The 144,179-nt window shown below is 41.5% G+C and overlaps 1 long non-coding RNA gene across 1 annotated transcript; it reads right to left on the bottom strand.

Annotated features, from left to right (window-relative positions):
* Positions 1-35,767: 35,767 nt before the first annotated feature.
* On the bottom strand, positions 35,768-100,330 carry LOC134358806 (uncharacterized). Its single transcript, XR_010020956.1, has 4 exons — positions 100,228-100,330; positions 99,163-99,268; positions 88,495-88,558; positions 35,768-38,806 (listed from the first exon to the last, which is right to left on the bottom strand). It is a non-coding gene; the product is annotated as an uncharacterized LOC134358806 (long non-coding RNA).
* Positions 100,331-144,179: the final 43,849 nt, after the last annotated feature.

Below are 144,179 nucleotides of genomic sequence, written 5' to 3'. Positions count from 1 at the left end.
GAACATAAAGAGAAGGATGATAAATACATCTGTTGCTCCTCAAATATTGTGAACGTCACTCCCACAAATACATCAACTTTGCCACTTCCCTGTTTTGTTCGACAGGTCCTGTTCTTTGAAGAAGCAATTCAACTGGCCCTATTCCTTGATTATTCCTCTCTGCTACAAACTGATTTCTTTCCAAACATAGTTCCATTTCCCTTCTGTATCAGCTTCCTCTAGTCTCTCTCGCAGTGATGTCAAGTATCCTTGATTTTGATAAGAATACATTTGCTGAACATTTTTTCCCTACTTAGCTCACTCAGTTCTACTTAATGTCCATGTCAGTGCAGAAGCAGCTTCTGTATTCCATGGCTTCAGGATGGACTTCCTTCACTTTTGGTGGGAATATTGGCATAATCTTCCATGTAGTAGACTGACACGTAAATAAAACACTACGCATATTTCTACCTTTTAAATAGATAAAATTTCTCCTAGATATTTTTATTATTATATACACAAGAAATTCTGCAGATGCTGGAAATCCAAAGCAAAAAAAAAAGGTCAACAGGTTAAAACTCAGCAGGTCAGGAAGCATCTATGGAAATGTATAAACAGTCGACGTTTTGGGCAGAGACCCTTCTTCAGGATCGGAAAGGAAGGAGGAAGAGGACAGAATAAAAAAGTTGGGGAAGCGGAAGGAGAATAGCTAGAAGGTGATACGTGAAGCCAGGTGAGTAAGAAATGTAAAGGGCTAGCATGAAAGGGATCTGATAGGAGAGAAGAGTGGACCACAGGAGAAAGGGAAGGAGGAAGGAACCCTGGGGGAAGGGTATAGGCAGATGAGAAGAGGTAAAAAGCTAGAGAGGGGAACAGAATAAGAGATGTGTGGGAGGGAAAAATCTTTTAACCAGAAGGTGGAATTATTGTTGATCATCATCTAGATGTCAGTGTCAACCATTAGCAAATAAAAAGAAAGGCTTTGATTCATCAAACTACTTTTGCTTTCTTTCATCTTTTTGTTGTCACATACTAATTCAGATTATCTATGACCTGGTTCTATGTTAATTTCCCCTGTTATTACTAATCTGCTCTCGTGGAGTCATTATAATTTGCTGAGTAAACACCATAATACTTTTAAATGGCACTGCTTATGTTACCAAAAAAGTTGACCTTGGCAAGTTGGTCAGATTCATTGCAACAACACTTTACTTCAGCTACTAGCGTGTACAGCCTGTAAACTATAATGTGCTATTAAAGGCACTGTTCTGTAAATCACCGCACTTTCTATTTTATTGGAAACTACAGCACAACCTGGTCCTATCTTTTGCCTATTGTGAGAGGTTGCAAGGTCACAATAAGGTGTGAGTAAGTCTACTTAATTATTTTGCAACTAAATTGCTTTTTATAACAACTGCAGAGTTCGGTGTAACATTTGGGTCACTAAGCATGTCATTATTGATCTGAAGAATCCATAATAATCTTGACTACATTACAAACAAATAATAAACCATACACTCTTTTTGCAGCAGTGGTGCTGGTAATGCAAATTGGTTCTGCTCTAACTACTTAGATTACTCTGGGACCACTATTCATATGATTAACTCTATGTTCTTCTGCTGATTCTCATTAACTAAGCCACAAAATGGTTTCTTGCATGCAATATATTCCAGCTACCTTTTTAACATTGTGAAGAAAAATATATCAAAAATCCAAAGTGTATTGCTTCATTTATTATGAATGCAGAAATAAAAAGCCCTTTGAGTTAAAATACATTTTTTTGAAACACTTTATATTAGAAAAAGCCTCATTGACCTTAGGCATTGGCTGAGATATAAATATACCTCAGACGACTGGAAAGAAAAAGAACCCTTTTTGTTTCCTTAGGAGCAAGTGATCATAATATGTTTGACTTCACCTTGAAATTTCAGAAGGAGAAGCTAATGTCAGATGTATCAGTATTTCAGTAGAGTAAAGAGAATTACAGAGGCATGAGAGAATAGTTGGTCAGAATTGATTGGAAAAGAACACGGACGATGGCAGAGCAGCATGGCTAGAATTTCTGGAAGCAATTTAGAAGGCACAGGATGTATACATCTCAAAGAGGAAGAAGTATCCTAAGGAAAAGATGACACAACCATAGCTAACAAAAGAAGTCAAAGCCAACGTAAAAGCCAACGTGAGGGCAAATAATAGTGCAAAAATCAGTGGGAAGTTCAAGGATTGGGAAGCTTTTAAAAACTAACAGAAGGCAACTAAAAAGTCATTAAGATGCTAAGGATGGAATACAAAAGTAAGCTAGCCAATAATATTGAAGAGGATACCAAAAGTTTCTTCAGATACATCAGGTGTAAAAGAGAGTTGAAAGTGGATATCAGACCGCTAGAAAACAATGCTGGAGAGGTAGTTATGGAGGACAACAAAATGGCAGATGAACTGATAGGTATTTTGCATCAATCCTCTCTGTGCAGAATACCAGTAGTATGGTGGAAGTCACAGGAGTTAGGGGCATGAAGTGTGTGAAGTTACCATATCTAAAGAGAAAATTCCTGGGAAGCTGAAAAGTCTGAAGGTAGATAAGTTACCTGGACCAGATCATGTACCCCAAAGTTCTGAAAGAGGTGGCTGAAGAGATCAAGGAGGCATTAGTAATGATCTTTCAAGAATCACTAGATTTTGCAACATCTGTAGAAACTCCTTTGTCTATCTTTCCTGTTAGTTTTTCAAAGAATTCAAACAGATCTGTCAGGCAAGATTTCCATAAAAAGAAAACCTGCTGACTTTGGCCTATTTTGTTGTGGGCCTCCAAGTACCCCAAAACCTCATCCTTAATGATGTACTCCAGCACCTTCCCAACCACTGAAGTCATGTTAACTAGCCTATAACTTCTTTTCTTCTGCCTCCCTCCCTTCTTAAAGTGTGAAGTGACATTTGCAATTTTCCAATCCTCCGAAACATTTCAGAATCTTGTGATTCTTGAAAAATCTTTAGTAATACCTCCACAATTTCTTTAGCTATCTCTTTCAGAATCCTGGGGTGTAATCCATCTGGTCCAGGTGGCATTTCAACTAACCAAGCTCCTTCTCCTGAATAATAGCAATGACACTGACTTCTCCCCCGACACTCTAGCATTTCTGGTATTCTACTTGAGTCTTCCACAGGGAAAACTAATGAAAAATACTTAGTAATTTTGTCTGCCATTTCTTTTTTCTCCATTACTAACTCTCTAGCATAATTTTCCAGTGGTCCAATATTCACTTTTGTTTCTCTTTTACTCTTTATATACTGTATTTTTTTTAAAAAACTCTTTCTATCCCCTTTTATATTATTTCCTAGTTTACCTTCATATTTCATATTTTTCTCTTTTTACAGCTATTAGTTGCCTTCTGTTGGTGTTTAAAAGCTTCTCAATCCTCTACCTTCCTCACAATTTTTGTTACTATACTATATTACTTTCTTTTGCTTTTATGATGTCTTTGATTTCTGTTGACAGCCATGGTTGCCTCATCCTTCCTGTAGGATACTTCTTTACCTTTGGGATGTATCTTTCTGGCACCTTCCAAATTGCTCCCAGGAATTCCAGCAATTGCTATTCTGCTGTCATCCCTGCAATCAACAAAATTACTAAGTATTTTTGGTCCTTCCAATCAACTTTGGCCAGCTCTTCTCTCATCCCTTGGTAATTCCGTTTACTCCACTGTAACACTGATACATCCTCAAGTTCAGATGTAACCCGTGTCTTTTGTACAAGTCATACCCCAGAAGAGATCCCAATGATCCAAAAATTAAACCCTACCCTGAACCATTTAATTTGCTACATTATCCTTTTCTTACCCTCACCACTGTTTGACACAAATGGCAATCCAAAGGTTAGTGCTATGGAGGTCGTGCTTTTCAACTTTCTACATAGCTCTCTATGTTCTTTCTTTGGACCCGTCTCTCTTTTCTTACCCATGCCATTGGAACCAATGTGTACCACAACTTCTGGCTGTTCACCCTCCCCCTTTAGAATGCTGGGGACCTGATCCTGACCCTGGCACTCGAGGGGCAACATTCCATTCGGGCATCTCTTCCACATCCACAGAATCTGCTGTCTGCTCCTCTAATTTTGGAATTCTCTACCACTACTACACTCCTCTTCTGCCCCCCACCACCCTCCCCCCAAGCCACAGAGACAGATTCAGTGCCAGAGATCAAGTCGCTGGTAGGTTGTTCACAATAAACAGTATCGAAAACGGTATACTTATTATTGAGGTGAATGGCCACAATGGTATCCTGCATTGGCTGCCTATACCCTTTCCCTCTCTTCCTAGACACCCAGTTACCTGCCTTCTGCAACTTAGGGGTGACTACCTCCCTATTGCTCCTAGCTATCCCCTCCTCATTTTCCTGTATGAGCCTAAGATCATCCAGCTGCAGCTCCTGTTCCTTAACATGCTTTCTAAGGAGCTGCAGCTTAGTACACTTTGTGCAGATGTAGTTATCAGAGAGACTGGGGGTCTCCCAAAATTCCTACATCTCATACAAGGAACAGATCACTAACTCTGGACCCATTCTCAGCTCACTAGCTACGTACTAAGAGAAAAGAACTTACTTGCCCAAGTCTGTTGAGCCAAAGACTGACCACTCTAACACTGTCCACTCACATAATGGCTGCTCCCACACTGGCTGCTCTGCTTACACCTTCCTTCTTTTGATTGGCCCCTGCCAAGTGCCTAATAGATCATTATGCTTACATTCCCCCCCAAAAAGTTGTGAAAGTACCCAAGTTATCTATAAACCTCACACTGCATCACTAACAAACGGCCTCTCGCGATGATGGCAACCTTCCAAAAAGACCCAAAGGCTCTGAGCTCTTTTTATAACCACTCGCACAGATTGAAGCCTGCTGAATTATATATTTATTATTTGGTCTTATGCCCACTGCAGAAGATTGAAACAATGTTTCTTTTCCACTGGACTGGAGACACAACCCGGTAACACTGAATGTTGTGTGCAATCTTAGCAATACAGTACAGGTAATTAAATTCTCAACTAGCGAGGAGCTTAAATTGCATTAGCCATTGTTAGCAACATCAACAGGTTTAGAAAAATTATTTCCACATTTCTCTCTTTCTCTCTCTCTCTCTTTCACTCACACTCAATTCTTTATCTGATTACCAAATATATACTTTTAAAAGGAACATATTTACCCCTAATTATATATGACGACAAATTTTATTCTTTCCTGTTCTGGTAATTCTGCTGGTTTTTGGAGATGACATTCCTCATGTGACTTAACTTTTGATTATTGTTTGATTCTTTTTTAATATCATTGCATGCATTTTTGACAAAAACAGAGTCCATTAAATTTAAATCATCACATTCTCCATCAATATTACCAGAATTTGGGCCTTCATGATCACTAACAATTCCTTTCTGCTCTCTTCACAAAATGACTTAGCTCTCATGTTATATTTTGTAACTTCAAAACATTAAACTAATTCAAAGGAAGACATGCGAGTCCAAGAATACAGGTCTAATTTTGTGTTTACTTTAAGCGAGGCACACATGTATCAAATATGACTTGTGCGATGCATGTATATATACATTTAATTTGTAATGGATTATTTAAATGAACAAGAATGTGTAATAAACCAATATATAGACAATATTATTCAAATATTACTGAAATATTAAATACACAACACTCCTCCCTACTTAGCTATAAACTCCAACTCAATTGAAATGCATCTTAACTATGTACACAGTATACTACTATATATGTATGCAACTACTATATATAGACATCCACAGCACAGTTAATATTTAATTGTCCCTTTTCAGGCCTAAAGATTTAATCGCTGTGGAAGCTTTCTTACTCTCGTAGGAAAACATCTTTCCTGACAAGGGGGTATCTCTCTGCTTGGCAGGTGAGACTTCAGGCTGTGAAAACAATCTCAGGTTCTAGGGCCTCCTTCATAGTGGTTGTAGGAGCAGATTCAGAGACTGCAGGAACTGGTTCTAGAAGTTCTGTACACCTTTTGACTCCTTCCTTTTTCATCTTCTAGTTTGTGCATCTTGATCTTAGGAAGATGCATTTAGTTGACTGGAGTATTCTCTTATTAATCCTTCAATTGCTCCCTTTACAATCTGACCTCTCCTCTTGATTTCCTCACCCACATCTTCTGACAAATCTTCTGACGTTTTTTTGAAAAGGGTCTCCATTGACTACTGTTTTTTGACCTATTCATCCAGCTGGGCTTTGGTTTTTGCATCTACTTTTACAAGCAGCCTTTTGTCTCCCACTTGAAGTACATACAATAAACTTAATGCATATTATCACCATTATCAGATTTTTCATCAACAGTATGCAAACTAGTGCTCTTGTTGAAATTGTAATTTTTTGGCCAGGCAGCTCTCTGTCTTGGTGCTGCAATTTTGTTCCTGCTGACTTTCATTCCTGACTGCTACTCATTTGTGTCTCTGTCTGTGGTTTCCTTTGATATCAACTGCTCTTTTAAATATAAGTTGTGCTTCAGTTAGGAGCCATTTTTGAATGCTTTCTTGTAAGGTTCCGCAAAATGCAAGGATAAACAGGATAAAAATCATAAACAAGGCGGATGAACTTAGAGCATGGATCATACGTGGAACTGTGACATTGTGGACATTACAGAGGCTCGGATGTCTCAGGGATAGGAATGGCTGCTGAGTGTGCCGGGCTTTAGGTGTTTCAGAAAGAACAGAAAGGGAGGCAAAAGAGGTGGGGGCATGGCATTGCTAATTAGAGATAGTCCCATGGCTGCAAAAAAGGAGGAAGTCATGGAGGGATGGTCTTCTGAGTCGGTGTGAGTAGAAGTCAGAAACAGGAAAGGGGCAAAACTCTATTGGGTGTTTTTATAGAACCCCCCCCCCCAGTAGTAACAGGGATGTCGAGAAGCAGATAGGGAGGCAGATTCTGGAATGGTGCAATAATGGGTTGTTGTGATGGGAGTCTTAACTTTCCTAATATTGATTGGCATCTCCTTAGCGCAAAGGGTTTAGATGGGATGGTGTTTATTAGGTATGTTCAGGAAGGTTTCCTGACACAATATGTGGATAAGCCAACTAGAGGAGAGGCTTTACTTGATCTGGTATTGGGAAATGAACCTGGTCAGGTGTCAGATCTCTTGGTGGAAAAGCATTTTGGAGATAGTAACCACAACACTATCTCCTTCACCATAACACTGGAAAGGGATAGGAGCAGACAATCTGGGAAAACGTTTAATAGGGACAGGGGGAAATGTGATACTATTAGGCAGGAATTTGGGAGCAGATGTTCTCAGGGAAATGAGCGGCAGAAATGTGGCAAATGTTCAGGGAACATTTGCATGGAGTTCTGCATAGGTATGTTCCATTGAGGCAGGGAATGGATGGTAGAGTTAAAAAACAAAGTATGTAGAAAATCTAGTTAAGAAGAAAAGAAAAGCTTACAAAAGGTTCAAGAAGGTAGGTACTGTTAGAACTCTAGAAAATTACAAGGGTGCCAAGAAGGAGCTCAAGAATGAAATTAGGAGAGCCAGAAGGGGTCACGAGAAGGCCTTGGTGAGAAGAATTAAGGAAAACCCCAAGGCATTCTACATCTATGTGAAGTGCATGAGGATAAGCCATGTGAGAATAGGACCAATCAGGTGCAATATTGGAAACGTGTGCACGGAGCCAGAGGAGGTAACAGAGGTACTTAATGATGTTACGAGAATACACATAAAATTAAGATGTTTGCTGGCCTGGGCTAGCATCAGTGGCATCAGCAGTTGGTCTGCCACCTGCCCTCAGGGGAAGGAGAGATAAGGAACAATGGAGCAGCGTCTGGAGATGTGTAATGAAGGGATGTGGGAGGAAGAGCTGTCTGGAGCGGCTCCCCCCTTTGAGCCCTGAACTGTTTGAAGTGATGGACAGGCGATACCCCAGCAGGGGGATAAAAAGGGACAGGTTCGCTAAGACAGACACACACGCCACCCGAGGTAACGAGACCCTGGAAGCGGTATGCTTCTCACGAGTGGGTGGAAAGGTACGATCAGCGGGAACCCGGTGTGTGTCCGCCCTTGCCTGGGTGCCGGGTTCACTGCAGAGGATCGACCGCATCTGGAGGAGGGGTCACAGTCGGTGACCTCAGGTGACATCACCAAGGACCTGCCCAAAAGCTGTTTGTGAGCCATCTGGCTGGTCTGTGAGTGAAGCCGTTCTGAATGATCAGTTGTTCCTATTCTATGTCTCTCTCCCCCCACCTTGTCCATCGCCATGGCAACGATTACTGCGAACTGAACTACAAACTGGACTGAACTTTGAGTCATTTTGAAATTGGTCATTTAACCCCTAGACAACGATAGAGCTTGATTGATGCTGTTATCTTAATTCTGTGCACATGTGTGGTTATCATTGTTGAATTGTTGCATTTATTATCCTTTCGATTACTGTGTTGCTTGTCTCTTTAATAAAACTTTCTTAGTTCTAGTACTCCAGACTCCAACTGAGTGATCCATTTCTGCTGGTTTGGCAACCCAGTTACGGGGTACGTAACAATGAATACTTTGCTTCAGTATTCACCAGAGAAAAAGACCTTGGCAATTGTGGGGATGACTTACAGCGGACAGAAATGCTTGAGCATCTAGACATTAAGAAAGAGGATGTGCTTGAGATTTTGATAAGCATTAAGTTAGATAAGTCACCAGGACCAGATGAGATGTACTCCAGGCTACTGTGGGAAGTGAGGAAGGAGACTGCTAAGCCTCTTGCAATGATCTTTGCATCATCAATGGGGATGGGAGAAGTATGGGAGGATTAGGGGTTTGCAAATGTTATTCCCTTGTTCAAGAAAGATAACCCAGGAAATTATAGACCAGTAAATATGACTTCACTGGTGGAGAAGTTGTTGGAGAAGATGCTGAGAGGCAGGATTTATGAGCATTTGGAGAGATATATCTGATTAGGGATAGTCAGCATGGCTTTGTCAAGAGCAGGTCGTGCCTTACAAGCCTGATTGAATTATTTGAGGATGTAACAAAACACATTGGTGAAGATAGAGCATGGATGTAGTGCATATGGATTTCAGAAAGGTGTTTGATAAGGTTCCCCATGCAAGGTTCCTTCAGAAAGTAAGGAGGCACGGGATCCAAGGAGACCTTGCATTGTGGATCCAGAATTGGCTTGCCCAGCGAAGGCAAAGAGTGATTGTAGATGGATTGTATTCTGCATGGAGGTCAGCGACCAGTGGTGTTCCTCAGGGATCTGTTCTGGGACTCCTCGTCTTTGTGATTTTTATAAATGAACTAGATGAAGTGGTAGAAAGGTAGGTTAGTAAGTTTGCTGATGACACAAAGGTTGGGGGTGTTGTGGATAGTCTGGAGGATTGTCAGAGGTTACAGTGGGACATCGATGCAGAACTCGGCTGAGAAGTGGCAAATGGAATTCAACCTAGATAAGTGTGAAGTGTTTCATTTTGGTAAGTCCAATTTGAAGACAGAATATAATATAAATGGGTAAGACTCATGGCAGTGTGGGGGATCTGAGAGATCTTGCAGTCCATGTCAATAAGATACTCAAAGTTGCAGCGCAGGTTGACAGTTTTGTTAAGAAGGTGTATGGTGTGTTGGCATTCATCAACCATGGGATTGAGTTTAAGAGCCATGAGGTAATGTTGCAGCTGTATAAGATCTTGGGCAGACCCCACTTGGAGTACTGTGCTCATTTCTGGTCACCTCACTATAGGAAGGATGTGGATACTATACAGACAGTGCAGAGGAGATTTACAAGGATGTTGCCTGGATTGGAGGGTGTACCTTATGAGAATAAGTTGAGTGTACTTGGCCCTTTCTCCTTAGATGACGGAGGATGAGAGGTGACCGGACCAAGGTGTATAATATGATGAGGGGCATTGATCGTGTGGATAGCCAGAAGCTTTTCCCAGGGCTGAAATGGTTAACACAAGGGGGCATAGTTTTAAGGTGCTTGGAAATAGGTACCGAAGTGATGTCAGGGGTAAGTTTTTCCACACAGAGCATGGTGGGTGAGTGGAATGCACTGCCAGGGGCGGTGGTGGAACTGGATACAGTAGGGCCTTTTAAGAGCCTCTTAGATAGGTAACATGGAGCTTAGAACAATAGAGGGCTATGTGCTAGGGAAAGTCTATGCAGTCTCTAGAGTATGTTACATAGTCAGCACAACATCGTGGGCCGAAGGGCCTGTATTGTGCCGTAACTTTCTATGTTCAATGTTCTAAACTAAACAAACTCTTCATGTATCATTAAGCCAATTGACGAACTGACAATGCTCAGACAATCTCTTCAATTCAGCCACTTATGCTGAAATAGACTGCCCTTCCTTTTGATCCAATTAAGCATTCTGCAGTCAACAATGGCTTTAGTTTTAAATGCCCTGCATTTCTTTGACAATATCAGCAAAGCTAATTTCTGCTGGTTTGGTTGGAGCAGTCAAACTTCAAAGCAAACTCTATGCCTTTAAACCCAAAGCACTTAGCAAAATTGATACTTGTATCTCATTAGCTATTTCATTTGCTTCAAAATACTGTTCAATTTGCTAAGTACCTAAAATCCAGTAGGCCAGACAGCATGTATGGAAAAGAGTACAGTCGGCATTTCGGGCTGAGGGCCTTCGGCAGGACTTGTGTTGCTTGGATTTGCAGCAAAGGCAGGTTTTCTCTTGTTTGTTACATAAATTCCAGTTATCTGTTGTGTAATCAAATGTATCAATCTTTCCGATGTAACCAACCATTTCTGATTTTTTTTATTATTATCACCCAGTACTCAATCTTTATGAACCCATGAATTCTTGCGTTCTCTGACTTTTTTTAAAAAAACTCAATCGTGTCTTCCCTTCCAAAGAACATGTGCTGTGCTACTATTTTTTTTAAACTCAACAGTCTCTGCACATGCAGAGCTGTGTTTTTCACTCATAGTTCCTCACTGTGCTTTAATTCTGTTTGAACATTTCACTGCACTTCAACAGGTTGATAGCCATCTCAGGTTCGTTTTTAAAATACATCATCGCTAGTGTTATGTTTTGTAACTTCAAAGTATTAAATTAATTCAAAGGAAGTCACAGGAGTCTGGGAATGCGGGTCTAACTGCGTGTTTATTTTAGGCAAGGTAGGCGCATATCATGTGATAGCATGATGACATTTGCAATTCATGTATTTGTACATACAACACAATGGATTATTTAAACAAAGAAGAATGCTTAATGTATATACTGTGTATATGTGTGTATGTATATATACACACACACACACATACAAGATTACTTAAATATAAGTGAAATACTAAATATGCAACATCTCAGAACCCCTTTAAAACTCTTTCCTCTCACTCTGTGCTACCTTGGTTTTGATAACCCTAGCATTGAATGCAATGACCATCCTCAGCACTCAATTACAAATCATTTTAATTAACTTTCCCATTTCTGCACCGATCTGTATGTCCTTGATCTTTGGCACTGCCAGGGTGAGGCCAAAAACAATCTAGAAGTTTAATACCTCATATTCCACTCTGGTAGCTTACAAAGAAATGGTATGAACATTGAATTTTTCACTGTCAGGTAATCTGCTCTCCTTGGGCTCCTTTTTCTCTTCCAATCCACCCAAGCTCTTCCCCTTCACTACTGTGACTGTAATTGAGTCACCGGAGACTAGCAGTTGATATTCATCTCAACCGGCCAGCATTCCCTTGAACAGTCTCTTTATAGAATCTCTCCAAACTTGAACAGAATCAGTTTATCTATCATTATCTTATATGATGTGAATTTTGTTGTTCTGTGGCATCAGAACAGTGTAAAAACAGAAATGTACTATAAATTACAAAATAAATAATGGAAAAATTGAAAACTTGTGTAGTATTCATGGGCGCTTCAGAAATCTGTTGGTGGAGTGAAAGAAACTGTTTCTGAATCATTTAGTGTGGGTCTTCAGGCTCCTGTACCTTCTATGGTAAGGACATGTTCTGCACATCTTTGTGGGCCAAAGAACCTGCATGGTGCGTTAGGTTTTTTGAGTTTTTGTATTACTTCCTGATAATAGTAACAATAAAAGGGCATGTCCCAGATGGTGAGGATCCTTAATGATGGATGCTGTCTTCCTGACACACCACTTCCCAAAAATGTCCTTGATGGTGGAGAATGTTATGCCTGTGACGGAGCTGATGACATAGAACTTCTAATGAGCTACTTTGTGATTGTATCAATGCTTTGGACCTAGAATAGATCCTCTGAGAAGTCAACATACAGGAATTTAAATCTACTCACCCATGTTCGTCACTGAACCCTTAATGAGAACCAGTGTACAGCATATGCTTTTGACTTTACTTTCGTGAAGTTCACAGGCAATTCCTTTGTCTAGCTGATGTTGAGTGCAAGGTTATTTTTATGGTATCACTCAACCAGATGAAATAACTCACTCCTGTCCATCCCCTTGTTGGCATCTGATATTCTACCAACAACAGTGGTGTCATTGGTGAATTTGTAGATGACATTTGCTCTGTAGAGGTAGAGAGAGTAGAGCAGTGGGATAAGCATGTGTCATTGAGTGTGTGCCTATATTTATTGCCCATGAGGAGGAAATGTTATCATCTATCTGGACTGACCATGAGGAAGTAGGTGATCTAATTGCAGAGAGAGGTACAGAACCCCAGCTTGAGCAGCTTGATGATTAATACTGAGTGGTCGATTGTGTTGAATGCTGAGGTATAATCAATAAACAGCTGACTGAGATATGATTGGGAAGATGTTAGAGTCGATTACTAAGGGTGAGCTCTCAGGGTACTTGGTCAACATGGTTTCCTCAAGGGAAAATCTTGCCTGACAAATCTGTTGGAATTTATTGACGAAATAACAAGCAGGATAGACGAAGGAGAATTGGTGGATGTTGTGTACTTGGATTTCCAGAAGGCCTTTGGCAAGGTGCCAAACATGAGGCTGCATAACAAGCTATGATATTACAGGAAAGGTTCTAGCATGAATAAAGCAGTGGCTGATTGACATGAGGCAAAAAGTGGGAATAAAGGGAGCCTATTCTGGTTGGTTGTTGGTGACTAGTGGTGTTCCAGAGAGGTCTGTGTTGGGAATGATTCTTTTTACATTATATGTCAATGATTTTGATGATGGAATTGATGGTTTTGTTACAAAGTTTGCAGACGATATGAAGATAGATGGAGGGGCATGTAGTTTTGAGGAAGTAGAGAGGCTACAGAAGGATTTAGACAGATTAGGAGAATGGGCAAAGAATTGACAGATGAAATACAGGGTCGGAAAGTGTATGGTCATTCACTTTGGTAGAAGAACTGAAAAGGTTGGGAGTCCTTGTGCAGGATTCCCTAAAGCTTAATTTGCAGTTTGAGTCCATGGTGAGAAAGGCAAATGCAATATTAGCATTCATTTTAAGAGTACTAGAATATAAAAGCAAGGATGTAATGTTGAGACTTTATAAAGCACTGCTGAGCCCTCACTTGGGGTATTATGAGCAGTTTTGAGCCCCTTATCTTAGAAAGGATATGCTGAAACTGGAGAGGATTCAAGGGAGTTTCACAAAAATTATTCCAGGATTGAATGGCTTGTCATATGAAGAGCGTTTGATGGTTCTTGGCCTGTATCCACCAGAATGCAGAAGAATGAGGGGTGACTTCACTGAGACCCATCAAATGAATAATGGTCTTAGTAGCGAGGATATAGGAAGGATGTTTCCTATGTTGGGAGAGTCTATAACCAGGGGACATAGCCTCAGAATAAAGGAGTGTTCTTTTAGAATGGAGATGAGGAGGAATTTCTTTAGCCACAGAGTTGTAAATCTGTGGAATTCTTTGCCACAAGCAGCTGTGGAGGTAAAGTCTTTATATATATTTAAGGCAGAGATTGATAGATTCCTGACTGGTCAGGGCAGGAAGGGATACGGGGGAAGGCAGGAAATTGGGGCCGAGATGAAAATGGATCAGCCATGATGAAATAGCAGAGCAGACTCCATGGGCCAAATGGCCTAATTCTGCTCCTATATCTTATGCTTTGATTATGGACTTATATGTTCTGCTGTTTTCTAGGTGTTCCAAAGCAGTGTAGAGAGACAGTTAGATTGAGTCTATGGAATGTATTGCCAGAGGAGATAGAAGAATCTGATACAGTTCCTGCATTTAACAGATATTTAAATACACAAGGCACAGAAAGATATGGTCCTAATTTGGGCAAATAGGATTATTGCAGATGGGTAAAAAGATCAGCATGTACTTGTTGGGCCAAAGCACCTATCTGTCTGCTTCATAATTCTATGACTCTGGCTAACTGAAGTGGGTTAAATGTTTGGAGGCTGTGTGAAGAGTTCAGGCTGAGGCTCAGATCCAGAAATATGTAACCCATTTACCATTAACCCATTTAAATATTACCCATTTAATCACAGTGGATTCATAATTACAAAACAGTATTGGACTACCTTCTGGATTTTTTAAACATCAACTGCCAATCTGTCATTTATTTTGCATCACTCTGTGTGATATTTATTTAGGATAAGCGTAGACACATAACGCTGTCAGAACTTCTAACTAAGAGCTGTAGGGAGGTGACTGGCACCTGTGATTTTCATATTCTCTATCCTTGATGGTTTATTCCAGCTCTTATAAATGGATATCCACCAACCATTTGCTCCATTATGCATAAGTCAGCCAGTTGTGTGTAAAGCTGCATGTATCTCATCTATTTCAATCTACAAGCTGTCTGCAACTCATCATATAACTTTTCCATTTTCATTTGCAGGTCATTGATATGCTTTTCACTATTTTAATATGGTCAAGCCACTTGTCTATTTTTGGAACTCAGCATGAATTCACTTCCCACTTATTATCAAGAGTTCCTGCACTCGCTGCCAAATTGCTGGATTTATTAACTTGAGCTATTATATATGCTCATATCACAGTCTTAACCTATTTCATTGAAAGTTAAAGATGTATTATTGTACTTAATATTTCCTTATTCTGTTGTCATTCCAAAATACAACTGGAATAAAATCTGCTGAAAATTTCCAAAATTTCATAAAATCTGTGCTAAAAATATGATGAAATTTCAATTACAATTCAGATTCAGAGATGGTGATTGAATCATAGGAAATTGACGAGAAAGCCATTTGGCCCATTGTATCTCTTCCAGCTTCCAACAGTTAATTCTAAACCTTCAGATCACAGCTATTGAAGTACACATTCAAAAAGTGCTTAATTGTGAAGCTGTCTTTTTCTCATACCCAATCAGGCTGTAAATGTCAATGCCTTGTCACCCAAGTGAAAATCATTTATCTTATCTTGCTTTGATTCCTTCTTCCAATTATTTAAATCCTGCCCTCTAGTTTGCAAAGGTGGAAAAAGTCCTTCTGATTTACTCTATCTTGGTCTCTCATAATTCTGTATAGGTTAATTAAGTCTCCAAAGAATACAGCCCAAGCTTATCTTATATTTCCTCACAGCCACAATTTTCCAGTCCTAGCAACATCCTTATCAATTTCCTCTGCTCCCTCCCTAGTACATTTTTTTGCATAATATGTTGACAATATAACACAGGTTGGGGTCTAACTATTTTGCATACAGCTTCTTGTCATACATTATTAATTAAAAAGCCATCCCATATCCTCTTTTAACCATCTTTTTTGACCTGGGAAAAAACTTTATGAATTTGTAAGTACTAAATAAATCCTTCTATTACTTCAGAGCTTTCAATTTTCTTTGTTTTATTTATCTTATTATATCTTGCCAGAAGCTGTGGTATTGTAATGGTTGGCACTACACTATTACAGCTTGGGGGTATTGATGTTCAGAGTTCAATTCTGACATCATCAGTAAGGAGTCCATACGTCCTCCCTATGGAAGGTATGGATTACCTCCAGGTGTTCCAGTTTCCTCCCATGGTCCAAAGACATACTGGTTAGTGGTTAATTGGTCATTTTTAATTGTTGCATGATTAGGCTATGGTTAAATTGGGGGTTGCTGAGCAGCACGGCTCAAAAGGGCTGGAAAGACCTATTCTACACTGTATCGAAATAAATAATAGAAATGTATTATCTAAAAGTTCTGAGGATTAAAGACCATTTGCCATTTTCCTGTCTAACTGACCAGATCATCTATATTTTCCTTAAGTCTAAAGATATCCTCCTCATTACCAACCCCAAGCCACAAGGCAATTGAAAATTTCTTTATTATATCTCTTTCATTTATATCTAACTCAGTAACATATATTACAGAAAGAGCTAGCTGTCACAACTGCAGACACTGCAGCAGAGTTTGGGTGCTCTCAAAAGTGGGCAGCTGAAAGAAGACGGCAATCATGCAGGTGAGAATGCAGATGTTCCAGCAGGCAATTAGGCTTTCTTTGTAATTGTATTTAACTGTCTTCCTTTTACTTGAGTCTTATCAGGTCTTGTTCGAAGCACAGTGACAACAACTTTCCTTGCTTACCTTAGCCCATGTTTCGGGAAAGAATAATAGTGATTTATATAGACACTGTTAAGAGAGTGGTATTAATTTAGGTCCAGGTTACTGATTTCTAAGCTGCAGTGACATTGTGGGGGTTCAGTTCGCAATCCCTTGGCCTGGTGTTTATTATTTTCCTTTTGTTCTGTACAGTTCTCATTAAAAAGGTGGAAAAGCCTTGATAGAGTGGGTGTGGAAAGGATATTTCCCAGGTGGGAGAGTGTAGGACCAGAGGACATAGCCTTGAAGTAAAGGGGCGTCCTTTTAGAACAGATAAAGAGGAATTTCTTCAGCCAGAGTCATAGATCTGTGGAATTTGTTGCTGCAGTTGGCTGTGGAGGCCAAGTCTTAACATATATTTAAAACAGAGGTTGAAGCATTCTTGATTGGTCAGAGAATCCTACAAAGAAGAAGTCATCACCGTGACACAGTGGTGTCAAGAAAACAACCTCTCCCTCAATGTTGCAAAAACAAAGGAGCTGGTTGTGGACTACAGGAGGAATGGAGACTGGCTCAACCTTATTAACATCAATGAATCTGGAGTTGAGAGGGTGAACAGCTTCAAGTTCCTCAGTATACACCACAGAAATTCTCACTTGTCTGTGCATATCGGCTGCGTGGTGAAAAAACCACAACAGCGCCTCTTTCACCTCAGACAATTGAAGAAGTTTAAGTCCTAAGGACATTCAGCAGGGCACAATGGAGAGCAGCCTGACTGGTGGCATCACTGCCTGGTATGGGAACTGTACTTCTCTCAATTGCAGGACTCTGCAGTGAGTGGTATGGAGAGCCCAGTGCATCTGTCGACCTGAGCTTCCCACTATTCAGGACATTTACAGTGACAGGTATGTAAAAAGGGTCTGAAGGATCATTGGGGACCTAAGTCACCGCAAGGGGGCTGGGACCTGGAGCAATAGAGCAGTGAAAGAAGTGCATGGAGTAAAGCCAGATCTAACATATAGAGAGGCTTTGAGGAAAGAGAAGCAGAATAAAGGATGTAAAGGTAGGAAGGTAGAAGGGCTAAAGTGCACGTACTTCAATGCAAGAAGCATCAGGAACAAAGGTGATGAACTGAGAGCTTGGATACATGCATGGAATTATGAAGTAGTGGCCATTACAGAGACTTGGCTGGCACCAGGGCAGGAATGGATTCTCAATATTCCTGGATTTCAGTGCTTTAAAAGAGATGGGGGGGAGGGAGGGAGGAGGGGTGGCATTACTGGTCAGGGATACTATTACAGCTACAGAAAGGGTGGGTAATGTAGCAGGATCCTCTTTTAAGTCAGTATGGGTGGAAGTCAGGAACAGGAAGCGAGCAGTAACACTATTGGAAGTATTCTATAGGCCCCCTGGTAGCAGCAGAGATACCAAGGAGCAGATTGGGAGGCAGATTTTGGAATGGTGCAAAAATAACAGGGTTGTTATCATGGGTGACTTTACTTCCCTAATATTGATTGGTACTTGATTAGTTCCAAGGGTTTAGATGGGGCAGAGTTTGTTGAGTGTGTCCAGAATGAATTCCTGTCACAGTATGTTGACAGGCCGACTCGGGGGAATGCCATACTAGATCTAGTATTAGGTAGCGAACCAGGTCAGGTCACAGATCTCTCAGTGGGTGAGCATCTGGGAGACAGTAACCACTGCTCCCTGGCCTTTAGCATTATCATGGAAAAGGATAGAATCAGGGAGGACAGGAAAATTTTAATTGGGGAAGTGCAAATTATGAGGTTATAAGGCTAGAACTTGCGGGTGTGAATTGGGATGATGTTCTTGCAGGGAAATGTACTATGGACATGTGGTCGATGTTTAGAGATCTCTTGCTGGATGTTAGGGATAAATTTGTCCCGGTGAAGAAGATAAAGAATGGTAGGGTGAAGGAACCATGGGTGACAAGTGAGGTGGAAAATCTAGTCAAGCGAAAGAAGGCAGCATACATGAGGTTTAGGAAGCAAGGATTAGATGGGTCTATTGAGGAATATAGGGTAGCAAGAAAGGAGCTTAAGAAGGGGCTGAGAAGAGCAAGATGGGGGCATGAGAAGGCTTTGGCGAGTAGGGTAAAGGAAAACCCCAAGGCATTCTTCAATTATGTGAAGAACAAAAGGATGACAGGAGCGAAGGTAGGACCAATTCGAGATAAAGGTGGGAAGATGTGCCTGGAGGCTGTGGAGGTGAGCGAGATCCTCAATGAATACTTCTCTTTGGTATTCACCAAAGAGAGGGAACTTGATAACGGTGAGGACAATATGAGTGAGGTTGATGTTCTGGAGCATGTTGATATTAAGGGACAGGAGGTGTTGGAGTTATTAAAATATATTAGGACGGATAAGTCGCTGCGGCCAGATGGAATATTCCCCAGGCTGCTCCACGAGGCGAGGGAAGAGATTGCTGAGCCTCTGGCTAGGATCTTTATGTCCTTGTTGTCCACTGGAATGGTATCGGAAGATTGGAGGGAGGCGAATATTGTCCTCTTGTTCAAAAAAGGTAGTAGGGATAGTCCGGGTAATTATAGACCAGTGAGCCTTATGTCTGTGGTGGGAAAGCTGTTGGAAAAGATTCTTAGAGATGGGATCTATGGGCATTTAGAGAATCATGGTCTGATCAGGGACAGTCAGCATGGCTTTGTGAAGGGCAGATCGTGTCTAACAAGCCTGATAGAGTTCTTTGAGGAGGTGACCAGGCATATAGATGAGGGTAATGCAGTGGATGTGATCTATATGGATTTTAGTAAGGCACTTGACAAGGTTCCACGCAGTAGGCTTATTCAGAAAGTCAGAAGGCGTGGGATCCAGGGAAGTTTGGCCAGGTGGATTCAGAATTGGCTTTCCTGCAGAAGGCAGTGGGTCATGGTGGAGGGAGTACATTTGGATTGGAGGGTTGTGACTGGTGGTGTCCTACAAGAATCTGTTCTGGGACCTCTACTTTTCATGATTTTTATTAGTAAGTTTTTGGCAAGTTTGCAGATGACACAAAGGTTGGTGGTGTTGTAGATAGTGTAGCGGATTGTCGAAGATTGCAGAGACATTGATAGATTACAGAAGTGGGCTGAGAAGTGGCAGATGGAGTTCAACCCGGAGAAGTGTGAGGTGGTACACTTTGGAAGGACAAACTCCAAGGCAGAGTACAAAGTAAATGGCAGGATACTTGGTAGTGTGAAGGAGCAGAGGGATCTGGGGATACATGTCCACAGATCCCTGAAAGTTGCCTCACAGGTAGATGGGATAGTTAAGAATCTTATGGGGTGTTAGCTTTCATAAGTCGAGGGATAGAGTTTAAGAGTCGCGATGTAATGATGCAGCTCTATAAAACTCTGGTTAGGCCACACTTGGAGTACTGTGTCCAGTTCTGGTCGCCTCACTATAGGAAGGATGTGGAAGCAGAGGAGATTTACTAGGATGCTGCCTGGTTTAGAGAGTATGGATTATGATTAGAGATTACGGGAGCTAGAGCTTTACTCTTTGGAGAGAAGGAGGATGAGAGGAGACATGATAGAGGTGTACAAGATATTAAGAGGAATAGATAGAGTGGATAGCCAGCGCCTCTTCCCCAGGGCACCACTGCGCAATACAAGAGGACATGGTTTTAAGGTAAGGTGTGGTAAATTCAATGGGGATATTAGAGGAAAGTTTTTTACTCAGAGAGTGGTTGGAGCGTGGAATGCACTGCCTGAGGGTCAGTGGTCGAGGCAGTTACACTAGTGAAGTTTAAGAGACTACTAGATAGGTATATGGAGGAATTTAAGGTGGGGGTTATATGGGAGGCAGGGTTTGAGGGTCGGCACAACAATTTGGCCGAAGAGCCTGTACTGTGCTGTACTATTCTATGTTCTAACCGCAAACTGTTCCAGCTGCTATCATCTGGGAAATGGTACTGCAGCATAAAAGCCAGGACTAACAGGCTCTGGATCAGCATCTTCCACCAGGCCATCAGACTGATTAATTCATGCTAATACAATTGTATTTCTAAGCTATATTGACTGTTCCGTTGTATATCTTACTGATATACTATTTGTTACAAATTACTGTAATTTGCTCTTTCATACAGTCGTAAAGAATTTTACTCATGTATGTGAAGTTTGTAAGAAATAAAGTCAATTAAATTCAATTCAATTCATGACGGTTATGGGGGGAAGGCAGGAGACTAGGGCTGAGAGGAAAAATGAATCTGCCATGGTGAAATAGCGAACCAGGCTCGATGGGCTAATTGATCTGATTCTACCCCTATATCTTATGGGGATCCTAAATTTCCTAACTGCAAGACCACAGTCTGTGCAGATCCAAAATAACATCTCCACCTCGCTGACAAATAACACTGGTGCTCCACAGGGATGTGTGCTTAGTCCACTGCTCTACTCTCTCTACACCCAGGACTGTGTGGTTAAGGCATTGTTCAAACAGCAGCTATAAATTTGATGATGATCAGAATCAGGTGTGACGCGAATACACATAGATTAAGATGTTAGCTGTCCTGTGCTGGTACCAGTGGGATCAGCAGTTGGTCTGCCACCTGTCTTCAGGAGAGAGAGAGATAAGGAAAACAATGGAGCAGCATTTGGAGATGTTAATGAAGGGACGGGAGAGAGTAACGGAAGGAGAGCTGTCAAGATCGGCTCCCCCTTTGATCCCTGAACTGTTTGAAGTGATGGACAGGCGATACCCCAGCAGGGGGATAAAAAGGGACAGGTTCGCTAAGCCAGGACACACGACACCCTGGAAGCGGTGCGTCTCTCACAAGTCGGTGGGAAGTTTTTGGACGGCTGGTCGCGGGACAAGCCATAGACGCACAGGGTGGAAAGGCACGATCGCCGGGAACCTGGTGTGTGTCCACCCTCGCCTGGGTGCCGGGTTCACCGCAGAGAAACGGTCGTATCTGGAAACGGAGGGGTCATGGTCGGTGACCTCAGATGACATCACAAAGGGCTCCCACGAAAGCTGACTGCGAAGGTCTGTGTGTGGAAGCCGTTTGAATATTCATTCGTTTTGCTCTCTTTCTCCTTCCCCCCACTGTCTGCGAACTGAATTGAACTAAATTGAACTGAACTTTGCGTCACTTTGAAACTGGTCATTTACCCCTAGACAACGATAGAGCTTGATTGATCCTGTTATCTTAATTCTGTGTACATGTGTGTTTATCATTGCTGAACTGTTGCATTTATTATCCTTTTGATTAGAGTACTGTGTCGCTTGTTTCTTTAATAAAACTTTCTTAGTTCTAGTAATCCAGACTCCAACCGAGTGATCCATTTCTGCTGGTTTGGCAACCCAGTTACGGGGTACGTAACACAGGTATATTATCATCAGCATGTGTCGTGAAATTTGTTAACTTAGCAGCAGCAGTTCAATGCAATACATAATATAGAAGAAAAAAACAATAATAATAAATAAGTAAATCAATTACAGTATACATATATTGAATAGAGTAAAAATCATGCAAAAAACAAATAATATATACTTAAAAAGTGATGTAGTGTCCAAGGGTTCAATGTCCATATAGGAATCAGATGGCAGAGGGGAAGAAGCTGTTCCTGAATCACTGAGTGCGTGCCTTCAAGTTTCTGTACCTCCTAGCTGATGGTAACAGTGAAAAAAGGGCATGCCCTGGGTGCTGGAGGTCCTTAATAATGGACACTGTCTTTCTGAGACACCGCTCCTTGAAGTTGTCCTGGGTACTTTGCAGGCTAATACCCAAGATGGAGCCGACTAAATTTATAACCCTCTGCAGATTCTTACAGTCCTCTGAATTAGCACCCCCCCCCCATACCAGACAGTGATGCACCCTGTCAGAATGCTCACCACAGTACATCTATAGAAGTTTTTGAGTGTATCTGTTGACATGCCAAATCTCTTCAAACTGCTAATGAAGTATAGCTGCTGTCTTGCCTTCTTTATATCTGCATTGATATGTTGGGACCAATCCGCACAGATTGTTGTCTTCCGGTTAGGAAGTTGAAGATCCAATTGCAGAGGGAGGTACAGAGGCCCAGGTTCTGTAACTGCTGAATCAGGATTGTGGGAATGATGGTATTAAATGCTGAGCTATATTCGACGAACAGCATCCTGACATAGGTGTTTGTGTTGTCAAGGTGGCCCAAAGCCATGTCTAGTCATGACCAACATCTCAAAGCATTTCTTTACTGCTGATGTGAGTGCTACCGGGTGATAGTCATTAAGGCAGCTCACATTATTTTTCTTAGGCACAGGTATAATTGTTACCTTTTTGAAGTAAGTGGGAACTTCCACTCGTAGCAGTGAGAGGTTGAAGATGTTCTTGGATACTCCTGCCAGTTTGTTGGCATAGGTTTTCAGAGCCTTACCAGGTACTCCATCAGAACCTTCAGCCCTGCAAGGGTTCACTCTCTTTAAACATAGCCTAACATCGGCCTCTGAGACAGAGATCACAGAGTCATCCGGCTGCAGCAGGGATCTTCACAGCTGTGGTTATATTCTGTCTTTCAAAGCGGGCATAAAAGGCATTGAGTTCATCTGGTAGATAAGCATCACTGCCATTCATGCTATTGGGTTTTGCTCTGTAGGAAGTAATGTCTTGCAAACCCTGCCAGAGTTGTCGTACATCCAATGTCACCTCCAACCTCGTTTGAAATTGTCTTTTTGCTCTTGAAGTAGCCCTCTGCAAATCATACCTTGTTTTCTGCTACAGGCTGGTTCACCAAACTTGAATGCCACAGATCTACCCTTCAACATAAGATGTACCTCCTGGTTCATCCACAGCCTTTGGTTTGGAAATGTACAGTACAACCATTGTTGGCAGAAATTGGTGACAAAATGGTGATGAAAGAGCATAGAAGAGCAAAAAAAAGTTAGTGGAGTGGTGTCACGGCAGCAATCTTGCACTCAGCATCAGTAAGACCAAGGAACTGATTGTGGACTTCAGGAAGGGTAAGATGAGGGAACACAAACCAATCCTCATAGGGTGATCAGAAGTGGAGAGCATGAACAGTTTTAAGTTTCTGGGTGTCAAGATCTCTGAGGACCTAACCTGGATGTACCATATCTGGAATGGAGGAAGGAGCTGCTACTTCATAAGATTCAAATAGGTTGCAGAAAATAGTAAAATTACTCAGCTCTGTCATGGGTACCAGCCTCCATAGTATCCAAGATATCTTCAAGGAGTGGTGTCTTAGGAAGTTAGCATCCATCATTAAGGATCCCCACCACCTAGGACAAGTCCGCTTCACACTATTACCATCGGGAAGGATGTACAGAAGCCTGAAGGCACACACTCAGTGATTCAGGAATAGCGTTTTCTCTTCTGCATCTGATTTCTAAATGGCCATTGAAACCATGAACACTACCTTACTACTTTTTTAATTTCTGTTATTTTGCACTTCTTATTTTAACTTAACTATTTAATAAAATATATATGCTTAATGGAACTCAGTTTCTTTCTCTATATTAATTTATCATGTATTTCATTGCACTGCTGCCGTAAAGTTAACAAACTTCACTACATATGCCAGTGATATTGAATCTGATTCTCATTCTGATTCCGAAAAAACTCAGTGACCTGTTCATTCTAAGCTTGTGTCTCTTGCTTTGCTCTCGTCAGCAAGACTTGACTACCGAAATAGACCGAGCAGAGAGAGAACAGCTGAAATCTGCCCTTAATTTTGTGTGTCAGGTGGGGGAGAACTTAAAGTGAGTGGAGGCTGTGTTGGCAGAAATAGCTCTCACAGTTCAACAACTACTCTCACAGCAGCAAGACCAGTCCAAGCTGAAATTTTTTGGTCAGTTGGTGGAGAAGTTAAAGCCAGCGGAGTCAGAGTTGGTAAAAATAGATCCCGCAATATGACAACTACTCTTAGAGCAGTAAACTCAAGCTGGAAGAACTGATGTCAGCTCTCGCAATGACAGCTCAGCAACTCACAACAGACAGCCAGAATCACTGGCACCTCCCCCATCCTCCTCTAACGCAGTCCCTTCAGCTTCGGCCACTATTGCCCCTTTCCTGTGGCTATTTGCAGACCTGAAATGAGCATTCTTCCACCAGGCAGATACTCCGGTAACACTGATGTCCACAGAAACTTTATTACTCTGTGTGAGCTGACTTTCCAAGCCCAGCCAGGTCAGTTCCGTGATGATGCACAGGAGCTGGCTTACATGGTGAATTCCTTAGTTGGTCACTATTCAGTCTGTTTTCCCAGGGCTGAGACGGCTAGCACAAGGAGGTATAGTTTTAAGGTGCTTGTAATGGGTACCGAGGGGATATCAGGGCTAAGTTTTCACACAGAGAGTGGTGGGTGCATGGAATGCACTGCTGGCAGTGGTAGTGGAAGTAGATCCAATAGGGTCCTCTAAGAGACTCTTAGATAGGTACATGGAGCTTAGAAAAATAGAGGGCCATGTGGTAGGGAAATTCTAGGCAGTTTCTAGAGTAGGTTACATGGTTGGCACAACATTGTGGGCTGAAGGGCCTGTAATGTACTGTAGATTTCTATGTTCTATGTTCATTGTAGCTCCTATAAATACACTCACCAGGAAGATCTCTGCAGGATTCCAATGGATAAGTGAAGCAGACCAAGCATTCTCAGAATTATAGTGACGCCCCAGTGTTGCAATATCCAGCCCCACCCTGTGCATTCATCTTTGAGGCTGATGCAGCTGATGCCAGCATTGAAGCTGTACTCTCACAGTGCTCTTCAGTAGATAACCAGCTATACGCCTGTGCGCCTGCTGGGCTAGCTTCTTCACCTGGTTCACCCTGTTTAATTTCTCCCTCATTTACCATTCTAGCAACATGTTTAACATCTCTCAGAACAATGCCAATCCAGATCCCATCCTTCACTGCATATACATAGCTGCTCCAGTGATTTGGGGAATAGATACAGAGGGGAGGGCTGCCCAACAGTCAGATCCAGGCTCAGATGGGGGACTTCTCAACTGCCTGTTTCTCCCTGTCACTGTGCGACCCAGAGTTTTAGAGTGGGGGCACTCTTCCAGTCTGGTTGGCCACCCTTTGATTCAACAGACCATGGAATTTATGAGGCAATTTTGGAGGCCATCTATGTCCCAAGATGTCCACTACTTCTTCTGTGCCTGTCCCACTTCTGTCCAGAACAAGACATCATGTGAGAACCATGCTGGTCTGCTTTGCTCACTGTCTGTGCCTCACTGCCACTGGTCCCGCTTCAGCGGATTTCATCGCTGGTCTGCCTCCATCAGATGGGAATACTACCATTCTGATAGTTGTTCACTGGGTCTTTAAAGCAGTCTACTTCATTGCTCTCCCCAAGCCTCTGTCATCTCATGATTCAGCAGTGTCCAGGCTGAACGGTTTCCCTCAGGACATAGTCTCTGATTGAGAATGACAGTTCACGTCCTATTGTTGGCTGGCTTTCTATCCTCTTTTGGGAACTGCAGCCAGCCTCTCATCAGATTTTCACTCCCCAATCTAACAGCCAGACAGAGAGAGTGAACCAGGAGCTGGAGACATCCTGTTATTCCTTATCATTTTCAACCACATGACTTGGAGATTCCAAATGCTTCGGGCTGAGATTGCCCACAATGACCTCAAGTCGCCCTCCACTGGCATGTCCCCCTTTCAATACCAAAAGGTATTCCAGCCACCACTCTTCTCTGACTGACCAAGAGATTGACGTGGGAGTCCCAGGACAGCAGAAGTGCTCTGATTGAATGCTACAGGTGCACGTAGAGTTGGGCCAGGACATCTCTGCTGCACACCCAGAAACAACATACCTGGAAGGCTGATTGGGTCCGCCAACAGGTGAAACCTCCAAAGCCAGGGGAGAAAGTCTAGATGGCATGTAAATATATTCCATTAGATTATGAGGACATGCAGTCCTCTTCTATTGTCATTTAATAATGCATGCATTAAGAAATTATACAATGTTTCTCCAGAATGATATCACAGAAACACATGACAAACTGACTAAAAAACTGACAAAAACCACATAATTGTAACATATAGTTACAATAGTGCAAAGCAATACCCTAACTTGATAAAGAACAGACCATGGGCACGGTAAAGTCTCAAAGTCTCTCGAAAGTCCCATCATCTCACGCAGACGGTGAACCTCCAGTGCCACAAACTTGCTGATGCAGCATACTGGAAGCATCCGACCACAGTCCGACTCCGAGTCCGTCCGCAAACTCCAAGCCTCCGACCAGCTCTCCAACACCGAGCACCACCTCTGCTGAGCGCTTCGGGCCCCAGCCCCGGCAACAGGCAATAGGCAAAGCCAAGGATGTGGGGCCTTCCCCTTCGGAGATTCTCGATCGCACAAGTAGCAGCAGCAGCGAAGCGGGCATTTCAGAAGTTTCTCCAGGTGTTCCTCCGTGCTTCTCACGGCTTACTCCATCAAATCAGGATTGTGCACAGCTCCTAGTTAACACATACGATATCATTTGGAATGGCTGCATGCGCTGCGTCGCGCTGCCATCTTCTCCTCCCTCCTCTAAGAGTAGAAAGCTGCAAGTTGGCCTCATGCTATGTGGGACTATTTGTATTGGTGAAAACTATCAACAGAACTCCTATAGGCTGCACCTACAATCATCCATGAAGACACGAATAGTGTTCCGTGTTTCCTAGCTCAAACCAGTGACTTCCTCCCCCTTTGCTTCAGTCAGCACCCTCCTACTCCTCTCCACTTGATGGATGAATCCCTGGTCTACTCTGTGTAGCACACCCTGGCATCTTACCAGGTGCAGGGCAGTGTGCAGTATCTCATTGATTGGAAGGGTATGGCCCAGAGAAACATTCTGGGCTCCACTTTGACACATCCCAGACAAGTCTCCCATCCGGACTTCCAGCAGGCACAGGTGTGCCTCAGGAGCTGTGCCTCGAGATGGAAGGTTTTGTCACAACCACAGACACTGCCATGGAGTCCGGGTGCTTTCACAGACAGGCAGCTAAAAGACGGCAAATTAGGCACATGAGAATGCACACGTTCCAGCCAATTAGGTGTGTTTGTAATTGTATTTACTTCCCTTGATCGAAACACAGCAACAAAGACGTGCCCTGCTTACCTTAGTCTGAGTCAGCACACATTTTATGGCCAAATCGTCTTCCTTCAACATCATTACAAACCCTACTGGTAAGAGTATTCCAGGCACAAATAGCACCCATCCAAAGTTACCCTTCCTGTCACAGAGACAGTTTTGGATTTGTCACATTTTTCTTTGACTTCAATGATAGGCTTTTACTTATTAGACTGGTTTGACCTCATTGATTCCCCTTCATACCTCTTCAAAGAATTCATTCTAGTTAGTCCAGCAAGATCTTCCTTGAACAAATCCATTGACTGCGCTGCTCAATCTATATGATCTTCTGCTCTAGAGGGCCAGCTACAACAATACCACTGAACAGGATTAGTGATTTTCCATTAATTAGTCTCTACAGCTTATTGTAGGTTCTTCTGAATTTGGCTTGGGCTGAGTTTCACCTGCACACTTTTATTTAGACACTCAGTTTCCAGCAATGATACAGACAATACTATAAGAGATCATGTTACATTGTCTGTAAAGGTAGTAACAAGCAATCAACTTTTTGTGTCTATTAGCAGCTAACTGGCATAGTTCTACGCGCAGGTCTTCAGGAGGGCAAGTAAGCTGTTACTTTAAAGACACTCTTTGATAACTTTTAACCACGTTTCAGCTGCAATGTACACACAGAATGCTACAGGAATCCATCAAGTCTGGAAGCATCTATGGAGGAAAATAAGCAGTTGACATTTTAGTCCGAGACCCTTCATCAGTCCTGATTAATGACCTTAGCTAGAAATAGTGACTGTTTATTCTTCTCCGTTGAGTGGAAAAGTAAATTGTGCAGAAGATACGGAGAGTCTGTGGAGAGATGTAGTTAGATTAAGTGAGTGGGCAAGGGTCTGGCAGATGAAGTACAATGTTAGTAAGTGTGAGGTTATCCACTTTGGAAAGAAAAATGAAAGCGCTGATTATTATTTAAATGGTAAAAAACTGCAGCATACTGCTGTGCAGATGGACTTGGGAATGGTTGTGCATGAATCACAAATGGTTGGTTTGTAGGTGCGGCAGGCTATCAAGAAGGCAAGTAGAATGTTGACCTTTATTGCCAGAGGGATTGAACTTAAGGGCAGGGAGGTTATGCTGCAACTACAACTGGTGAGGCTGCACCTGGAGCACTGCGTGGAGTTCTCCTTGCTTGAAGAAAGATCTACTTACTGGTTTTGGAGTTGGTGCAGAGGAGGTTCACCAGGTTGATTCAAGAGATGAGGGGGTTAGATTATGAGGAGAGACTGAGTTGCCTGGGACTGTACTTTACAGAATTCAGAAGAATGAGAGGTGATCTTACAGAAACATATAAGATTTTTAAAGGGATAGATAAGATAGAGACAGGAAAGTTGTTTCCACTTGTAGGCAAGACTAGAACTAGGGGACATAGCCTCAAGATTTGGGGGAGTAGAATTAGGATGGAGATGAGGAGGAACTGCTTTTCCCAGAAAGTGGTGAATCTGAGAAATTCTCTGCCCAATGAAGCAGTGGAGGTTACCATAGAAAGTATATTTAACAAAAAGTTGGATAGATTTTTGATTAGTAGGGGAATAAAAGGTTATGGGGAAAAGGCAGGAAGGTGGAGATGAGTCTATAGCCAAATAAGCCATGATCTTATTGAATGGCAGAGCAGGCTCGATGGGCCAGATGGCTACTCCTGTATCTTATGTTCAGATACTCCAATTTCCTCCCACATCCCAAAGACATGTAGGTTAGTAAATTACTTGATTGTTTTAAGTTGCTCCTAGTGTTTATATATATGATGCAATCTAGGGGGTAGTTGATGGGAATGTGGGAAGAATAAAATGTGTTATGGTAGGGTTAGTTGAAATGGGTGCCTGATGGTCAGATTTAGTGGGACAAAGGGCTTGTTTTGTTTCTGTTTTACTCTGTGTCATAACTCCGAAGTCCATAAAGTAGCTCAAAAGACGATGGGATACTCTTCTTCTTCCTCTTAATTAGGAAATTTCATCAAGTTAATACCCTGTACAATTCCTTTTTGTCCAACTAAATGCTAATTCTGTCTGATTTATGTTTCAGGAATTGGTTCCATATCACAAAATTAAGCAAACTGGGCCAATGTTACAGGTTCTATCCCTAATTTTTTTTCTTGGACAAAGATGTAATCTGGGCAACTTTATAGTCTCCAGGCACCAGTTCTTAACCTATAAGCATTTGGAAGATGGTATCCAGACCCTCTTCAATTCCCTCCATTACTTTCCTAGATAACCACTTCTGAAACTAGTGATCTGTCCACCTTAAATGCAAATAGCCTTTCCAGTGTCTACTCTTTCATTTTTTACCCATCCAGAATCTTCACTATGTCTTCCTTTGCTAGGATTCTAACAACATAGAAACATTGAAAACCTACAGCACAATACAGGTCCTTCGGCCCAGAAAGTTGTGCCGAACATGTCCTTATCTTAGAAATTGCCTAGGGTTACCTATAGCCCTCTATTTTTCTAAGCTTCATGTACCTATCCAGGAGTCTCTTAAAAAGCTCTATCGTATTCACTCCCACCACTGTCACCAGCAGACCATTCCATGCACTCACCACTCTCTGCGTTTTAAAACAAACAAACAAACAAACAAACTTACCCCTGACATTTCCTCTGTACCTACTTCCAAGCACCTTAAAACTGTGTCCTCTTGTGCTATTCATTTCAGCCCTGGGAAAAAGCCTCTGACTATCCACACAATCAATGCTTCTCACCATCTTATAACATCTCTATCTGTATAACATCTTCATCTTCTGTGATATCCAGTGCCTTCCTGAGCAGATTTCCTTTCTGGACTGTAATTGGATTCTTTCTGTTTTCTAGTTCACATAGATGGAATACTTTTGGATTCCTTTTTATTTTGCTGCCTGTCTTTTTTCATGGTCTGTCTTCCTATCTCCTCTTTCTATTATACAGCCAATCCCCTCCACCCTCCCTGAGCATCCTGTAATCAGCCTGGTTTGCACTTACGCTAACAATTTGGCATCTATCAGTTGCTCTTTGTTTCTGCTTTAAAAAAAAATCAATGGCTGAGATTATATACAAGGAAAAGGACAGAGTAATAAATCTGCCTTCCCAATGGTATATATTTGTTAGAACCTCAAAACAACAAGCCCATCTGGTCAACCCCGTTTCTCTAATTACCTTGTGGTTGGTTCTCTGGGATTGGGTTCTCATTCACACGTGAAGTGAAGATAAATTATTTCCAGCTATGTGCTGAAAAACCCAAATACGAGTTGAAATAGAAAGGCTAAAAAAGAGAAGTTCTCAGAATTTTAAAAGACGTAATACTATAAATCACACCCAAAAATGCATTCAGTTGAGCTGAAATATTTTCTTGTTTGCTGATGCCATTTCCCCTGTGTAATTTTGTCTCCACCTTTCTGTAGGGGCTGTCTGGTACAAATTACAAACCTCACCATGTAAAAGAAGCTAAATTTATACTATTCAACATAATCATTAACTCAATTTCTCCAATGTCATTTTCATATATTAGGATGTTGATGTGACACCATGTGAATGTTCAGTTTGATAACTTGCTTTCCAACATCTAATCAATGCTTACTGCTTAGCAAGAGTATTCACATAAAAGTAGAAACAAGTTAAAGAAAAATTTGAGAAATTAAATCATAACTCATTCAATGCTGCCTAGCTTCATCTTTAATCATTCTGGTTTGTAATCCATAAATTTATAGAAACATAGTCAAAGTCTGCTAAGACACTAATTGTGGCTGATAATATTCTGTACCAGAGCGATTAAAACCGAAGTGAATACATGGTTAGTAACTGATTCAAGGTGTGTGTGTGTTTTGTTAACAGAGTAATTGAAACAAGAGACATTGTGTGTTTTACCTAATAATAAATAATAACTGACAATACAAAGGCCAGCTTGAAGATGTCTCAATAATAGAAAGGAACAAAAATGTTCATGCAAAAACATCCCATTCTAATCATTCAAACGGCAGGCATAGTACATTACTAGAAAATGATGATGAATTTGGCAAGCGGAACCTGCATTACTCTTCAAATCTAATTTATGTATGAATTACATAGATCTTACTGAAAGGCAATGTATAAGTTTCATGAGGATCTGCAGACAACTCCTGATAGACTAACTTCAGCTTTGTAAATCCAGACAGATCATTGTCATTTCCACTGTGTTGTCAATCATAGGGTTTGTACTAAAAATGGAATGCTAATTGCTTTTCCTGCAACATTGTTAATTAAGCATAAATCAATCAGTCTCATGTGCATATTATGAAAAGCATAACCATAATAAAAAAGATATATTACACCTGCCAGGCTATTTTCATGAAAAAAATACAATCTGCATCGCAGGTCATGCTTCAGATAAGAATGGAGGTTATTAGGTTTCACCTAAATAAGGACATTTGCAATAGAATAAAATAAATATCACAGAGGCCTATAAAATTTATTGTTCACCTTTTCCAATCCATATAGAATTAAATATTATGGACAATAACAAAATAAGCATCTTGAAAGCCTAGATTACAAACACTGTGTTTACTGGAGTTAAGAGTGATTGTTAAAATATGGTTTGACAGATTATGAAACCTACTGTGTTATTTGCAAAACTGATGCACTAAATTGTGTATTATCCTTCATATGTAAGCAGTGGTAAAGTTAAACTAAATTTCAAATTAGTTATAAACAATTGCATTAAGTAAAGTCAAGAAACTGTGACATAATAAGAACAGTCGCGTGCACAGCATTCTGAAGTGGGAGGGTGATCAGCCAGATGTCGTGGTGCACATCGGTACCAATGGCATAGGAAGGAAGAGTGAGGAGGTCCTGGAGAGCGAGTATAGAGAGCTTGGTAGGAAGTTAAAAAGCAGGACCTCGAGGATGGTAATCTCAGGATTGCTACCTGTGCCACGTGCCAGTGAGGGTAGGAATAGGATGCTCTGGCGGATGAACACATGGCTGAGGAACTGGTGTAGGGGGCAGGGTTTTAGATTTCAGGATCATTGGGACCTCTTCTGGGGCAGCTGGGACTTGTAGAAGAGAGAGGGGTTACACCTGAACTACAAGGGGACCAATATCCCTGCAAACTAGAGGAAATCTGCAGATGCTGGAATTTCAAGCAACACACATAAAAGTTGTTGGTGAATACAGCAGGCCAGGCAGCATCTCTAGGAAGAGGTACAGTCGACGTTTCAGGCTGGGACCCTTTGTCAAAGTCCTTGCAGGGAGGTTTGTTAGTGCTATTGGGGAGGATTTAAACTAGATTTGCAGGGAGATGGGAACCAGAGTGCCAGAGCAGATAGTGGAGCAGGGGTGAAAATAAATGATGTTAAAAGTTCACGCAAAGTCACAAATAGAAGGGTTGTGTGTGGTGGTAATAATCTTCTGAGGTGCGTCTATTTCAATGCAAGGAGTATTGTGGGGAAGGCTGACAAACTGAGGGGCGTGGATTGACACATGGAATTATGACATCATAGTCATTAGTGAAACTTGGCTACAGGAGGGGCAGGACTGGCAGCTTAATGTTCTAGAGTTCCGATGTTTCAGACATGACAGAGGTAGAGGGATGGAGGGTGGAGGGGTGGCATTGCTAGTCAGGAAAAATGTTACAGCAATACTCAGGCAGGACAGATTAGCAGGCTTGTCTACTGAGGCCATATGGGTGGAGCTGAGAAACAGAAAAGATATGACCACATTAATGGGGTTGTATTATAGACCACCCAATAGTCAGCGAGAATTGGAGGAGCAAATCTGCAGAAAGATAGCAGACAACTGCAGAAAACAAAGTTGTGATAGTAGAGGATTTTAGTTTTCCACATATTGATTGGGACTTCCGTACTGTTAAAGGTCTAGATGGGTTAGAGTTTGTAAAATGTGTTCAGGAAAGTTTTCTAAATTAATATATAGAGGTACCAACTAGAGAGGATGCAATATTAGATCTCCTATTAGGAAATGAGTTAGGACAGGTGACAGAAGTGTGTGTAGTGGAACACTTTGGTTCAAGTGATCATAACACCATTAGTTTCAACTTGATTTTGGATAAAGATAGGTCTGGTCCTCGGGTTGAGGTTTTAAACTGGAAGAAGGCCAAATTTGAAGACATGAGAAAGGATCTAAAAAGTGTGGATTGGGACAGGTTGTTCTCTGGCAAGGATGTGATTGGTAAGTGGAAAGCCTTCAAAGGAGAAATTTTGGGAGTGCAGAGTTTGTATGTTCCTGTCAGGATTAATGGCAAAGTGAATAAGAATAAGGAACCTTGGCTCTCAAGGGATATTGGAACTCTGATTAAGAAGAGAGAGATGTATGACATGTATAGGAAACAGGGAGCAAACAAGGTGCTTGAGGAGTATAAAAAGTTCCAAAAAAAAAAGAAAGAAATCACGAGAGCTAAAAGAAGACATGAGGATGCTTTGGCAGTCAAGGCGAAGGATAATCCAAAGAGTTTCTACAGGTATATTACGAGCAAAAGGATAGTAAGGGATAAAATTGGTCCTCTTGAAGATCAAAGTCGTCAGCTATGGATGGAACCAAAAGAAATGGGGGAGATCTTAAATGCTTTTTTTGCATCTGTATTTACTAAGGAAACTGGATTGGAGTCATTGGAAATAAGGTAAACAAGTAGTAAGGTCATGGAACCCATACAGATTGAAGAGGAAGAGGTGCTTGCTATCTTGAGGCAAATCAGAGTAGCTAAATTCCCAGGACCTGACAGGGTGTTCCCTCGGACCTTGAAGAAGACTAGTGTTGAAACTGCAGGGGCCCTGGCAGATATATTTAAAATGCCGGTATCTACGGGTGAGGTGACAGAGGATTGGAGGATAGCTCATGTTGTTCCGTTATTTTAAAAAGGCTCTAAAGGTAATCCGGGAAATTTCAGGCTGATAAATTTGATGTCGGTGGTAGGTAAGTTATTGCAAGGAGTACTAAAAGGTAGAATCTACAAGTATTTGAATAGACGGACTTATTTGGGAGAGTCAACATGGTTTTGTGCGTGGTAGGTCATGTTTAACAAGTCTATCAGAGTTTTTCGAGGAGGTTACCAGGAAAGTGGATGAAGGGAAGGCAGTAGATGTTGTCTACGTGGACTTCAGTAAGGCCTTTGACAAGGTCCCGCATGGAAGGTTAGTTAGGAAGATTCAGTCACTTGGTATACACGGAGAGGTAGTAAATTGGATCAGACATTGACTCAATGGAGGAAGCCAGAGAATGGAAGTGGAGGAATGCTTCTCTGAGTGGATGCCTGTGACTAGTGGTGTGCCACAGGGATCAGTGCTGGGTTCATTGTTATTTGTCATCTATATCAATGATCTGGATGATAATGTGGTAAACTGGATCAGCAAATTTGCTGATGATACAAAGATTGGAGGTGTAGTGGACAGTGAGGAAGGTTTTCAAAGCTTGCAGAGGATTTGGACCAGCTGGAAAAATGGGCTGAAAAATGGCAGATGGAGTTTAATACAGATAAGTGTGAGGTCTTGCACTTGGGAAGGACAAACCAAGGTAGAACATACAAGGTAAACGATAGGGCACTGAGGAGTGTAGTAGAACAGAGGGACCTGGGAATACAGATACAAAATTCCCTAAAAGTGGCATTACAGGTAGATAGGGTCATAAAGAGAGCTTTTGGTATATTGGCCTTTATAAATCAAAGTATTGAGTATAAGAGTTGGAATGTTATGATGAGGTTGTATAAGGCATTGGTGAGGCTGAATTTGAAGTATTGTGTGCAGTTTTGGTCACCAAATTACAGGAAGGATATTAACAAGGTTGAAGGTTTACAAGGATGTTGCCGGGACTTGAGAAACTGAGTTACGGAGAAAGGTTGAATAGGTTAGGACTTTATTGCCTGGACCGTAGAAGAATGAGGGGAGATTTGATAGAGGTATATAAAATTATGATGGGTATAGACAGAGTGAATGCAAGCAGGCTTTTTCCACTGAGGCAAGAGGAGAAAAAAAAACAGAGGACATGAGTTAAGGGTGAAGGGGGAAAAGTTTAAAGGGAACATTAGTGGGGGCTTCTTCACACAGAGAGTGGTGGGAGTGTGAAATGAGCTGCCAGATGAAGTGGTAAATGCAGGCTCACTTTTAATATTTAAGAAAAACTTGGACAGGTACATGGATGAGAGGTGTATGGAGGGATATGGTCCAGGTGCAGGTGAAGGGCCAAAATATCTGTTTCTGTGCTGTAATCTTCTATGGTTCTTACAAAACATTTCTGAAAAAGCGTAGCAGGTCAATCAGTACACCAATGCATTTGTTAATAACTCTAGAGTTTCTTTGCAGTCTGTAGACATTGAAAGAATGTCTCTGTTACAGTCTGGGCTCTTACCCAACACTCTTTATTTCTCACAGTAAACAGCATTTTATACATGTAGAAGCAAGTGTCCCTAAAACTGATATTTGAAATCTGCAGAATTGAAAAGATCATTTTGCTATTGAATTTTACACTGCAAATTGCATAGGCTCCAATCCTGTATTCCTATTCACTTGAATTGACCATGCAATAGTAATAGCAGTAAAATTTATGTTTATTATTTTATATCTGTTCAGAGATGAACAGCATACCGCAGATATTTCAACATCACTGTATTTTTTCAAAAGATTTTGAATTCAAACTTATAATAGCCATAAACTGAAAGGACCAGCTGAAGCTCACCCATTGCCCCGCCTGGAAGTTGTTCCTGTGGTCCTTCAGAAAAGAGACAAATGCCTTTTTTCAATAGGTGAGTAGATAGGTAGGTCTGTGATAGGACAAATATAAATGGCAGTAGGACAAGGACTTCTTCATCTACAGCATAAGTTGTTAACGGCAAGGTTGTGTGACCTGCTAGGCACGCTAGACTTAATGAGCAGGATGGGGAAAACTCAGCCAACTTAACATAAACAAGTAAATGGAAAATTCTGTAAAATCTAAGCAGATCAGGCAGCATCTATGGAAAGAGCTGACAGGAATGACTCTGAGCTGGTGGGATAGGTAAGCTATGGTAATGGTATTGATGTGACTCTAGCAGGTGATGCTTATACAGAGAGTAAAAGAAAATAGGATTGCAGGCGGACATGGTTCTTATATTATACATGAAGTAAGAGCAGATTAGAGAACTTGATATTAGGCCCAGAAAGCTTCAACGTACCCAGGTGGAGAAGAAATGTTATTGTTCACGCTTACATTGGATTGCATTGTAACAGGACGTCACAGATAGAGTGACCAGAAGGACAGTGGGATGGTGAATAAAAGTGGGGCACAAATGGAAGCTCAGGGTCATTCCTACAGACTAAGTGCAGTTGTTCCACAAAGTGTTTGTATTCGCCAATAAAGAGGAGGCTACATTGCCTACAAGGAATGCGGTAAACAAGACTGGAAGGAGTACAAGTGAATCACTGGTTTATATGGAAAATATGGTTGGGTCTCTGCATGGTGGAAAGGAAAGTAGTGAATGGACAGGTATTGCACAGCAATTAGCCATATGACAGCGGTCATTGAGTGGGGGACAAAGAGCGGATAAGAAAGTTGTGAAGTGGTGATCCCTATAAAAAGATTAAAGGGAAGTGTGGAGAACACTTGCATGACTTATTTGCATATCTCTCTTCCTCAATTTAGACAAAAGATATAGACAAAATATTGACTTACCACAGATGCTGCCTTGCCAGTTGGGTTTTCCCAGCATTTTTTTAATTTTGTGTCAAATTTGCAACATCTATAGTTTTGCTTTTAATTTTCAGTCTTTGTATTGCATCACCAATTAATCAATAAATAACTGGATTATTTACTCACTGCCTGTTACGTTACTGGAGTTTAGGGCAGAAATGAAGGTCCTCCATCCCTGTCTGTCCTTGGCGACTCAGATGTAGAAAGATATTCATCATTGCAGTTTCCATAACAACTTTGTTTTACCAGTCAGGGTTGTTAGCCCCAAGCTGAACCTGGAGGACTGGTGGACCTTCTATACCTTATACATCTTAGTCTGGCCTCTACCCTTTGACCTATTTGGCATGGTGACCCTACCAAGAGCCAAACCATAAAGCCCTGATTCCAGCTAACACATAATAACTCTCTGGGTCGTTGAGGCACACAAGTCTTCAAACCACAGCATTATGGTTTCTTGGAGGAAGTAACAAGGCTACGTAGCAGCAGCAGTAGTAGTACGCAGCTGTCAATCCCAGGAGATCATGGATTTGTGCCTCTGGTGGACTGTATCCTCTCCAGGCCGCAAGCCTGGGCAGGTAAATTAAAAGAACTGGCTGTTGCTCAAGCAGCAGGTTCTCCTTCTCCATGTCACTGATGTAGTCCAAGGGAAGGGCAAGTGCCTATACAGGTTGGCCGTAGTGTCGTTGCAGATGTTGCCAGAGTGAAGTTGTAAACAATATCAAACTGCCTGAGGGACCCCGGCTCCGGATTTCTTCCTCAGGGTTTACCCCCGAAGCCTTTCCCATGGGTGGGTATGGCCGTAACGCAGCGGCGGTTTAAAATCAGGGTTTTCCTTCTCCTAGGCGGGCTGCTGTCCAAGGCTGACGAGCCCCAACTGCCCAAAATAACAAGGTTATTAAGAGGAAATACGTCAGGATCTAACCATACTGAAGGTATCTATGGAAACATAGATATTTAAGTTATTTTGACAAAATTATGCTACAGCAATGATGCTGGAGCAGAAAACAAAAAAAAAGTTCAGGTAATAATGCTTTGTGATGGAGATAGAAGCACATGAATTTTATTCCTCTAGATATATTGGGACAAAGAGGAGTTCGATACAAGATGAACCTTATGTTGAGGAACTTTCCTGAGAATTGCTAACTCAGAAAATATTTCTTCCAAGAGATGTAAATTTAACATGATTCTGGTGAAATGCATGAATGCTGTAGAATAGAATTTTGGAAATCTCATCAGTGGTGATGATTTTTTTAAAAGAAAAGAAATGAGATGTGTCTTATGCAGGAAAAGCATGGAGGTTCAATTTAGTTATGTCAGTGAGTCACATGGCAGAGTGTGAGATTACATAAAACAAATCTCTGGAGGTGACAGAAGAAATGCTGCAAGCTAAGGCTAAGGAAATCTCAAGGACACCCAAGTGTTGTAACTGCGGAAGGAAACAAAAGTTCCAGCAGAGAGAACTGTGTCTTGCTTTTTGTAAAATATGTAAAAACAAGCTGAAAGAACAATAATTTTCCAAGAAAATTCTGTGAAAAGAATCAGCTGCACACGAGCAGGCAGGCAGACCAGTTGATGAGGAATCAGGATCAACAGCGTTTGTCATCAATGACATCAGTGCTTCTGGTGAACAGTTACTGCATTCAATCAACTCTTTCATCAAACTTCATTCTGTAGCTTCTTCTGACTTGTCCAGTTTTGTCCCCAAATATTACTGCAGTCTGATAACTACCTGTAATAGTCAAAGTCAAAGTAAATTTATTATCAAAATAGATATATGTCAACTTATATCACCATGAGATGCATTTTCATGTAGGAATTAACAGGAAAATAAAGAAATAGGGGAGAATATATTAAAAACTTTACATAAATAAAGACTTACAAGCAAGCATTGTCCAAAAGAAAAAAAAACATTTGTGGAAATAATACTGTGGACACGAGTCGTAGAGACCTTGAAAGTGAGTCTGTAGGTTATGGATCAGTTCAGAATTCAATCGGTTCAGAATAGAAATGAATGCAATGTAATTTTGCACTGCTTACAGAAAGTAACCAATGATTTAAAACTTGCAAAAATGAAAAGATGTAAATTAATGATCCTTTATGGAGGGGTGGCGGGGGGGAGAGGGGAGGGGATTATCTTCCTATAGTACCAGTATGACCACAAGTTTGGTTTGGTGACTATGAAAGTAGAAGCTCAATGTTCAAAGTAAACTTATTATTAAATTACATGTAAGTCACCATATACAACTCTGAGATTCATTTTCTTGTGGACATACTCAATAAATTGATAATAGAATCAATGAAAGCTCACACCTACTTGGGCACTCAACCAGTGTGCAAAAGACAACAAACTGCTAATATCAAAATGAAAGAAATAATACAATATACATGTTGTGAATATGAGAAGAAGAGTCCTTGAAAGTGAGGCCATATACTGTGGGAACATTTCAATGATGGGGCAAGTGAAGATGAGCGAAGCTATCCCCTTTGGTTCAAAAGCCTGGTAGATAAGGGGTAATCATTCTTCTTGAACCTGCTTGTGTGAGTCCTGAGACTCTTGTACCTTCTTCCTGATGGCAGCAGTGAGAAGAGAGCATGTCCTGAGTGCTGGAGGTTCCTGATGATGGATGCTGCCTTTCTGCGACAATGTTTTGTGTAGGTGTGCTCAGTGATGGGAAGGACATTACTGGTGATGGACTGGGCTATTTCCACTACTTTTAGCAGGATTTTCTGTTCAAGGGCATTGGTGCTTCCATACCAGGCTGTGATGCAGCCAGTCAACAAACACTCTGATGATGGATCTCTGATTTACTCCTCCTAAAGTTAATAATCAACTCTTTGGTCTTGCTGACGTTGAGTAAGAGGTTGTTGTTATGGCACCACTCATCTAGATTTCAAATCTTCCTTTTATATGCAGATTCCTTACCACCTTTAATTCAGCCCATGACAGTGGTTGCACCATCAAACTCGAATATGGCATTGAAAGTATGCCTAACCGCACAGTCATAAGGTAAAGCAAGTAGAGCAAGAAGCCAAGCAGAGTCTTGTGGTGCACCTGTACTGATGGAGATCGTGGAGGAGATATAGTTGCCAATCCATATTGAATGGGGTCTGCAAGTGAGGAAATTGAGGACAATTTTCCCAGTGCCTATTTTCAAGTTCTAGGTCAAGTTTATTTTCATTCAACTGTACACATGTAAACAACTAAATGAAATGATTTTCCTCAGAGACCAAGGTGCAAAACACAGTACATATATCACATACAGCACATAAAATATGAACAATAATATTAACAGATCAAAACATATTTAGCACATGTACAAGTTTACATAATGTGCATATACAATATATAGTTAAATATTCAACTGTATTACTGCTTCTGGCACTGTCATAAATAATGCGTGCTGGGTGGTAGGGTGTTCAGAAGTCTCAGAGCCTGGAGGAAGAAGCTGCTACCCAGCTGAACAGTGCTTGTTCTTATCACACAGTACCTGCAGCCTACTGGTCTAAGGTCAAAGAGATTGTGGGATGGATGGGAGGTATCCTTAACAATGTTGAGGGCTGTCCGGATGCAACATTCTGGTGTATGTCCTGAATAGTGGGAAGAGGGACCCTAAAGACTCTCTCAGTAGTCCTCACAATCTGCTGCATGGTCTTGCAGTTAGGTGTCTTGCAATTCCTATATCAGACGGTGATACAGGCAGTCACCTTCTGGTCAAGATGGTGCTTGCGGATAACACTCTTTCTGTCGGTATCTTCCGGATCGATCATGAAACCATATATTTCACTCCTTTTATATCTTTTATATTCGTTTTTTGTGTTGAATATGATTCTGGTACTGGTAGGGTCTGTGATTTGTAGTTTGGAGATCATTTGGGTGTTTCAAAGCTCGGCAGTCTCTGAGAGGATTCTGGGAGGTAGAGGCAGTGCACTTGAACCTTGAGGCAAGAAGACTACGGGACAGGCCGCAAGCCAATGTTCAACTCCATTTTGATGATTAAACCTTCTATTCTTCACCACTTAAAGCGGTGAGGGAGATTGAAACTGAGGAGAATATGAAAAATGAGCACCAGTTCCCCGCCTTTTGATTGCTGATGGGATTGCTCTGCTGCTGGAGAGGGGAGACTGCCTTTTGATCACTGAGAGGTCACCCTGCTACTAGAGAGGGGGAGGCCCGTCACTGTGCCTGGACAATGTTAGCCTGGTTTTCTGCATTTTGGATATGGACTTGGACAAGAGACTTTTTTTCAGTCCTGTGGTTTTATTATTTTGTGTGTTTTTCACCTAATTTTTCTCATTTTTTGTGTGTGGGTGAGGGGGATTTGGGAGCCTGTTCCATTTTGTTCATTTTTTTGTGCAGGAGGAGGGATTTGGGGGTTGATCATTGTGCTGCAGTTCTTTTCTTTCTTGGTTTCATGGCGATGTGGAGAAGAAGAATTTCAGAATTGTATACTTTGATAATAAATGAACCTTTGAACATTTTGGCCTTTGAACTGTGAAGACATTTCAGGTGGTGCTCTGGTAGCCTGTGGTGGAATGGGGCGAAGGAGTCCAGCTCACCTCAATATTCTCAAAAAGTGGAGCAGCTGCTGTGCTTTCATGAGTAAAGCAGTGAGATTATCTATAATATGCACTCCAAGAAACTTGGTGCTCTTGACTCTCTCCATGGACAAGCCATTGATATGCTGTAGCGAGTCGTCAACCTGCACCTCCCTGAAGCTCACAATCGTCTCTTTAGTCTTGCCCAGATTGAGATACAAGTTGTTGTATTCCACAAGTCACTCTACCTCCTCTGTATGTGCTGACTCATCATTGTTGCTCATGAGGCCAACCACTGTTGCGTCATCAGAAAATTTAATGATGTGATTAGAGCCGGATTAAGCAAGACAGTTGTGTGTCAGCAGTGTGAACAGCAACAGGCTGAGCACAGAGCCCTGGGGGGTGCTGGAGCTCAGCATGATGTTTCTAGAGATGTTGCTGCCAACACAGACTGTCAAGAAGTCCAAGCTTCCCAATGATCCTTTGGGCCCTTTTTACACACCTGTTAGAGGTCTAATGCAGTGGAAAGGCAAGATTTAGAGCAGTTCATGACCAGTTGCTCAAAGTACTTTTATTATTCAATGGACATGAGTCATTAAGGCAGATACTGTCAGCCTCTTGGGTGCTGGGATGATGGTGGTGGCCTTGAAGTCTTGCGGGATAGTGGTCTGGTTCACAGAGAGGTTAAAGACATCTGCTAGCTGGTCCGCACAGACTCTTAGTACCTCACCAGATTTGTTGTCAGGCTCTGTAGCTTTGTGGGGTTGACCTTGACTAGAGTCTTCCTCACATCACCTGTAGCCAGGCAGAGTGCCCACTCTTCAGAGGAAGGGGAGGCCCTCCTCATCAGCGCATTGTTCAGTGGATCGAATTGGGCAGAGAAGACATTCAACGTATCAGGAAGAGAGGTGTTACTGCGATTGACACACAGTATGGTCTTATAATCCAGTGTGGTCTGAATGCCCTGCCATATTTACCATGTGTCCCTGGTATCACTGAAATGGCTCAACATTCTCTGTGTGTAGTTTCATTTTGACTTCCTGATGGATTGCATGTTTCTGAACAGCATGACCATAATACTTCCACTGAGCAGTTAAGCATTTTTCAGCATGAATATTATCAAGTATGATCATATTGATACAGGTAATGAACATCTGTCAGTGATGATCAATATGTAATGCAGTTATTAACCACTAAAAAGGAATCTTGAGTGTAGAAATACCACCAACTATTTCGGGATGACATTAGACAAGATGGAGAGTACAGAATCAATTTGGTTGAAAGAGTAGATAAAGTACAACAAAGAATTCTAATGGAATCTAGCGAAGAGGCAAGAGACATTTCCTTGCAAGATATTCCATTTCTCGAACTACATCAAATGCTTAGATCAGTTCAATGACAGCTATATCTAAGGCAGATATATCATAATGTCAAAATGTACATAAATTTATTAAAGGAGATCATAATTCATTACTAATCTTGGACCTTTCAAAATTCCAATGAGCATAGGCTCAACCTGCTCAACTTTTCCTCATACTCTACCCAATAAACTCAGATATCAAATGGGTGAACACCCTAAATAACGGAAACCAAGTTTTAGGTGTGTATTTACCAATCCTGATCTGTTCTATAAGACTTTCTTTCTTTTATTTATGTTTTTATTCAGATATACAGCACAGAATAGGCCCTTCCAGCCCTGAAACACTGACAACTCCGATTTAACCCTACCCTAATCACAGGACAATATACAATGACTAATTAACCTACCCGGTATATTTTTGAACTGTGGGATGAAACCAGAGGACCCAGAGAAAACCCGCATTTTCCATGGGGAGGACGGAGAGGGACTCCTTACAGAGGATGCTGGGACTGAGCCGCTACACTACCTCATTGCTCAAACTGAACACTTCACAATAAAGACAGACTACTTGCCTTATGCAATACCCACTGTCACTGCAAGTTTCATTAATGAGGAATCATTGATCTTACTGTAATAAAAACATTCTGTGGTCTCATTCCATGTAAATATGTAAATTTTGCAGTCAAAATGGCGTATAATGCTTCCTCAGTCGGCATCTTCCAGATAGTTCACGAAAATGTCTTTTTTACTTCTTTGAAGTCTGTTTTTCACCCTACATATGTTTCTGGAACTGTTAAAGCCTGTGATTTACAGTCTGAAGATCATTTTAATGATCCAGCACTTTGCTGTCTCCAAGAAGATTCCAGGAATAAAATGCGCACTCAAATGGCCTTGATGCAAAGAAACTTCAAAACAGGGCATGAGCCAGTGTTCGACTCCATTTCACTGGTTAAAGCAACCATTAATCGCCAATTAAAGCATTGAGAAAGATTGAGAGATCGAGGCAAATGCAGAAAGCTAGCGAGATTCAGCACCGACTGCCTTCCTTTAGATCACTGTCAGAGAAGGTGTCTGTAAGCAGCCTATTACAGTGTGGCTCACTGTGGCAAGCAGTTAGGCCTCTCTACCTCGTGTGGTATCCCTCTCTTTCAGTTAATGTCAGTGATATCGTAAGGATGGTATCGTAGATCTGCATTTATGGATTGGACTATTGCATTTATGGACTGTGGACTTTTTCAGACTTCTGGTTTTTATATTCTGTGTTGTTTTTAATCACCCGTTCCGCTTTCATTTTGTTGTGCAAGGGGACGGTATTTGGGGGTTGATGTTCTGTTGTATTCTTTTAGTTTTTTGTGCGGGGGAGGGTTTGATTTCTGGGGGGGTTGAGGTTCCTGTTGCGTTTTGTGCAAGGAGAGGGGGTTTTAGGGTTGATAATTGAGATACTGTTCTTTTTTGTGCAGGGGAGTTGGGTTTAATGTTTCTCTCTGAACGACTTTCATGTTCTTTCTTTTTTTGGTTATTGAGAAGACAAATTTCAGAGATTTATATGGATATGTGTTTTGACAATAAATTAACCCTTGAATATAATTTGTCTTTCTGCTCCTCCTCCCTAAATGTTATGCAATTATTTCATCGTGCATTAAATGGAATCAATAAAACTTCATGCAAAAGAAAAGGTGGAACTTCACCTCATTTGCTGCATTTCCATCTCTGGACTGTAGCTTCAACACACAACATTCTGACTTTGGGATAAATTGTCTACCAACAGAGACACAGCTGACACTTCTCAGTTAAATTCAGATCAAGTAACAAGGTTGCAATTAGTATGATTCAGGCGGATCATGGCTGCTGAGAGAAAATGATTTCAGTGACAAATGGATCTGGTGGTTTGGAACAAAAATGATTAATTTGATCATCATTGTTCAGACAAATAAAAATGCACCTCATACAAGAATGGATGGTGTCAAACACAGGAGTAAGTGGTATCAAGATGTAAATATTGCATATGGGCAGCAAAAATCTGGAGGCTAACCCTATACTTTTGAAGTTTTGCCAAAGGGCAGTATGTGATTGAGGAAGGGGAAGGAGATATGGATAGGTGATTGGCAATAATAGAATTAATTGTGAAGGCTAGGAGGAGCAGCCATTCCAAAAGAGTCTATGACTGCACTTGGATTTGTAAACATAGAACCAAGAACATTGAATACGAATGGTTCAGGCGATGCTGTTGAAGGCAGCACAGCCATCAAAGAAGATGTAGTCTCTACACTCAGAAACAAGCTAATCATCAAAGTACACCAATGGTCAGATAGACTGGTCAATACATTGTCCTTTCAAAAGGCAGGTAATACGATTCCACTATTGCTAGGGTAAGATGAATAGACTTATTTAGAGATGAAAAAAAACAGTGGCTCATTTAGTGAGAATATAATAATTCAAAAGATAATGAACACTTCATAAAAGAAAAGATATTACTGTGTACATTAATGCTCCTGAACCATTAAGGGTGTATGTTTGGAAATTATGCCTTGTCCTCTTTCACCCTGTGATTTTCTAACTTTAATTTCAACAGTTGGAAGTCCACAAGATTGAGATGGGCAGACCTTGATTTATGCAGCAATCATATTCGCCACCAACCAGGCAGCATATGTGCCCATTCCCTGCAACATCTAAAAGAAAACCACTTTCTAATTCCGCATGTCACAGCACACGGTTACAATTTTCTTCTTCCCTGTAGGAAAATGAGGCTGATTATGAACTGAATCAGAATAAACAATGGTATTCTGTCCCACTTCAATGTCAATAAGAGTGTAACCTGGACTGTTATCTAACTCTGTAGCACCAGACAGTCACTTGTATCTGTCATATATTGCTTTTAAGCACAAGTATAAATCAGCCCTACTAATAAGACATGCAGAAGAAGAATTATGATCCTCTTTACTCTACTGTAGTGAGTATGTGAACACAGGCTTTCCACTGCTTTGCAGAAATAATCTAATAATAGTGATTATATGAACTATAACCAACCATTTACTTTAAATCCTGAGTCTTAAATATCATAAATATGCTCTGATATAGAAATATTGGTTGATGTTAAAGAGATACAGGATCGTAGGATCAGTAAAGAACTCTGGATGCAAGTGTAGAAATCTAACCACTGTAGCCCATGATGGTGAACATATGTGGCTTTAATACTGCACAAATTGTTAGTAGTAGTTTCTTTTTAGTCTCAGTGGATTTTATCATGACAAAAACCCTTGATGAGTATAGTGAAAGCTGGAAAAGACTGTTGATGAGGTGGTGTCCTGCTTTAACTACCCGGTTAGATTCCTCCCAACATTAACAATCAAGGCAAAATATTGGTGTGCAGTTGTAGTTTTTAAAAGATGACAAGAGCAGGTCTATTTTCGTGGGCTTGCTTACATACTTTAGCCTGACTGAGTAGCAGAAGTTTGCTCATCAGATCTGAATTGCTCTGCATCAGGCAGACTGAGAGTCTGTGTGTTTACCTCCATCTACAACATCACGATTCACAGATATTGAGTTTAATAATCTGTTGTTAAGTGCTCCTAAGTGTCTCAGATTTAGCAGCTGGGCAAATAGCTTGCCAAACACTATCCATTTATTAAAATTCCAAATCAGTGCCAACTCGTGTTTGCGTATAGACAGATATGTGATTGCTTATTGAGAGTAAAGGTCAGGGTAGGAGATCTGCTCAAGCCTCAATCAGAGGTCTAGAGATAAGGTCTGAGCATCATCATTTCTCAAGCAATATAACGGGAACAGAAAATGATAAAGCAGCAATACAAAGAGCAAAATGATTCCATTTAGATTGCAGGCATTTAAATGAGAGGAAATCTTGCACTAAAGTTAATTCATTCTGAGACTTCCATGATAACTTCAGAAATGTAAATGGTGTATTTTAATGCTGGAAGGTTGAATCTAATGTGTCTTGTCAATCATCAACTTCTTTAGTGTCTTTAATAAACTTGGATGACATTGTAAAAGTTATGTAATTGAAACAACTATCCATATCTTTATTACAAAAAACAAAATACTAAAAATCTTGCAAATCTGAAATAATTTTTTTTTAAAAAGAGGCTGTCAGCAGGCCAGGCTACATCTGTGAAGGGAATCAGCATATAGGAGGGCCAAGGCTCTGGATTCAATGTTGGTTGAGTGTGAGCCTTCTTGGAAGGACCATCATCAGGTATATGGACATAGTCCACTCTACAAATTTATCACTCAGACAGTGATGGTGTAACTTAATCTGGCCAATTTCTGATCATTGCAAAGAGTCACATAGAGATAGTTCTCTCATGACGTGGCAAGAGAATGAATTAGCAGAGTAGGAGAATGTGTGGAAATAACAAATTCAAGGTGAAGATGGTGATCATGTGATGGAAACTGTTTTTTCTTTTTTTTCCTAAGTATTAGATCTAACACCCAGCCCTTTTCTTCACAGAACTTAGAGCAACTGTCAGTATATGCAGTTCACCCATCGCAATGTCTGCACATAAACCTGCAAGATTCTTACCTTGCAAGACAACAAACATGCCTTCTTCCCTTAAAACCCTCAAGTTTTTATTTTAGCCTGCAAACAAAGAGCTTCACGAGAAACACATCCTTAAAATGCTGTCCCATTATTTAACTTCATTAAAGTAATTTAGTTTCATCTCAAGTCTGTTAACTCTAGACTTGGTAGATGTCTGTATGCTTTGCTTCAGCCGTTTCGGTGAAAAGGGATCAACAGTACAATGTTGAAAGTCAGTTATTACTGCCCTCATTACCATCTCGGGTGACTTCAACCAGGTTACCATGGCTAGAACACTGCCCAACTTCACGCAGTATGTGAGCTGTACAACCAGAGGGGAGACGACTCTGGATTTGATGTACGCTAATGTTAAGGATGCATACAGCTCCTCTCCCCTCCCCCCACTGGGAAGGTCAGGTCACAACCTGGTGCATCTAAAACCCTGCTCCGTGCCTCTGGTGAAGAGTAAACCTGCAACCTCGAGGACAGTGAGGAAATGGTCGGAGGAGGCTTATGAGGCGTTCCAGGGTTGTTTTGAGGTGACAGATTGGCAGGCACTCTGTGAGCCACATGGAGAGGATATTGATGGGCTCACAGAGTGCATCACTGATTACATCAACTTCTGTGTGGACTGCAATGTTCCGACAAGAACTGTCCTTTGTTATTCAAATAACAAGCCATGGGTAACAAAGGACATTAAGGACATCCTGAACTCTAAAAAGAGGGCATTTAGAGATGGAAATAGGGAGGAGCTGAGGGCAATACAGAGGGACCTGAAAGCCAGGATAAGGGAGGCTAAAGACAGGTACAGAAGGAAGCTTGAGTGGAAACTCCAGCAGAACAACATGAAAGAAGTCTGGAGGGGGATGAGGACCATCACTGGGTTCCGGCAAACTAGCAACAGAGGAGCTGAAGGCAGTGTGGACAGGGCCAACAAACTTAACCTGTTCTTTAACAGATTTGACATTGTGACCCCTGCCCATCCCCCATATGAGTCATCCATTGTTGACCCCCAACCAACACATATTCCACTCTCCCCTCCTACCCCTCCTCACAGTCCCCCACCCTGTTCTCATGACCATACCCCTTCCCCACACAAAACCACCATGGTGGGCTTCACAGCAGAACAGGTGAGAAGACAGCTGAAACGTCTCAACCCAAGCAAGGCTGCTGGACCAGATGGTGTCAGTACCAGGGTGCTCAAATCCTGTGCCTCTCAGCTATGTGGAGTACTTCGCCATGTCTTCAACCTGAGCCTGAGGCTCCGGAGGGTTCCTGTGCTGTGGAAGACGTCCTGCCTCGTTCCTGTGCTGAAGACGCCACGCCCCAGCGGCCTAAATGACTACAGACCAGTGGCATTGACTTCCCACATCATGAAGACCCTGGAGAGACTTGTTCTGAAGCTGCTCAGGCCTATGGTCAGGCCACACTTGGATCCCCTCCAGTTCGCCTACCAGCCCCGACTAGGAGTTGAGGATGCCATCGTCTCCCTGCTGAACCGTGTCTACGCCCACCTGGACAAGCCAGCGAGCACTGTGAGGGTCATGTTTTTTGACTTCTCCAGTGCGTTCAACACCATCCGCCCTGCTCTGCTGGGGGAGAAGCTGACAGCGATGCAGGTGGATGCTTCCCTGGTGTCATGGATTCTTGATTACCTGACTGGCAGACCACAGTATGTGTGCTTGCAACACTGTGTGTCCAACAGAGTGATCAGCAGCACTGGGGCTCCACAGGGGACTGTCTTGTCTCCCTTTCTCTTCACCATTTACACCTCGGACTTCAGCTACTGCACAGAGTCTTGTCATCTTCAGAAGTTTTCGGATAACTCTGCCATAGTCGGATGCATCAGCAAGGGAGATGAGGCTGAGTACAGGGCTACGGTAGGAAACTTTGTCACATGGTGTGAGCAGAATTATCTGCAGCTTAATGTGAAAAAGACTAAGGAGCTTGTGGTAGACCTGAGGAGAGCTAAGGTACCAGTGACCCCTGTTTCCATCCAGGGGGTCAGTGTGGACATGGTGGAGGATTACAAATACTTGGGGATACGAATTGACAATAAACTGGACTGGTCAAAGAACACTGAGGCTGTCTACAAGAAGGGTCAGAGCCGTCTCTATTTCCTGAGGAGACTGAGGTCCTTTAACATCTGCCGGACGATGCCAAGGATGTTCTACGAGTCTGTGGTGGTCAGTGCTATCATGTTTGCTGTTTTGTGCTGGGGCAGCAGGCTGAGGGTAGCAGACACCAATAGAATCGACAAACTCATTCATAAGACCGGTGATGTTGTGGGGATGGAACTGGACTCTCTGACGGTGGTGTCTGAAAAGAGGACACTGTCCAAGTTGCATGCCATCTTGGACAATGTCTCCCATCCACTACATAATGTACTGGGTGGGCACAGGAGTACATTCGGCCAGAGACTCATTCCACCGAGATGCAACACAGAGCGTCATAGGAAATCATTCCTGCCTGTGGCCATCAAAACTTTACAACTCCTCCCTTGGAGGGTCAGACACCCTGAGCTAATAGGCTGGTCCTGGACTTATTTCCTGGCACAATTTACATATTACTATTTAACTATTTATGGTTTTATTACTATTTATTATTTATGGTGCAACTGTAACGAAAACCAATTTCCCCCGGGATCAATAAAGTATGACTATGACTATTAGAATTCCTGTCACCCTGATAGGAAATGTTCCTCTTTTACAATAATTTACAAAAATTATAATCTGATTGTGTTTGATTAACTTTTAAAACCTTGCTTGGGAATTTGCATGATTTTTTTGTTTAGTGCCATCTTTTAAGTTTCTTCAAATCAGTAAGTATGTTCTAATAAAAATGCTTCATAGATACAGAACCTCAGTTTCCTCAGATATGACTTGGCTTTATCATCATAGGGTCCACCCACTGTCAAGATATCAGAGTCACTGCTGACCAAAAGCTTAACTGGACCAGCTGCACAAATTCTCTGTTTGTAGGAGTAGCTTGGAGAATCAGCAACTCACTTCCTGAAGCCTTTCCACCATCTTCAATGCCCAAGTCAGGAGTGTGATGAAACACCTTCCACTCAGGTGGGTGAGTACAGTGCCAGCAGTATTGAAAAATCATGACAGCATACAGAACAAAGAAACCCACTTACATATCAACCCATAAACCCCCTAAACATTCACTTCCACCATCCTTGGTGAATTGAGTTCTATCTATGAAATGCAGTGCCATTGCTCATAAAGATGACTTTGAGAGCACTTCCTAAAATTGTAACATCATCAACAAGTCAGACAAGGACAGACAGTGCATGGTAACATCCCCTAGAAAGTCTCCCTCCACATCACATACCATTCCTACATGGTGCTTCCTTTATTCCACAGGGCTTAAATTCTGGAATTCCCCTCTCACCAGTGCTGTGGAAGTAACCTCACAGAAGAACAGCAGTAGTTCAAAAACATAGCCACAACCATCACTTCAGGTGCAATCGGGAATCTACAATAAAAGCAGCTTGTGTCATTAGTGGTCTGTAAAAAGAATGATAAGGACTTTATTCAGAATATCTCTTCAATCTACAGACTTGATTAACTGTGAACGCTTTTATGGACTTTTTATGGACTGCCACACCAGCATAAATGAATAGCTGTTTTTCTACCTTTTTCAAATTATTAATCTAACGCGCTGGCTCTTCGACATTTCTGCATAAAAAAGGGTGATTCTCTAACTAATGCCTGTTCAGTATCTCACTGTACCATCCTGTGTGAAACAAGTATAATTAATCATAGAGATGTTAATGAGAGCTAAGAAAATGATCAGACTAATCTCATCTAGCTTTAATGTCAGCAGATAAAAGTCTTCGTAATGTGCTTTCGCACGCAGAGCATCATCAATCCACGCAGCAAGATGCGAAATGTCTACTTCTGACTAAACCTTATAAAAATAGAAATTATTTCAGTTCAGGGAATAATTTCTTCCATGCAAATTATTTGCTTAACTTTTATGACTTCCAAGTTTGTTAAGTTGTTTGTCACCACTTTCCAATAAGCGTGTTTTTGCAAAAGTGCTGGAGCCATTTGCAAACCTAGGTACACAATGAGCTGAAAGTCAATATCAACTTTGCAAACAAGGGCAATTCCTTGATTCACCCTGGTGCATGTTGATCTCTGTAAAACTGGCATTTATTACTTTGGGAGGATTGTGTAATCCTGTATCCTGTTAAAATATTTATCTTACAAATGAGTCCAGAGACCATTTCTCAACCATAGTGTTCACCAGTAGATTGGTTAACAGTGACATCAGTTATAATCAGAGTTGGGTCACTAACATGCACTTTGCAGAGAATGAGCAGTCTTCTCATTTGCACTCTTATCTCTCCTAAATCACAAGTGCTAGTCTATAACAAAAATCTCCAAGCAACCAACAATTTTAATTGACTGCACATTTAAAATTTTGCGCAGTTTAGTCCATCAGTAAGGCAAGTAAATTGGTAGAATCATTACAGTGTTGCAGCACTGAAGTCCTTCAAAGTACATAGCATATTACGTTCTGGCGCCACCTTAAGGTAACCAGATCACAGTTTGAGCAGAGTCAAAAACTGAAATCTAGCAATAACTTTACCTATTGTTTCAAGACATTTAGATTGACTGATCGAAGGAGCAAACTACAACAACTTGTCAACCTCAATGACCCAATGAACTTCAGAAGAGAAGTTAAAAATCAAGCCAAAGAGAGAGATAAAGCAATAGGACACCAATCACCTGGTCAAAGAAGTAGCTTTCACACACCCTTTCAAAGGGTGTGCATTTGAAGCTCTAAAATATACAGTCTTTGGAAATCATCACTGGTCCATCAATATCTGAAAGTAGAAAATGTTCCAGCACTTTCCATTTTAAAACTTAAGGTGCTCGAGGAACTATACAATGCCTAATCTTCCTAAAGTTTGAAGCAACTGTCCTTTTTTGCTAATGTTGTTATTTTTTTTGTAAAGGGCACTTTATATGTTGAGAAGTTTATATAAGGAAATATCCTACAATTCATTACATCCTATATTCCAGTTAGTTTTAAAATATCATTCTTCTTTCCAGAAGACATTTTATCTTAGAGGTCCTGGTACATATAGGTACCAATGACATAGGTAGGAAAAGGGATGAGGTCCTGAAAGAAGAATATAGGGAGCTAGGAAGGGAGTTGAGAAAAAGGACCGCAAAGGTAGTAATCTCGGGATTACTGCCTGTGCCACGCGACAGTGAGAGTAGGAATGCGATGAGGTGGAGGATAAATGCGTGGCTGAGGGATTGGAGCAGGGGGCAGGGATTCAAGTTTTTGGATCATTGGGACCTCTTTTGGCGCAGGTGTGACCTGTACAAAAAGGACGGGTTACACTTAAATCCTCGGGGGACCAATATCCTGGCAGGGAGATTAGCGGGGGCTACTGAGGTGACTTTAAACTAGAATGGTTGGGGGGTGGGAATCAAATTAAAGCGGCTAGGTGTGAGGAGGTTAGTTCACAACAGAGGGATGGGAACCAGTGCAGAGAGACAGAGGGGTGTAAAGTGAGCGTAGAAGCAAAAAGTACAAAGGGGAAAAGTAAAAGTGGCAGGCCGACAAATCCAGGGCAAGCATTAAAAAGGGCTAAGAGAGTTGTAAAAGAGTGCCTGAAGGCTTTATGTGTCAATGCAAGGAGCATTCGTAATAAGGTGGATGAATTGAAAGTGCAGATTGTTATTAATGATTATGATATAGTTGGGATCACAGAGACATGGCTCCAGGGTGACCAGGGATGGGAGCTCAACGTTCAGGGATATTCAATATTCAGGAGGGATAGACACGAAGGAAGGGGAGGTGGGGTGGCGTTGCTGGTTAAAAAAGAGATTAACGCAATAGAAAGGAAGGACATAAGCCGGGAAGATGTGGAATCGATATGGGTAGAGCTGCGTAACACTAAGGGGCAGAAGACGCTGGTGGGAGTTGTGTACAGGCCACCTAACAGTAGTAGTGAGGTCGGAGATGGTATTAAACAGGAAATTAGAAATGTGTGCAATAAAGGAACAGCAGTTATAATGGGTGACTTCAATCTACATGTAGACTGGGTGAACCAAATTGGTAAAGGTGCTGAGGAAGAGGATTTCTTGGAATGTATGCGGGATGGTTTTTTGAACCAACATGTCGAGGAACCGACTAGAGAGCAGGCTATTCTGGACTGGGTTTTGAGCAATGAGGAAGGGTTAATTAGCGATCTTGTCGTGAGAGGCCCCTTGGGTAAGAGTGACCATAATATGGTGGAATTCTTCATTAACATGGAGAGTGACGTAGTTAATTCAGAAACAAAGGTTCTGAACTTAAAGAGGGGTAACTTTGAAGGTATGAGACATGAATTAGCTAAGATAGACTGGCAAATGACACTTCAAGGATTGACGGTGGATATGCAATGGCAGGCATTTAAAGGTTGCATGGATGAACTACAACAATTGTTCATCCCAGTTTGGCAAAAGAATAAATCAAGGAAGGTAGTGCACCCGTGGCTGACAAGAGAAATTAGGGATAGTATCAATTCCAAAGAAGTAGCATACAAATTAGCCAGAGAAAGTGGCTCACCTGAGGACTGGGAGAAATTCAGAGTTCAGCAGAGGAGGACAAAGGGCTTAATTAGGAAGGGGAAAAAAGATTATGAGAGAAAACTGGCAGAGAACATAAAAACGGACTGTAAAAGCTTTTATAGATATGTAAAAAGGAAAAGACTGATAAAGACAAATGTAGGTCCCCTGCAAACAGAAACAGGTGAATTGATTATGGGGAGCAAGGACATGGCAGACCAATTGAATAATTACTTTGGTTCTGTCTTCACTAAGGAGGACATAAATAATCTTCCAGAAATAGTAAGGGACAGAGGGTCCAGTGAGATGGAGGAACTGAGCGAAATACATGTTAGTAGGGAAGTGGTGTTAGGTAAATTGAAGGGATTGAAGGCAGATAAATCCCCAGGGCCAGATGGTCTGCATCCCAGAGTGCTTAAGGAAGTGGCCCAAGAAATAGTGGATGCATTAGTGATAATTTTTCAAAACTCGTTAGATTCTGGACTAGTTCCTGAGGATTGGAGGGTGGCTAATGTAACCCCACTTTTTAAAAAAGGAGGGAGAGAGAAACCGGGGAATTATAGGCCGGTTAGCCTAACGTCGGTGGTGGGGAAACTGCTGGAGTCAGTTATCAAGGATGTGATAACAGCACATTTGGAAAGCGGTGAAATGATCGGACAAAGTCAGCATGGATTTGTGAAAGGAAAATCATGTCTGACGAATCTCATAGAATTTTTTGAGGATGTAACTAGTAGAGTGGATAGGGGAGAACCAGTGGATGTGGTATATTTGGATTTTCAAAAGGCTTTTGACAAGGTCCCACATAGGAGATTAGTGTGCAAACTTAAAGCACACGGTATTGGGGGTAAGGTATTGGTGTGGGTGGAGAATTGGTTAGCAGACAGGAAGCAAAGAGTGGGAATAAACGGGACCTTTTCAGAATGGCAGGCGGTGACTAGTGGGGTACCGCAAGGCTCAGTGCTGGGACCCCAGTTGTTTACAATATATATTAATGACTTGGATGAGGGAATTAAATGCAGCATCTCCAAGTTTGCGGATGACACGAAGCTGGGTGGCAGTGTTAGCAGTGAGGAGGATGCTAAGAGGATGCAGGGTGACTTGGATAGGTTGGGTGAGTGGGCAAACTCATGGCAGATGCAATTTAATGTGGATAAATGTGAAGTTATCCACTTTGGTGGCAAAAATAGGAAAACAGATTATTATCTGAATGGTGGCCGATTAGGAAAAGGGGAGGTGCAACGAGACCTGGGTGTCATTATACACCAGTCATTGAAAGTGGGCATGCAGGTACAGCAGGCGGTGAAAAAGGCGAACGGTATGCTGGCATTTATAGCGAGAGGATTCGAGTACAGGAGCAGGGAGGTACTACTGCAGTTGTACAAGGCCTTGGTGAGACCACACCTGGAGTATTGTGTGCAGTTTTGGTCCCCTAATCTGAGGAAAGACATCTTTGCCATAGAGGGAGTACAAAGAAGGTTCACCAGATTGATTCCTGGGATGGCAAGTCTTTCATATGAAGAAAGACTGGATGAACTGGGCTTGTACTCGTTGGAATTTAGAAGATTGAGGGGGGATCTGATTGAAACGTATAAGATCCTAAAGGGATTGGACAGGCTAGATGCAGGAAGATTGTTCCCGATGTTGGGGAGGTCTAGAACGAGGGGTCACAGTTTGAGGATAGAGGGGAAGCCTTTTAGGACCGAGGTTAGGAAAAACTTCTTCACACAGAGAGTGGTGAATCTGTGGAATTCTCTGCCACAGCAAACTGTTGAGGCCAGTTCATTAGCTATGTTTAAAAGGAAGTTAGATATGGCCCTTGTGGCTACAGGGGTCAGGGGGTATGGAGGGAAGGCTGGGTTCTGAGTTGGATGATCAGCCATGATCATAATAAATGGCGGTGCAGGCTCGAAGGGCCGAATGGCCTACTCCTGCACCTATTTTCTATGTTTCTATGTTTCTATGTTTGCAAAAGTGATAACAAGGTTTACCAAATCAGTTTATTTATTTAACTCATGTTCATGGAAGACCCAGCTAGTTCCCCTCAATGCTCTTATCTGCTTGAAAGAACTTTTTCTCACCCTCAACAACTTCTCTTTTAATTCTTTCCACTTTCTATGAATTGTGGGTGTAACTGTGAACTCTCACATGGCCCTCAGATACACCAGTCTTTTTAGATTATGAGGACAATCAGTCCTCGTTTATTGTCATTTAGAAATGCATGCATTAAAAAATGATACAACGTTCCTCCAGAATGATATCACAGAAACACGGGACAAACCAAGACTAAAACTGATAAAACCACATAAGTATAACATATAGTTACAACAGTGCAAAGCAATACTGTAATTTGTTAAAAAGCAGACCATGGGCACGGTTAAAAAAAAAGTCTCAAGTCCCGATAGCCCCATCATCTCACGCAGACGGTAGAAGGGAGAAACTCTGCCTGCCGTGAACCGCCAAGCGACGCAAACTTGCTGATGCAGCACCATTGGAAGCACCCGAACACAGCGGACTCTGAGTCCATCCGAAAACTTTGTGCCTCCGAGCAGCCCCTCCGAGCACCATCCTCTGCCAAGCGCTTCAACCCTGCCCCAGCCGCTGAGCAACAAGCAAAGCCGAGGACTCGGGGCCTTCCCTACCGGAGATTCTGGACCACACAGTAGCGGCAACAGCGAAGCAGGCATTTCAGAAGTTTCACCAGATGTTCCTCCGTGCACTCATGTCCATCTCCATCAAATCAGGATTGTGCACGGCACCCTACCTGACAAATAACAGACATCACCACCGGAGTGGCCGCTGCGAGCTGCGTCGCGCCGCCATCTTCTCCTCCCTCCATTTGATAGCTATGTAAGCATTGGAACTATGTACAGCATAGGAACAGACCATTTGGCAAACAAGTCTGTGCCAACCATTATCCCAATCCAAACTAATCCCATCTGCTTGCACATGGTCTAACTCCCTCCATTCCCTGCCTGTTCATTGGCTTGTCTAAATGCCTCTTAAATGTGGAACAGTCCATGTGGTAAACCTACTCCAATGTTCCAACTTTTTCACTGTTACATTGATGACTATTTCTTGAAACTCATCAATTTTGCCACCAACTTCTACTCTACTCTATATTCACTTACACCATCTTTGACACTCGTCTTCCTTTTGTCGATCTCGCTTATTCCATCTCAGGAGGCAAACTCTCCACAGATGTCTTTGATAAAACCTACAGACTCTGGCAGCTACCTCAGCTACACTTCGTCCCACCCTATAGAGTACCCTGTAAGAATGCCATCCCTTTCTTTCAGTTTTAATGTCTCCATTGCATCTGTTCTGAAGATGAGGCTTTTAGCTCTGTTATGAAATGACCATTTTTTCAGGGACTGTAGCTTTCACTCCACCATAGTTGATGAAGCCCTCATGCATACTTACTCCATTTCCCACATATCTGCTCTCACTGTCTTCTTCCCAGACAAGACAGAGTTACAGTTCCCATGATCCTTATTTTCACCCCACTAGCCTCTGTGTTCAGCCAACTTTCTACCAGCTCCACCATCCAAGTTTCCACCCCCCTCCCCCAAGTTTCTGATTTCCACAGGGACTGTTATCTGGTGACTCCATCCACCGGCACTTTTCCCTGAAACCACTGTAGGTATAGCACCTGTCCCTGCACATACAACCACCTCACCATCCAGGTGGAAACTGCCCTTCCGGCTGAGGCAGAAATTCACATGCACCTCCTCCAACCTGGTCTACTGCATTCGGTGCTCAGAGTGTGGCATCCTCTGCCCCTGCACTCTGTCTCCAATGGCTACCTAGATCTTCTGGTTGGATGTCATTTCAACTCCCCTCTGACCATCATGTCTCTTGTCAGACTTCTCCATTGCCATGAGAGGCCAAACACAAACTAGAAAAACAGCATTTTATCCTTTGCTTAGATAGAGTGTAGTTTGTTACGTAAATTGGATCGTGGCAAAAGCTACATTCACTGAAAAATATTGACATTTCATAACTTAGAGCTAAAAGCCTCATCTTCAGAACATTCTTCCACTCCCACCAGTCTACCCAAATTCTCTCCTTTGTTCACCTTTTTCATTTCACACCCCCCCCCCACCGCAATCTGTTATCAAGTCTCATCACCTTCCCCTACCTAGTTTCATCTGCTTTCACCCACGTGCCCATCCACCTGGGTTTCTCCACCCTTGGCTTACCTTTATTTTTTCTTCCCACCCCATCTACTTCAATCATCCTTCTTTTAACTGGCTCCACCTGTCGCCTACCAGCCTCTGTCTTCCACCTGTCTTTTACTTCCATATGTTGGCTATCTCCCCTCTGCATGCGCAACCTGATGCAAGCTCTCGATCCAAAATCTTAACGACGCCTTGGCCTCCGCAGATGCTGCTTGACCCACAGTTTTCCTCCTGCAGTTTGCTTGTCGCTCCTGATTCCAGCATCTGACTATCCTCTCATTTCCATGCCAGGTTTGTCTCATTGAGTAGCTTTTCTCTGTCCTTCACTCATACGAGTTTCTCTGCTTAGCACTAAATAATAGAACACTTGTAGATTTGTTTGTTATGGAAAATGTACTTTTTGCAGTTGAAATTGTTATTCAAATTGATAAACAAAACAGTGAAACCATAGATTAGCCTAACTGGGATTCTAGCGGTCAAAGGCATATTATTAGCCCCAATGTCAATGGCTTTCACCCCTTTTATGGAACCAACAGCAATTTTCTGAACGGCAACATTAAGGTGCCAAGATTCAAGATTGTTCAATATCATGTAACACTTGCTTTGCCTAGCGGCTTAATATAGGGGGTGATAACCCCTGCCCGGCCAAACCTAAGAAATCTCATTTGGGTGGATGCTGCGTGATACAAATCAGTACCCCAAAATAACAAACAGTACACAATGTGCTATTAAAAGATTAAGCTTTATAACTTTTTCTTTGACTATATGATTAGTAGAGAAAAAAAAAGAAAAAGGGCCCAAATCATAAGATTTAATAATAAACAGTCTGTGCACAAAGTAGGAGCTCATAGTTTCCCTTTCGCCAATCCTCCTTCGATCGTCGCTGCCCCTCGGACCCTCACTCTGAGTCCACCCCATCCGGCACTCTACCAAATCTCTCCATTTGCGTCTTCTGTCTTCATCTCTCGCCGACAAAAAAAAATGCAAAAAACCCGGCTCCCAGACACACAAGAAAGAACAGCATTTCCTCATTGGCTAACCCCTGCATTGCAAAGCCCCGTTATCTCTAGCCAAAACCCAAACATTGCTGCTACAGAGAAACCATTACCTCAGCAGTGAACATTATAGAGAAGCCATTACATTAGCCTTAGCAGTGACACATTACAAAGAAGCCAGTACAATCACTTCCAGTACTTCAGTGTAAAGAAGTCTTAAATAATAGTTACTCTCAATCCGATGCAGCACGAAAAGAAACACAATAAGATAAAGCAGCCGTCCCCAACCACCGGGCCGTGGACCAGTACCGGAACGCAAAGCATGTGCTACCGGGCCGCGAGGAAATGATATGATTTGGCAATATGAGTCAGCTGCACCTTTCCTCATTCCCTGTCACGCACTGTTGAGCTTGAACGCACGCATCAGCACGGGAAGGAGATCCACTCTTTAAGCTTGCAAATGGCCGCGGGCTGAAAAGTATGTTTGACATAACATCTCTGCCAGCACTCTGGACCTAAGTCAAGCCTAATTATCCTGAGATAGCCACGAAAGCACCAAAAACATTGCTTCCATTTCCAACATTTTTCTGCGAAGCTGAGTTTTCTGCAATGAATGCAACGAAAACTAAATTGCGGAATAGACTGGACATAAGGAACCCCCTTCGAGTATTGCTGTCTCCCATCACCCCTCAATAGGACCGTCTTGTTGCAGGAAAACAAGCCCAGGGCTCCCACTGATTCAGTGATATTGGTGTGTTGCAATGATTTTATATGTTCATACAGGGAAAATATGTGCTGTGTGTTTAATATCCAAATGTTACTTAAAATGTTATGATGCTACTGACTTATATAACCATATAACAATTACAACACGGAAACAGGCCATCTCAGCTCTTCTAGTCCGTGCCGAACGCTACTCTCACCTAGTCCCACCGACCTGCACTCAGCCCATAACCCTCCATTCCTTTCCTGTCCATATACCTATCCAATTTTTCTGTAAATGATAATATCGAAACTGCTTTTGCCACTTCTACAGGAAGTTCATTCAACACTTACTTCAAGCTCCCCTGTCCTCTCCTGATAATTGACCTATCACTATATTCATGCGAGGAAAATCTGCGCTGTGTGTTTAATACTAAATTCATTAGATAAACCCTTTTAGAAACAAAATTGAGTGTATTAGCCATTTATCACCTATATTCCGGTCGTGATTAACACCACCACCCCCCCCCCACCCCGAACAGGATCGCCAAAAATGATTTGCAGAAAAAAAAAATCTGCAGGTACGCACATGCACATTGGTGCCCGCGCAAGGCTTCATGGTCATTGTAGTCTTGTTAGGATGTTCTCTACTGTGCACCAGTAGAATGACGTGAGTATAGAAGGGCATTGTCCGGACAAAGATCAGAGCAGTGCAGCCATTTAGGAGAAGAGGCTAGTGCAGTTAGTCCTGCAAGGTGTAAGCAAGTTGTCTCTTGTTACAAGACATGAAACATGAATACCATGCAAGGAAGCTTTAATCTAGTGGCAGGGTTTTTCCAGATTTAAAAGTCTGATATGTTTGGGGACCGGAGGACATATTTAGTGAATAAGTGGTCATACTAAAGACACTAAGAGAGGAGTATAATTTCCAGATGTTTCAGATTAGGGAAAGAAAAGAACTTATAAAAGCTGTTTAATACAGAGTTCAAGGGAGTGTGCAGAGTAGTGGCAAATACGTGACAGTGACATTTTAAAAATGTGAGGCAGTGATTTGGCTTTTTCAGAACAGGGTGACTTTTTCCCCCCACAAACTTCATTGGCAAGTAGTTCCGATGAAGAATGTGATCTGTCAAACAATGTGAAAGAGCCATTTCACAGGAACTTTATACAATTGCTCAAACCCTATGGTAAATGACAAATAAAGTGACAGGCAAAAGCCTCAGCTTGGGATGCAATTACGGACTCACCAGGTTCCATTATGGTGCAACCATCACCAATATTCAGGATAACTTAATAAGCGGTGCCCGAGGAAGGTGACATCCTTCACTAAGGACTCTCACCCTTGGGACATGCCTTCTTCTTGTACTACCATTGGGAAGGAGGTACAAGAGCCCCATACTCAACAATTCAATAACATCATTTTTTTCCCTTCCACCATCAGATTTTTGAACAGTTCGTGAAGTTATAAATACTATGTTGTTATTCCATTTCTTTGCACTATTTGTTTAGTGATTTATAGTTATTTAATGTCTTTGCACTGTGCTGTTGCCACAATACAACAAATTTCATGACATATAAGGCAAAATAACAAATCTGATTCTGGTGAGTAGCACCATCTGAGTCTAGCACTCACAATCCTAATACAGAAAAAGCACACTGCATATTCTAGGATAATCCTTGTGTCTGCAAATCTGCTGTTCTGCCTGAATTGATCACAGTTTGAATTATTGTGCTGAGAGAGGACCACACTGCAATGTGGAAACAGTTTAAAAACTCTGAAGAACCAATAAGAAATGTTACAGCAAGAACAAACCAACCAATGTTACATTTTACAGAACAACTAAATGGAGAACATTTGAGGCAGCACTGGAGACCTTGTTATTTCTATAGATGTGTGGAGGAAAGTGTGCTGACTGGCTGCATTTCAAGCAACACACATCAAAGTTGCTGGTGAACGCAGCAGGCCAGGCAGCATCTCTAGGAAGAGGTACAGTCAACGTTTCAGGCCAAGACCCTTCATCAGTCCTGACTAAGGGTCTCGGCCTGAAACGTCGACTGTACCTCTTCCTAGAGATGCTGCCTGGCCTGCTGCGTTCACCAGCAACTTTGATGTGTGTTGCTTGAATTTCCAGCATCTGCAGAATTCCTGTTGGCTACATTTCAGCCTGGTATGGGAACTCCAATGCCTTTGAGCATAAAATCCTGCAAAATGTAATGGATTCAGCCCTGTACATCGTGGGTAAAGCTCTCCCAACCATTCAGCACACCTACATGAAAAGCTGCCATAGAAAAATAGCACCCATCACCTGGGATCCTTTCTACCCAGGCTGTGCTCTTTTCTCCCTGTTGCCATCAGGTGGAAGGTACAAGAGCCTCAGGACTCGCACCACCAGCTTCAAGTACAATTACTACCCCTCAACTATCAGGATCTTGAACAAAAGGGGGATTGCTTCACTCAACTTCACTAGCTCCATCATGGAAATGTCCCACAACCTATGGACTCACTTTCAAGAAGTCTCTATCCAATGTACTCAATCTTTATTGCTTATTTTTTTCTTTTTGTATTGGTACAGTTTGTCTATTGCACACTATTTGAACATCCAATTTGGTGCAGTCTTTCACTGATTCTATTGAAAACATAGAAACCCTCAGCACAATACAGGCCCTTTGGCCCACAAATCTGTACTGAATATGTCCTTACCTTAGAACTTACCTGGGTTTATTCATAGCCCACCATTTTTCTAAACTCCATGTACCTATCCAGGAGTCTCGTAAAAGAGACTCCACCACCGTCGCCGACAGCCCATTCCACACACTCGCCACTCTCTGCATAAAAAACTTACCCCGACATCTCCTCTGTACCTAATACCCTAATGGTTATTATTCTATTTTGGATTTATTGGGTACTCCTGCAGGAAAATTAATCTCAGGATTGTATATGTTGACATATATGTACTTCGAGAATAAATTTACTTTGAACTTTGAATTACTTTACATCTGACTGGATTAAATTATACAGTATTTGACTCTGACTCTAACTCTATTTTCTGAGGAGGTTGAAGAGGGCAGAACTATACATATCTATACTCACGTCCTGCTACAGATGCGCAGTAGAGAGCATCCAAACATGCTGCATCACTGCACGATACAGAAACTGCACCGGGGCAGACAGGAAGGCTCCACCACAGGTAGTTAAAACTGCCCAATGCATCAGCAGCACCAGCAAAAAGGGCACTGGAAAAGGGCCGGTCACATGAATGTTCACATTCACCTTGCTCATGGACTGTTTGCCCCGCTTTCATCAGGGAGGAGGCTACATAGAATCCACACTGGGACTACCAGACTCAAAGAACAGTTACTTTCCCCAATCTGTAAGACTGATCAACACTTCCACATACTGACCCACCTCTCCACACTCACCAACACCATATCTTTATCATTTCCTGTCAGTCACCTTATGTAGAGACACTCCTGTGCCTAGCTTCACTTTATGGACACATCAATAATTTATCTATAAATCAGCTATCTTTTGTGTTTATATTCATGGTGTTCTTTATCTTATTGTGTTTTGTGCTGCATCGTGGTAGCTATTTTATATTTGCTTACTGGGAATTACATTTAAAAATCTTGAATTTTAAAACTTGAATCATCTGTCTGTTAGATCATCTCCATCTATGGAATATTCTGAGACATGTCCTTCTGACACCAAAAATATCAAATACAGTATGTTTTTGGAAAATGTTTTGTTTCTGTCAAAAAAATGCATGCTTTTGTGTTGATTATCTTCACTCCCAGAAGTGGATTCTTATATTTTATTGTGCAGGTTTTAAATACAACAACAAAGTCTGTCCCACTGAGTTTTTCATTAATATCAAACAAATGAAAAACGTAAAAGGAGATAGCATAGATGTCAAACCATTAATGATTCTGAAGAAGTTATTTATTTCTATTCCTATTCCACATTTTAATATTTTATTTTGTGTTTATTCATAGGAAAAACCAGAGAACAATATTGTAATTTGAAGAATGTGCCTGTTGGGATTAAAGTCCTTGAACCTTTGTCAAAACAGAGAGGTAACTTCACGAACTCCCACAACCCCCAAATTTCAGTCTCGGAGGCCAACATGACAGCGTCCTTCAGTAGGGTGAACCCACAGAAGCATCAGGCCCAGTCAGTGTATCTGGCCGGGTAGTAAAAACCTGTGCTGTTCAATGACTGAAGTGTTCACTGTGACCTTTAACCTCTCACTTTGGCAGTCTGAGGTACCCACCTGCTGAAAGCAGGGTTTATTTGTATTGGACATCGGGACAGTGAAAGTGCATGCACCAGGATGCTCTTCATTGACGACAGCTTGACAATCAATACTATTATTCCCTCAAAACTAATCAATAATCTCCAAGACCTAGGCTTCAACACCTCCTTGTGCAACTAGATCCACAGTTACTTCACTTGCAGACCCCAGTCAGTTCAGATTGCCAATAACATCTCCACCATCAGCACCTGTGCCCCAGACAGCTGTATACTTAGCCCCCCTGCTCTACTCGCTTTATACGTATGATTGTAAGGCTAAGCACAGCTCCAATGCTATATTTAAGTTTGCTGATGACACCGCTGTGATTAGCAGAATCACAGGTGGTGACAAATCAACATAGGAGGGAGACTGGAAATCTGGCTGAGTGGTGCCATAACAACTTCACACGCAAAGTCAGCAAGACCAAGGGGCTGATTATTGACTACTGGCAGAGGAAACCAGAGGTCCATGAGCCAATCCTCATCAGAGGATCAGAGAAGGAGATTGTCAGTAAATATAAATTCATCAGTGCTATCATTTCAGGGGATCTGTTCTGGGTCCAGCAATTAAGTAACATTACAAAGAATGCTCGGCCAGCCTCTACTTTCCTAGAAGCTTGCAAAGATTGAACATGACATCTAAACCTTTGACAAACTTCTACAGATGTGCAGTGGAAAGTATATTGACTGGTTGCATCATGGCCTGGTATGGAAACACCAAGCTTTTGAATAGAAATGCCTACAGAAAGTAATGGATGCTGCCCAGTCTATCATAGGTCCCTCCCCACCACTGAACACCTCTACACGGAGCACTGTCACAGGAAAGCAACATCTATCATCAAGGATCCCTACCATCCAGGCCATGCTCTCTTCTCGCTACTGCAATCAGGAAGGTGGTACAAGAGCCTCAGGTCCCACACTACTAATTCAGGAATAGTTATTATCTCTTAACCATCAAGCTCTTGAACCAAAGGGAATAACTTCAATCATCACATCACTGAACTTTCCCACAACCTATGGATTCACTTTCAAGGACTCTTCATCTCCTGTTCTCAATGTTTATTGTTTATTTATTATTATTGTTGTGTTATTTGTATTTGCACATTTTGTTGCCTTTTGCATATTGTTGCTTTGTCCATCTTGTTATGTACAGTCTTTCATTGATTCTACTTCGTTTTTTGTACTTACTGTGAATGCCCACAAGAAAATGAATCTCAGTGTTGTATATGGTGACACATATGTACTTTGATAACAAATTTAATTTGAACTTTGAAATTTGAATATTTGAATCAGCTATAATATTTAAAAATAATTCATTTACATTTTAAATACATTACTAAATGAATATCAAATTTATGGCTCTACTTTGTGAAATAAAACTGAATGCAATGGAAGTTCAAAGATGAATAATTCATTTGATTAACAGTCTGTCACAGATTACACCAATAAATTTACAACCAAAAGGTGGGTGATGTAATTCCAAATTGTTATGGAGAAATATGTCTGTAAAAAATATCAGAGAAAATAATTTACAATCTCTCTTAGTAAAATGTGGATACATTATATATTCATATTCCACATAAGTCAGGCTCAATAAACTTGTTTGTTTTCAGAATAATGTCATGACAACATAGGTCAAATCAAACACTGTGTAAATCATTGACGTTTCCAGCAACATGATTAAATTTATTTAGTATCACTAACATTAAAAAAATTCACAAAACACATTACAGCAAAGACTCAATCAAAATTTGACACCATTCTTAGTGTAGATGGTAATGAGATTGTTCAATGAATTAAATTTAGGGATCATATTTAAGATTTAAAGAGAGGTGGAGAGAGAAGAGATTTAAGATACCCAGAAAATCAGAGAGTGGATATTTAGGGGTCCTCAGAGTTTTGGAACAACTCTTTCTTTTCCTCCTCCTCTTCCTTTTCCTGTTCAAACTTTGCATCCTTCACTTCACACTGAGATGGAGAATTCCACAGGTTCTCCACCTTCTCAGTCCTACCTGTTTTACTCTGTTTCCTGAATACATAAGTGGCCGCTGTTCTAGACTACTAGCTCCCTTGTCAAGCCCTGTCAGAAATTAGTACGTTTCAATCAGGTTTCCTCTCATTCTCTAATGAGAACAAACCAAGTAGACCCATGATCTCCTCATCCCCAATTCAATTTCAAGTGTCTTTGTTTCCTTCCTTCCAAGACAAGTATAGGTAAGGAAACTAACCTTACACAGATTATACCAACTGCAGTCTCACCAAGGCTATGGATAATTATAGTAAACCATCCTTGATCCTAGACACAAAGCTTTTGCAGTGAAGTCAAACTTACCATTCAGCTTCTAGTCCTGAAGAATGGTCCTGAAGTGTTGACAATTTACTCTTTTTCATAGATGCTGCCTGGCCTGCTATGTTTCTCTAGCATTTTGTGTCTGTTGCTTTGAATTTCCAGCATCTATAGATTTTCTCGTGTTTTTATTCAACTTCTTAATTTCTTTCTAAACCTGATTTGATTTGATCTGTTCGAAAAAAAAATACACACAGAACTGCTTGTACATCAATATTTTCAAATCTCTCACCATTCAGATAATAGTCTTTCTTTTTTTAAAGAACCAAAGTGCTAATTTCATCTTTATCCATGTTATCTTGCATCTGTCTTGTATTTACACACTCATCCAACGTTAATGATTCCAGACTGGCAGATTCACAGATCTATCATATACACTCATAGACACTTGATAAGGTACACCTGTACAGCTGCTCGTTAGTGCAAATATCTCATCAGCCAATCGGGCGGCAGCAACTCAATACATAAAAGTAGGCAGCAGTGCTTAAGAGGTTTAGGTGTTCTCCAAATCAAATGGTAGAATAGGGAAGAAATGTGATCTCAGTGACTTTGACAGTGGAATGATTGTTGGTGCCAGATGGGGTGGTTTGAGTATCTCAGAAACTGCTGATCTCCTAGAATTTTCATGCACAATAATCTCGAGAAATTACTGAGAATGCTGCAAAAAACAAGAAACTTCCATTCAATGGCAGTTCTGTGGGTAAAAATGCCTTGTAAATGAGAGAGGTCAAAGGAAAATGGCCAGACTGGTTCAAAGCTAACAAGAAGGGAACAGTAACTCAAATAACCATGTGAAACAACAGTGGTGTGATAAAAAGCATCTCTAAATGCACAACATGTCAAATTCTGAAGACCATAAACATATACCCATGTCACTTTATTAGGTATAGGAGATACATAGTAAAGTGGCAACAAAGTGTATAAATAACTGAATGCATTTTAATTCACTATTAGATGTTATAATGTATTGTAATGAATATTCCAAAGGTAACCAGTAAAATTAAAGAGAGCATGATAAATATCATCCTGTCTAGCCTGGAAAAGGGGATCCCAGTAGGTTGAATGGGAGCATGGAAATCAGAACCCTAGATTAGTGGAAGGGTCATGAGGTAACCAGAGCCCTGGTGAGTTGCAATGGAATGCGGCAAACATTACTTGATGAGTCAAGTGCCAAACTACCATGGTTTCTGAATGTTCAGATAACTATTGTGCTAATAAATATGTTCTATCAAAACCCTTTCTTGGACATTGAGATCCTTTCTAAAATCTGTGTCCAAGGTTGTGCTTGACTGTTGTTTAACAAATATTTTGCATGACTTCATTATTTATTTGCTCAATTAATCTAATAATAAATGCCAGGGATACAACATGCTTTGTTTTATTTCCTCCTCAAAATTACCCGTGTTTCATTTGGTCTGACACTGTATGTGCTTTGATTTATTCCATTTAGTTTATATTGCTCCTACCCATTCTTTTGAACAAAATGCATAGATTTGTGCCAAAACTCATTTTATCAAAAGGAGTGCCCCACGATGCTTATGAGTATGCTATCTCACCCTAGAATGTTTAATAAAACTCGATTGACAGCAATTAGGTCCTAGGGTGACTTAATTTCAGGTCAGTATGAACCTCAGTTAAGAAATAATTTGATCCTAATAAGCCCACACCATGCAGTAGCAGCCATTAATTCAGTCTGATGTGCAATCTCCCAAGCAGCCAATCATCTAGAAGGAGATGTGTGAGAGGGTCTACAATTACTGATGCTTCTTGAGAATTTGTTTCAACAATGTCTTTGTAGTTATAAAATAATATTCTTTCTTATTTTTACAGAGGAAGTGTTTCTGGCAGTATTTTCTTACAGATCAACTGCAGTACTGACTAAGCATTTGCGGTAGACTTGGAATTGCTCTTCAGGCTGGCGTGTAGTGTATCTGTATTCCCACACACCCAGCGTAACTTCAAAGGAGCACTGGCAAAGTTCCCGGTTGTAATTAATTAGCAACTAAAATTTCTAATGAGTTTTAATCAGTTCAGAAGCAGATATCTACTTAATGAGTTATTCATAATTGTAAATTAGAAGGAAGTTGAGAAGGCAAGTTTATTTAGTGGCTAAAATCTTAGCTCCAATTCAAAAGCACCTATTTTTCATTCCTAAACACTATCTATGTATCGAGATAAATGTATTTTGTCTTGACTTTCCAAGGATACTGCTCTAAAGTTGAAGGTAATCATGTGCATTTATGTTGGTGTTTGTATGTACATTTTGTATTACGGCATCAGCAAGACCAGAACTTATTACCTGTTCTAATGGTTCTAACTGGAAAAACTAAGATGTAACACATAAAGTGCTGGAGGAATTCAGCAGATCAAGCAGCATCTATAGAAAGGAATAAAGAGTTGATGTTTTGGGCTGACACCCTTCAGCAGGATTCCAGATTAGCTGCTTTTCTTGTGGAGGATTTAGAGCCAGAGGCAATGAGCTTGGAGGGTAACCTGCCGGTGGTGGTATTTCCATGTATCTGCAGCTATTGTCCTTGTGTAGCAGTAGAGGGTTTGTAGGGTGCAGCCAGTGTAACAGCAGATCTCATCAACTGGAAAGTGTGCTACAATGATAAGAGTGACACAATGTTTAAATTGGTAATTATTGGAGCTGCACATACCCAGGAAAATAGATAGCGTAATTTCACATCCCAAAAGCCTTCTCGAAAGTGTAGCTTTTTTGGACAGTCAATTGCCACCAGACAGTAAACTCCTAATTTGCTCTTGTAACCACAGTAACAATGTAACTGGTCTTAAGTTACTGATTAATGTTGATTCCAAAGGCATTAATAGTGAGGACTTGGCAAAGGCTACAATTTAAAAGAGGGCAAAAAGACCTTAAAACTCTCTGCTTCTTCCTGAAATTCTTATACACCTTTATACCCCATTAGGAAGTCCTTAAAACTCTCTGCTTCTTTTTGAATAACAAACCTATCCAGTTCCCCTCTACCACTATCCTTCATTTGGTAGAACTGGTTTTCACCCTCAACAATTTCTCTTATGGCTCTTCCAACTTTCTGTGAACCTAACATGTAGCCATAGGCACCTGCATGGATTCCAGCTACGCCTTCCTTTTTGTCAGGTATGTGGAACGGTAATGCTTCCCAAATCTTTCTATGCTACCTTAATAACTGCTTGATGGTGTTTCCTGTGCCCATGCTGAGCTCATCAATTTTGCCAATCTTTCCTCTAACTTCCATCCTTCCCTTAGATTTACTTAGTATATCTCAGATACCTCTCTCTTCTTTCTCAATCTCCTGATATATTTTAAAATCTTACTTGCTCTCACAACTGTCTTGACTATTCCCCTTCTTACCCTGTCACTTGTACAGTTGCTATTCCCTTTTCTCAGTAGCTCTGCCTCTGTCGCATCTGTTCTCAGGATAAGGCTTTCCAATCTGGAACATTTGAGATGTCCCCCTCCTTCAAAGAATGGGGTTTCCCTTCCACCACAATCAATGCTTTCCTCGCCTGTATCTCTCTGTCCTCATCCCATTCTCCTGCCATCTTTAACAGGGATCAAGTTTCCCTTATCCTTGTCTATCACATGATCCTCCATATCCAACATTCCCCCTAACATCCCGCATCTATATTGCGATCCTATTGTAAAGCACATCTTCCAATCCCCTACCCTCACCTTTCAGTACTATATTTGTGCTTATACCTCCTTCTCCACCACCATTCAGGGTGCCAAACCGTCCCTCCAGGTGAGGCGGTACTTCACCTGTGAGCCCGTTGGGGTCTACTTCTGTATTCAGTACTCCTGGTGCAGCTTCCTCTACATTGTTGAGACCCTATATATGTCGGTGTCCATTTTGTTGAGCTCCATTGCTTTGTCTGCAATAAATCCCAAGGGTTACCCATTTCAATTTGGCTTCCCATTCCAATATGTTGGTCCATGACTTCCTCTACTGCCACGTCAAGGCCACACTCAATTTGGAGGAGCAGTTGCTTATATTTTGTCTGGATATCCTCCAACATGATGACATGAACATCAATTTCTCCAACTTCCAGTAATATCTTCTTCCCCCTTCCTTTCAAATCTCAGCTCAAAGCATTAACTATTTATTCCTCTCCATAGACGATACCTGATCTGCTGAATTCCTCCATCACTTTGTAAGCTTTTCAGTTTTGGTCTGTCTTGTGTTTCTGTGATATCACACGGGAGGAATATTGTATCATTTCTTAATGCATGCTTTACTAAATGACAATAAAAGAGGACTGCGGGTCCTCATAATCTAATCCTTCCACAAGATTGATTATTATCTAGTGTTCTTGATGGGTAAGAATTACTGGTCCTCTGTCTGCCTTTGTTTTAAAGTTATCTTGCTGAAATTAGGCATATTCTGTTTCTATCCTTGAGAAGTTGTGAATGAAAGTGACCATTGTGCAATCACCAGCATTAACACCACTTCTAATACAGAACAAAAAATTGGTCATTATCTGTTGAACCATGTTAATGCCACTATGGACTTCATTGGGAATTTCACGGATGAAGCAGCTGAGAGTGTTTGTTTCTATGGCACTCCCCTGAGAAAGCCCAGCAACGGTATCCTAGTGCTGACATAATTGATCTACAATACCCACAACTGTCTAAATGCAAGGTATGTCTCCAAGTATCTGTTCATAGTCCAAGCTTTTAATTTCAAGGTTCGTTGGTCAAAACCTGCTTTGATGTCAGGGCAGTTACTCTCACCTCACTCCTTCAGAATTCTGCTCCTTCTTTCTTGCTTTATTCGTGATTCTTCATGGCACTAATGTTTTTAATGGGGGAGAACTATGCTTGGAGGGGCTTCTCATTATTCTGTTTTCTATCACTATTCATCCTATGTTGATGGGAGTTCTCATGTGTATTTTTTAAAAATCTGCTTTGAAAACACTTGCAGATTTTGCAATTTATTAGTGAGTGACAGTGACATCTTTCATTGCTTTGCTAATGGCCAAAAAGAGAATGATGGGGTGAAATGGAAGTGTATTTTTTGTTTTCAGCTGTGCCCAGGATTGGTTCCTTATTGTTGGCTCGATGCCAGTAAAATGAACACAGTTTGAAATGCAAGTAGTTCCAGGACATATTTCATCAGCACGGCTGGATGGTTGCCTGGCCACATAGTCTGTCTTCTGTGTTTTTGGCAACTTGCTATTAAATGGACCAATTGGCATATTGCTGCACCCTTACAGCAAAGCCAGGATGGATCATTCACTTGACAATGAGTTGAACCTGGCTGAAATGCCTCGATATTATTCACAAGCATTTGTTGGAGTCCATCATCTGTTCCATAGAACACCCAGAAATAAGATCACTCAGTGATATTATTTCTGGAATTGATGGAATAAAAAGTAATATAATGCAAAGAGCAACTTGTTTAACAAATCAGAATCAGGTTTATTATCACTGGCATGTGTTGTGAAATTTGTTAATTTATCAGCAGCAGTTCAATGCAATACATAATATAGAAAAAAATTAAAATAATAATGATAAAAAATAAATAAATCAATTACAATGACACTTAAAGGTCAAACACTTGATTTACTGTAAACATTCTCCATAACAAAATATTAATGTATTGGAGAAGAAATGCTAATTCTTTTTGAATGCTACAAATATACAATTTTATTGATTTGCAGGATGCTGTAGCAACACTGGCACTTTAAGCCAACACTAATTTCCTTTGACCCCAATGCCTTGTTAGGCAATTTTAGATCTCATTAACAGTCAACAGCATGACTGTGAATCTGGGGTCACCTGTTTTGCCAGAGTTGGATAAAAACATAGGGTTTCTTATTCCGAGCGTCAAATGAACAAGATGTGAATATTATGACAATTTAGTTTCTTAGTAACTAGATTTTTGATTACTTCTTGCTTATTTAATGAAACAATAGTAATTTCTCTAGTTGGAATAGTGAGGATTAAAATCTTACATCGAAACATCGAAAACCTACTGCACAATGCAGGCCATTCAGCCCACAATGCTGTGCTGAACATGTACTTACTTTAGAAATTACCTAGGGTTACCCATAGCCCTCTACTCTTCTAAGCTCCATGTACCTATCCAACAGTCTCTTAAAAGACCCTATTCTATCTATCTTGTTCTTGAATCATTAATCCAGATGGAGTGCAATAAATTTACTTCATTATACACTTCATGTTTACAGCAAATAAGTTGCAGTATGGGATTTCCATTTGATTTGAGGTTTCTTCAAGTTATAACCTAATCACTTTTTCTTAAAAAATGATTTTTTTCCGCTTCCTGCAGACTGCCTGATGTCTGCATCCTTCTACCACCTTTGGACTCTTTCCATCATCTCCACTAAGCTCTTTAGTCCGGTGCTGTGCATTAAAAGGGATTAGAAGAAATGATTTGAAAGATTATTGGTGATCACTTAAGGGCTTTTGATAACTTCAGAGATCAGTATACTTAAAGAGGACTCCTTCCAAGTTGCTTACCAGTCTCATTTTCTGACTTATAATGGCACTTCTCACTATAGACTCACAGTGTTCACCAGGTGATAAGATATTGGGTAATTGTTTCTTTTATCCCTGCCTCCAGGGTACATTTTGAGGTCTGAGCAGCACACGGACAGTCTGATCCATTTTGTTTCTCAGCAAGTAGATCATAATATAAAATTATTTCTCTTCCTTCCACATACTCAATATTCTTCCCATCTCCCTTAATTTTACCCTAAAAATACCAAAATAAAAGCACATATTGGCCAATGTTTTCCACATTTCAGCCAGTAATATACTTGGTAAATCTATCTCACTACTGTTGAATGTTTTCAGATGAATTAGCATCATGAAAATATATTAATGTAAATGCAAATCTCCTTTTCAAAATTTGTGTTCAAAAGATTTGTGATTGCAGAGGAGATACACAAAGGTATTGCCCGGTTTGGAATGTTTCAGTCTCGAGGAAAGACTGGATAGGCTAGGATTGTTTTCTTTGGAAGTTGAAAGGGAGACTCTGAGAGGTATACAAAACTGAGATACAGACATAGATAAGGTAAACAATGAAAACCTCCCCCATGGCAGAGTTGTACAAGGCCAGGAGGTACAATTTTAACTTGAGTAATAGGTTTTGTTTGGATCAGATGAAGAATCTAGTTTCCCACCCAGAGGTGGTCCAGTCTGGACTAAGGTACTTGAGGATGTGGTGGGGGCAGAATCAGAATTGAAAGTTCAGAGTAACCTTCAATTGTCCAATAGTTCCATTTAATATCAGAGAATGTATACAATATACAACCTGAAATTCTTGTTCATCTCAGATATCCACAAAATAGAAGTGCTCCAAAGAATGAGTGACAGTAGGGGAGTAGCTCCCCTACTCCCCTCTCCCACATAGAAGCAGCATAGCAGCAATCCTCCCCCTCCCCACCTACTTCAGCAAAAAAAAAACAATCAGCACCCTCCACCCACCAAGCAAGCAATAGCAAACCCCCCAAGAAAGACCATGATCTGCAGTACAACAAAAACCAATCATTCGACATAACACAGGTTCTGTCTCTCCCTGAGGGGCAGAGAAGTGTCACATGTTCATCCTTTTAAAAGTACATATATGTCACCATATACATCCCTGAAATTCATTTTCTTGCAGGCATATTCAATAAATCCAGTAACCATAATAGAATCAATGAAAGATCACACCAACAGATGGATAGCCAGTGTGCAAAAGAAACTGTGCAAATACAAAAAGAAAGAAAATCAATAAATATGCAATAAATATTGAGAACATGAGACAAAGTGTCCTTGAAAATGAGTCCATATTTTATGGGAACAGTTCAGTGATGGGGCAAGTGAAGTTGTCCCCTCTGGTTCAAGAGCCTGATGTTAGAAGTCTGATACTGTTCCTAAACCTGGGATGTGAGTCTTGAGGCTCTTGTACATTCTTCCTGATGGCAGTAATGAGAAGAGATCATGAACTGAGTAGAGGGGGTACCTGATAATCGATGCTGCTTTCCTGCAACAATGGTCCACGTGGATGTGCTCAATGATGGGGAGGGCTTTACCCGAATCAGAATGGGGTTTAATATCACTGATATCTGTTGAGAAATTTGTTGCTTTGCCACAGCATTACATTGCAATACAAAATAATAAAAACTTTAAATTACAATAAAAAGTACATATAAAAAATAAAATTAGAATAAATAATTTGTGCAAAAAGCAAGGAAAAGGCTGCTTAGTGCTCATGGGTTCATTGTCCATTCAGAAATCTGATGGCGAAGGGGAAGAAACTATTTCTGAAAAATTGCCTGTGTGCCTTCAGGCTCCTGTACCAGCTGCTTGATGGTAGCAATGGGAAGAGGGCATGTCCTGGATGATGAGCGTCCTTAATTTTGGATGCCACCTTTTGAAGGTGTCAGGATGCTGGGGGAGCTAGTGTCCATGAAGGAGCTGGCTGAGTTTACAACTTTCTGCAGTTATTTCCAATCCTGTGCAGTTGCCCCTCCATACCAGATGATGATGCAATCAGTCAGAATGCTCACCATGATACATTTGTAGAAATTTGTGAGTGTCTTTTAGGACATACCAGTTCTCCTCAAACTCCTATCAAAAAAATAGCAGCTCCCATGCCTCCTTTGTAATTGCTTCAGTATGTTGGGCCCAGGATAGATCCTCAGAGATCTTGACACCCAGAAACTCAAAACTACTCTCCTTTTCCACTTATGATCCCTCAGTGAGGACTAATGTTTGGTCCCTTGTCTTCCCATTCCTGAAGTTCACAATCAATTCCTTGGTCTTACTGATGCTGAGTAGAAGGTTAACTCCACTTAACCAACTGATCTATCTCGTTCCTGTGCGGCTCCTCATCACCATCTGAAATTCTGCCAGCAATAGTTGTGTCATTGATAAATTTACAAATGGTATTTGAGCTGTGCCTAGCCACAAAATGGTGGGTGTAGAAAGAGTAGAGCGGTGAGCTAAGCACACATTGTTGAAGTGTTCCAGTGTGGATTGTCAGCAAGGAAGAGATGTTATTTCTGATCCATACAAACTGTGGTCTCCCAGTGACCAACTGCAGAAGGAGGTACAGAGGCCCAGGTTTCGGAGCTTATTGATTAGAACTGAAAGAATGATTGTGTTGAATGCTGAGCTGTAGTCAATGAACAGCAGCCTGATGTAAATACTGCTATTGTCTAAGTTATCCAAGGCAAAGTGGAGAGCCAGTGAGATTGCATCCACTGTAGGCCTATTATGGCAATAGGGAAATTACAGCAGGTCCAAGCCCTTGCTTAGGCAGGAGTTGATTCTAGCCATGACCAACCTCATCACTGTAGATATGAGTGCCATTGGGTGAGAGTCATTGAGGCAGATCACCTTGCTCTTCTAGGGCACTGGTATGACTGTCAGTAAACTCATAATATTTAAGAAGCACTTGTATGAGCAATTGAATCAAAAGGCAATGTAGGCAAGGCTAATAACACAATGCTGGGGGAAAGCCAAGGGTTTGGTGGTAGTAAATTGTATTAGTAGTTATAGATACTTGGTCAGTAGAGACATGATGGTATGAAGAGCTTCTATGTGACATGACTCTGAATACAGGTTTTGTATTCCACTGGCCAAATCCTGTTTTATTCCAGGATGTGTTAATTCTACCAGAGTGCCACGTTCTAAATTGACCCAAATGGTTATTCTTCAAACATGAACTGAAAGAATGTTAGCTGGCACATATGAGAATGATGCTGTCCTCAATTTATAACAATCCAGATGAACGGTCTCAACCCAAAATGTTAACTATCCATTTGCCACTGCAGATGCTGCTCAACCTGTAATTCCTTCCAGTTTTTAGAAACATAGAAAAACTACAGCACAATACAGGCCCTTGGCCCACAATGCTGTGCAGAACACGTGCTAACTTTAGAAATTACCTAGGCTTACCCATAGCCCTCTATCTTTCTAAGCTCCATGTATCGATCCAGGAGTCTCTTAAAAGACCCTATCATATATGCCTTCACCACTATCGTCGGCAACCCATTCCACACACTCACCACTCTCTGCGTAAAAAAAACTTACCCCTGACATCTCCTCTGTACCTACTTCCAAGCACTTTAAAACTGTGCCTTCATGTGATAGCCATTTTTAAAATCAGGTCCCAGCATCTAGTCTCTACTGTTTCTATTCATATAACATACAGACATAAAAGTGAACCTGACCTATTCTTTCTTCTCATGGCTGGTGATCTTTTGCAATGCTCCAGTCATGGCCTCAACTTAAACCGTCTGACCCAATGTTGTTGGACTTCATGTATTTGTACGATACTGGTCTTGTGTACACATCTTATCAATGTAAGACATTAGAGCAAATCTTCAATATTATTTTAAATCTATTTATTTCCAAATGGTTTAACATGAACCATGATTAATTATCAGTTCTATCTTATTTGTATTCAAAGCCCTAAATGGAGAATTTCTAACAATGACTATAACACTGTAAAATAGGGTATTAAGTATTCTCATTTCTTGAAATATACAGAAAGTCAATTACATATCTCCAAATGAAACAGGTGATTCTTTTCTTTTAGAAGAAGTCCCCTTTTCAATCTCACTCCTCTCATCCTCCCACTTTTATTCCAGGTGCAGCCCTTTGCTCATCTCCACCAGAATCTCCTCCACTCTCAATGGGGATGTCTCCTCGACTCTTTCCATTCCCAGACCTGTTGTTGATGTTCTTCTATTCTCCAAATGTTCTGACTGTATCCCACAAACTCACCCCTGTGTTTTTCACCCCATCATTTCTGCTATCATCTCATCCTCAGTCCAACTGCTTTTGTAACTGATCTTGCTGAATTTTTTCATGGGTAATCGGGTACACAGAAAATAAGCGAGTGTAATCATATGAATTTGAATAACAAATCATTGCTAAGAGTCTTCAGTGAGCTTTATTGTAGATGATCCTTTCTACATTCTGACACACATGATGGCACACTTGTAAAGACTCAAACCTGCTCTATGGCTAAATATTTGATTCTGCAGTGAAGTGATTCTATTTTTATCAACAGTTGAGTCTAGAGACTAGTTTATGTTCCATCACCACAATGATTACAGTAATAATTCCTGATTAAATATTTACTGTAACCATTGAGACATTAAATTAGTCAGACTTTCCCAGCGTCCTCCTTTCGGTAGTCAGAGCTATTCCAGACTAGGACTGTACCATTAACTCAGTATCTGCCATATAGTTCCTGAAATATTTAAACTGGGTGTCTGAAGTGCTCTATCAGAGAATTTTTATGGAGCGTAATTTTTGGAGTGTGTATGTTAAATTCAAGAAACATATTTAGAAGGATATAGAATGTAGAGCATTACAGCACAATACAGGCCCTTTTCCACCTACTCTAAGATCAATCTCATCCTTCTCTCCTACATAACTCTCAATTTTGCCATCATCCATGTGCTTACCTTAAGTGCCCCTAATATATCTAATTCTACCACTGCCCCTGGCAGGACATTCTGCACCCCCACCACTCTCTGTGTAAAAACCATACCTCTAACATTCCCCACCCCCACCCTCCGTCCCCACGTGCTCTCCTCCAATCACCATGAAATTATGCTCTCTAGTATTAGTCCTGTCTGCCCTGGGAAAAAGTTTGGCTATCCACACTATCTATGCCTCTTATCTAATCGGTACGTCTTTGTACCATGGGAGGAATCTGGAACACCAGGAGAAGACACCTGCATTCGGCGGAGAGGACATACAGACTCCTTGCAGAGGATGCTGAGACTGAACTCTGAAATCTGATGCCCCACGTTGTAATAACGTTGCGCTAACCGCTACTCTACCATGTACATCCCTATCAGTTTAACTCTCATCCTCCTTCACTCCAAAAATAAATGCGTTAGCTTACTCAACCTATCTTCACAAGGCATACTCTCTCGTCCAGGCAGTATCCTGGTAGGTCTCCTCTGCACCCTCTCCAAAGTTTCCACAGACTTCTTATGATGAGGCCAACCAGAAATGAACACAATATTCCAAGTGTGGTCCAACCAGGGTTTTTATATAGCTGCAATCTTACCTCACAATTCCTGAACTCAATCTCCTCACACCATACATATTCTTACACCTTTTCAATTTACATGGCATGAACTCCAAGATCCCTCTGCTCCTCCACACTGCTAGGAATCCTGCCCATAATCCTGTATTCTGCCTTCAAATTCAACTTTGCAAATTGGATTACTTAACACCTCCCCGGATTGAACCCCATCTGCCATTTCTCAGACTAGCTCTGCATCTGGTCAATGTTGCGCTGTAACCTACAGCCCTCCATACAATCCACAGACCCACCAACCTTCGTATTATCTGCAGATTTACTAACCCACCTTCTATTTCCTTATCCAAGTCATTTATAAAAAGCAAAAAAAGCAGGGATCCCAAAACAGATCCCTGTGGAACATTATTGGTCACCGACCTCCAGGCAGAATACTCTCCATTTTCTACCCCTCACTGCCTTCTGGTTGGCATCCTTCTGTCTCGGTGGACAATAGGTGATGACGATCATCATCACAAACCTGGGCTGAAGGTATGGAGATCCTGAGATACCCGGTCATCGACATCCTCCTCTCTACCTCACCATTGTAGTCCAAAGGAAAGCTTTATGAAGCAATACGTTTGGCACCAGCTTGGCTGCAGGAGCTGCCAGAAGGATGAATTCTGAAAGGAGTTCATTTTCCATGTGTCGCCAGCAAGGAGACATTACATGAAGCTTGCTGTTGGAAAGGCTATGTACTGGCAGAGAGACACTTACACATTCAACTCTCCTTTTCACAAGACAAGCACCACTTACTACACTACCACTCTAGATGCCTCACACAACCATTTTGACTCTGCCAACTGTGGGCAAGCCAATTCTGTACCTACACAGCCATGTTTCCCTGGATCCCATGCCTTCTGACTTTCTGAATGAGCCTAGCATGGGGAACCTTGTCAAATGCCTTACTACGAGCCATATGCACCGCAACCACTCCCCTATCTTCATCAATGTGCTTTGCCATATTCTCAAAGAATTCAATCAGGCCCAGTGGAAATGACCTGCCCTCACAAAGCCATGCTCACTATATTTTGGTACTGTAATTGAAAAATATCCTTTGCAAGAAAAATATTTTAAAGATAATTAAGAAGGGTTTTCCATTTGTCCCTTCCTGATGCATTTTAACCTTTCCAGGTGATTGATTTTTCTGAAGTATGATGACAAGTCCCTGAGATAACAGCAAAAAAGCTCAATGGACTCTTGGTCAAAAATGAAGTAGAAAGCTGAACATGAAAAGCCAAAGGTATGAGGGTAAACTGGAAATGGACTGAACCATTTAGCAGGAAGTGCTATTGGTTTTGCACAGAGGAGATAATGGGTAAGATGGCAAAATACCCCACGTGAACTGTTTAAATGCTATAATGAACTTTCAGGAGCCAGGCAGACACTTGTAGAATGACAATTAAATTAGACTGTGATGGGGGTGATAGTGAGAATGCTGTAGATTGATTTATCGAGTAAATAAGTGAATTGTAGATTTACTGAGACAGAACTGTAAAACAAAAATAAAATTGTGCAATGGGTGTAGGGCACTACAGCACTAAACAGACCCATTGTCCCACCTACTCCGTGCCAGCCTCACCTTCAGCATAGTCCCATTTACCTGCACCCACACCATAGTCTACCATATTTCTCTCATCCATGTACCTATCCAAACTTCTCTTAAATGTTATAATACAAAGCAAATTATTCATGATGCTCACCTCTTAATCCCCTGTATCCATTATGCCTTTTCTATCATTGTTCTCTCCAAACATATACTGTAATTCTCTCTGCTTCCAAATTTCATCTGGCAGCTTGTTCCTTTTATCCAATAACCCCTGGGTGGAAACACTTGCCTCCTCAAATTCCTTTACATTTCTCTCGTCTCACCTTAATCCTATGCTCTTGAGTTTTAGACTCTGTGACTGCTAGGAGAAAGACTTTGACTCCCTACCCTATTTTTGCCCCATAATCATATAAACCGCTAAAAAAATTCCTACACTCCAGTGAGAACAACCCTAGATTATCCAATCTCTTCTTGTAACTAAGCTCTCAATGATAGGCAACACCTCAGTGAATTTCTTCTGCTACCTCATCTTTCCTGTAGTGTGGAAAGCAGAACCGTCCACAGTATTCAAGATGCAGCCCGGACAATGTTTTGCACAGCTACAATATGACAATCTAAATCTTTTATTCAGTGCCTTGGCCTATGAAGACAAGCATGCTAAGTGCCCTCTTGGCAACACTATCCACTGTCAGGGAACAATTAACTTGTAACTTTAATTCCAAAAGAGTTTATCGATAAGAATTAAGATTAAAGAGTAGTGAGCTGTAATTGTTCTGGGACATGAGGAGCAACAGCGCCACCTAGTGGCATAAAGACAACCTGAAGTATAACTGTTGATGTGCATGTACTGTTGAATACTTCAAAACCTATCTACAAGTTTTACAATGGTCAAAAAATGTCAAATATGTGATTAGAGATGGAGAGGATCAGCAGCTTCAAATTTCAGGTGTTAATATATTATTTAGCCTGTCCTAGGCCCAGCAAATAGATGCAATCATGTAGAAGGTGCAACTGCAGCTCTGCTTTCCGAGAAGCTCAAGGAACTTTGCCATCTTACCAAATGCTTCAACAAATTTCTACAGATGCACTGTTAAAAAGTATCCAGACTGGTTGCATCATGGTGTGGTATCAGATTTATTGTCACTGACTTATATGACATGAAACTTGTTTGATGGCAGCAGAACAGACATAAATTACCTCGAGGCTGAGGCATTGCTCATGGACCGTTCAGAAATCTGATGATAGAGGGGAAGAAGCTGTTCCCGAATCATTGAGTTTGAATCTTCAGGCTCCTGAACCTTCACCCTGGTAGTAATGATGAGAAGAGGATATGTCCCAGATAGTGAGGGTCCTTAGCGATGACACCACTTCTTAAAGAAATTGTATATTCAATCATGGGGGGAATTGTGCCTATGAAGGAGATGTCTGTTGGTTGAGGCAACAAACTTCTGAGGCCTCTTGCGATTCCAATGTTCAGGAATGCAAGAGATTAGAGAGAGTAGTATACAGAGCCTAGTTCATCACAGGCACAGCTCACTCCACCAATGACCACCATCTACAAGAGGCACTGCCTCAAAAAAAATGTGATATCAACCATTTGGGATCCCCAGCAACTGGGTAATGCCCTCTTCTCATTGCTGCCGTCAGGCAGGAGGTACAGAAGCTAAACTCCAACACCACCAGGTTCGGAAATTTCTTGGAGCCATCAGGATCTTGATCTGGCCTTCACAATCCCAACACTACATTGAAAAACTTACACATCTCTTAAATCGCCTCAGACGTCACTGACTGTGTGTATTTTTTTTTGCATTGTCTGGTTTTTGTACAGTCTGTCACTGTATGGAATAATTTTGTGTATAATTTATATTCAGTGGTGTCTGTACCTGTGATGCTGTTGCACTGAAGATTTTCATTGTCCTGTACTTCATTATTCTTGTGCACATGATAATAAGCTTGACTGATGTCCAGCTTTAACTGATGGATTATTACTCCTGCAGCATGGAGAAGGCACCAAGAGGAGAAAAAAAGAACAATAGCAAGGGCACAGAATGTACTCCAGATGAGATCCATCATGAACAGTGGCTTGTTAGCACCAGCACTGACTGAAGGAATTTAGATAAAGTAAGAGGTGACCAACCTTATCACAACAAGCCCAAAGGTTCTACAGCTCAGCATTCAACACAATCATCCCATCAAGTTTCAAGACCTACCTCCGTACCTCCCTCCGCATCTGGATGGTCAAATTCCTTGTCAGCAGACCTCAATCAGTGAGGATTGGTCTTCCCACTGACCGTAAACACCGGTGCACTTCAAGGCTGAGTGCTTAGCTCTGCTCTACTCTCTTTGAACGTGACTGTGGCTAAGCATAGCTCTATTGCCATATACAAACTTGCTGATGACACTTTTATTTTTAGATAAATCACAAGTGGTAACAAGTCAGGTTACCATAGTGAGATAGGACACCTGGTTGAGCAGTGATGCTCAGCATCAGTAACACTAAAGAGTTGATTGTTGACTTCAGGAACGAGAAGGACAGTGAACATATGCTTGTTTGGTCTTTCTCCAGAGAAGGAATCAACAATGGAGAAAGTCAGTAGCTTAAATGCCTGAGAAGACCTGTCCTGTAGATACAATCACAAGAAAGGTGTATTTACTTTTTTTTAAAGAAGTCAAGAAGCATCACTGAACATTCTAACAATCTTCTCCAGATGTACTATTAAAAGCATCCTGACTGATTGTATCATGATCTGGTATGAGATCTGAATGTACAGGAACACAAGAAACTGCAGAGAGTAGTGGGTTTGTTTCAAGTTATCACCATACCTCCCACCACACTATCAATCGTACCTACCAGAGGGGCTGCCTCAAGAAAGCAGTCATGAAAGATTCCTGCCAGGCCATGTTTTCATACCTCTCGTTAGGCTGGAGGTACAGCAGCCAGTAGTTGTACAATACCAGGTTTCAGAATAGGTACTTCCCTTCAAATATTGGTTCTTGGACCAGTTGGCATAATCTTACTAAGTACGGTTTATCAACATTATGACCACTTTGCACTAAAATTAACAGTGATTTTCCTATAATTGGCTATAATGTTTTTCTTCCAAATGCTGCTTATGTGATGCTTTTGCAAGCTTTTCATTGCAATTTTGCATTCGTGAACTTGAGCATATGACAATAAACTTAAAGTCAAACTTAAAAGTGACCTTGCCCAACTTCAGACAATTTCCTGGAATGAGAATGCTGACCAAAAGAACTAAGGACCAATGTTTTCAGTCCTCTCCCTATTTGCTGAGAAATGTTGAATCATCAGACAGTGTGACAGAATTAAAGATTAGCTTTATTTGTCACATATACATTGAAACATACAGTGAAATGCATTGTTTCTGTCAGCAACCACAGTCCGAGGATGTGTTGGGGACAACCCACAAGTGTGGCTTTACTGCCTTTTCTGTGCATATATACATAGCTCTGCAGCGAGCTAAACAACTTCTCAAAAATAAGCTTTCTTCGGGGTGTTTAAAATAAGATTTCTTTTCTTGTGAATAGATACTGCCATTTCAAGGGCAAATGAAGAGTGAATGGATATGAATCTCTTTCCACCATGAGATTCAAATTACAAATAAAAATCTAACCCCCCACTCAGGGAATGAAATTTTTTTAAAAATCTGCTTGCCTATAGGAAGGGATGTTCATACAAAATGTATTGTGCCCTACCTGGCATCCACAGGATGTCAAACTTAACTACTGTAACTAAAAGTCAAGTCTTTGGCAAAAGAAAGATAATCTCAGAGAATGGTCTTGAAAACAGTGTTCCATTCTCACTTCGAAAGTGCTGGCCTTGATGACATACTTGTTCGTGGTAATGTCTAATGAACAGAGTGCTTACCCAGAGTGATGATTTGGTGAGTTACCTCTGAAGTGAGTTGTGCCTTCTTTATCCATCCTCCAACTCACAGTAGCCCCTCAGAGTCAAGAAAGGGAGAGTTTCCTAAGGGAGTTTTGTTTTGGGAGACATTCCTGGTTTGTGATGTGCTACACTTCCTCTGCATGAACCTGTCTTTGAACAAGAAGGATCCTAACTTTCACCTGATTCAGTTGCTCTGCATTGAGTGGTTGCTTACAAATGTGCCATCCATTGCAAAGACTGTCTTTAGCTACTCCTGTAAAGGAATGAGAAATGCCAGAGGTAATTGCACTGTAAGCAACTTCCAACTTGAAAGATGATCAAAATGTTCACTGCCAAGTTAGAGCGGTGATAAATGAGTGACGTTGGTTGATGCTTCAGGATGTATTTCTATATCTGCCTCAGAGTAAGCCAAGTTGAAAGTTTCCTGCTGACTACGTTTCTGTTAAGGATTATTAAGAAATTCTGGGCCAGTTAACCATGAGTAGAGGGTGAACCGATTAGTTTGAAGATTGTAGCATGCTCAGTTGGGTTGAAACAAACATAGAATCTCCTTGTTTCATTAAATATATAACTGAGTACAACCTTGCTGTTGGTAAAGCGTTTGATATCATCCAGAACAGTGTCCAGGTCTTTGGTCATCATCTCTGCCATCTCAGCTGCTAGAACAGCAGAACTATGTTGCTGCTTTGGAGTACTCAAGGCCTCATCTAGCTACTTTTTGGAAATAGCCATGGAACGGTGAAATCTGGTTTAGGAGCAAGTTTTGCCTTGCCCGGGATGAACCCAACTTCACTATATCCAGCCGCATCTTGTGACCTTCGGGTATGCTACAGCAGCAATAACTTTAGTTGACACATCACAGCAGATGCAGACATCATTCTTTTGGGCTGTAGATAATGAAATTGTTGCATAGGTTCTCGGAATTTACAAGCTTTTATGATCCAAAAGAGATGAACACCACTGCTGTCATTTCTCATGTTTCTTATTAAGGAATGGGGACATCCCATCCACAGGTGTCCAAGGTCAACTCTTAGAATGAAACGTCCCTGGATACTGACTGGAGCAGCTAATCCAAGAGGGTCAAATAGGTGTTGATAGTCGTTAGCACACCAAGACACGTAAAGGGTCTTTCACTATCAGTGACCTAGAATGTAAGGGTATTAGTAACAAGGTCCCATCCAAGGCCCAGAATGCATTGCATCAGAGGGAGGTCCTGTCCAAGATCAAGATTTTGTAAGCTTTTGGTTAGACCTTCAGATGGGGATCATTGCATGACCTCAGCAATTTTGGATGTAATCTTATGCAGACTGAGATTAGACTGCATGACATGCTGACTATCTCCTCTGCACTAGAAAATGATTTAAGTCCATCAACATAGAAATGCCTTTTCATGTGTCTCCATCGTTCAGTATTGAATTCCTTGTCTCCTGCAATAGCTGTCCTCATAACGCCAAAGATTCCCACAGCTGGCGAGGGGTAGTTACCAAATACATGAACTCTCATGCAGTACTCCAGAATTTCATTGTCCATTTGGTGGTCATGATACCTCAAGAATCTGGGGTAGTCACAATGATCCTATCTCACTAGGAAGCTGTGGAACATTTATTTGATGTCTATCATCACTGCCATGGGCTCAGTTCTAAAGCACATAAGGGCTCCAAGCAGACTGTTATTGAGGTCTGGACCCCACAAGAGTACATTTTGCAGTGATACATCTTTGGACTGCACAATGGTGGATATGGGACATGATGCATCATTTTATACTTAAAATCTTCAGTTATCCACTGTTCTTCAATATTATTTGGTAGTTTCTTCACTGTAGTGATTATTCCTCTTACTACATCCAAGAAACTGAGTTCTAATAGGTTACCTTCATTATTTGCGGCTTGCATTTCCAACAGATCTGCAGGTTTCTGTAGTTCTGTGTGAGAGCTTTGGAAAATAATCAAGGCTACTGAACAGAGGTTTTTCGATTGTCTCTGGAGAGCTATAGCATTTGTCCAGCCTCTGCCACTGCATTTGTAATCCCTTAGCTGGATTATTAATGCGAACTGTCCTAATCCTTCTTGCATGTTGCAGTGACTCCCCACCAAGCCACTTACAGAGAAACCTCACACCTATCTTCACTAGGTTTGAGACTTAGTCCTTCCAAGGCATTGCAAAAGCTTCACTTCCAAAACAGATAACTGGCATACTGGTTGTTGAACATTCATAGTCCCACGAGGTCTCAATGAGCCAATACCAAGCTAAATCTAATGCACCTGGAGCATGGAAAAGGGCTTACCAAATGAGTTTTCTGGTATGGATGGAGGTTCAGTCTGTCCACTTCTGTGCAAATGGGATTAGCATCAGTAGCAACTCTTGACCCTGGTTGAACTGTAAAGGGGATGTTGTGGGTCTTTGCTGCTGTAGACCTTGACTATCAATACCTGGACTAATTGAAAGATATTTCAGCTGAGCGATGGGGAGCATTGTCTTTTTTTATACCCAAAATGCATTTGGATATATTCTGTTGTAAGATGCGTTGGCTGTTGTGATGGCAAAGCATGGCTCATTCCAGTTATAGGCTCACAACTGACTTCGTCAGCTGCTGCTTCATACATCTTTGCCTCAGCTGACTCACCCTCAGCTTCACACTCCTCCTTATGCACAATTAATATAGCCTCTATATGGGCTCTTTCTATTTGCATCTCAACTTCATGCTTAGCAAAAACTGCTCTCTTTCTTGCCGCTTCAGCTTTGGTGCGAGCCTGGGCTGCAGTTATGCTAATTGGGATTTTTGTTTGAGCGTCACAAAGACATGATAGAGGAACCACATTTTGACCTGCCTTCCAGGTCTTGGCAAATCAATGTTGCTCAGGTCAGAAGCTGATTATCTTCTGTGGTGGTCAGACATGTCGCCAGTCCGCAGGCAATGCCTCTGAAGATGAGTTATCTTTTCACTCTATTGTCCTCACAATGTATATTTACATAGCGATGCAGAGAGCTAAACAACTTCTCAAAAAAAATCCCCCAAGACAAAGCTTTCTTCAGAGTCTTCTCTTGTGAAAAGATATTGCTGGTTCAAGGGCAAAGAAAGAGTGAATGGAGGTGAAGGTCTTCACACCATGCGCTTCAAATAGAAATAGAAACTAACCCGCTCAGGAAATGGCACAAAAAACAGTTCACATGTCAGAGGTGATGTTCACACAAATGGAACTGCGCCTCCAGAAGCCGGAACAGTCACCATGCTTCTGGCTCTCCAAGTATGCCCACATCTGCTAACCCTAACCCAAACTTCGGAACGTAGGAGTAAACTGGGAAACCTATAGGAAAACCAATTAGTTATAGGGAGAATGAACAAACCTTACAGACAGTGGTGGTAACTGAACCCGATCGCTGTAAAGCATTGCGCTATTTGCTATGTGTAACCTAGAAATGAATTGGTGAGACACAAATGTACGCACAATACCCCATATAATTTTAACTTATGATATTACCAAGATGCAGAAACTTAAAGGAAGATACTAGGGATAAGCAACACACACAAAATGCTGCAGGAACTCAGCAAGTCAGGCAGCATCTATGGAGGGGAATAAACAGTTGACGTTTTGGGCTGAGAGCATTCATCCGGAATAGAAAGGAAGAGGATAGAACCCATATTGAAAAGGTGGGGTAGGGGAAGGAGAACAAGTTGACAGCTGATCGGTCAAACTAGGTGAGGGGAAGGTGCATTTCACTTTTGGCTTCATACTATGAACTCCGTTTTCAAAGTGTCCAGTTTGAGTTCAGTGTTGCAATATGAAGTGATTGGGTGCAGAAATTTTCATTTCACAATCCAACCATCTGTACAGATTGTCTTCAGTGCAAACGAAGTTTTCACACAGTGAAAGCCATCCAGCAATGGTCAGCAGCATTCTTTACAGATTTGTAACCACAACATTTTACTGAAAATTTCCAGAATAGTGTAATTTAACTCCTTTATCCAAAATCCTTCTGTTGATGACATATTTTAACTTTCAGTTACTGTAAACCAGAAATCTTGAGCATGGTGTTAGTGCAGAGTAGGAAAAGAATTAGAGGATTTTAATACCATCATTTCATGATACAACCACAAGAGGGTAGTAACAAACAAAGTAAAGCCTTCAAGATCCAGTTCAACATGACTACAGATTCATTTATTGGTTATTTGCAATGTATTTCAATGGTTTGGTCATTTTAGCTTTTATTTTTAACTCAGTTTAGGTGTGCTTGCTTGTTCACATTCATTTCTGGGTACGGTAAATTAGATAAAGATAAAGCTTCTCCAAAAGGTGCATCAAATTCCATTTCATATGAAGTATAATTACATTGAAGTGGCAACACATATTTATTGTCATATCAATTCAATAAAACTTACCAGGTCACCAGCCAAGTCCCACTTGCCAGTACATCCTACAATAAATGAGGATGTTATATTACACCTGAAAAGCAAAATATAGCATTCTTTAAACGTGCATATAAATGTAAATACCATAAGATTATAAGTCAGAGGAACAGATTTAGACTACTAGGCCCATCAAGTCTGCTCCAACATTTCACCATAGTTGATTTATTATCCCTCTCAACCCCTTTTTCCTGCCTTCTCCCCTAACTATTGACACCCTGACTAATAAAGAACCCATCAACCTCTGCTTTAAATATAGCCAATGAGTTGGTCTTCACAGTTGTATGTGGCAATGACTTCCACAGAAGCACTACCATCTGGCTAAAGAAATTCTTCCTCATCTCTGTTCTGAATGACATCGCTCTATTCTGAGGCTGTGACCTCTGGTCTGATACTCCCCCACTAAAGGAAATATCCTCTCCACATCCAAGCTGTCTACGCCTTTCAATATGTTTCAATGAGATCCTCCCATATTGTTTTAAACTCCAGCAAAACAGGACCAGAGAAATCAAATGTCCCTCATACATTAGCCCTTTCATTCCCGAAATCATTCTCAGGAACCTCTCTGGAAACTCCCCAGTGCCAGCACATCTTTTCTTAGATAGAGTGGATGTGGACCAGATGTTTCCTATACTTGCCGGTGGGGGGGGGCAGTGTCTAGGACCAGAGAGCACAACCTCAGAATAGATGCATTCCCATTTAAAACAGAGGTGAGGAGGAATTTCTTTAGTCAGATGGTGGTGAACCTGTGGAATTAATTGCCACAGGCGGCTGTCAAGGCCAGGACATTGGGCATATTTAAGGCAGAGGTTGATAGATTCTTAACGTCAGGGCATGAAAGGTTACAGGGAGAAGGCAGAAGAATGGGGCTGAGAGGAAACTGAGCCATGATCAACTGGTGGAGCAGGCTCATTGAGCTAAATGGTCTAATTCTGTCCCTATGTCTTATGTTCTTATGCTCCTATAAGGGGCCCAAAAGTGATCCCAGTACTTCAAGTGCTTCATTCTTCATATTAAATCCTTCATATTTTTCCAATGACACCACTATCATGGGTCGAATGAGAGGTAGTGACAGACCTAACATATAGGACAGAGACTGAAAATTTGACTGAGTGGTGGCACAACAAAAACTTCTCACTCATTGTCAGCAAGACCAAAGAGATGACTACTGACTTCAGGAGGAGGAAGCCAGAGATCCATAAGCCTGTCCTGATCAGGGGATCAGAGGTGGACAGGGTCAGCAACTTTAAATTCCTCAGTGTTATCATTTCAGAGGATCTGCCCTGGGTCCAGCACACAAGTGTCATTATGTAAAAGCATGCTGCACCTCTACTTCCTTAGAAGTTTGTGAAGATTTGGCATATCATCTAAAATTTTGACAAACTTCCACAGATGTGTGCGGAGAGTATATTGACTGGTTGCATCTCAGCCTGGTATGGAAACACAATTCAATTGTATGGAAAAGCCTACAAAAATTAGTGGGTACTGTCCAGTCCATCATGGATAAAGTCCACCCACCATTAAGCACATCTCCATGGATGTACTTTGATAATAAATTTACTTTGAACTTTGAGGTGTGCTCTGACCAATGCCTTAAAAAGCCTCAGCATTACATCTTTGCTTTTATATTCTAGTTCTCTTGAAGTGAATGCTAACATTGCATTTGCCTTCCTCACCACTGACTCAACTTGCAAGTCAACATTTAAGGAACCCTGCAAGAGGATTCCCAATTCCCTTTGCAAACCATTAACATATTACATGAAAAGAAGTGGTCTCAACACAGACCTCTGCAGAACACCATATTCACTTGCTGCCAACCAGAAAAAGCCTCCTTTATTCCCACTCTCTGCCTTCTACCAGGCCTCCATCTGCTTTTCCATGCCAGCATCTTTCCTGTAATATCATGGATTCTTATCTTGTTAAGCAGCCTCATATGCAGCACTTCATCAAAGGCCTTCAGAAAATCCAAGTAAACAACCACTGACTCTCCATTGTCTATCCTATGCAATTTCCTCAAAGAACTCCAGCAGGTTTTTCAGGCAAGATTTCCCCTGAAGAAAACAATGTTGACTTAAGCCTATTTTATCATGTACCTCCAAGTATTCCAAAACTTTATCCTAAATAATGGTCTCCAATATCTTCCCAAGCACTGAAATCAGGCCAACTGGCCTATGATTTCCTTTCTTCTGTCTCCCTTCTGCTTTTCTTCTTAAAGAGTAGAGTGACATTTGCAATTTTCCTGTCCTCCAAAACCATTCCAGGATCTAGTGATTCTTGAAAGATCATTACTAATGCTTCCAAAATCTCTTCAGCCACCTTTCAGACCCCTGGGTGTATTCTATCTGGTCCAAGTGACATATCTACCTTCAGATCTTTCAGCTTCTCAAGCACCTTTTCCTTAGTAAGAGCAGCTACTTTCACTCCTGTTCCCTTGACTATGTCCAGACCTTGTTCCATGCTGTGTTCAAAGGTTAGTAATGTGCACATGTAACAAAGGACGTGCTTGGATGGATGTCAGGCCAGAAAGCACTCTGAATGAAGACCAGTAAGGATGAGGACTGATGACCCCACTGGTCAGCCAGTCCTCCCATGTCTGCAGGTCCTGAGATCAGAGGTCTATGTGGACAGGAGGCACAAAGGTAGGTGACTCCCCTTGGTACGCGAGTCAGTGCAAATGGAATTTGAGTCCCAGGATTTGGGGTCCTGTCATCGGCAATTCCTAGGGTAGATACCAAAGACTGAGAACTGAAAGTTGATCAAAAGTCTGGATGTTGAGGCATGATGGTTGAAGCTATAAGTCTGAAAGTCTGCAGGTCCACTCTAAAGTCAAAGCCTTGATGTCTGTAATTTTGTAAATCCACTGGAGGCTGAAAGACCAGAGATGGTCTGTCCTAGAGTTGCAGGACTGTCTACTTGTGTGAGTTAGGGAGGAAAGGCATTTGTTTTGTTGCTATTGTTCTGTTGTTGTTGCTGTTGCTTGGGCTATTCTGCTGGACGTTGTGAACATATTACGTTGACTCTGGAATGAGTGCCAACACTTACGGGCTACTCCCAGCTCATCCTTAGGTTGTGATATTTGTTAATGCAAATGATACATATCACTTGTTTCGGTGTACATGTGATAAAGAAATCCGAATCCGGTTAATCTGATTATCATTTATTGCTGGCATCATATATTATAACTCAGAAACATTTTCTAAGTTGGCCTCCAATTTTTGTTTTTTTATTAAAACCAAGAAGATGTACCTACTTTTTAACCTCATGATCGTTTATTACCAACTTATCTAAGAAGCCCGTGGATAGGTATATGGAGGTGCAAGGCTTAGAGGGATCTGTGCCAAATTTTAAGCAAATGGGTGGGGATCTTGGTTAACATGGCCTCATTGGGCAAAATGGCCTATATTCTGTGCTGCATTGTGTTATGACTTTATGACACTAGCTTTGGAAATGCTTGGCTCAATATTATTAAAGTACAAACAGAAATGCTAGAGATATCCTGGTCAGGAAGACTTTTTGGGAGGAGAATATTGCTCCAATGAAGCATTTTCAACTCTGTTCCTCTTCTCACAGATGCAACCCAACTTGTTGAGTCAAAGCCAAAAAGTTATATAGCACAGAAGCAGGTCCTTCACCCCAGTTCAACCACGCTGACTAAGACATCCATCCGGATTAGTCCTATTTGCCTGTCCTTTTGACATTCATTGGCTAAAGGTTCATTCTGAGTGGATTGATATGTTTAATACTTCAGCTGAAATTACGCTTTTTCTCTTCATTCATTTTCCACCCCACCTTCCTCCAGTGAAACTAAAAAAAACAAACACTATTTGTTAAACTATGCAAAAGGTCTGCTAATGAGGGCAATTAGGCTACATAAAACCATTATATTTCTATTGCCCCAGATCAACCGGAACGAGGCTCACTTCTCTCTGCCCTCATTGTTTCATCCCCTGCACTGGTAATGCAAATCACCTCTCCAGTCATGGGCAAGGGTAAATCAGCTATTGATACAAATGACCCTGTACCCACCATCATTTCACTTTGCCGGTCCCCTAATAAACCCCTTGTGTACACATGTGGGTGACCCATTCTCACAATGGAGGCTGCCGCCAGCCATTTGTTTGACCTGAATGATCTGGTCAGCAGTTATATTGGGGACAGACAGGGTGCTACTGTGGTCTCTGCCTGTTTTGGTGAGTGATTCTCACACCTTCTACCCTTTTTAGGACACTGTCCAACAACCATGACCTGAGAGATCACAGCAGTAACAAATCATCTCCTTTAAACTTCTACTTCTATTCTGGTAATTCCTTGGTGCCCCAGTTGCTAGCACACAAAGTAAGTTCTCCGTGACATTGTAGCAGCTACATCCACTGCAGCCAATTTGCAACCTCTTCCCCTTCTTCTGGTCTATCTCACCAGCACATGACACTATCACTGGGTAGGTTGATCCTACTGCTATCCTTAAATCTAAAACTTCTTAGTTGTCTGAGCTCAGGCCTTCATTCAGTATTTTCATGAAGACTGAATTGTCTAACCCTGATTACTCCTCATACATTCAATATCTATGCTCTGCATTATTTATGGCAGATTCATCTGCTCTTTGAACTACTGATCTTTATTATTCCCCACTTACTCTCACATCACCCCAGTCGCTGCCTCACTTCCCCCTTAAAGAAGTAATATCTCTTCATTACTGGCATTACCAGTCATTTCCCATGTACTATTCCACACTCCATGGGCCATACCAACCCGCATACTCTTTTGCCATTTTGCTTTAACCAACAAATGTACATCCTTGGGGTGAATCATGTAAATTTCAATCACCTCCTCAAGGTTGCACCAAAATTCTGAATTCTCAGAAAAACTTTAAGTGAGGGCAGCTCAGTGAAAATGCTCTGCTTCTCCCTGGGGTTGAAGAGCTTCTGAATGGTAGTAATCAGTAACAAGTCTGGCCCGAGTGGTCAGCATTCTTGAACTGACATTGTCTGACTTAACAGGTGCCATCCCAACTGATATATCTGGGTATAACCTCTCCTTCAAATATCTCCACAATAATTCCCATACTAAGCAAAATATAAAGGTTGAATAAAAATTAAACAGTATAGTACAGTGCAAAAGCCATAGGCACAAATACACAGCTAGGGTGCCAAAGACTTTTGAACAGTACTGTTTATTATGCCTTTCCAGTTACCAAATGACACTTAATATTACTGAGTTAATACAAAGCTAAGAACTCTCATTTCTGATTCGCAACCACCTTCCTATTTTAATCAATATACAGTACTGTGCAAAAGTCTTAGGCACCCTAGGTCTACATATATGTGTCCACGACTTCTGCACAGTACTTAAACCCACAGAGTATGCATCTAGTTTCTACTTATGTGCAGCTGAACTCATGATGCTTGTTGTATTCCATGAGTGTTCCTCTTGAGAATACACACCCCTTAGACTGCTGAGATTGGTGGCCACACAGTGGGGCCTGAGCATATCCAAGACAAGCCCCCAAATGGTGTGACTCAGTCACTGGAGAGATAGTGAAGCTGCTGATTTAGAAGTTCTCCTGGAGAAATTCTCAGTAGAGGTTCACAAACCCAAAAGGTACGCCACATTTTTATACCCTTACAATCATAGATAACAGTAGCTGATATAAAATTTAATACAATGTTTCCTTCAATATTTGGGGTTGACAATGCTTCCTATGAATATGAAATTTACAATGACAGACACCTCTGAATTTTCAGACGTCTTTGTCACAAAGTAATTACACAGATAGTCTAAAGGTTCTTGGGGCAGAAATCACAGACTTCAAAATTAAAGTTGTCAGCTCTGTCTCTGAGTACATTTATGTACACAAGACTATCGAAAACCTTTTCCTGTGGCTGTGTTTAATATACTAAGTGACAACATCTGTCTGGTCTGCCAGCTTTCATTCGTCACAATGGTGCAAATTGTTTAGCCATCTTGCTGGTTTGATGCAAGCCAATTAATACAAAATTATTGTCTCAACATTTGGATCGTTGTCTGCGAAGCAGCCTGTCCTTTTATCTTCAGTTTACTGCTTGCAATTTACAAAAAGAAAATGAAGGCTGAATGCACGTTTCCTGAACTTATTTACATCTACAGAACTGAAGACAAAATCTTGTTTGAATTAATATCGTCTATGTTCACATAACTCCAGAACATTCCATAACCAATGACAGCAATGAGGTTACTTTTCATATTTCAATTGTCCCAGATTAACTGGCATGGGGACTGTGTAGTACCGTTTTAGTGCACAATCTTTTACAAGGTTGAATGTCTAGATTAGCATGTTCTAAACTTCATTAACTATTTCGTCATGCACATGAAAGTGGCAACTTTCAAATTGATAATAGGTTTATTTAAAAAAAAACTTTTTAACCCTCGCCTTAATCTACCATCCCTTAGGTTTTGCAGGATTCCACATTTCAGAAATAGATCAAGCTTTTAATTAGAGAAATACAAACAGCATCTATGGGAGAAATAATCAGTTTCATAGTGCATTTATTATCAAAGAATGTATAAATTATACAACCTCAAGATTTGTTTGCTCACAGGTAGCCACAAATAGGTAATCTGTCAATATTCCAGCCGAGACCCTTCATCAGGACTGAAAAGGAAGGGCCAGAAGCCGCGGTAAGAAGTTATGGGGGGGGCGCGGGGGAGGGAAAGGAGTCCAAGTTGTCTGGTGATAGGTGAGAACTAGTGAGAGGGAAGGTGGGTGGGTAGGGATACAAAGATAAAAGCTGCAAGGTGATACAGTAAGATGATGGAAGAGGTAAAGTACTGAGAAAGAAGGAATCTAATGGGAGAGGACAGTGGACCTGGAAGAAAGGGAAGGAAGAGGGTAACCAGAGAGAGGTGAGGTACAGGTGAAGAGATGGGTCAAAACGGTAACCAGAATGGCGAATGGAGAATGTGAGGAGGAGGGTGAAGGGAGAAATTACCAGAAATCAGAGAAATCAATGTTCATGCCATTACATTGGAGGCAAACCAGATATTTCTCCCACATTAGTTGGCCTCATTATGGCAGTAGAGGAGGCAATGGACAGACACATCAGAACTGGAATGGAAGGTCAGACTGAAACAGATAGCCACCAGGAGATCCTGCTTTTTGTGATGTACAGAGCAAAGATGGCTGACAAAGCACCTCTCAATCTCGCTAATGTACAGCAATCCATATCAGGAGTACCAGATACAATAGATGACGTGACAGACTCAAACGTGAAATGTTTGGCTGGTGAATGGTGGTGAGAGAGCAGGTGTAGTGGCAGGTGCAGCACTTGTCACGCTTGCAAGGGTAAGTGCCTGAAGGGAGATCACTGGGGAGTCACATGGAGAGCAATCCCTATAAAAGGTGGATGCAGGGTGTGGGGGTTAGAAGGGAAAGATGATCTTTGTGGTAGGATCCCACTGGAGATGGTAGAAGTTATGAAGAATGAAGAATGAGGTGCTGGATACAGAGGCTCTTGAGGTGGTTGGTAAGAGCAAGGGAAACCCTATCCCTGTTATGATGGCGAGAGGATGGGATGATGCGGGTGAGGGGTACTTTGATGATGGAGGAAGGGAAACACTGTTTTTTGAAAAAAGGACATCTGATATGTTCTAGAATGGAAAGCCTCATCCTGAGAATAGATGCATCAGAGACAAAGGACCTGAGAGAAGGGGTACCATTTTCGCAAGTGAAAGGGTGGGAAGACTATAGTCAATATGGCTATCCACTGATATCTTTTACAAACATACTGCTTCTCACAGCTATCCTAACTGTACCACTCTTTTGCACTAGAGAAGCATATTATAATTCATGTTTTACAGAGTAATTGGGAAAACTGACGGTTTTATCTCTACATCCCAGAGCATCCGCATCCCTGGCTGCTGCTTCCAGCTCTGGCTGTTCTCTGAGACAGAGTCTAATCATTTGCAATTTTGGCATTGTGTTTGACCCCAATACCACATCTCCAAAATGCTGGAGGAAGTCAGCAGGTCAGGCAGCATCTATAGAAATGAGTAAAAAAAGTCGATGTTTCAGGCATCGACCCTTCATAAGTACTGAGAAGGAAAGGGAAAAGATGCCGGAATAAGAAGGGGGAAGTGGGCAAATGGGAAGGAGTACAATTCGTGAATCCTGTGAATCCAGGTCATAGGTGAATTCAGGTGGGTAGGAGAGGAGGAATGAAGTAAGAACCTGGGAAATGATAGATGATAGATGGAGAAGGCAAAAAGGCTGGATAAGAAGGAATCTGATAGGAGAGGATGGCGGACCATGTGACAAAGGAGAGGAGGGGCACAAGGAGTTGGTTATAGGTGAGTGAGAGGTCTTCAGAGGCAAGAGTGGGGAATAGAAGAAGAGGGAAGGGGGAAGGAAAAAATATTGGAAGTAGAAATCAATGTTCATGCCATCAGGTTGGAGGCTATGTGAACAGAATGTGAGGTGTTGCTCCTCCCAACTGAGAGCGGCCTCATCATGGCAGAAGAGGAGGCCATGGACCAACATGTTGGAATGAGAGTGGGGATAGGAATTAAAATAGTTTTATCTCCAGGAAGTCCTGCTATCTGCAGGAGTAGAGGTGAACGACAAAGCATTCTCCCAATAGAGGAAGCTGCACCAGGAGCACCAGATACAGTAGACAACCTGAACAGATTCACAAGTGAAGTGTTGCCTCACCTGAAATGATTGTTTGGGGCCTGATGGAGGTGAATGGGCAAGTAATTTCTGTCACTTGCAGCGATACATGCCAGGAAGATTAGTGGGGAGGGATGAATGGACAAAGATGTCTTCCTTCTTCAAAGAATGGGTTTTTCCCTTCTTCCATCATTGATGCTGTCATCATCCACATCTTCTCCATTTTCCAGATACCTGAACTCACCTCATCTTCCCGCCACCTTGTCCTTCTCTACCATGCCACGAGTGTCCGCATCTAACTCATCATTCACCACAACTTCAACAAACAGATGTCTACCACCAACCTTGCCCCCCACAACTCTCCACAGCATTCACTCCCTTTATATTTCCCTTGTTCATTTGCCCTCCCCACTAATCTCCCTCCTGACACAAATCCATACACGTGGGAGAAATGCTGCATCTGCCCATTTAGTTCCTCTCTCACCTCCATTCAGGACCCCACTTCACCTGCAAATCTATTCAGGTCATCTACTGCATCTGGGTGTGCTCCTGATGCAGCCTCCTGTATGTTAGTGAGAGCCAACTTCTTTGTCGAGCACCTCCACTCCATCCACAAAAAGCGGTATTTCTCAGTGGGCAACCACTTTAATTCCTAACCACATTCCCATTCTGAAATGTTGGTCCACAGCCTCCTCTTCCGCCACGATGAGGTCACTTTCAGTTGGGAGGAGCAACACTTCATATTCCATCTAGGTAGCCTTCAACCTCATGGCCTGAACATTGATTTCTCCTTCTGGTAATTTTTCCACTGCCCCTTCCCTCTTCTTCTATTCCCCACTCTGGCCTCTAACTTCTCCTCAGCTGTCTACCACCCCACCGGTGTTCCTCCTTCCCTTTCTCTCAGGGTCCACTCCTCTCCGACCAGATTCCTTCCTCACCAGTCTTTTGCCTTTTCCACCTATCACCTCCCAGCTTCTTGCTTCATCCTCCCCACTTTCCCCACCCACTAGGCTTCACCTATCATAGGCCTTGCACTCCCCCCACCTTCTTATTCTGGCATCTTCCCCTGTCTTTTCCTGTTCTGAAGAAAGATCTCAGCCCAAACATTGACTTTTTATTCATTTCCATAAGTGCTGCCTGTCCTGCATTTTCTGTGTGTTTCTCTATCTGTATGCACTGTAAGCATAATGAATTGGTATTGCAACTGCTCTGCATGTGACTGCAAGAAATTCAAGAGTTGTAGACACAGCTTAGCACGTCACAGGAACCAGCCTCACCTCCATGGACTCTATCTATACTTTCACTGCCTCAGTTACACAGCCAGCATAATCAGAGAACAGCATCCCCCACCACCCCCCCAGCCCCGGACATTATCTATTCTCCACTCTCTCAGTGGGCAGAAGATACAAAAGCTTGAAAGCCTGTACCAGCAGACTCAAGGAATGCTTCTATCAGAACTTCAGCAAGACCTTTTCTAAGATAAGATGGACTCTTGACCTCACAATCTACATTATGACTTGCACTTCACTTACCTGCTCTACACTTTTTTCAGTAGCTCTTACAGTTTATTCTGCACTGTTAATGTTTTACCTTATTTTTTAAATCAATGCTCTAGGTAGTGATTGGATCTGTATAAATAGTATGCAAGATGAGCTTTTCACTGCATCTTGGCACATGTGATAAGAATAAATCAAAACCAAAATGGAAAAATTAGGAACACAAACAACAGGAATTCTGCAGATGCTGGAAATTCAAGCAACACACATAAAAGTTGCTGGTGAATGCAGCAGGCCAGGCAGCATCTTTAGGAAGAGGTGCAGTCGACGTTTCAGGCCGAGACCCTTCGACGGGACATCAACCGTCTCGACTTCATCACACCTTGTCCCCATTCCAACCTCACTCCTTCGGAACGCTCTGCTCTCCACTCCCTCCGCACTAATCCTAACCTTACCATTAAACCCGCCGATAAGGGGGGTGCTGTTGTAGTCTGGTGTACTCACCTCTACCTTGTCGAGGCACAGCGACAACTCGCGGATACCTCCTCTTATTTACCCCTCGATTGTGACCCCACCAAGGAGCACCAGGCCATTGTCTCCCACACCATCACTGAAAAATTAGAAATCAGTTTGTTTAACAAGCGCATACACACTTGTACATGTTATTATGTACCAACAGGTACCAACGCCTCTCCCAGCACATCATTTGTTTCAATCCTGACCTCTGAAGACATCTCAAAGCTGGTCATTTTATATGAAATACATAGAGGAATATCCAAGGCATGTTCCTGCACAACGCGTCTGTTTTTCCTTTAGCTTGGACGCTGAGCCTTCTGAGTTTGCAAGCATAACGCACAGAGAGAACAGGCAGCAAAAGTATTTGCACATTATGTAAATGTTCATTTAGAAAATTCAGAAATACTGTTTACTTCAGGAGCAACTGTGACTACAACCCAGTTTCTCCATAACCCCTGACCTTCAGACCTTCATTTTTGCTCACTTCAACCAACATGCGGCTGGAGATTCAATTATTTGCCTGGCTCAGTTCAAGAAGCAATGACAATATATTCAACCCGAACATCAACATTTATATGAATAAATAAACATCCTGTTATAAGGAGATGTAAATATTTTAAATAGAAGTACAGAGAACAATGAAACAAGTTTGGCTATCATGAAATTAATTGTAATTTTTTGTTATGATTTCACTTTTACCATGTGTACTACTGTGAACTAGCTTCCTTATTTAAGGACACGGTCTACTGAATGAAGGATATCCATTCATATATTACCTTTTGTGACCTCAAAATAGCTAATGAAGTGCTTTGAAGTGTATTTGCTGTTGTAACCAGGGAACATCTTTCAAATAATAGCTGAGTTCTCAGAAGTTTGCCAAATTTTTAGGTACAATCAGCATAGTACCAGGCAGTGAAGCTTTAAACTTGCAAAAGTCAAATGGTTTGTTTGAGGCCATACTGATTTGTTAATATACTCCAGCTAGACTTTGTTTTTTATCATAGCATGAATCTGACCAGGCCTCTATTAATTTGCACTTTACTTTTTACTTACCTATTGCCTTCTCCAATTCCTTAAGGTTGTTATAGCCAGGGGTGGTAAAGCTCCCACTACCTATTAAATGCTCCCAGTGGTGTGCAGCTCAAATAGCCTCATGGCTTTCACATGTAGCTTAGCTACTAAGCCAGTGCAACTGTTTCTGCTGACATGAGAAGGAGCAAAGGTGGGTTACTGGCATCTTAAAACCAGTCACTTTGAGCAGATGGGGCTTGTCAGCAGTAATTGGCAACTCATCTAGGAAAAGGTAAATTGTTATCTCAACCCTCTGCTGAATTGTGGTTACACCCAAACATGAGGAAGGCTTTGAGAGTAAACTCCAAAGAAAAATCTAGAGTGGGAGTCCTTAAAGCAGTCCTACGTTGAGTTGAGTGCTGACTGACAACTACTGCAAAGCCACTGGTGCCAAACTGTATTGTTCTCTGCCAATCCTTTCGATTCATCAGCTGCATGGGGTGGGAGGAGGGAGCCTGCTGTATTGCAACAACTTGCTCTCCATATCATACTGCCCTGGCTTGCGTATCCCGTAGACAGTTGGAACACATTCATGGTTGACCTGGACCAATGGGGGGCCTCAAGTTTTCTAAAACAAGAAATTCACACTTCCCTTACAACAAGGCCTCTTCTGTGGTAACTTGGGGTAATTTGCTACTTTAGTGAGAAAGGAATTTTGGTTTTGTGATGCTTTGTCTCAAAGGGTGGTTTTGAACATCTGGAGTGAACAGTGCCAACATTTATTGCAGGTTGCCAAGAGCAACACAGTGATTCAGAAGCAGATGAAAGGGCTGGAAGATTTAGTGGCGCTTGCTAAATCTTTATGAATGTTTTATCACAGATTACAAAATGCCTCACACCCACAAACACATTGTGTACAAAACCTCTCAGGCTGTTTCAGGTCCACTCCATTTCTTTTATATTTGAATCTGCGAGTAGAACTGGAATGTGGCCTGAAGCCAATAAAGGAAGACTGGGCTCTTATCTATCACCATTGTCCAGCCTGAATGTAAACAGGATGGTGGAAAGCCTCACTAATTAGATTTCAGTCTTTTATCAGAAGTTGGTACATAATATAAGCAGAACATTTGAAAGCTTTAGATACAACTGGGGAAAATATTTTTGAGCTTCAATGTGATCTACAGTGAAATTGAAAGAGTATCATTTGTCATACTTAAGTGCTTTCATTGTCTGCTGAACATAACATCAAAGAAAGACATCATCCTGACGGTTAGAGCGAGTTGCCCTCATGGCTTTGAAAACATTGTTCTCTCAATCAATGGTGCAAAACGTACAGGTCAATCCGTCATTTGTCGTATTGGTGCACGCGGGATCCTGTGAACACAAGTGATTACACTTGGTAATGAATGCACTTTGTCACATATGAAGGGGCATGGGACAATTTTGAGAGACATGATGAAGTGCTTTATAAATTATGGCATTACTTGGCAGCTGAACAAAAACAGGATGCAAAGTTAAGGAAATTAGCAAAAGGGCTCTGGTAGAAAGACAGTTTTCTTTTGCTGTGAACTATTATGATCTGGAATGCACTGCCTGAAGGGCTGGTAGGAATTGATTCAATGGTATGTTTGAAAGGGAAGTTAGGTATATACTGTAGCTTAAAAAGAAAAAGTTCACAGGAGTGCAGGAAAAGAACAGAAGAATGAAACTATTTAGTTAATCGTTTCAAAAAGCCAGACATGTGAACTGACTGTTTTCTTTCTGTGCTTTGGAAATGCTGAACAAGAAATTTGTCTTTATCACCAGCACAAAGTATGTGGGAAAGGAAGTGTCAGCCACCAGCAGACTTACCTCTCACCAGTCGTTTCTAATGACATGAATGATTCTGTGAATATTAGCAACCAAGCCATTAAGTGGTCAACACTCAACTAATAATAATGACAGCCAATCAACTCCATTAATTAGTGCACTCTGCTTCACCCACATAACATTCTTCAGGGTGTGTCAGTCCTTTTACAAGTGATTTAATAAAGTCACTGCCAGTCTGGATCCAGTTACTTACAAAACAACAATGTCAGTCATTGCATAACTGGAAAATATTTAACAACTCTGTTCAGAAAAACAATTGACAACTGCACAGAAATGATATGGAACAGCTGGGGTCAGCAAATATGAATGTCACATTAGTGCAGGAAGGGAACTCTTAGGGAGTTAAAGGTCAGTGCTTATTTGCCAAGAGTTCAGGAAGGGAGCATTACTTTTCATCAGCTCATGTCATACCTGATATGGGAGTACTTTATTCTGACACTTGATGACAAAAGTGAGAGTATTCCACCCTGAGCATTGAAAATCACCTCTGTGATCTGCACTAAAACTTGTTTATGGATAATATAGAGCAGACAATCACTCCCCAACCCCCACAACTTTCTCAGACATACAGTAGTTACATTGTTTTCTTTCTATGACATGGAGGATTAGGGGAGATTTTTAATTTAGATAAAACCTGGGACAAGAGCGAATCATGGTTGACAGATCTAAAAAGTGCACCGGGAATGCACAGAATCAAGCTAAAAGTGCACTGTAACACACATCAAAGTTGCTGGTGAACGCAGCAGGCCAGGCAGCATCTCTAGGAGGAGGTACAGTTGACATTTCGGACTGAGACCCTTCGTCAGGACTAACTGAAAGAAGAGCTAGTAAGAGATTTGAAAGTGGGAGGGGGAGGGGGAGATCCAAAATGATAGGAGAAGACAGCAGGGGGAGGGTGGAGCCAAGAGCTGGACAGTTGATTGACAAAAGGGATATGAGAGGATCATGGGACAGGAGGCCCAGGGAGAAAGAAAAGGGGGAGGAGGGAAAAAACCCAGAGGATGGGCAAGGGGTATAGTGAGAGGGACAGAGGGAGAAAAAGGAGAGAGAGAAAAAGAATGTGTGTATATAAATAAATAACGGATGGGGTACGAGGGGGAGGTTGGGCATTAGAGGAAGTTAGAGAAGTCAGTGTTCATGCCATCAGGTTGGAGGCTACCCAGACGGAATATAAGGTGTTGTTCCTCCAACCTGAGTGTGGCTTCATCTTTACAGTAGAGGAGGCCGTGGATAGACATATCAGAATGGGAATGGGACGTGGAATTAAAATGTGTGGCCACTGGGAGATCCTGCTTTCTCTGTCAGACAGAGCGTAGGTGTTCAGCAAAACGATCTCCCAGTCTGCGTCAGGTCTCGCCAATATATAGAAGGCCACATCGGGAGCACCGGACACAGTATATCACCCCAGCCGACTCACAGGTGAAGTGTCGCCTCACATGGAAGGACTGTCTGGGGCTCTGAATGGTGGTAAGGGAGGAAGTGTAAAGGCATGTGTAGCACTTGTTCTGCTTACAAGGATAAGTGCCAGGAGGGAGATCGGTGGAGAGGGATGGGAGGGACGAATAGACAACGGAGTCACGTAGGGAGCGATCCCTGTGGAAAGCGGGGGGGGGGCGGAGGGAAAGATGTGCTTAGTGGTGGGATCCCGTTGGAGGTGGCGGAAGTTACGGAGAATTATAGGTTGGACCTGGAGGCTGGTGGGGTGTTAGGTGAGGACCAGGGGAACCCTATTCCTAGTGGGGTGGCGGGAAGATGGAGTGAGAGCAGATGTGCGTGAAATGGGGGAAATGCGTTTGAGAGCACAGTTGATGGTGGAGGAAGGGAAGCCCCTTTCTTTAAAAAAGGAGGACATCTCCCTCGTCCTGGAATGAAAAGCCTCATCCTGAGACCAGATACGGCGGAGATGGAGAAAATGCGAGAAGGGGATGGCATTTTTGCAAGAGACAGGGTGAGAAGAGGAATAGTCCAGACAGCTGAGAGGGTCAGTAGGCTTATAGTAGACATCAGTAGATAAGCCGTCTCTAGAGATAGAGACAGAAAGATCTAGAAAGGGGAGGGAGGTGTCGGAAATGGACCCACTGCTCTCTACTCTCTCCATACCAATTCTAACCTCACAATCAAACCTGCAGGTGAGAGGGGGGTGCTGAAGGAATCTGGTGGACTGACCTCTACCTTGCTGAGGCCCAGTGACAACTGTCAGACACCACTTCTTATCTACCCTTCAAACACTAGGGGGATCCCACTAAGAAGCACCAGGCCATTGTCTCCCATAGCATCACTGACCGTATTAGCTCTGGGATTCTCCCATCCACTGCCACCAACATCAGTTCTCTCACCCTGCAGCTCCCATTTCTACCTCCTACCCAAGATCCACAAATCTGCCTGTCCAGGTAGACCCATTATTTCAGCTTGTTCCTGCCCCATGAACTCATATCTGCCCGCCCCAACCCCCCATCACCCCCCCCCCACCTTGAGTTCAGTACCTTCTTTTTTCTCCATTTCTTTCTGGTACCAGACCCAACCAGTTTCCCTCCACCACCACTCTCCTCCATCCGGCAAAACTGGTCCTCATTCTCAATAATTTCTCCCTTGGCTCCTCCCACTTCCTTCAAACGAGGTACTCACATGGGTCCCAGCTACGCCTGCCTTTTCGTCAGCTACGTAAACAGACAATGCTCCAGGCCTACACTGGTGTCCATACTTCACTTTTCCTATGCTACATTGACAACTGCATTGGTGCTGCTTCCTGCACCCATGCCGAGTTTGTCGACTTCATCAACTTTGCCTCCAACTACCACCCTGCCCTCAAATATACCTGGTGCATTTCTGACACCTCCCAACCCCTTTCCCTATCTCTGGAGGCAGCTTATCCACTGATGTCTATTACAAACCCATTGACTCCCCAGCTCCCTGGACTAAAACTCTTCCCACCCTGTTACTTGTAAAAATAACCCCCTTCTCACAAGTCCTCCACCTCCACCACATCTGCTCTCAGGATGAGGCTTTTCATCCCAGAATGAAGGAGATTTCCTCCTTCAAGGAAAGGGGCTTCCCTTCTTCCACCATCAATGCTGCCCTCAACCGCATCTCTTCCAGTTTGCACGTTTGCCTTCACCCCACCCTCCCACCAGGGATGGGGTTCCTCTCGTCATCACTTACCACCCCACCAGCCTCAGCGTCCAGTACATAATTCTCTGTAACTTCTGCCATCCCAGTGGGATCCCACCGCTAAGCATATCTTTCCCTCTCCCCACCATCCCCCAACCCTGCTTTCTACAGGGATCACTGCCTGCGTGATTCCCTTGTCCATATGTCCCTCCCCACTGATCTCTGTCCTGGCACTTATCCTTGCAAGCAGAACAAATGCCACGCATGCCCCTACACCTCCTCCCTCACTACCATTCAGGCCCTAAACAGTCCCTCCAGGTGAGGCAACACTTCACCTGTGAATCTATTGGGGTCATCTATTGTATCTGATGCTCCCAGTATGGCCTTTTGTATATCAGTGAGACTCTACGTAGAACGTGAGACCGCTAAGATGAGCACTTATGTTCCATCTGCCAGAAACCACAGGATCTCCTAGTAGCCACCCATTTAACTCCACTTTCCATTCCCATTATGACATGTCCATCCACGGCCTCCTGTACTGTTGCAATGAGGCCACACTCAGGTTGGGTGGCCTCCAACCTGAAGATATAAACAATTTCTCAGACTTCTGGTAATACCCACCCCCACCGTTCACCATCCTCTTCTATTAGATCCCCTTTCTTCAGCCCTGTATCTTTTTTACCGATCAACTTCCCAGCTCCTTACTTCACCCCTCCCAGTTTCACCCAACACCTTCTGTTTCTCCCTCTCCTCCCCCCACCTTCTAACTCTGACTCCTCATCTTTTTTTCCCTCCAGTCCTGATGAAGGTCCTCAGCCCAAAACGTCGACTGTACTCTTTTCCATAAATGCTGCCTGGCCTGCTGAGTCCCCCAGCATTGTGTGTGCGCTGCTTGGATTTCCAGCATCTGCAGATTTTCTCTTGTATTTGTTTCAGTCCTATTATTTCCCCACTTAACTTCTTTTAAAGCTGATATTGCAATTATATTGGCTTTTTCTCCCCCGCCATCAGATTTCTGAATAGCCTATGAATTCATGAACATTACGTCACTATTTTGCTGTCTTTTTGCACTACTTATATAATTCCATGGTTATTATGTTTATTCTAGCTTTTTTATGTTGTGCACTGTAGTGCTGCTGCAGAACAAATTTCCGTATATTCTGTATATCAGCGATAATAAACTCGATTGTGATTGTCCACTCTAACATGCTCCAAAGCATCTCGCACCTCTACCCTCTCTAACTGCCATGCTCCAGACTATCATATTGTCCATCTCTGAACTCACTATCTTCCATTTCCTCCTTGGTAAATACAGATGAGAAGTATGCACTCAACATCCTGCCCACATCCCCTGGTTCCACATATAGTTTACCCCTTTGTTCCTCAAGGGGATGCAGTCTTTCCCAGCCACTCTCTTGCTTCTAATATACGTATAGAATAATATAGGATTCTCCCTACTCTTACCTACCAAGGATATTTCATTACCTCGTTATCCACCTAATGTCCTTCTTAAGTACTCTCCTACAAACATTATATTCAAGGGACTAACATGAGCTAGCTGATAAACCTTGGGCTTTCTTGTTGTCTCCTAATCAATTTGTCATCCAAGTTGCCTAATCTTGCCATATTAGTTTTTCATCTTTATTGGAACATACTGTTCTCAAACTCATTATAAGGTTTTATGAGACTTTATAAGATGCCAGTCAGGCCACACTTGGAGAATTGTTAACAGTTTTGGGCCCCATATCTCAGAACGGATGTGTTGTCATTAGAGATAGTCCAGAGGAGGTTCACAAGGATGATTCCAGGTATAAAGGAGTTAATATATGAGGAGCATTTGGCAGCTTTGGGCCTGTACTCACTGGAATTTGGAAGAATGTAGGCTGTCATTGAAACCTACCGAACGTTGAATGGACTAGATAGGGTGGAAATGGAGAGGGTATCCAGAACTAAAGGGCACAGCCTCAGAAATGAGGGGATATCTTTTAGAACAGAGGTAAGGAGGAATTTTTTTAGCCAGAGAGTAGCAAATCCGTGGAATGCTCTGCCAAAGACTGTGGTGCAGGCCAAGTCCATGGGTATATTTAAGGCAGAAGTCGATAGTTTCCTGATCAGTCAGGGCAAAGGATATGACAAGAAGGCAAGTATATGGGGTTGAGTGGGATCTGGGATCAGATATGATGGAATGGCGGAACAGACTCGATGGGTTGAATGGCCTAATTCTGCTTCTGTGTTTCATGGTGTTCAAAAGATTCCCACTCAACTGGTATTGTTTACCCACAAGCACCTACTCAACTTAGTTTTGGACAGATTATCCTTACACCATCAATAATCAGTATATGAAACAGGAGATTCGTAGTCTGCTGAGAACTAGATCTGTGGCATTCAAAACCGGTGCACAACGTTTCCAGACCATTACTTCCTACAAGGTGAAACCTATCATCATAATTGGCTGTGATGCTTCTCTCCCTGAATTACTCCACACCTTTTTTTTTAAATACAAGATTTGAAAGGAAGAATAAAACTACACCTGCGCAAATCCATGCAGCATTTCGCAGTCCTGTGACCTCTGTCTCAGAGTCCAATGTCAGAACATTTTTCAAGGGGGAAACCCCTCACAAGCCATCAGGCCCTGATGGTGTACCTGGTAAGACACTGAACACCCATGCCAACTGATTATTCAAGGACATTTTCAATCTCACTGCCGCAGTCAGAGGTTCCCAAATTCTTCAAAAGGATGACAATCATACCAATTCCTAAGAAGAGTAGGGTGAGCTGCCTCAGTGGCTATAACCCAGTGCACTCATGCCTACTGTGATGAAGTACTTTGAGAAATTGGTCATGGCCAGAATTAACCTTCCTACGCAAGGACACAGGCCTCTGCACCTCCCTCTGCAACTGAATCTTTGACTTCCTTATCGGGAGACCACAGTCAGTCAAGATCAGAAATAACATCTCCTCATCCCTAACACTCAACATCGGCGCACCTCAAGGATGCCTGCTTAGTCCACTACTCTACTTTCTCTACACCAATGACAGTGTGGCCAGGAACAGCTCAAAGGCCATCAATAAATTTACCAGTAACAAATGTTGTTGGCAGTCCCTCAGCTGGTGATGAAGTGGTGTACAGGAGTGAACCAGATCATTTGGTTGAGTGGTATTGCAGCAACAACCTTAAACCAAAGGTCAATAAGACAAGGGAATTGATTTTGAACTCCAGGAAGGGGAAGTCAAGGGAACCAGTCTTCATCAAGGGATCTGTCTGTTTAATTGTTATTTTCATTGTCACTTAACAATTAATTTTCTGCTTGTATTTTGTATAATTATTTACAAGTAACTGTTTAGTGTGCTTCCTAGTGGTCACAGTATGTATATGCAGTTGTTCAGTGTGTCCCTTAGTGGTTACATTTATTTGATTCTGGAAAGCTCTGGAAGTTACTCTTGGAGTCACATTATTTGAATGGGGTAACTCATTGGTTAACTCTTATCTACGAATTTGAATGGATTTTTTCAATATCTTTGGAGTGTAAAATAGCTGATCAAAAGGCAGTTCCATCTTAGATCTATTTTTTTCTTTGTCTCTCCCTTCTGCTACTAGCCTCTGCTCCTGCTACTATCCATTTTAGATTTTTCTTGTTCTGTTAGCACTTCTTTAATGCATACCTTGAAGTTTGCAAAGATTCAGCATAACTTCTAAAGCTTTGACAAACTTCTGTTGATGTGGGGTGGACAGTATATTCACAGCCTCGAACAGAAACACCAATGTCCTTGAACAGAGAATCCTATAAAAAGTAGTGGATACAGCCCAGTCCATCACGGATAAAGTCCACCTCACCCTTGAGTACATCTGCAAGGAGCGCTGTCACAGGAAAGCAGCATCAATCATCTAGGACTCTCTTCACCCAGTTCATGCTCTCTCTTCCATCAAGAAGGTGGTACAGGAGCCTTAGTACACACACCACCAGGTTCAGGAACAGTTTTTACCCTTGAACCATCAGCTCTAGAACCAGTGGGAATAACTTCATTCAACCTCATCCACACCATCACTGAACTGTTCCCATGTTCTCAATATTTATTGTTTATTTATTTGTTATTACTTCCTTTTCTCCTTTTATATTTGCACAGTTCATTGTCTTTTGTACATCGGTTGTTTGTCTTCCCTGTTGGGTGTAATCTTTCACTGTTTCTATTATATTTCTTGCATTTACTGAGGATGCCCACAAGAAAATATGTATAAATGTACATAGATAATAAATTTATTTTGAACTTCAATTTAAAAAAATCGTGAAGCAACAAGTTTTGTGCCTCTTTCGGGACTTCTGAAAGAAACTTGAATTTAAAACATCAGCATCTAACAGATTAGCAGTGGAAGGATGAGCATTTCCAGGTTCCTGGATGTCAGCATCTCTGAAAAAGGCCCCGCATATTGATGCAATTACAAAGAAGGCACATCAATGGCTAAATTTCATTACAAGCTTGAGAAGAATTGGTACGTCACCAAGGACACCAGCAAATTTCTACAGATATACCACTATCACCATCTGGTATGGAGGAGCCACTGCACAGGATCAGAATAAACTGAAGAGTGTTGCAAACTCAGGCAGCTCCTTCATGGGCACTAGCCTTCCCAGAATATCTTCAAAAAACAGGGCCTCAAAAGCATGACATCTATCGTTAAGAACCACTATTACCCAGGACATGCTCTCCTCTCTTTGCTAGCATCCGGGAGGAGGTAGAGGAGCCCAAGGACAAACACTCAACATTTTAGGAACAGCTTTTTCCCCCTCACCATCAGATTGCTCTGGACAATGATCCAACCCATGAACACTACCTCACTATTTTTTCTCTGTAATCGCACTACTTAATTATATATATATTTCAAATTGTAGTTTATAGTATTTTATGTATTGCACTGTACTGATGCCACAAAACAAATTTCATGACTTGTGTCAGTGATATTAAACCTGATTCAGACTATTCTCTTACAATGTAATTAACTAAGATGAATACTCACAATTTACAATTTTTCCTGTGAACTTATTTTCCATTTTTAAGGCTTTTCTGACTACTGCTTACTGGCTAGAAAAGTAGTCAGACATCAGCAAGTATATTTTGCATTGCTCATAGCAACTGGAACACCAAACCCTGGATCGTGTTTTGGAAAATACCAATCATGTGAATTCACATGATGACAAACACAAGATGAGAATATTTTCTCAGAAAGTTGCAGGCAAAATATTTTGCTGTTGCTCCAATACATGCAGTTGCCATAATAACAATTCTGGAAGTTTAATTATTGAATCATAAAGCTACAAATTAAATTAGAGTTCTGCAATCTTTATAAATTTTGGAAATTTTAATAGTGGTGAAAGGAGGAAAACCAGATTTCAGGAAAACTAATTAGTTAGATTATTATTCAGAAATGCTCCATTTTTCTTAAATTTAGGTTCCATAATAAACCAAATAAATTGAAATCTGAAGCGATTTTCCAGAATCAAATTTTTTTAACCCTTTGTCATTTCCACCTTTCTCCTCACAGTTTCTAATGTTATTCTACACCCTCACTCCTCACCTTTCTATCAACCCCCTCATCTGCATCCACCAATCACTTTCCACCTCCTGCCTTGCCACTTCCCTCTACCCCTTTATATACGATATGCCCTCTCTATCGTTTAGCCCAGATGAAGAGTCTTGACCCAAAATATCAACAGTTCATTTCCCTCCATAAATACCGCTTGACCTGCTGAGTTCCTCCGAGTTTTTATTGTGCAGCTTATAATAAGTTTGTCTGTTTGGCCATATGGAAATGAAAGTTGAAATACTAACGTTTAATGTATTTTTTTTTATCTTTTCGGTCACCTGGGCAACCAATATACAGTATGTTCATTAGTGCTTCCCTGCTGTCTTCAATGAGCAACTTTTGTAATTTCTTTCTCTTTTCAAAGTCCAGGTCTTCCAGTAGCTCAGGAGAGTTCAATGTACATCTGCAACTTTGGTAACTCCATTGTTCTTTAACTTGGACATAAAAGGCAGTGCCATCTATTCTGCTCTGAATAGATGGCACTGCCTTTTTCGTTAGTTCATGCACAGGATGTGGGCATTGCTGGAAAGGTTAGCATTTACTGGCTGTCATTATTGTGTATGCTTTAGAAATCAATGTGTCCTGAAATCCACATTGTGAAGGAAGTCTCACAGAGCAGTCCTACAATGCAGTCATTTTTTGATACAGTGCAAAAATTTACCAAGGCATTTAACCATGTTACTGTGGACTTAAATTAGATGTGGAACAAACTGAGAAATAAAGATATATTTCTTTAGCTAAGGATCATATATTCCTTTAATTTAAATTCAATACATGTTGTATCACACAAAATTACTGCCAAGTATCCAGTTTCCTTTGTTTTGTTCAGGTGAAACGAATAATAATGTTCTGTCTCATGTGAGCAAGCTAGGATCAGTTACACGCAATATGATATGCTCAATCAATCAATCTTAGCAAGAGTCTGCAAGTTTTACACACTTCATTTGCTGCTGTGAAATTCATGGTGATAATCCAGTGATAACTAAATTTTTTAAGTCCCTCTGCACATTTCATAATATGTCACCAGACTGTCTTGAAAAATATTAATATCCCGCAACTGTACTTTCAACTGGTGTAGCATAGAAATTACTACTTTGCCCTTTGCATGAAAGATTGTGGAATAAAATGATGGTGATTACCAGTGTAAGCCTGCTCCAGTATTCTGCTTGTCCAACAGTGTCTTGTAATTCACAAGCACAGGATCAAATGCCACTGTCATGAACCCTGAATCTGAAGTCTTTAATGCCCAACTGCTTTGATTGGAGTTCATGCACCTTCATGCTAGCGTATAACAATTCATCACTTCATAGACAGACCTGCTTATAATTCTACCTTTCTATATTGCCAACAAGAGCACTGAAATGTAAAAAATAAAAAAGTAAGAAATACACAATGCAGCAATTTGGTTGAGTGATTTTAATCTGCATGATCTAGAAGTCAATGGAAGGGAAAATTGGGCAGAACAGGTGGCTAATTTGGTATCACCCTTGCTACACTATTTGCCAAAGACAGCCCCAGACCTTCACATAAGAGGTCAAACCAACCTCCCAACAGTTTGAAGTGTTGAAGAAATATTGGGGCTAGCTACTAAAGGTATCGTAAAACCAAATTTAATATTTGGGTGAAAGAATAGAAGTAGGACATAGTTTGTTTCTGTGAAACACCAGGGCATTAAGGCCAATTCTGTCAACATTTTAGGAAGGATGTGAAGTCCTGCATGAAGGCGCAGGATGATGTCTGTATTAGGGACCAATTGTGTTGGAAGCTGAGGACTATTCTCCTTACCATGTTGTTCAGGAGTTAATTGGCTTGCATTGGTCAAAAACATGAACTGAATTGCCTTAATTCCACTGGCAGTGAAGTTGTTGATCAGAGACTTGTGGTATTGAGGTACTTGTTCTAGATTTTTAAAATTACTTCAATGCTGGTCACTAACAACACTGGGGGAAAAATAATTCAATTAGAAGACTTTGGGGCAATGTTCCTAGAAGAACTAGATAAATGAAGAGTAACATTTGGTGAGATCTGAGGAAACAGCAGGGGTATAAAATTGATTAAATAGCCTTTAAAAGGAGCCCAATTAGACAGACAAAATTGCCTCACCACCTGTGAGTCGACTGGGGTGATATACTGCGTCCAGTGCTCCCGATGTGGCCTTTTATATATTGGCGAGACCCAACGCAGACTGGGAGACCGCTTTGCTGAACATCTACACTCTGTCCGCCAGAGAAAGCAGGATCTCCCAGTGGCCACACATTTTAATTCCACATCCCATTCCCATTCTGACATGTCTATCCACGGCCTCCTCTACTGTAAAGATGAAGCCACACTCAGGTTGGAGGAACAACACCTTATATTCCGTCTGGGTAGCCTTCAACCTGATGGCATGAACATCGACTTCTCTAACTTCCGCTAAGGCCCCACCTCCCCCTCGTACCCCATCTGTTACTTATTTTTATGCACACATTCTTTCTCTCACTCTCCTTTTTCTCCCTCTGTCCCTCTGAATATACCTCTGGGTCCCCCCCCCTTGTCTTTCTTCCCGGACCTCCTGTCCCATGATCCTCTCGTATCCCCTTTTGCCTATCACCTGTCCAGCTCTTGGCTCTATCCCTCCCCCTCCTGTCTTCTCCTATCATTTTGGATCTCCGCCTCCCTCTCCAACTTTCAAATCCCTTGCTCACTCTTCCTTCAGTTAGTCCTGACGAAGGGTCTCGGCCTGAAACGTCGACTGCACCTCTTCCTACAGATGCTGCCTGGCCTGCTGCATTCACCAGCAACTTTGATGTGTGTTGCTTGAATTTCCAGCATCTGCAGAATTCCTGTTGTTTTCATTTTGTGATACCTCATTTTGCAATACCATTGGTAATAGGAGATGTAAAGAAAAAATATTTGCACATGTATTGTATAAGGCAGGAAAACTGAAAAATTAATTACAATAGACAAAATTAACTCAGAAGCAAACAGGTTCCTACTATCATAATGGAAGGTTTCTACTTTCTCCACACCTAACACACTTATGGATAAGGATGTCACACAGTCTGTTCTAGAGCTTCTAATGTCTCAGTGTTTCACTCGCATCTGGAGTTTCTGGCAAAGGCAGCCCAGACCAAACATATGTAGTAAGATGCCCACTTGGAATTTCAAATTTTTCTCCATCATTTAAAGACTAAAACATCATATTCATAAAACAAATTCTCAACACTTCAAAGACCTTGAAGAACCATTGCCAGTTGAACATGGCTATTCAAATAGTTCAATCTTTCAGCTTATGTTTCTTTTTGTTTGATACAAATCAAAACAACCTCATCCTTCTCCATACAAAATCATTTTACTCTGCAGTATGAAACGCTGAAAACCCCATTGAGTAGATTATACCTAACGACCAGCTGCTTGTTGGCCAAGTATCCAATGTGGGAATAACTACAGAGAGAAAGAATACAAACTTCATTCTGTTTCTACATAAAATGGAATCTGACTGCAGTAACCTTGTAGAGAAGGTTATGCTCAATGTGTGTGTCTTGTGTGGCTCTTTTTTTTAAATCTCTGAATGCCTCAGTTTAATCATCATAGTTTACCCAATTTCCCACTGTAGATTAATGACTGGAATCTATGACACCTGAAATTGAATTGAAGTTATTATTTACATCATTCATATACATAAGGATGTGCAATTTATAATAAATAGTATGTATAAAGAGTATATAACATAGAAATACAGTTGTGTCAGCATGAGTTAAGCAGTCTGAGTCTGGTGGAAGAAGCTGTCCCAGAGCCTGTTGGTCCTGGCTTTTATGCTGCGGCACTGTTTCCCGGTACATTATGTGGTAAGAAAGAGCAGCAAAGCTGAAACACCAAAAATAGTCAAGCTGAATTTATTTCTGAAGTCAAGATCTAAATGATTTCAAATTGTCTCGTGAAAGCCAGGAGGATACTGTATTACTAAATTTAGTAAGATGCGTCATTCTTTATTGTATTACTAAATCCAGCAGCAATGCTACTAGTGAATCAGAAGAAAAATTGTTTCAAGAATTTGGACAGAGGAATGGATGAAAATGCATGGTCCAGAGCCAAAAACCTTTCCTTATCAATCCAGAGTAGATCTGCAAGGGAAAAAAATGCACAGAGTTTTGCTGATTTTCAATTTAAACTCAGTGGAAGATTCTTGAATTTAGAAACAAAAGGATCAGTCATTCAGAACCTGGAATTCATTCCTCCTTTCACATAGATCTTGAGGGACCCATACTTTAACTTTAACAACTTGATTTTCCAATATTGTCTAATACATATTGAAGTAGTGCTATCTTCAATGGTAGATTGGTAAATTACATTACTGTCACATGTACTGAGGTACAATGAAAAGGTTGTCTAGCATAACATCCATACAGATAATTTCATCACAACAGTGCAATGAAATATACAAGCTAAAACAATAACAGAATGTACAATAAAGTGATACAGTTACTGAGAGAGTACACTGCAGGTAGACATAAAGGTGCAAAGCCATAATAAGGTATATTGTAAGGTTGAGAGTCCATCATAGTAGGGGATCATTCAATAGTCTTATAACAACAGAATAGAAACTATCCTTGCACCTCATGGCATGTGCTTTCAGGCTTTTGTATCTTGTGCGCGATGGCAGGGACAAGAGAGAATGTCCTGGGTGGGCAGGGACTTTGACTGCTCTAATGAGGCAGTGAGAAGTGTAGACATGGAGCACATCTGTAATGTGCTGAGGTGTGGCCACAACACTCTGCAGTTTCCTGCTGCCACAGGCAGTGTTCTTGCCATACTGTGTTGCATCCAGAGAGTATGCTTTCTATGGTGCTTTGGTAACAAATGCTGAGGATCAAATTTATTTTGCTTCCTGAGGAAGTAGACGGACTAGTGAGCTCTCCTGATAGCATCTATGTGAATGGACCGGGACTGGATACTGGTGATATTCACTATTAGGAATTTGAAGCCCTCAACCTTCTTGAACTCAGTGCCATTGAAGTAAACAGAAACATTTGCACTGCCCCCTTTCTGAAATCAATGATCAGCTCTTGTTTTGTTGACATAAAGTTCGTTATCATGACATCATGCAAGTAATCTCTCTATCTACTTTGTGTATACTCAGTCAATATTTAATATTTGGCCCACTACTGCATCATCTGCAGGCATTGAGATGAAGATAGAGCAGAATTATGAGTGTATAGGGAGTAGAGTGGGGGATTGAGGATGTAGGCTTGTGGGCCACAATTTTCAAGAATAATTGTGGCAGCGATGTTGCTGCCTATTCTTACTGATTGCAGTCAGTTGGTCAGGAAGTCAAGGATCATATTGCAGAGCACAGGTGCTTCACTGGGATTTTTCATGGAGAGGACACCAGAATTTCACGATTCCATTCTGTTTTACCCTGAAAGGCCTGGTCCCCTCCACGAGGGTATGATGGTATTCGGTTTGCTGACCACGAAGTTTTGAACTTAAATGAAAACCTTAAGCCCTATTTGATATAGATAGCTATAGGTACCCTCCCTAAGGTTATACTGTATCTACTTACTCTTTAAAGACTAGTTTACTTCCCTGTTCATACTCTATGGTGGTTCTAGCTGCCAAAACACACTATTTGAGCTGTGGGATACTCTCCTTACCAAGGAGGGAATCCTTCCAGCTAACCAAGTAGTTTAAACACAGTTTATTTATTTTCAGTGAAACACATTTAAATCCAGACAAAATTCTTAAAACACATCCTAAACTCAGATGACTTCTATCTTATAAAGGATTCCAAATTACAGACAATTTCTAAAACATAAAGGATTTCCACTAAACACAGGTACATCTTCTATAAGCTAAAAAGACATACCAATGAGATGCAGACAAATGAATTGTCCTTCACAGAAATCGAAGGCAGAGGAAACGATTCTAGTCACTCCATCTTCCTGACATTCTTCTTGCTGAATCTTAACCAACCTTAATAAGTCTGACTAATCTATACACTCATTCTGTTTTTCTACCACATAAGTAACTTCACATGTATATGATACTTTTAGACACATTTTATTCAGGCTAAAAGCTTCTGGAGACAGTTATCAGGTTGCCACAATTAATATTGTGAAACTGACTTTCTGATCACATAAGCCTTCCAACTATTAACAGATCAGCTATTTGAAGTGTTAAGTGATAGTACCTGCAAGTTTCCTTGAATTAAATAACTTAGCCATGTTGTCTGGTTTGAAACACGTTCAATTAAACTGCCCTATTGTCTCATACTGGAGCCCTTGAGAAGTCAATCCAGCAATCCAGGTCCTGTGGGCCAGCATCCTGTGTTCTATTGACAGTATGTTTGTTTGCAAAGCTGTCCTTTTAACCTCAGACTGATTATTGCTTGCAATTTACATTAAGAGCTGAAGAGGAGCTCCCGTATGACTAAAAGCTGAACAAAGAATATTGGCTGGAAGCTTATCTTACTCGAAAACAACCTTTTGATCTCTAGAAGTTTCAGCTGAGCTTTGCAAAAAAAGGAAGACCTCCCAGCCCTGGACAGTGAATACCTATCACACTCCACTATGATATGTTGACTGTCCTGTCATACATACTACTTATTACAAATTACTATAAATTGCACATTTACATGGTGATGTAACGTAAAGATTTTTACTCCTCATATGTGATGGATGTAAGTAATAAAGTCAATTCAATTCCCTTGCATATTGAAGTCCCCCATTACAATTGTGTAGTTATCCAGATACATTTACAACCTCAACCCCATGTCTTGGCTACTATCTGTAGACCCATATATGATTCCCATAAATGTTTTTTTTACCCTTGCAGTTTCTTAATTCCACTCATAAAGATTCAACATTCTTCTACCCTATATCACCTCTTTCTAAAGATATAATTCCTTCTCTTACCAACAGAACCACACCACCATCTATGCCTTTCTGCCTATCCATTCAATCCAAAGTATATCCTTTGATATTAAGCTTCCAGCTATGGCCTTCTTTTAGCCATGACTCAGTGATGCCCATAACGTCATACTGACCAATCTCTAGTTGCACAACAAACTTGTTCACCTTTTTCCAAATGTTACATGGATATAAATACAGCACCTTCAGTCCTGCAATCTTCACCCTTTTGAATTTTGCTCCTGTGGTACAATTTAACTCTGCTCTGTCTGCATTTGTACCCAATCATTGGCTTGTCCTTCCTTACATTCATGTTACACATTACATCTTCTACTTGTAAACCTGTTAGCTCATTCCACAGCTCTATCATAATGGTTCCCATCCCCCGGCCATATTAGTTTAAACCACTCCCAACCACTCTAGTAAACCTGCCCACAAGAATATTGGTTTCCCTCAGATTCAAGTGCTACTTATCCCTTTTGTACAAGTCACACTTGCCCCAAAAGAGTTCCCAATGATCCAGTAATCTGAATCCCTGCCCCCTGCTCCAATTATTCAGCCAGGCATTTATCTGCCACCTCATTCTATTCCTATCCTCGCTGTTGTGTGCCACACACAGCAATCCCGAGAGATCCTGCTTCTCAGCTTCCTTCCAGCTCCCTGTATTCTGTTTTCAGGACTGCCTCCCTTTTTCTACCAATGTCATTGGTACCAATATGTACCGCAGATCCATGTCAAGGGATTACTCTATTACAAGTACTTTCAAAATCTAGGCTGGAATCTTTCACTTTTATTAAAGTGTCATTGAACATTCTTTGCCTTCGTATGTATCTATGTTCATTTCATCTGCAATACGGTCTGAGTGAATGGTTAAGTGGATGGGAAAAATTAATTTTCCAAGGCAAGGATTAAGGGAACCAGTGTATTAGTTCACAAGTAACCAAGGGATAAGGGCCATTTGGTGATAATTAAATTAGAATCATCAGACGGGAAGAGAAGATGGTGGCGCAACACAGCGCGCGTAGCCTCTCCAGTGAAATGATATCGTGTTTGTTACATAGGGGCCATGCACAATTCTGATTTGATGGAGACAGCCGTGAGGAGCATGGAGGAACATCTGGAGGAACTTCTGAAGTGCCCGGTTCGCTGCTGCTGCTACTGTGCAATCGAGAATCTCCGGAGGGAAGTCCCCAAATCCTCGGCTTTGCCTGCTGCTGGTGGCCGGGGCTGGAGTCAAAGCACTCAGCAGAGATGGTGCTCGGTGTCGGAGGGCTGGTCGGAGGCTCAAAGTTTTCGGACGACTCAGAGTCGGACTGTGGTCGGGCATGGCAGGGAGAGTTTTCTTCCTCCTCCCATCTGCGTGAGATGTGGGACTTTCGAGAGACTTTGAACTTTTTTTTAAACCGTGCCCATGGCCTGTTCTTCATCAAGTTACGGTATTGCTTGCACTGTTGTAACTATATGCTATAGTTATGTGGTTTTTGTCAGTTTTTCCAGTCTTGATCTGTCTTGTGTTTCTGTGATATCACATTGCAGGAATATTGTATCATTTCTTAATGCATGCATTACTAAATGACAATAAAAGAGGACTGCGTGTCCTCATAATCTAATCATTGCTTACTGATCTTCTTGATCTAATATTCTCCGAATCATGAAGTTTAGGGGGTATGAGCCAGATGAAACAGTTTCTAGAGAAAATGGAACATTGTCTGCTTAAAAAAAATGGTAAGTAAGGCAGCACTGAAAAACGTTATTATGAGCACAAATACCAAAAGTATGGCAAGAACAATATTTCTTCCTGAAGTTTGAGTCTTTCTTACTCTAAAAACAACAATGCATTTTGGGAGTATTTTCTCCTGTCTATACTTTATGTCTATGAGATTATCTTCAAGTGAACAGGAATATTTATGTTTCTTTTTAGTTCTAACTCCTATTTATGACAAGAAGCCGAATAAAGAAAAATGCCTGGATATTTATCTTACTCAAAAAACATCCCTTTGATTCCTAGAAGTTTCAGCTGTTATGTTAGAAAGCTGAGCTTGGTTAAAAAAAAGAAAGGCCTTCTGGCCCTGGATATTGAATATCCATCCCAAGAGAAAATGGCTTTCTTTACCTTTGCCATTAACTCCTTTAATCTTAAATAATTGAATTATTTTGCTCACTAACAAGAGAAAATCTGCAGATGCTGGAAATCCAAGCAATACACACAAAATGCTGGAGGAACTCAGCAGGCCAGGTGGCATCTATGGAAAAGGATACAGTCGACAGTTCGGGCCAAGACCCTTCAGCAGTTTACTTATTTATTTCCTATACTCAAGTAAATAAAGATTAGACAATATAGCCTGCTCATGAATTTACACTTCATGTCCCTATATTAGTGAGAAGAAATGACAGTTGGAGATGCATTAACGAGCAAAGATAAGCACATGAGGCCAAACTTTTGGCAACATTGTAGCATGTGTATCTACACGAGCTTATACTGAGCTTGACTGGACAGGAGAGTTATGAAATTCAAAATCTGCAGCAATATTTTAAAACATAAGAAATAGAAGGCAGAGTTCATTTCTTTTTCGTAGCTGCTCCTGGTTTCAATAAGATCATGGCTGATCCCTGAGTTCAGAGTTGCTTCTGCATTTATCCCATATCTCCTGATTCCCATAATACCCCAAAATCTACTGACTGTCTTGAACAGGAGTAACAGTTAGTCTGCAAGTGACACTTAATGACTCAACATACAAATAGTTTAGGTTTTCTGCCTTGCAAAGTAAACCATTGCATCTTTGAATATATTATATTAAAACAAAAGAGATGGTTGTTGACTTCGGGAGGACATGAAACGACCACTCTTCACTGAACATCGACGACTCTTCCATAGAGATCGTTAAGAGCACCAAATTTCTTGGTGTTCACCTGGTGGAGAATCTCACCTGGTCCCTCAACACCAGCTCCACAGCAAAGAAAGCCCAGCAGCGTCTATATTTTCTGCGAAGGCTGAGAAAAGTCCATCTCCCACCCCACTCCCCCCCATTCTCACCACATGCTACAGAGGTTGTATTGAGATCATCCTGAGCAGCTGCAACACTGCCTGGTTCAGAAATTACACCATCTCAGTTCGCAAGACCCTGCAGCAGAGAGTGAGGTCAGCCAAGATCATCAGGGTCTCTCTTCCCACCATTACAGACATTTACAACGCATGCTGCATCCTTAAAGCAATCAGCATCATGAAGGACCCCATGCACCCCTCATACAAAATCTTCTCCTTCCTGCCATCTGGCAAAAGGTACCGAAGCATTCGGGCTGTCACGACCAGACTATGTACCAGTTTCTTCCCCCAAGCCATCAGACTCCTCAATACAGAGCCTAGACTGACACCAACCTACTGCCCTCTACTGTGCCTATTGTCTTGTTCATTATTTATTGTAATGCCTGCACTGTTTTGTGCACTTTATGCAGTCCGGTGTAGGTCTGTAGTCTAGTGTGGTTTGTGTTGTTTTACGTAGTTCAGTGTAGTTTTGTATTGTTTCATGTAGAACCATGGTCCTGAAAAATCATTGTCTCATTTTTACTGTGTACTGTACCAGTAGTTATGGTTGAAATGACAATAAAAAGTGACTTGACTTACACTGAGTTTTACTGCTTCATGAAAACATTTCAAATTGGTAATGAGGATGGTAATTTTTCTTTAGGGTTGTCAAAGGAGCACATGGTAAATCTTAGGTGAATCTGCAGAATCAAAATTGATTTTTCTCATTGTCCTGATGAAAGGTTTCAACTCATAACATTGACAATTAGCTTCCTCCCACAAATGTTGCTTGACCTTCTGAGTTTCTCCAGCAGATCAATTTTTCACAATGAAAACATTTTTCACAATGTCTTGTTGTGACCACACACATCCACCCTTATTGTTCAGGGTTTCTGTTTGTACCTGTTAGGGTGCAGGCCATATTGAATCAGAGTGGCAAGGCAACAAAGACTACAGCTCTAAACCTTGCATAAGTAAACCCATGCACTAAGTTTAGCAGTGTAACTTTTGAATGGCAATGGAGCCACATGGGGTTTGGGTATTTGATCCTCCACAATATTCCACATGGGAATTTAAACTGGAGGTGGCAGTGTTTTTTTTTTAAAAAAACGAGGTCGATTTGCAAGCTTGACATCAACCTGGCACAGATGGAGAGCAAACTCGGGAGCAGACTGTCACTGGATCGAACTCGGGAACCTCCGTTCTCGAGCCCGGCGCCAATCTCATTGCGACACCAGCCGACCTAACACGACTGATAGCTGAACACAGCTTTCTTCAAACAAAGTAACAAACATGTACAATAAAGCTTAACAGTATCATGGAGGTCAGAAGAGAATGTAATATCATGGGCAGCTGAGATAATGTGAAATGTGAGTAGATAACTGCAATAATGCTGGCAGAGATTGGGCCAAAAGCAGTACATACTGACCTAATACCTTTGGTGCCATGCAAGTCAAAAAAATCACCTTTGTTAAAGATATGCAGAAACTAAAATATCACTTTTAGAATTGGTTGAAAATGAAGGTTGAGACAAAGATCCAGAAGCAGATTGGGATAATTTCAGAGTATACAGTTATATAAATTATACTTTATTGTCGCCAAACAATTGATACTGGAATGTACAATCATCACAGCGATATTTGATTCTGTACTTTCCGCTCCCTGGATTACAAATACTAAAAATAGTAAATATTAGTAAACATTAAAAATTTTGATTATAAATCATAAATAGAAAATAGAAAAATGGAAGGTAAGGTAGTGCAAAAAACTGAGAGACAGGTCCGGATATTTGGAGGGTACGGCCCAGATCCGGGTCAGGATCCGTTCAGCAGTCTTACCACAGTTGGAAAGAAGCTGTTCCCAAATTTGGCCGTACTTATCCTTGCATTGCAGGTTTGGTATTATTTTTAGATTATGCCTTACACAAAAATCTTGGGTGTAGATTTATACATAAATGAATTCACTTAAGCGGTTACAAATCACAAAGTTGTAAAATTGTTTGATCAATGGAATTAGCATCTGAGAATGCTGGAGAATTTCAACTACTAATGCAGAACCCATCACTATTCAACAAGGAATGTTATCATTAAAATTCATTGCTGTTTACCAGCACCATGGTTTAGAAAAGTCAAATGTATCATTTGCTAAAAGGAAACAGCCAGAAATATAGAGCTACTGTAAGCAACAGAAGTAGTATCAGTGGTACCTTAAAATAACAGAAATGAAGGCTTCATACTTTGGAAATCAGCCATTGATGGACGGCGATGTAAGATACCTTTGGCAAAGAAGTCATAGAAGTTTACTCATAGATGTTTGAGTAATGGAGTCAATCAACTCTCAGTGCACAGACACTATTTTTTAATGAGTCAGCTGCAAAACCTAGAACACCACGCACACAGTTCAAAGGTCAAAATAAATTATCAAAGTACATAGATGTCACTGTATACTACCCTGAGATTTATTTATATATATATACAAAGAAACACAGAATCCATGAAAATGCACTCAACAAATATAGACAAACAACCAATGTGCAAAAGACAACAAACTACAAATACAAAAAGGAAAAAAAGACAATAATAATAAGTAAGCAATAAATAGAGAACATGAGTTGAAGAGTCTTTAACAGTGAGTCCATGGGCTGAGGCATCAGTTCATTGTTAGGGAGAGCGTAATTATCCCCTCTGATTCAAGAGAGAAATCATAGGGTTGTCAAGGGCTGTGGGAGTTTGTGATGTCTCCATGTTTTGAGAAGAAGAGTTATTTACCTGACAACATACTTGGCTGCAATATTACAGATATTAAGACTAATGGAGCATGCAGTTCAACACAATGAAAACAAATAGAGCTGCAATCGTTGTAGCAAACTACAAAATGCATCAACTTTAAAGAAAAAGGATTGACAACTCAGCCTAGACTGAAAGAACATATTCAAAGAAGCCTCAGTGGTATCAAAATATTTTTGGAAAGGTCTGACAATATTTTCTAACATTTACTGTAGTACAAGACCACATGACATAGGAGCAGAATTAGGCCATTCAGTCAATCGAGTCTGCTCCTTAATTCCTTTAAGGCTGATTCTCCCCAAAACCTAACTAATCTATTAACCTGCACTTTAAGTGTACCCAGTGACTTGGCAACCACAACTGTCTGTGGCATTGAATTCCACAGATTTATCACTCTCTGGTTGAAGAAATTCCTCCTCAACTCTGTTCTAAAGGGACGTCCTTCTATTCTGAGGCCGTGTCCTCTGGTGCCAGATTCCTCCACGACAGAAAGCATCTTTATATGCCCACTCTATATAGGTCTTTCTCTATTTGATAGCTTTCAATGAGATCCCCCCTCATTATTCTAAACTCCAGTGCGTACAACTCCAGAACTCATGTTCATCCTTTCATTCCTGTGAACCTTTTCTGGACACTCCCGAATGACAGCACATCCTTTCTTAGATAAGGGGCCAAAGACTGTTCACAATGCTCCAAGTGAAGTTTGTCTACTACCTTATAAAGCCTTGGAATGATATCTTTGCTTTTATATTCTAATCCTCTTGAAATGAATGGTAACATTGCACATGCCTTTCTTACCACTGACTTGTTCTACCAATTAAATTTTAGGGAATCCTGCACAAGAACTCCCAAGTCCCTTTGTGCTTCTGATTTCTGAATTTGCTCTCAGTTTAGAAAATAGTCTACACCTTTATTCCTTCCACTAAAGTGCATGACTATGCACTTCCCTACACTGTATGTCATATGCCATCTGACACTTTGCCCATTCTCCAAGGCCTACTCAGTTTAACTCCTTCTGCAGAATCCCTGTTTCTTCAACACTCTGTGCCCCTCCAACTACATTTGTTTTGTTCGCAAACTTGGCCACAAAGCCATCAATTCTTACATCCAAATCATTGACATACAACATAAAAAGGAATAGTCGCAACGCAGACCACTGCCGACCACCACTAGACACCAGCAGCCAACCAGAAAAGACCCAATATTCCCACTCTTTGCCTCCTGCCAGTTAGCCAATCTTTAATGTTAGTATCTTTTCTGTAATACCAATAGTCCTCATCTTGTTTAGCAGCCTCATGTGCAGCACCTTGTCAAAGGCGTACTGAAATTCAAGTAAACAACATCCACTGACTCTCCTTTGTCTATCCTGCCTGTTATTTCCTCAAAGAATTCAAACAGATTTCTCAGGCAATATTTTCCCCTTAAGAAAACCATGCTGTCTTTGGCTTGGTTTATCATGTACTGTACCTCCAAATACCTCAAAACCTTATGCTTGATAATGGACACCAACATCTTACCAACCACTGAGCTCAGGCTAACTGGCCTGTAACTTTCGGTTTTTTGCCTCCCTTCCTTCTTAAAGAGTATGTTACAATTGCAATTTTTCTGTCCTCCAGAAACATTCCAGAGTCTAGTGATTCTTGGCAAATCGCTGCTAATGCCTTCATAATCTCTTCAGCTAAATCATTCATAAACCTGGAGTGTAGTCCATATATTCAGGTGATTTTGCTACATCCAACTTTCAGCCTCCCAAGCACCTTCTTGGTAATAACAACTACACTCACTTCTGCCCCCTGACAATTGTGAATTTCTGGTATATTCTGGTGTCTTCCACAGTGAAGACTGATGCAAAATACTTAAGTTTGCTCACTGCTTCCTTGTCCACCATTACTATTTTTTCAGCATCATTTTCCAGTGTTCTGATTTCCATTGTCATTGGTCATTTACTCTTCCTATATCTGAAAACATTTTGGTATCCTCTTTTATATTATTGGCTAGCTTACCTTCATATTTCATTTTTTTTCCTCTCCTTGTTTTTTTTTGTTTGCCTTCTGTTGTTTATCAAAAGCTTCTCAAACCTCCATCTTCCCAATTTTTGTTATATTGTATACCCTCTCGTTTGCTTTCATGCAGTCTTTGACTTCCCATGTCACAAACAGTTGGCTCATCCTCAGTTTAGAATACTTCTTCTTTGGAATGGATCTATCCAGTGTCTTCTGAATTGCTCCCAGAAACTCCAGCCTTTGATGTTCTACCATCAGCCCTACTAGTGTCCCTTTCTAATCAACTTTGGCCAGCTCTTCTCTTGTGCCTCTGTAATTTCCTTACTCCACTGTAATACTGATAGATCTGACTTCAGCTTCTCCCTCTCAAACAGCAGGATGAATTCCATCATATTATGATCACTCAGTCCTAAATGTTCCCTTACCTTTAGCTCCCTTATCAAATCTCCCGAATCATTACACAACACTCAATCCAGAGCTGCCTTTTTCCCTGGTGGACTCAGCTACAAGCTGTTGTTATATATAAAAAAAAACAACATTTTGTAGGCATTCTGCAAAATTCTTCTCTTGGGATCCAGCACCAAACTAATTTTCCCAATCTACCTCCAAATTACAATCGCCAATGACCATTGTAACATTGCCCTTTTTACATACCTTTTCTATCCCCTGGTGTAATTTGCACCCCACATCCTGGCCACTATTCAGAGGCCTATATATAACTCCCATCAGGATCTTTTTACTTTTGCAGTTTGTTGTTTTTTTTAAAAAAACATAACCAACAAGGATTCTAATTCCTCCAATCCTAAATCAGCTCTTTCTAAAGATTTGATTTTGTTAGTCACCAACAGAGCCACCGCACCCCCCTGCCTACCTGCCTGTCCTTTTAAAACAATGTTAAGCTCCCAACTGTGATCATCCTTCAGCCATGACTCAATGAATCCCACATCAATCATGCCAATCCCTAACTGTGCTACAAGATCATCTACCTTATTCCATAAGTAATATGCATTCAAATAAAACACCTTCAGTCCTATATTTATCAGCCATATTACCAGAAGTTAAATTCTTATACCTTTCTAAACATTTTTGTCATTTTATTTACTCTAGAGGCTTTTGTAATCTTTCCTACATTCCCAATCCTTTTCACTTTATCCTCACTTTTCCAAATAGTTAAACTGTTGAACCTATTATTTAGTTTAAAGACACTTCAACCCATTCCCGAGTGCAAATTTGCTCTATCAACTGCCTATATTTCCTCACAGTTTCAGTACATATTGTATCTACTTGTAAACCAACGGCACAATCCTCTGTCCTATCACTCCAGTTCCCATTCCACTGCTGAATTCACTCAAGTCTTCCCCAACAGCTCTAGCAAACTGCCCGCAAGAATATTTGTTGCCCTCAAGTTCAGGAATAACCCACACTTTTTTTTTAAAAACAGGTCATACCTTCCCCCAAAGAGATCCCAATTATCCAGAAATCTGAAACACTGCTTCCTTTTCCAATTCTTCAGGCATGCATTCATTTGACAAATCATTCTAATTTTACTTTCACTGGCATATAGCACAGGCAGACATCTAGAGATTACTACCCTTGAGGTCTTTTACATTTTTTAGCTTTCTATCTAGCTCACTGTATTCTCTCTCAGTACCTCATTTCATCTGTTTTCATTGGTACCAATATGTACCATGAGTTCTGGCAGTTCACCCTCCCCCTTTAGAATGCTATGGACCCAGTCCAGGAGGTCCCTAACCCTGGACCTGGAAGGCAACATACCATCCGCATGTCTCTTTTATGGCCACAGAATCTCCTGCCTGCTCCTCTAACTATTGCATCCCCTACCACCAGGGCAACCATCTTCATCACAACACACCCCCCCCCCCCCCGCCACACACTTTTTCTTCTGAGCAACAGAGACAGACTCTGTGTCAGTGACCTGACTGCAGTGGCCTTCCCCAGTAGGTTGGTCACCCCAAAAGCATCCAAAGTGGTATATTTATTATTGATAAGAATGGCCCCAGCCATACTCTGTACTGTCTGCCTATTCCCTTTCCCTCTCCTGACCATTCATCTTCCTTCTGAACTTTGGTGTGAGCTCCTTCCTGTAGTTTGTATCTACCACCTCCTCATTCTCCTGTATGAGGTGAAGGTCATCTAGCTGCATTTCTAATTCCCTAATGTTATTTGTAAGGAGCTTTAGCTGGATGCATCTCATGCTGATGTAGTTATCAGGGAGGCTGGAGGTCTCCCAGAGTTCACACATCTCACACAAAGAACATACCACTGACCCTGGATCCACTCACACTGCACTAACTATGCACAAACAAGCAAAAAAAAAAGAAACTTACCTGAGCCTTCTGGCTAAAGCCTAACGCTAACCACTCTAACACTAATCCTGTCTGTCTGTATCTTGTTTTACGGCGGTTGGCATCCAGCTTAATGGTGCATTACCGTCACCCTCTGCTCCAGAATGTGCACTAGACATACATTCTAAATCCCTTCATCCAATCGCGCACACACACACACACACACACACACACACACACACACACACACACCCCTACACTTCACCCTTCCACCTTTGACCATCCTAGTATCCTATTCCTGTTTATTCGTCATATTCTATAAAAAACCCCTGTACCCCTTAAAAACGCTAAAAATACCCGGACTTGTGCTCTCTCACCCATGCCCAGCAACCCTTTTAATGTGAATTCCTGCATCCCCAGCTCCCTTAATTTATTTCTCATCATCTCTCTCTGTATCCCATACTTCCTGCAACTCAGAACTGCATGTTCTACTGACTCCTCTTCCTGACATTCCTCACACAATCCTGTCTGGTGTTTCCCTATCATTTTCAATGTTTTGTTTAATGCACAGTGCCCCAGCCTTAACCTAGTCCACACAATTTCCTCTTTTCTGTTTCCATTACCTACCCTAGTAACTGCAACACTCTTTTGTATTTGATATAAATGCCTCCCTTTCCCCTCCCTGTCCCATCTTTCTTGCCACATTCGGTTGACTTTTTCCCAGATTACACACTTAACCTCTGCTTTACTGATACTAATGTGCATTTCCACATTTTCTTTCTTTAACGCCCTCTTTGCCAACTCATCCACCCTCTCATTCCCCTTCACCCCTACATGTGCTGGAACCCATAGAAATTTTACCTGACCTCCCTGATTTGCAATTCTTGTAACTAACTGAAGGACTTCATAAAGTACATCTTGCCGACTGTTTGTGTGAAAAGACCTTAAACTTGCTAGAACTGAGGATGAATCTGAACATATCAATGCTTTGGCTTGTCTGGCTTTCTGCACCCATTGCAACGCAACCAACACTGCCAGCATCTCCACTGTAAACACCCCTAACTTATTAGATGTTCTTCTGCTGATTCCAATTTCTTTTGCTGGTATTACCACCCCAAACCCTGTCACTCCTGTTTCAGGTTCCTTCGCACCATCCGTATAAATGTGAGTATAATCACTATACTTTTCCATCACATGACAGTTAAATGCATTTACCAAATCTGTTTTATATCTTTCTCTCCTTTTTACCTCTAACAAATGCCAGTCTATGTCAGGCCATACAAGCTTCCATGGAGCTACAATCGGATAAACTACTGAAGGACTTATCCTCAGATCAAATACTCCACATTCTTTCGCAATATCATTCCCTACCCGACTAAAGGTATCCCTCTGAAACCTCCATTTTCCCAGCACTCCTGCAACACTCCTTTAGTAGGGTGAGCATCATTGTGCCCCTGCAAGTTAGCCCAGTTGTTTGCCATCAGTTGCATCCTTCTTAGTTCCAAAGGTATTATTCCCATTTCTACCTGTAGGGCTGACACTGGTGACGTTTTAAAAGCCCCACTACACATTCTCAAGGCCTAAGCCTGAATCACATCCAGTTTCCTTATAAGAGACCTAGCTGCTGATCTATATACTATATTTCCATAATCCAATACAGATCTCACTAAAGCCACATACATTCTCTTCAAAGCTGAACAACTTGCTCCCCATTCCCTACCAGTCAAACATCTCATCACATTTATTACTTTTTTACATTTCTCCTCAACTTTCCTGATATGGTCTGCCCATGTTAATCGTGAATCAAATATAACTCCCAGAAATTTAAATGATGCAACCCTTTCTAATTCAACCCCATACATCCTTAACTTCTTCCCTACGTCAACCCTTTTCCTGGTAAAAAAATACAGCTTGAGTTTTATCTACTGAAAATCTACATCCCCAATCATAACCCCACTCCACTACTTCATCAATTGCTTTTTGTAGTTACCTGATTATATGGTCCATGTTCCTGCCTCTTTTCCACAAGGCCCCATCATCCGCAAACAGTGACCTACCTATATCCACTGGTACCTTTGTGAAGACATCATTGATCATAATGATGAAAAGTAACGGGCCAATCACACTACCTTGAGGTGTGCCATTTTCCACTATGTACTGTTTTGATAATTCTGATCTAATCCGAACTTGAATTTTTCTACCAAACAAAAAATCTTTAATCCAATTAAAAACTCTCCCACCAACCCCCATCTTGTGCAGTTTAATTAATAATCCTTCCTTCCACATCATATCATAGGCTTTTTCAATGTCAAAGAACACTGCCACTACTGACTCTCTATTTGCCTGGGCCTTCCTTATTTCAGTCTCTAACATAATCACTGAGTCCATGGAATTCCTTCCCTTTCTAAAACCATTCTGATAACTTGCCAGCATTCCCCTTTTCTCAAGCTCATATGATAACCTTTCTGTTATCATCTTTTCCATATCTTACATATACTTGATGTTAATGCAATTGGTCTGTAGCTAGTGGGTTTTGACAGATCCTTGCCAGGCTTCCTTATTGGAATTACTACTGCTTCTTTCCATGCACTTGGTAATCTTCCCTCCTCCCACACTCTGTTATAAAAATGCAGCAACTTCAAGAGCGCTCCTTCTCCTAGATTTTTTAGCATCACAGAGCATATCAGATCTTTCCCTGGGGAGGTTGGTCTCGATCTCTTTATTGCTCTCACCATTTCTGCTAATGTAAATGGATCATCAATTATATCATCTGTTCCTTCCCTCCTGCTTAACACACCTGGGTGTTGGCTCATTATTCTTTCCCTTCTTCTTCTCCCTTCTTCAGACAAATTTTCTGAACTGTGTATCAGTACAAATGACTTGGCCATGACCTCAGCCTTATCCCTACTGGAGACTGCAGTTTCCTCCTCAGATATCATTACTGGATATTCCCATTCCCTTCTATCTCCTCCCATCCTCTTAATCATTCCCCATATCTCTCTCACAGGTGTTGTTCTTCCTACCTTGTCGCAAAAACTCCTCCAACTTGCCCTTTTAGCTTGACGTATAGTTCTTCTCACCACTGCCTGTGCTTTCTTATATTGAACCAAATGCTGCATATCATGGGTTCTTTTAACTAGCCTGAATGCTCTATTTCTGTTTTTCACAGCCTGACAACATTCCTCTGTCCACCATGGTACCAGTTTTCTATTCATCCTATTTTTACTCCTAGGTATAGATCCTTCTGCTGCCATGATAATTGCTGAAGTCACCTGACTGTTTAATTCATCTACATTTCCAGAAATATCAATCTTTGTCAACCCTTCTTCACTCAACTTCTGGAACTTACCCCAATCAGCTTTTTCAAACACCCACTTTGGGGTTCTGCCACCTGGTCTTACTTCAACTCTTTCACCCACTGAACACAAAACTGGGTAGTGATCACTGCCTACTGTTGAAGCAGTCCAAACTCCCCAGTTACTAATGCCAGCCAAGGTATTAGACACTAACGTAATATCTAACACTGACTCAGTTCCTGTTGTTATATCTATCCTTGTGCCGCTACCATCATTCATACACACCAAATCCCTTTCTTCCATCAAATCTTCAATTACCTTTCCATTTGGATCTGTAATCTGATCCCCCCCATATTGTGCTATGAGCATTGAAATCTGCACACAGTGTCTGCACACACTTTATGTCTGTTTTGTCCTTGTATCTTTAATAGGCTGTCCAAATCCAACCTTTTACATGGATTGTAGTAGTTAATTATAACCACTCCCTCCCCTCTCTCTCACACTTCCACCACTATGTATTCCTGATCATCTCCTTTTTCCAGTACCCTATATGGTATACCTTGCTTGATTAACATAGCACAACCCCCTCCTCCCCCTAGATTTCTATCTTTCCTTATCATTGTATACCCATATACCACAAAGTCTAAAGTTGGTTTCAACCAAGTTTCCTGAATACCACTACATCCGGTTTTACAACCATTTCTTTAATAAAGTGCTTGAGTTCCTGGCTATTGGCCAGTAAGCTCCTTGCATTCCACTGTAAAAGAATCACCATAATTAGTATTAACCAACACATGACACTTCCTGGCTTGACTGATTACTGAGGTTCTCCCTCACTTCCTCCCATGTCAGTCCTACTAACCCTAAATGGTTTACTGCTGCTTTTACCACCAACTGAATCTTGTCACTTTTTGACTTTACCTCAGCCGTACTATTAATCACTCCTGCAATGAATGTTACTAGAGCCTTTTTGTCTACATAAATCCTGTCATTTGTTCTTTGTTGCATCTCTCGTATCCCTATTGCTCCCTGTTCATTAGGAGCATTATTCTGTTCTCTTGACATTCTTACAGCTTCTGCATAAGTGATCTTTCTTTTCACTCTTATTTCTTGAATTTTAGTCTCCTGTCTCACAACCTCACACCCACTATATGCAACATTATGAGCTCCTCCACAATTGCAGCATTTTGGTTGAACTCCTGTTCCACACTTTCCATATTCATGATCACCCCCACATCTAGCACATCTCCTATGCCTTTTACAGTTTTTAGCCACGTGTCCAAACCTTTGACAATTATAGCACCTCAATGGCTTTGGCACATACACCCTTACTGGGTAACTCATGAAACCCAGGAACACCTTCCTTGGCACTCTTTCTTCTTCAAATTCAATCAATACAGATTCACTTTCCTTTTTCACTCCCTCCTTTGTTGTTTTCAGTCTTTGAACATTCATTACTTTCCCTCCTTTGATATTCCTCTTTATCTCCTCCATATTTATACTCATTGGTATCCCCGTGATCACTCCTTTACAACCACTGTTTTGTGCTCCCACCCTCCCAGTGTATTCCACCTTGCATTTTCCTATCTCTTTTAGCTTGAGTGCTTTCTCAAGTTGTTCCTCATTCGCACATCTTACCAATAAGTTGCCATCATTAAGGACTTCTGCAAATACTATTTCCCCTATCTTATTTGTCAGAGTTGTTGTTAGCACAAACGGGTTAATTTTCTTCATATGTCCCTGAGCCTTCTCATTAAACCTAATTATGACAACACCTCCTCTCTGAGCTTGTTCATCTTCCTCACTTTCAGAGCTTTCTCCACTATCATTTCTTATTCTTTTATTCCCTTTGTCTTGGTTTTTATTCATCCAACCCCTCACTACCTCCTCATTCCCTTTATTTCTCCCTTCACAATAATCCACCTCTCCCCAGCTGCCTACCTCTGGTCCCAAGTCTCTATCCCTCTCCTTCTCCACTTTCTTTCCCTCAACCCCACCTCTTATCTTGTCCACCATTACCAGACCCACACGACCCCCTCCCAGCAATTTCTGTTCCTTCTCCACTCTCTTTCCCTCAACAGGTTCCAAACCACATTCACGCATCAAGCAAAACACAGCCAGCTTCCAGTCAAGCCAACTCAGCCACTCCCTTCTCAGACACCGGAAGCCAAAAGCCGAAGCCCCCCTTCAACCATCCCTCTAACACTAATCCATTCACACAACAACCATTTAAATCTAATTTATTTTTATTGGCCTTTTTCAATTGCCTTATAAATCGTGATGATTGCAGCCAGCTGTATAGTCCAAAAGGCCACAAACTCTTTTGAAATCTTGCACTGCTTCATCAAAACAAGCAACTGCTCATTATGATTGTAGCTTGCTGAAAATTCCCAAAATGCAAATATAACAGAGCATATTTTGTAGTATATGCAATGTCCAGAATAATCCTGAATGCCTATATATTCCAGTTGAGAAGCAAATCGATAGGCTAGAACAAACTGGTGTACCTGTGAAAATTGACTAGAGTGAGCTTGCCATGCTAATAATCTAGAAAAAAAAAGTGTGACTGTCCTGTTAGTACAAAGTTACACTATGTATCCAACTTGGGACAATCTTTGCTATACAACGGCCAACGATGCCTACTGAGCCGTCCCTCCTCCACATTGTGGTAAATCAGACGAGCAGGCTGTGCTCCTACTCCCTGAATTCAACAGAGGCTGATGCAGGAGAATACAGAACATTAAGTTGGAGAGTACTGGTCTGAAGAAACAGATGAGATTCTACTTGACTACAATAAATCAGAGACTGGTCCATATTCAAAGACTCAGCGGCCAGCCTAGATGAGTATGTCACTACCATCACAAACTTTATTAGCAAATGTATTGAGCACTGTGAAGCCAAAAGGACAATCCAGGTCTTTCCAAACTGGAAACCATGAATAACCAGGAGGTCCGTTCTCCCCTGTAGTCTAGGTGAGCCGTATTCAAATCAGGTAATTGCTGTCAGAGATGCTAAGAGACAGACTGGTCCAAAATTGAGTCTCAGTCCAGCTGTCAGCTGTGCCATGAGAGCTGTCACTCTCTGGTGCACCTGCATCTACAGACACCATCGCAGATATAAGATCATTCTTCTGGACAGCGAGCCTGCAGAAAGCGTTGGGTTCCGGTGGTGTCCCTTGTTATTGTCTTATGTGTGTACATAATAAAGAACTTCAGTTCCCAGTGTGAAATGCAAGTGGTTCACCTGGAACTGGATGTGACACGTGCTCTTGGCCAGCTAGAGGTCCCGAGTAAAATGTGATAGAGCTGAATCTGTAAATCCATAAATAAAGTAGTACTAGCATTTTTACCCATTCAAGTTTGTCTTTATTAAAGAACAAACATAACATGGTGTCAGAAGTTGACATGAGGTCGAAATACGAAGCGCAACTGAATGCCATGAGCGGCTAAGAAAGAGACACTAAGTTCCAATGGAGTAAAGCTGCCAACAAGATAGCACACTGTCTCAAAGTTCACCAAGAAATTGAGGTGAGAGCCTAAAAATCCCCACAATGGATAACATAAGTCCTCCCTACAGAAATGCAATTTGCTGATAATTGGAAACACTTCAAACAGCAATTCAATATAGATTTTGTAGTAGCAGAGCTAGTGGAGCAGAGGAAAAATTGAAAGAGTCTATTTTTCCATATGACGGTGGCAAAGGTGCTTTGGACATCTACAACAGCTTTCAAATTGATGAAACAGCCTTGACACTCTGATTGGACACTCTGATGACAAAATTTGATGAGTATTTTTTCCCAAGTAAAAGCATCACTTTTGAGAAATATAATTTGTTTTCCTGTGAACAGAAACAAGCAGTTAGCTTTGGCAAATACTTAGTTGAGGTTCTCACACTGAGTAAGTCCTGTGAGTTTGGAGATTTGAGAAACACACTGGTTAGAGACAAAATAGTTCATAGAGTCTCAGAAAATAATGATAACTAGAATGATAGAGTGGAGGAGGGGGAAAACAGAAATAAATCTAAGATAGTGAGCAGTAAAGATGTCAGGAAGGACAGGCAGGTGATGGGGCAAATTTGCAGCCATTGGGATGAGTTGCAGTGCAATCAAAGCAAAAAGTACCAAATACTGGTCTTAAGGTGTTGTACTTAAATGCATGCAGCATAAGGAATAAGGTGGATGATCTTGTCGTACAGCTACAGATTGGCGGGTATGATATTATGGCCATCACTGAGACGTGGCTAAAGGATGCATGTCTCTGGGAGCTGAATGTCCAAGGATACATGGTGTATCGGAAGGATAGGCAGGTAGGCAAAGGGGGTGGTGTGGCTTTATTGGTAAGAAATGGTATTAAATCATTAGAAAGAGGTGACATAGGATTGGAAGGTGCAGAATCTTTATGGGTTGAGCTAAGAAATCACAGGGGTAAAAGGACCCCGATGACAGTTATATACAGGCCTCCTAACAGCTGCATTGATGTGGACTACAATTTATAAGAGGAAATAGAAAAGGCTTGTCAGAAGGGCAGTGTTATGATAATTGTGGGGGATTTTAACATGTGAGTGGATTGGGAAAATTAGGGTGAAACTGGATCTCAAGAGGGAGAATGTCTACAAGATGGCTTTTTAGAACAGCTTGTTGTCGAGCCCACTAGGGGATCGGCTGTACTTGATTGGGTATTGTGTAATGAACTAGAGGCGATTAGAGAGATTAAGGTAAAGGAACCCTTAGGAGGCAGTGATCATAACATAATTGAGTTCACTGTGAAATTTGAGAAAGAGAAGCTGAAATCCGATGTGTCGGTATTTCAGTGGAGTAAAGGAAATTACAGTGGCATGAGAGAGGAACTGGCCAAAGTTGACTGGAAAGGGATATTGTCGGGAAGAACAGCAGAGCAGCAGTGGCTGCAGTTTATATGAGAAGTGAGGAAGGTGCAAGACAGATCTATTCCAAAAAAGAAGAAATTTTCAAATGGAAAAAGGATGCAACCGTGGCTGACAAGAGAAGTCAAAGCCAAAGTTAAAGCAAAGGAGAGGGCATACAAGGAAGCAAAAATTAGTGGGAAGACAGAAGATTGGGAAGTTTTTAAAAGCTTACAAAAGGAAACTAGGAAGGTCATTAAGAGGGAAAAGATGAACTATGAAAGGAAGCTAGCAAATAATATCAAAGAAGATACTAAAAGCTTTTTCAAGTATATAAAGACCAAAAGACAGGTGAGAGTAGAGATAGGACTGATAGATAATTATGCTGGAGAAATTGTAATGGAGGAAAAGGAGATGGCAGAGGAACTGAACGAGTATTTTGCATCAGTCTTCACTGAGGAAGACATAAGCAATATACCGGACACTCAAGGGTGGCAGGAAAGAGAAGTGTGCGCAGTCACAATTACGACAGAGAAGGTACTCAGGAAGCTGAATAGTCTAAGGGTAGATAAATCTCCCGGACCAGATGGAATGCACCCTCGTGTTCTGAAGGAAGTAGCTGTGGAGATTGAAGAGGCATTAGCAATGGTCTTTCAAAAGTCAATAGATTCTGGCATGGTTCCAGAGGACTGGAAGATTGCAAAAGTCACTCCACTATTTAAGAAGGGGGCAAGGAAGCAAAAAGGAAATTATAGACCTGTTAGCTTGATATCAGTGGTTGGGAAGTTGTTGGAGTCGATTGTCAAGGATGAGGTTATGGAGTACCTGGAGGCATATGACAAGATAGGCAGATCTCAGCATGGTTTCCTTAAAAGGAAAATCCTGCCTATTGCAACTTTTTGAGGAAATTACAAGTAGGCTAGACAAGGGAGAAACAGTGGATGTTGTATATGTGGACTTTCAGAAGGCCTTTGACAAGGTGCCACACATGAGGCTGTTTAACAAGATAAGAGCCCATGGAATTACGGGAAAGTTACATACATGGATAGAGCATTGGCTGATTGGCAGGAAACAGAGAGTGGGAATAAAGGGATCCTATTCTGATTGGCTGCCGGTTACCAGTGGTGTTCCACAGGGGTCCGTGTTGGGGCCGCTTCTCTTGGGCTGTATTTCCTGGAGTTCAGGAGACAGAAGGGATATCTCATAGAAACATTCTAAATGCTAAAAGGTCTGAGTAGATTAGACATGGCAAAGTTATTTCCCATAGTAGGAGAGCCTAGGACAAGAGGGAACGACTTCAGGATTGAAGGACGTCCATTCAGAACAGAGATGTGGAGAAATTACTTCAGTCATAGGTTGGTAAATCTGTGGAATTTGTTGCCACGAGTGCTGTGGAGGCCAAGTCGTTGGGTACATTCAAGGCAGAGATAGTTAGTTTCTTGATTAGCCAGGGTATCAAAGGGTACAGGGAGAAGGCAGGGGAGTAGGGATGACTGGAAGAATTGGATCAGCCCATGATTGAATGGTGGAGCAGACTTGATGTGCTGAATGATGTACTTCTGCTCCTATATGTTATGGTCTTATGGTTAGATGTCCTGAATAAAATGTGGTCAAGCTGAAGCCATTCTGTAAATCCATTAATAAAATAGTTCCGGTGTTTTTACCCATACAAGTTTGTCTTTGTTAAAGAACAAACATAACAGCCATGTCTTGGAGTTCCTGTGCAGATCAGACGGCAGGTATTTGCAGACATTTTTAATCTCACCCTACTTAACACTTGCTTTGATTCTCGCAAACACGAGGAATTCTGCAGATGCTGGAAATTCAAGCAACACACATCAGAGTTGCTGGTGAACACAGCAGGTCAGGCAGCATCTCTAGGAAGAGATACAGTCGACGTTTCCGGCCGAGACCCTTCGTCAGGACTAACTGAAGGAAGAGCCGGTAAGAGATTTGAAAGTGGGAGGGGGAGGGGGAGATCCAAAATGATAGGAGAAGACAGGAGGGGGAGGGATGGAGCCAAGAGCTGGACAGGTGATTGGCAAAAGGGATATGAGAGGATCATGGGACAGGAGGCCCAGGGAGAAGGAAAAAGGGGGAGGGGGGAAACCCGGGTGGGGGGGCGAAATCAGCAGGTCACGACGCGCATGCGCACTGGTGCCCACGCAAGGCTTCATGGTCATTGTAGTCCTCTGGGTAAACACAACGTATTTGACTGCTACTCTTGGTTGTTGGCAACCTTACCCCCCCCCACCCCCCCACCCCCGGGTCGGCCGGTCCGCAAGAATATTGTCAAATATTAAACCAGTCCGCAGTTCAAAAAAGGTTGCGAACCCCTGATATAGAGTACATACCCCTCCGAACAGTAGCCATGCTATGGTCTACAAGTAACAGTGGGAGAGAGAAAAGGAATGTAAAAAGGGAAATGTTGCAACAGGCATGGACGATTTCTATATGCAGGTAGATTGGGAAAATCCGGCTGGTGCAGAATCCCAAGAGAGGAAATCTGTAAAATGCCTTGGAGATGGGCTTTTAGAGCAGCTTGTTGTTCAGCTCCCTAGGGGAACGGCAGCTCTGGATTGGATGTTATGTAATGATCCAGATCTGAATAGGGAACCTGAGTAGACAATGATCATAACGTGACATAATTCACCCTGCAGTTGAGAAGGCTAAACTAAAATCAGATGTATCAGTATTACAGTGAGTAAATGGAATTACAGAGTCATGAGAGAGGAGCTGGCCAAAGTTAATTAAGAAGGACACTAACAGGGATGACGGCAGAACAGTGATAGTTAGAGTTTCTGGAAGTAATTTGGAAGGTGCAGGATAGATACATCCTAAAGGTGAAGTATTCTAAAGAGAGAATGAAGCAACCATGGCTGACCCAGGAAGTCAAGGACAGCAAAAAAGGAAAAGAGAAGGCATATAATATAGTAAAAATTACTGGGAAGCTTTTAAAAACCAACAAAAGGCATAGAGGAGTGAGATACACCAGATAGTGGAGTGGTGTCGCGGCAACAACTTTGCACCCAGTGTCAGTAAGACCAAAGAACTGATTGTGGATTTCGGGAAGGGTAAGAACACATACCAGTCCCCATAGAGTGATTTATGTGGAAAGCGTGAGCAATTTCGAGTTCCTGGATGCCAATATCTCTGAGGATCTAACCTGGACCTGAAATATCAATGCAGCTACAAAGAAGGCATAACAGTGGCTATAATACATTAGGAGTTTGAGGCGATTTACTAAGTCACCTAAAACATTTTTAAATTTCTGCAGTTGTATCATAGAGAGCATTCTAACTGGCTACATCACAGTTTGGTGTTGAGGGAGGGGCTAATGCACAGGATCAAAATAATTTGCGGGGAGCTGTAATCTTAGTCAGCTTCATTATGTGCAGTAACCTCTGCAGTATCCAGCGCCTCTTCAAGTATTGATGCTTCAAAAAAGTGGTATCCATCGCTTAGGACCCCCATCACCCGGGTCATGCCTTGTTTTCATTGCTACCATCAGGAAGGAGGTACCAAAGTGTGAATGCACATACTCAATGGTTCAGTAACAGCTTCTTCCCCTCTGCCATCTGATATCTGAATGGACACTGAACCCATGAACACTACCTCATGACTCCTTTATTTCCATTTTTATACTACTTATTTAATTTAACTATTTGATATATACACACACTTACGGTCATTTATGTTGTTTTTCTATTATTACGTATTGTACTGCTACCTCAAAGTCAACAAATTTCATAACATATGATGACGATATTAAATTGATTTTGATCCCTTTCAATAATTGTAGGCAATTAGCAACAATCTTCAAACCAGGGTAGACTACCACTTATTGCAAAAGTAAGACTTTGTTTTCTTTTCAAATTTTTATATTTTCCCTCACCTTGGGCAAAACCTTTCCTCATCATCTGAGTCTCTCAGTGGAGCACTTTGTAGACGTTTGTAGAAAGTGGAAATTCAATTTTGTAACCATGTGGGTTTCACTTGGGAGCTTTAGTTTCCTCCCATAGTCCAAAGATCTACCAGTTGGTAGTTTAATTGGTCATTGTAAATTGCCCTGTAATCAGCCTTAGAGGTATGTTGGTGGGTGGTGTGGCTCATTGGATCAAAAGGGCCTGTTCCATACAATATCGCTAAATAAATAAATATATAATAGGTATACATCAACATATACCACTGAGATTCAGTTTTTAGCTATTTATTGAAGATACAGTGTGGAATAGGCCCTTCCGGGCCTTTGACCCTAGGCTAATCATGGGACAATTTAGAATAACAAATGATCCTACACGCTGGAATGTCTTTAGACTATGGGAGGACATCCACACCATCACAGGGAGAACCTACAAACTCCTTGCAGACAGTGGCATGAATTGAACCTGGGTTGCTGGTACCGTAAAGTATTGTGCTAACCACTATGCTATCATGCACACAAGCATTCTCAGTAGAACAAAGACTGACAACCAATGTGTATATACAAAAGCAAATAATAAATAAATACTCTAGACATGAATTGTAGAGTCATTCAAAGTGAGTAGATGGGCTGTGGAAGCAGTTCAGTGTTCAGGGTGAGTGAAGTTTTCCACGCTGGTTCAGGAATCTGATGTTGAAGGCTCATAACTTTTCCTGAACCCGGTGGTGTATCTCCAAGGCTCCTGTATCTCCTTCCTGATGGCAGTAGTGAGAAGAGAGTATAGTCTGGATGGTAGGGGCTCATATTCTCAATAGTGAGGAGGGCATTTCCTGTGATGGACTGAGCTATATCCACTTTTTTGTAGGCTTTTCCATTCAGGGACATTGATGTTTCCATACCTTGCATGGTGCAACCAGTCAGGATACTCTCTGACCTGCATCTATAAAATTTTGTCAACGTTTTAGATTGTATACCAAATCTGTACCAATTTCTAAGGAAGTAGAGGTGCTGTTGAGCCTTTCTGTCATGGCACTGATGTGTGGTCCCAGGACAGATCCTTTGAAATGAAACACCAAGAAATTTAAAATTACTGATCCTTTCCACCTCCAATCCTCTCAGGGGGACTTCCTCAAGGACCTCCAGTTTCTTTCTTCTGTAGTCGATAATCAGCTCTTTGGTTTTGCTGACATTGAGTAAGAATTTGTTGTTGTGGCTCCACTCAACCAGATTTTCACAATTTCCCTCTTTTATGCCAATTCATCACCATATTTGATTCGACCAGTAAGCGTGGTGATGTCAGCAAACCTGAATATGACATTGAAGCTATATTGAGCCTCAGTCATAAGTCATAAGTATAAAGCAAGTAGAGCAGGGGATAGGCACACAACCTTGTGGTGCGCCAGTGCTGATAGTTATTGTGGATGAGATGTTGCTAATAATCTGAATGTGAGAAAATTGAGGATGCAGCTGCACAAGGAACTATCAAGGCCTAGATCCTGGATTTTATTGATTAGCTTCAAGAGGATGATTGTACAAGAAGACTATTCAAGAGACTAAAAACATTGGGATGAAAAGTGTCCTCTTGTCTCATGGTGCACGCTTTCAGACTTTTGTATCTTCTGCCCATTGGGATATGAGAGAAGAGAGAATGTCTGGGGTTCATGTGGACTTTGATACTTTACTAAAGCAGCAAGAAGCTTAGACAAAGTCCATAGAGGGAGGCTAATTCCTGTGATGTGTTTGAACTGAGTCAACAAATCTTTGCAGTTTCTTGTGGTTTAGGACATTGCAGTTGCCATACCAAGCCATTATGCAAACAGACAGGATACTTTGTACGGTGCATCAATAAAAATTGGTAAGAGTTGATGGGGTCCTATCCTATGTTCAACAGAATTTGGTGACCACGCCAGCCTTCCTCATGATCAGCTTGACTTCTCAGCGATTTGTCCCTGGCTCCTACCAACATAGCTCCAGATTCCCTTTCTTCTCCTCGACAGCAGTCTCATCTGGGATGTTCCCCATCTGCACAGCTCAACTTTCAGAGATTAAACTGCACAGTTAAAAACAGTTACGCACAGAGGCAGAAGAATTGCGTACTGTGCAGGGCAACGCAATGTTGGATATAGAGATACAATGATCCTTTATGATTATGAAGACACGCAGTCCTCTTTTATTGTCATTTAGTAATGCATGCATAAAGAAATGATACAATATTTCCTCCAGTGTGATATCACAAAACACAGGACAGACCAAGACTGAAAAAAAAAACATATAATTATAACATATAGTTACAACAGTGCAACAATACCATAACTTGATGAAGAAGTCCATGAGCACAGTAAAGTTCAAAGTCTCCCAAATGTCCCACATCTCATGCAGACGGAGAGAAGGAAGAAAAACTCTCCCTTCCATACCCAACCACGGTCCGACTCTGAGTCATCCGAAAACTTCGAGCTCTGATCAGCTCTCCGACACTGAGTACTGAGCGCCATCACTATCCGAACGATTCGACCTCCTTCTCGGTCACCAACAGCAGGCAAAGCCGGGGATTTTGAGGCCTACCCTCTGAAAGATTCCCGACCGCGCAGTAACAACAGCAGCGAACGAGCATTTCAGAAATTTTTCCAGATGTTCCTCTGTGCTATCACGTCTATCTTCTTTAGAAGTCAAACTTGGTAATTACTGCTATTTTTTAGATGTTACTAGAATAAAAAATGAACAAGGAATGAAGAAAAAACAAGGAAAAAGAAGAAAGAAAAAAAAGAAGTGGTCTAGATTGCAAATTCTATGGAAAATTCTTACTTTGTCATCTAACCACAGGAGACTGGTGAAGACATTGTGCACATATTTCTCAGCAATAAGTCGCAGGCTTGTGGTAGAGCTTTAATAATAGTGAATGCACGAGAGCTTGACTCTGCAGTCCGTGGGGTAAGTAACACAGAGTGGAAAAAAAAAGATCAAGCAGTTGTACAGAGTATAATTGATGACCCAGTAGTTTAGATTCTGTCATCCACCCTGAAGCTTACCCACCGATCTCTTAAATTATGAGGAAACAAAGATAACAAAATAACACAAGATATATTTAATGTTTGAAACTGCTTACAAAGAAACTGGAAATCTAAGTAGATAGTATAAATATTTATAATGCCTATGTTATATTTGTAAGATTAGACTGCCTGGGTAATGTTACGGATAAATCCTGTCAAATAGTTTCTCTTGGATTCTTCTTGGTGTTTAAAAGAATATTATTTATAGTTATTTCTCCAGCACAATGCAATTAATGTGTGAACCTATACCTAAGGACATATTCTGAAGTTCTTCTTTGACAACAAAGGCAGATTTAGCCTGCACTGCAGAAGGCCTGAGTGGGTCTGGCTTGAAGTAGCCCTGAGGTAGTTATATCCCACATTATGCTTCTACTTCTGACTTAACGGAAATTTGAAGGTCTGTATTTTAGCACTTTCATTGCTCTCAAAAACCCTTGCCGAAGGCAACCCTGTCAACTCCCAGCCAACAGAAGCATAGGGAGAGCACAGAGCTTATGCACCACTCTGAAGCCTTCTGTGTTTGACACCTGTGAAGAGATTCTTGGCTTCTCCATAAGGATCTCAAGGAGATAATCAATCACAGATATATGGTGTTTCTGGCTTAGAAACTTGATCTTTATTCAGGAGAAAAGAGAGAGCACAAAAGGCACCTGAAGGCAGAAAACCAGCTGAACACCTGAGATCTAAATATCAGCTTGTGGATGTTGAAAGCACATGAGGCGCGACAACTTAGTGACAGTTATTACATACACAGTATGGGCTCTTCATTGCTGTGTAAGCCCAGTCACCCAAACCTCACCCCACTGAACGCCAGGAAATTATCAAAGACAGAGAAACATTTTGAAGACATTTCTAACTTTGACTCTGTCCTTGAAATAATCTCATTGATCTGCTTCACTGCAGCCTATTCAGGCCAGTTTTGCTGCTACCTTTGACCAACAAAAAGTCTGGAAAGCTCCATCCCACCTGGGAAATAATAAGCCTCAGGAGCAGACGGTATCTTCATTGAAATCCTGAAACTTGATAGTACGGAACTCCAATCACAAATTCACAATTTCATTGTGAAGGGAGGAGAAGATGGCGGCACCACGCAGCTCACAGTGACCACTGCGGTGGTGATGTCTGTTATTTGTCAAGTAGGGTGCCGTGCACAATCCTGATTTGATGGAGACGGACGTGAGAGCACCGAGGAACATCTGGTGAAACTTCTGAAATGCTTGCTTTGCTGATGCAGCTACCATGTGGTCCAGAATCTCCGGAGGGGAAGGCCCCGAGTCCTTGGCTTCACTTGTTGCTCGGTGGCCGGG

Source organism: Mobula hypostoma, chromosome 2 (genome assembly GCF_963921235.1).
Source record: "Mobula hypostoma chromosome 2, sMobHyp1.1, whole genome shotgun sequence".
Taxonomy (NCBI): Eukaryota; Metazoa; Chordata; class Chondrichthyes; order Myliobatiformes; family Myliobatidae; genus Mobula; species Mobula hypostoma.
This window is presented reverse-complemented; position numbering and strand designations above follow the sequence as displayed.